General features: G+C 40.5%; 4 protein-coding genes across 4 annotated transcripts; 3 read left to right on the top strand and 1 right to left on the bottom strand.

The window, feature by feature from the left end:
- Window positions 1-31,132: 31,132 nt before the first annotated feature.
- chchd4a (coiled-coil-helix-coiled-coil-helix domain containing 4a) lies at window positions 31,133-34,213 on the top strand. Its single transcript, XM_077203813.1, has 3 exons — window positions 31,133-31,279; window positions 32,246-32,344; window positions 32,481-34,213. The coding sequence occupies exons 1-3, from the start codon at window positions 31,258-31,260 to the stop codon at window positions 32,810-32,812; spliced, it is 453 nt and encodes a 150-aa protein (XP_077059928.1). The 5' UTR covers window positions 31,133-31,257; the 3' UTR covers window positions 32,813-34,213.
- Window positions 34,214-34,262: 49 nt separating this feature from the next.
- LOC143711810 (netrin-4) lies at window positions 34,263-44,993 on the bottom strand. The gene is made up of 10 exons (XM_077203812.1): window positions 44,442-44,993; window positions 43,152-43,612; window positions 41,556-41,885; window positions 41,072-41,198; window positions 39,731-39,919; window positions 38,266-38,482; window positions 37,942-38,069; window positions 35,656-35,724; window positions 35,373-35,543; window positions 34,263-35,264 (listed from the first exon to the last, which is right to left on the bottom strand). The coding sequence occupies exons 1-10, from the start codon at window positions 44,527-44,529 to the stop codon at window positions 35,128-35,130; spliced, it is 1,917 nt and encodes a 638-aa protein (XP_077059927.1). The 5' UTR covers window positions 44,530-44,993; the 3' UTR covers window positions 34,263-35,127.
- A 16,888-nt stretch (window positions 44,994-61,881) lies between these two features.
- dnah1 (dynein, axonemal, heavy chain 1) lies at window positions 61,882-98,129 on the top strand. The gene is made up of 78 exons (XM_077203811.1): window positions 61,882-62,055; window positions 62,363-62,527; window positions 64,020-64,092; window positions 64,178-64,352; window positions 65,225-65,369; window positions 65,554-65,686; window positions 65,863-66,040; window positions 66,316-66,573; window positions 67,367-67,521; window positions 67,634-67,845; window positions 67,925-68,223; window positions 68,563-68,713; window positions 68,950-69,140; window positions 69,283-69,508; window positions 69,592-69,711; window positions 70,224-70,306; window positions 70,399-70,540; window positions 70,738-70,893; window positions 71,050-71,248; window positions 71,488-71,741; window positions 72,009-72,221; window positions 72,371-72,535; window positions 72,626-72,747; window positions 72,948-73,053; window positions 73,215-73,394; window positions 73,788-73,928; window positions 74,058-74,221; window positions 74,467-74,577; window positions 74,692-74,986; window positions 75,445-75,558; window positions 75,649-75,798; window positions 75,931-76,017; window positions 76,137-76,323; window positions 76,560-76,651; window positions 76,750-76,904; window positions 76,981-77,158; window positions 77,268-77,462; window positions 78,080-78,199; window positions 78,286-78,444; window positions 78,621-78,725; window positions 78,851-78,991; window positions 79,078-79,238; window positions 79,356-79,513; window positions 80,127-80,300; window positions 80,433-80,462; window positions 80,754-80,932; window positions 81,023-81,250; window positions 81,517-81,713; window positions 82,422-82,557; window positions 83,284-83,492; window positions 83,724-83,895; window positions 83,967-84,158; window positions 84,265-84,375; window positions 84,476-84,661; window positions 84,762-84,953; window positions 85,833-86,000; window positions 86,304-86,495; window positions 88,069-88,200; window positions 88,455-88,580; window positions 88,714-88,833; window positions 89,303-89,452; window positions 89,629-89,789; window positions 89,895-90,120; window positions 90,235-90,430; window positions 90,903-91,054; window positions 91,455-91,651; window positions 91,761-91,905; window positions 92,177-92,335; window positions 93,181-93,312; window positions 93,446-93,616; window positions 94,005-94,184; window positions 94,455-94,631; window positions 94,811-94,981; window positions 95,316-95,446; window positions 96,202-96,346; window positions 96,549-96,755; window positions 97,027-97,261; window positions 97,416-98,129. Exons 1-78 carry the CDS (start codon window positions 62,035-62,037, stop codon window positions 97,535-97,537), a joined length of 12,636 nt encoding a protein of 4,211 aa, XP_077059926.1. The 5' UTR covers window positions 61,882-62,034; the 3' UTR covers window positions 97,538-98,129.
- Window positions 98,130-98,206: 77 nt separating this feature from the next.
- On the top strand, window positions 98,207-125,702 carry mapkapk3 (MAPK activated protein kinase 3). Its single transcript, XM_077203810.1, has 10 exons — window positions 98,207-99,038; window positions 109,605-109,744; window positions 110,718-110,782; window positions 112,304-112,383; window positions 112,505-112,631; window positions 112,756-112,831; window positions 112,952-113,076; window positions 116,005-116,090; window positions 116,172-116,252; window positions 125,023-125,702. The coding sequence occupies exons 1-10, from the start codon at window positions 98,724-98,726 to the stop codon at window positions 125,176-125,178; spliced, it is 1,251 nt and encodes a 416-aa protein (XP_077059925.1). The 5' UTR covers window positions 98,207-98,723; the 3' UTR covers window positions 125,179-125,702.
- The last annotated feature ends 262 nt before the right edge of the window (window positions 125,703-125,964 follow it).

The raw sequence follows: 125,964 nt of genomic DNA, 5'->3' as shown, positions 1-125,964 counted from the left end.
GAGACATGAGCCGTTTATCATCATCCAAATGCTGCAGCTGAAAACTATCTATCTATCTATCTATCTATCTATCTATCTATCTATCTATCTATCTATCTATCTATCTATCTATCTATCTATCTATCTAAAGAAAAACACATTGCACCTGTCTCTGCCTCTTCAAATAACATGTTATTAAATATCATTAAAATACATAAATATGATCTTTATACATTTGCTAGAATATCTCTGTTTTGGCAAAATTTCACTGTATTTTTAGTTACAAATGGGATTAACATTATGTTAGTCTAATATAATTTTTATAATTTCATATTACCTTTCATACTTTCTACACAATTGAATACAATCTGAAAAAAATCTCTGAATGTTTTTGCCACAAAATTCTCCACATTTCGTCCTGCAATGAGTTGGATGAGATGTACAGTGTTGTTGTTGTTGTTTTGTTTTTTAATAAATCTGGCTCAAATTTTCTATTGCAAGTGCATTCTGTTTATTAGGAAATACTGTGGTTAATTTGGATTCAGATACAGATCATTATGGGATCCATTAAGCCTGCAAGCTATTAAAGAGGTAAGCAGCACCTAACTCTGCATGTGTGCATGTTTTAGAGGGACTATAGAAGGGGCAACAGGAATGTATGGCCCGATACATTAATTAAATATAGACTCAAGCCATACATCCGGCATGTGGCCGCATAGCAAGGACATACAATAACGACAAAATCCCCAACAATTCGATGACTTCAAAGACCAGTTAAATATTGAGTGTGGATGTCACACAGTGCTGTGGCTATGGGGAGCTAGATCTTAAAGGCAAAGGCATATCCCGACCACTGTGCCCTGCTGTACTGGTCCCAGGTGCATCAGTACAGCTGCATGCATATCACGCATGTAGCACAGCAGTGAGGATCTCCGGACAGCCTTTGGGGGAAAGTTTATGGGGCCACTGTGTATCTCTGCACAGCCAGAGACCGAAATATTGATATCCTAAACAACCTCACTAGGAATTATGGGAATTCATATTCACCCTTTTATGAGGGGACGTTTAACGTTTCAATATGTACTTTAAAGTTTATATGGTGTATATATATATATATATATATATATATATACAAACACACACACACACACATTTATTATATGATTAAAGTATACAACTTGTTATTTTGATTGATTTCTATATGCATTAATGGAAAAATTACTTGAATGAATAGCATACTGTTCTGATATGGCACAAATAGTAAGAGTCGTATACTCTTACAAAAAAAGGTTCTAGAACCCTATGTCAGGCAGGTTCCCATCATGGGGTCATTTCATGGATTTAGTTTTAACTAATTAATTTGTTTTAATTAAATTTAGTATTTTTATTAAATTTTATGAATTAAACAGGTCAAACACATACTTTATCAGAAGAAACTTTGAAATAACCTGTTAACCATGAAAGTATTATGCAATCATTTAAAAAAAAAATTCTCCTTATAGAAGCTTTTTGGCGTTGAGTATTTCTTTTACATTGAGTCAAGAACCCTAGAGTTCTACACAGAACCCCACTGAACCTTTTTTTGTGCTAGTATCCCATTTCAAATTCAGCCAGAGATGGAGGATTCCAAAGGAATTTGATTAATTTGATTTCAGTTTTCTGATAAAAAAAATCTTCTATCCCATTAAATACAAATGCCTTAGAATCCTATCGTAAAATCCGGTTTCACTTGTTCAAAGTTAAAGCACCATGATAAATCACTCTGTCTCTCTCTCTCTGACTCCTGCTTTGATTCATGTTTTCAACAGGGCCAAGCCACTGACAGAGTGAGATAATTCATTTAGACACAAGTAGGCTACGTACCCCCCCACAAAATGCACTACTCATGTAAATTCCGATCCGTTAGACATTTCCGTTAACCAGTGGCGTGACTCTTTTTGTATGATGCAACCGTAAACAAGGTAAAAATGGGGACGTCATTGCTCTGGCCTGGCCCAGCACCCCTAATGAGGAGAACGAGGGTGGAAAAAATTCCAGCACAGATAATTAACTCCATTGAACATGTTGTGCTGCTACTGTTGTTGGATATAACGGTCAAACTCAATCAAGGTTGGTTTTTTACAGCCCACCCCAAGTTCTGATTGTGGGGGCTTTTTTTACACTGTTCTGGAGAGAGAAACATTTCTCGGAAACTGTTACAATGTATAATACAGATTTTTAATCACAGCTTTTAGGAATGATTGCATAACCTCATGCTCAGTTTGTTGAACAATGAAATTAAACCGAATGTCTTTTACTCTGTGATTGTTATTTTAATCAGAAACCATCAGAAACATCAGGATTATGTGACCATATGGCCGCAGGGTTACTGTTTTACATGTAGGTTATAAATAATATTGCAGAGATTTTCAGCTGGACTATTCTTTCATACTGTAGTTATGGAAATACACTTGCCATGTGGCTTGTTGCACAGAAGCTGGCTTTACTACCAAACACTACAGAAAATACTAATCATGTCTGACAGTGACACCCTTCGGTATTATGTTTATTTGGATCTCTGGCATTATGCCTCAAAATTAAGAGAGTCATGAATGCAATGCATATTGTACAGCAAATCTAAATTGGCCAGGAGTTCATCATGCCAATAAATGTCATTAGCATTTTGTATTTTTAGTCTCATATTATGTAAATGCAGAAATAGTTGCTGCATCTTGACAAGGGAGGTTCCACCAAAATAATTATTAAAAACTTGAACTTGAAACTTATTTAATCAACTTCATGTCATTCCACACCTGCACGACTTAATTTCTTCTACAGAATTCAATATGAGATTTTTTTTAATAAAAAAATTGTGTATACAAAAATTGTGTATACACACACACACATTTTGTCATTTTTAAGCAAACAAATAATAGTTGTAGCTCAATAGCTCAAATCATAGTAAATAACTATAAAAACATAGTTAATTTTAATAGCAAAACGTTCATACGTTATTTTAGGTTACTATAATACAAACAAAACATGAGAGACTATAACAGCTCTCAGATCTAGTGCGAAGAAATTAGACAAAAGAAGGTGCAGCATTTCTAAACATTGCATAATTCCATGTACAGCAGCAGCACAATCAGTCTTTGAACGGTTTATCAACATTAGACATCTGTCATACCACGAACGTCATGTTTGTTGTTCTACTCTGGATATCAAAGGTCAGAGATCACTTTCACAGAGTAAGTTCAGAGAGCAGACCCCCCCGCCCACCCGCTCAAACCCCCTCGCTCCCCCCTCAGGTCTTCACACGGCCCGCGCCGCGGTGCTCGGATGCTCCACTGGGAACAAAGAACCGCTGAGCATTGTTCCACCCCGTGTGCGGAATTCCGCAAGCAGGCCAGGTGGACCTCCATTAGGCCTCGGACATGATGAGGAGACCCCGGGGGGGGGGCCAGAGAGTCCGGATGGAATTCGATTGAAAGTTAGGCACAAATGAAAACCTGAACAGGTCCAGATTTGAAAGATTACGGGAGTCTAACAACATAAACAGAGACATAAAAACATACTATATTTAAACCAGGGACAGTTGGAATTGTACAAAACAACAAAAGTGAAGGTGCTTGTGAAATGAACCTGCTGATCTTGACACTGCTGTAAATAGAAGTTCAGTGAGGTGAGGTGACATAGTTCATTTTATGGTAAATATGACCTCAGAGAAGAGAAATCCACCACCCACTATACAATTTGTTCAAAGCCATTCAGAAATAATTTACAAGAATCAAGGCTATTGGATGTCTAGAACAAATTTTTAAAAGCTATAAACTAAATGTATATATTTATAAATTAGTGTGCATACTGCGCAAAGGAAACGTTATTTGATTTTATATATAAGATTATATATATATATACACACACACACACACATTTTCTCTTTTTCTTTTAACTATATTCAAATCCAGGGCCCGTATTCATAAAGATTCTAAGAATCCGCTCAGAAAACTCTTAATTTAGCTTAAAATCTTTTACATAGGAGTTTTAGCTTGAGAGCGATTCGGGACCGATCTGAGAGCAACTCTGAGTAAGGAAAAGACAAAAACTTTTATCTTAGTGAGGAGGCGGGGTTGACCCCGTTGCTATGACACAATCTTTTGAAGACTGTGATTGGTTGGTTGTCCAAGAAGGAAAAAAAGACTGATTTTAAGTATAGGGTCTATTCTAAGCCTTCACTTTGAAATTACATGCGTAATTTTTCCTATTTTACCATTCTCATACACACACACACACACACACACATTATATATGTGTATATAAATCTTTTTTTTTATTTACCATACTGTTAATTTCCTATAAGGTATATGACTGGATTAGAATTATAAAAATTGTTCCACTGTCTATTTAAGTGGTGGTTTGAATGTTGCAAGGTTGGAATGTCCAGTGGAAACAAAATGAAGTGCGAAACAATAAGAGGTTCTGGAATGCTGTAATTGTTTGTGATCACTCTGCTTACAGAAGTTTGTGTCAGACCCAAATCATCACTGCTGCATTGATGCATTTTCCCAGCTGCCAAATATCTTAATGTAAAGTAGTGATTTAATATCTGGCACTACGCCATTCCTGCGCTGTGTCGGAGATGTTATTGTGTCTCTAATAAAATCAGTCACAAACATGTTCCCTGCACGATCTAATCTATAGCGTCTTATTAACTCACTGTCATCTATTGTCTGCAATGTATTTCTTCTCCCTCTTCGTCTTTCTGCCATTTTCTCCTCTGCTAAAGAAACTCTTAAGCCTCTTAAAAGTCCTCGTCCGTGCTCCTAACAATTTTGACCTTAAGACCTCTTTTAAGGGTTAAGATGCTTTCTGAATTACTTTTTTCTTTACTAGGAATTTTACTCTAATTTTAAGAGTAAACGCCCACATTTCTAAGAATTTTCTTAGAATTTTGTCACTAGGAGCTACTCTTTGCATTAAGATTCTTTATGAATACGGGCCCAGATCATCTTTTGTGGTTATACTAACAAAACATCACACAGACAGATAAAAATGTTTACTGTGATATTCATCAGCCCTAAAAAGTAATTGGGCCCTTAAATAACGTCTAAATGTCATTGCATTATACAACAAAATAATAAAACTATTGGCGTTTATTTAAAAGAATGACACATTTCAAGCAAAATAGTTCACAGAAAATAAGTTTTAAATTATGAAACAATAGCTATACCATCCAGATTACCATTTATATAAAGATTACAAAGTATTTGGACATGCAGTTTCTGGTTGTCAAACATGAAAGGATCACATTCATAGGTAATGTGGTAGTTTGAAATAATTGTATAAATGGCTCAGAAAGTTAGCTCAGAAAAAAATGCCATTTGGTTTGATACATTATAATTGGATGCAATAAAAAAATAAGTTGGTCTAAAAACGTACAATGACTATTTCAGCCAAACATCACGCACACAGATGAGAAGATTGTGGGAGCCAAAACAGACAGACCTAAAACAACCAAAAGTTGTTAAAACAACCCAGAGATACTCCCACTGAGAAAACTATACGAAAGATAGTCATTGTAGCATCATATGAGGGGAAAGTTTAGTGGGAGAATCGAGAATCTGCAGGAGCAAAACTGTGGGAAACATGAGCAATAGTAACCTCAGTGTTTTGAAAACAAGTATTGGCATGACAAATTGTCCGTCTCATCAGTTTGTCCAAAGCTCAAAGCGATTTTTGTTTTTATATACCCAAAATAGTATTTCTGAAATGAGAGGTTATATAAAAGCTTTGTAATTACCCTGTGTGCTCATGTAAAAACATTTGTTTTCCTTTCAATTCAGACTTTTTTTCATTTTTTTTTTCAAACACTGTGATTGTAGCAACAAATGCAGGTGATAACAATTGGTCTCTGAACTATAATACTCCAATTGTAAACAAATGAACATCCTGTTATGGTGATCTGATGCATTTTATATTTAAAAAAAATCCATTTACACAAAATGAATGCTAAGCCTGGAGTTTATCCAGTGGATTTGGTTACTGAGGAAGTATCAGGTCACGTCGTTTTAGGGCAAAAAGCTTCAAGTCTCCAAAACTTAGCTGTCTAGTGAGATGCAAGATCTAAGGAAAAAGTAAATTCACAGTTGGTTTATTTAGCTAAAGTGGATAAAATGCAACCCCACAGAGTCCCACAGGTAAAAACCTGATTAAAAAAATAATAAAAAAAGTTATCTTCCACAAATGATGTCTGTGTCTGCGCTTTATAGAGTTTATTGGGTTCAGATGTTGTCCATTTAGACAGCTGCAAGAGCCGTATGAGATGAACTATCGGCTTGAATCACTCCTACATGGTATTTTACATACAGTATTACACTTTTTCTTTGCGTCTCATCTGTTTCAGGGTTATTGGGGACATGCAAACGAAGCCAAAACAAATCAAACACCAATAAACTCATGCACAGAAATGGAATGTTTAAATGGATCATAAAATGACCAAAAATTTTCCTTGATCTTCTGAAAATAGAGTTTAAAGGGATAGTTCACCATAAAATGGAAATTTTCGTGTTACGCAGCACATTTGAGCTTCAGCTATTAATGGAGAAAATTTGACAGAAAGCTCTCAGATTTCATCAAAAAGATCTTCATTTGTGTTCAGAAGATGAACAAAAGTCTTATGGGTTCGGAACGACATGAGAATGAGTAATTAATGACAGAATTTTTGGGTGAACTATTCCTATACACTATGAAAACATATCTGAACTTACTGATTTCAAACAGATATGCTAACACATACAGTAACAACCCACATTACACATATAACCACAAAAGAGCCGTTTTAGTCACTTCAGTCAAATTAAGCTTAAAAAAGGGCCAAAAAGTGCTGCATATGGTGTTCAAATATCCCATTTCGACTTAATTTAGATTATTCATCAGCTATACAACTGCAGGTCTTTTGAAATTTAGATTTTTTTCACAAGAGAAATCATAGTTTCAACAAAAAATATTAAGCAGCATAACTGTTGCATAACAAAACGTGTTTCTTGAGCAGCAAATCATATTGAATGATTTCTGAAGGATCATGTAACACTGAAGACTGGAGTAATGATGCTGAAAATTCAGCTTTGCATCGCAGGAATACATTTAATTTGAAAACATATTAAAACAGAAAATACTTATTTTAAAGTGCAATAATACTTCACAATATTACTGTTTTACTGTATTTTCTATCAAATCAATGTAGCCTTGGTGAGCATAAGAGATTTCTTTCAAATACATAAAAAAATTCTTACCGACCCCAAACTTTGGAATGTTAGTGTATATATTTACATTTTTGCTATATGTAAAAACCTTCACCAACACTGTAAGTGCACCCCAAATAACCATGTTAATACACAAAATACCCTATTTAAAAGCAATGGTGGAAGGAGGTCAGTCTATAATCAAAATGTACACTATTCGATGTTTAATGATGACGCACAAAACACTACTTTCCTGGGTCAGAACACAACACAGACCGAGAAAGTTACAGTGAACCCCGGTGGCTCAATTCCCTCTGCTGAGAAACCCAAATCCTCTTCAAGTTCCCACTGAACTGAAACCAGGGCACTAAAACTACAGAACCGAGACACCCGGGCACAGACTGTTCCAAAGGGTCAACCGGGAGGGGAAGTGAGAAGTATGCCTGTGTGTCTTGTCTTGCACAATAAATTAAACCACTCCAAGTGATTTCAATTAGGTAAAAGGTACAAGTGCGAGTGTTAAAGGTGCTTGGCTTTTCCTGAGCTGACATACTGAAACAGAAATTGGGGGGAAACACATTGAAGTGCTAGTCCTTTTCTTCTTCTTTATTTTGACCAACGGCCTTAAAGCTATAATAGACATGAAGTAAAAGTCACAAACATTTTATTTAGATTTCATTAAGATTATAAAAATGAAAAGAATAAACTATGTAATGCTTTTTTCATCTGTTGTCAAATATTCAGGGATCTCTGAAAGAGATACAGGTGTCCAGTAGTGAAGTATCTGCTCGCAACCCATTGTAACTAATGATCGCTTTGTGGTAAATCTATCTCTTTGGAAGCGGTGAGGATCAAATGCCTTCATGTGACTATCTCTGTTCTACAACAGTGTCCCACTTTCTCAGGGGATTTGGTGGTCTCAGAGGGACATTGGCATACATTCATTTGAGAACTGTTCCTCTTAAAAAGACCGTAACCTTTCCATTCTATGAGAAGGAATCAGCCGGTTCTCAGATTAGAGATGAAAAGCACTAACACAAAGATTAATGAGCTCAGCGTTCATCTTTGTCTTGGACTAATGGCTGTCTAGTTTGTAATGGCGCTTTTCCACTGCATGGTACGGCTCGGTTCGGCTCAGTACGGTTCGGCTCGGGGCGGCACGGTTCGGCTCGCTTCGCTTTTCCATTGCATGGTACAACTCGGCGCGGCGCGGCGCGGCTCGGTTCGCTTTAGCTCGTTTGCTTTTCCACTGCAGTTAGTACCGCTTCAAAGTGGGTGGGATTATGACTGATCGTTATACTGTAGTTTATCCGCTCCTCGGCAACCAACAAGAAGAACGTCTGCGCTTCTCGTCCACTGACCACGATTCAGCCATTTCTTTTTTGGAAGTTTTTTTTCTTCAAGCAAGTCAAGCAAGTAGTTTTAAAACAGGTGCTACAGAGGTGGCTGTTACTGGCTATTTAAATCTAGCGGGTTTGATGTCTCGCAAATACAATGACGCTGGTAGTGACGATTCTGTCTGTCTGACCAATCAGTGATCTACAGTGCTTCCACGTCACATTTTAGTATCGGTACGGTACGCTTGGAACCTCAACAGAGGTGGTACCATTTAAAGCGAGCCGAAGCGAGCCGTACCGTACCGTACCATGCAGTGGAAAAGCGCCACAAGTGAGCCGTACCGAGCCGAGCCGTACCGTACAATGCAGTGGAAAAGCGCCACAAGCGAGCCGTGCCGAGCCGAGCCGTACCGTACCATGCAGTGGAAAAGCGCCACAAGTGAGCCGTGCGAGCCGAGCCGTACCGTACTATGCAGTGGAAAAGCGCCAAAGCGTGCCGTACCGAACCGAACCGTACCATGCAGTGCACTTTTTCACTGCATGGTACGGTACGGCTCGGCTCGGCACGGCTCACTTGTGGCGCTTTTCCACTGCATGGTACGGTTTCCAATGCTCGCTTCGGCTCGCTTTAAATGGTACCACCTCTGTTGAGGTTCCAAGCGTACCGTACCGATACTAAAATGTGACGTGGAAGCACTGTAGATCACTGATTGGTCAGACAGACAGAATCGTCACTACCAGCGTCATTGTATTTGCGAGACATCAAACCCGCTAGATTTAAATAGCCAGTAACAGCCTCCAATGTTTTAAAACTACTTGCTTAACTTGCTTGAAGAAAAAAAACTTCCAAAAAAGAAATGGATGAATCGTGGTCAGTGGACGAGAAGTGCAGACGTTCCTCTTGTTAGTTGCCGAGGAGCGGATAAACTATAACGATCAGTCATAATCCCTCCCACTTTGAAGCGGTACTAACTGCAGTGGAAAAGCAACCGAGCTAAAGCGAACCGAGCCGTGCCATGCCGAGCTGAGTCGTACCACTCAGTGGAAAAGCGAAGCGAGCTGAACCGTGCCACGCCGAGCCGAACAGAACTGAGCCGTACCATCCAGTGGAAAAGCGCCAAAAGTGAGCCGTACCGAACCGAATCGTACCGTACCATTCAGTGGAAAAGCGTCATAAGAGTGGGAAATAAAACTCAGAGTTCAGCTCATTTTCAAACTTACATGTTAACTGTTATTCAAACTCTATTGGATTGTTTTTTCAAGTCTGTATCACACTTTATAATAATGTTCATTATCAATTATTATTAGTGGTGATTGCTAAGGCAAGAATCATTAATTGCTCATAATAACTTAAGTCACTCTGCACTTGTGTGACATACATGAATGTTAACTCAAACCATCCACTTGATGAAGAGAAGTGTGTTATTTGTTTGTAATCATAACACCATAGCAACCACACAGCAAAGCCCTGGAACCACTCAGAACACCATAGCAACACCCTGGCAACCACCCAAAACACCAACCACATAGCAAAACACTGAAGCCACAATAGCAAACACATAGCAAAGCCCAGAAAGAGGACAGAAAGAGGACTCAAAGGATTAGATAATTGGTATGTGAGAGTAAACGGTGTGCTATCGATAAACATTTAACAAAACAGGCTATTAATCAAGTGTTCTTGCATTTATCATGTCAAAAGTACAGCCTAAAAGTGTTATTTACTACCATCACATTTTACTCTCAAATAGGTTTTTGTAGATAAATTTTTTAACCATTCATCATAAACACACTGAGAACAGGCAGTTGTTGTAAATCCACAAAACCACAATCAATAACTCTGGATAATGGCTAGAGGTCTCTGCTAATATTTATGTTGGCCACCTGGATATCTTTTGGATTTGTCACAGCATTATTTCCTGCTTTCATGAATAAACAGAACATTTTCTCTTTCAGACTTCCATCAGACTATTGGTGCAGACTGAAGAAAATAACATGGAATGCCACGGGCGCTGACTCGGGTGTAATCTATAAAATATTAGCTGACCCCATGCTGCTTCAAGACGAGAGAGAATTCAATACAGGTCATGGGGAGCATTGATTCCCTGAGTTATTTGTTTCAGGTTCATTTTTAATAAATTCCTCAACAGCCTCTGAAAGCATAAAAACTGCTACTACTGAAACTACTTTGAGAATAGATTGAATGAAGCCCTGAGTTGGGTTAAAAAAATAGAAGGAAAATTGATAGGCTTCCAAGCCCAGACTAATCTGATGGCAAGACCCAGCAATTTCATTTTTCTTGTAAAGGTTACGGAAAAGGAGACTTCATAATTATATTCGTAACTGTGGTAAAATTTCATTGGGCAAGATAATGAAAATAAAGGCCCGCCGAAATCAACCTCTAGAGTATTAAAGTCATTTTCAGACCTGGTCCATATTTTAAAATATTTATATTTAATACGCTACAAAGTAAAATACTAGCTTGTGGCCAAACGAACATACCACTTGTTTATCGACTTAAGCGACGTACTGCCCTTATTAGACATTCTCTGTTCTTTTTCTAACTTCGCTCGGTGTTTCACTATGGGAATCGCTTTGGGCGTGACCAATTACGGAAGCTCCTATGCCACCACGTCTGTCTTTGACAGACAGGTCGACCTGAGATCAGGCTCCGCCCCCACCTATATCACTCAGGTCGACCCATAAAGAAGTCAGTCTCGCTTTCTTCCCGTGAGGGATTACATCAAGCTCTCTCAGCACGTCCGACTTCATTGCTGATTTCGCTGAACTGTTCAACATTACCAAGGGAATTCAAAGTGAATGAGTCGAAGAGCAGGGAGCCTGCACCCCGACCGTGTCCATCGTCATGTGGAGCAACCGTCTCGCGGCAGGGACTCTCATCCCTTGTGCATTGTGTGCATGGGCGCCAAGCACGCTCAAACGTCGCTTGCGGACCCGAAAACATGCGCTCACTGTGCATCAATGCCGGCGAAAATTTTGGAGAGAAGGCTGAGAGTTGCGGTGGCTAGCCAGCAAAACCCATGTCTGTCCAGTGCTGCCGCGAAACCTAAGGCTACTGACCATCACCGATCAACCACGAGCTGGACTGACATGATGGAAGCCGAATCCCCGGATATGCCTCCTCTGTTCGAGGGCCTTCTCGCACACGAGGAGGAGGAGCCGGGAGTCGAGGACGCGGAGGGCGACGCTAACTCTGACCTCCTCGACTTGGACATGGATGACGAGGAGGAGTAAGACAACTCTCTCTTCCCTGTCCAACAGTCTAGACCCCCGAGCCTGACCGACTCGGGCTCTCAGGCAGATGGTAGACAACTAGACACGGGGGTGCCGAACCCAGCACTCTGGGACGAGATATGTGTGGTGAACGATCTAATTCTCCGCTCTTCTCGTGGCGCGGTTCAGGGCTGTGGCCTTGTGATGGGCCTGGCTGTTTCAGGTGAGAGAGTGAGGTGAGCGACGCTCAGAAAGCGGAGGTGATGGACGCAGCGTTCGACCCAACCAAGGGCCTGTTCGGTCAAGCTCTCGAGAAAATGAGAGAGACCAGCACCCTCAGGAAACAAGAGGATGAAGCTTTTAATCTCTGTTTACCACGCAGGCAGGCACCGTGACCACCCTCTCAGCCAGCACGGCTGGGCTTTGCAGCAGCCGCGGCGTCGAAGGGAAGACAGATGGGAGCTAGGAATGTGAGACCGGCTCCCAGCGGACAACAGTCTGGCCATCGTCTGAGATCTGATGGGCTCCGTACCATGGGGGAAGCATTCATTTGCGGCCGCGGCGAGAAACCGCCCGCCCCACCCCGAGGAATGGAAGAAAAAGCGTGCGACCTGAAACACGAATGTTCCCCTGCACTTCTCTCTCCGCCCGCAAAGAGAAGGAGAGGGGCCAGCCCTGCCGTTCTGAGTTCAGTATGGGCTCGCGCTGCAAGCTATCAAGTTCAGAATGTTCACCAGTGTCACCAAGCACTCACACAGGGTTTTCAAACGCCAATATATTCAGGGGAATGTTTAATAAAGAATGCATTATCGCATCCAAGCGACGAGCTAAGGGCGATTCAATAAACACAATAATAAATGTTTCACTATCGCAGCCAGGCAGACAGCCGAGGGTGGTAGATTGCAAAAAAATTCAAGGATTGAAACGTGTATCCCCAGCCTCACCGCTGGAGGGAGCTCACGCTCCGTCAGAAGAGGTCAGCGCAAAAACTGCAATGACGTCATCAGAGCGCGCCCACGATGGGGAAGTATACTAGGGACCTCTCTCGGCTCGCATACTCAGTTGGTGCGCATGCGCAATTCATCCGTGGGTTGTAAACACAATTTCACGGGGATACAGACTTCAATTTGCCATGAAACCACCCAGATTCAATGGCATAATAGTCTCAGTGGCCGAAGGAGAATCAGCTCGCGTACTGACGGCCGAGATAGACACTCTTTTAAACAAACGAGCCCCATCAGAGTAGTGCCAAAGGAAGTGAGCTGTCAGGGGTTTTACTGCCGTTACTTTGTGATTCCAAAGAAAGGGAGCACATCTCTGCGTCCAATATTAGATCTCCGTGTATTAAACAAGCACCTACGGAAGTATGCATTCAAAATGTTGACACACAAGACACTTTGTCTATCCATCCATCAGAACGATTGGTTTGTGACGATCGATCTGTCAGACGCGTATTTTCACATAGATATTTACCTGTCCCACAGAAAATATCTCAGGTTTGCATTCCGAGGCACTGCTTACGAGTTTCAAACCATGCCATTTGGTCTATCTTTAGCGCCAATAGTGTTCAGCAAATGTGTGGAAGCAGCACTTTTTCCTTTGAGAAATAAGGGGATAAGAATATTGCCGTACATAGACGATTATCTGATATGCGCCTCGTCAAAGGAGCAAGCGATCAAAGACGCAGACATGGTTTTAATTCATCTCGACAGTTTGGGATTCAGAATAAACAGGGAACAGAGCCGCTTAGAGCCAGCGCATCACACAGAGAATCTAGGACTCAGTATAAACTCCCTCTCTTATCGAGTCACACTGACAGAGGGGAGCATCACGTCCTTCACTCAGTGTCTCTCACGTTTTCAGACGGGGAAAATTGTCCCGTTCAGACTGTGCCAACGAATGTTGGGTTTAATGGCCTCAGCGATTTCTGTAGTAGCCAACGGCTGGGGCTACTCATAATGAGGGATTTTCAGCGCTGGGTCGCGCCTCTGCGTCTGTGTTCTCGGCGTCATCTCAGCCGACCAGTGAGAGTAACTCATGTGTGCGTCAGAGCGCTCAGACATTGGAAAAGCCCCGCGACTCTCAGAACGGGGATTCCCCTGGGGACAGTGTCGTCAAGAGTCACTATTACGAAGGATGCGTCATTAAAGGGCTGGGGAGCAACTCTGATGTGCAGAGCTGTGAACGGTCTGTGGCCTCCACAGCTGATTCACGAGCACATAAATCACTTGGAATTGTTGGGGGTATTTCTAGCGCTGAAACATTTTCTGAACTTCATCAGGGGCCAGCATGTTTTAGTGAAAACAGACAATTCTACAGTGGTTGCTTATATCAACTGACAGGGAGGCACACGCTCTCTGCAACTGCACCAGTTAGCAAAAAAGCTGATTGTGTGGTGCGACACAAGGCTTTTATCCATCAGGGCAACCCATGTTCCAGGGATATTGAACAGGGGAGCAGATTTATTGTCCAGGGGAAATCCCCTGTACGGAGAGTGGAAGCTTCATCCCCAGGTGGTGAGGCAGATATGGCAGAAGTACGGCCAGCCTGCCGTAGATCTCTTCGCCTCGCAGGAAAACTCTCAATGTCCTCTGTATTTCTCTCTGGCGGACGAAAATGCACCATTGGGTGTGGATGCTTTAGCCCACCCATGGCCAAATGTCCCGCTGTATGCTTTTCCCACTCTCGAGCCTGATATCACCCACTCTAGCCAGGGTGAGGGAAATGGGATTGTCACTGATACTGATAGCTGCACGTTGGATATCCAGACATTGAGTGGCCGAGATAGTTCAACTACTGTCAGGTCAACCGTGGCCCTCCCTCCCCGGAGGGAGCTCCTGTCACAAGTGGGGGGGATTTATCATCCTCACCCAGACAGGATAGCTCTCTGGGCCTGGCCCGTGAGAGGTGGAATTTGAGTGCAGCAGATCTGCCCCCATCAGTCGTACACACTATACAGAGTGCAAGAGCCTCTTCCACTCGCACACTTTACAGTAATAAATGGCGATTCTTTGAAGAATGGTGTGGACAGAGTCATATTGTCCCTTTTCTATGTTCAGTGAGGGACATATTGTGTTTTTTTCAGGACCTGTTAGATAAAGGGCAGGCTTTCTCTACGTTAAAGGTATACTTAGCGGCTATATCTGCTTGTCATGTTGGTTTTGGTGACAAGACAGCAGGTCAGCACCCTTTAATAAGTCGTTTTATGAAAGGGGCATGGCGTAAGAGACCAGCGGCCAGGCGAATGGTTCCGTTATGGGATCTGTCTATGGTTTTAGAGGCCTTTTCTCAACACCCTTTTGAGCCATTGGAAGCTATAGGGTTGAAGTTTCTCTCTCTTAAGACAGCACTGCTGTTAGCACTGGTTACAGCTAAGCGTGTGAGCGACTTACAGGCCCTGTCTGTCAGCCCGTCTTGTATGCAGTTTTCTCCAAGGCTCACAAGGTTTTCCTTTCGCCCTAACCCGGCTTTCGTGCCTAAAGTAGTGGACTCGTCTTACAGATGTCAAACTACTGAACTTACGGCCTTCCACCCTCCTCCGTTCTCTTCTCCGGGGGATAAGAGATTGAATTCTTTATGTCCTGTACGGGCGCTTCGTGTGTACGTGGAAAGGACAGCAGGTTTCAGGAAGAATGACCAGCTGTTTGTGTCGTGGGCTACTCCTCACAAAGGGAAGCCGTTGTCACGCCAGCGACTGTCCCATTGGATTGTAGAGGCTATCTCTTTAGAATATAAATGCAGGGGTTCTCAGCCTCCTGAGGGCTTAAGGGCCCACTCCACTAGGGGCATGGCTACTTCATGGGCCTAACTTAAGGAAGTTTCGGTCCAGGAGATCTGTGCGGCAGCAAGCTGGGCTACACCGCACACTTTTGTAAGATATTATAGACTGAATGTGTCGGAGCCATCCTTAGCTCATGCAGTGCTAGGAGCCAGCACATCAGGTCTGAGGAGGTATAGAGTTTGTTGTGCAATCCGGGAGTGGTCTATATCTCCCATAGTGAAACACCGAGCGAAGTTAGAAAAAGAACGATGGGTTACTTAACGTTATCCCGGGTTCTTTGATAACAGAGTGAGGTGTTTCACCAACACTTCCCTCCTTGCACAGGAACGGGAAAAAATCTCTTTATAATGACTTCGACCTGTCTGTCAAAGACAGACGTGGTGGCATAGGAGCTTCCGTAATTGGTCAAGCCCAAAGCGATTCCCATAGTGAAACACCTCACTCTGTTATCAAAGAACTCGGGATTACGTTAAGTAACCCATCGGTACTGCTGATATTTACGCTACGCCATGATGCACTACGCTACATCCGACGTTACAAGTTACGTAAGTTGCGCTTTCAGGCGCAAATAGACTGCGTGTGGCCGTTTGGCCAGAAGCTAGAATTTTACTTTGTAATGTGTTAAATATGAATATTTTTCTCACACAAACTCATCGCTTTGCTTTTGAAGGCCTTTATTAAAGCAACACTATGTCATTTTTCAACCTTCATTATATATTTCCAAGACCCTTGAGATGGTACATCGACTTACAATAGGTTGAATTACACGTCTGCCGTAGCCTGACAGTGTCCGTATCGCTTTTACTGGCACTATTGGCGCTTTTCCACTGCATGGTACGGCTCAGTACGGTTCGGCTCGGCGCGGCACGGTTTGGCTTGCTTCGCTTTTCCACTGCGTGGCACGACTCGGCTCGGCGCGGCACGGCTCGGTTTGCTTTAGCTCGGTTGGTTTTCCACTGCAGTTCGTACCGCTTCAATGTGGGTGGGATTATGACTCGGCAACCAACAAGAGGAACGTCTGCGCTTCTCTTCCACTGACCACGATTCAGCCATTTCTTTTTTGGAAGTTTTTTTTCTTCAAGCAAGTCAAGCAAGTAGTTTTAAAACAGGTGCTACAGCGGTGGTTGTTACTGGCTATTTAAATCTAGCGGGTTTGATGTCTCGCAAATACAATGACGCTGGTAGTGACGATTCTGTCTGTCGGACCAATCAGTGTTCTACAGTGCTTCCACGTCACATTTTAGTATCGGTACGGTACGCTTGGAACCTCAACAGAGGTGGTACCATTTAAAGCGAGCCGAAGCGAGCCGTAACGTACCGTGCAGTGGAAAAGCGCCACAAGTGAGCCGTGCCGAGCCGAGCCGTACCGTACCATGCAGTGGAAAAGCGCCATATGTAACTTCGGATTTCGGGTAGTAACCCGAGCACAAAAAAAACTACAAAATTCGACTGCTTTACGGCATACGTCACTTCCCCCACCACCCCAACTTCCTCAAATTCTGACGTGAGAGCCCAACTAGCGTTTGATACCCGTCTGTATGTTGTTGTCATGACCGAAGCAACAACTAAAAGGAAGAAGGCAAAGGTTTTGTCAGAGGAGACTAAAAGAAGAAAAAGGGAGAGGGACAAATTAAAAGGCCGGACGAGGATCACTATTGGAGGGAGAGCAAGACATTTCGAAGACGGTGAGAGTGTGCGCGCGCGACCGGCTCTCTCTCTTCATCTCTATGCTATGCTCGTTCTTTCAGTAACATGCACCCTGTCACAAGCACAGCAGTCAATCATCTATAAAGTGTTTATAAATAAATCAGGGAGTCAGGGAGCTGACTACCGTGCGAAATGTAAAAGGCTGAATAACATGACCTGGCCATGTTACGGAATCTATCTGGTCCTCCATTTATCTTCATGAATCAAGTAATGCGAGTAGAGTAACGAATTATCAATCTGGTAGCTACACTAACATGCTAGTTTACGATGGTTATAATAAATAATCTTTCAGGATAACTATCCTAATGTCTGCAGGCTGATAATGATGTTTGTATATTTATTTTTCTGGTGAAATTGTCTTGCCTCAGGCTATAATGCAAATCGATTTTCAAATTTGCAGATTCATCTATGGTAGCTTGATATTATAATATTGACGATATATGGCTATTACCTACCACACAAACATTGAATTGAATTAGCATATCCGTTATGTAAAACAGTAGACAATAGGCTACTATAATGACGCTGGCTTGTAAACGTGAGCTACCTAGCGATCTTTTGATGTTTGAAAAAAATAAAACCCATGAAATTATATTCATATGACATGCTGATGCAAATGTACCTGGGATGAAGAAATTTCACACGCAACGCTGGCAGTCTGCCCGCGAGAACTCAAGACGGTATCGGCTTGTCAACAAATGCACATGTGTATCCCCTGGTGTAACCATAACAGATTTTACAACAGTAGTAGAAGACAATACTGTTTCCCAACTGTAGGGGGAGCCCGACAGCAAAAACCGCAAAAACGACATAGTGTTGCTTTAACCCTGTTTAGCTAACCCGGAGCTGTGTGGAGCACTTTTATGATGGATAGATGCACTTTTATGGACTTCAAAACAGAAACATCCATTAACTGCCATTATAAAGCTTGGAAGAGCCAGGACATTTTTTTATATAACTACGATAAAGATATAGTTCTAAAAATCGTTCTCAATATTAAAGAATAGCAGAGTTCACACCATAGCTATAACGGTAACGGCACGGAGAAACGATTTCATGGAATCCCTTTCAGAACGATTTTATCCAGCTGATAAAGAAAAACATTGACCGCCAATCAGAATCCATCCTGCTGTGACAAGCTCAAGCCTTTTAAAGTGACAGACAAGCACGCGTTTAGAATAAACAGAAAGATATCGTCCATATAGTTATCTTTAAAGTTCTTGATGTGAATGGGCCTTTATTTTTAAGATTGTATAGTGAATTTTAATGCATTTCCCCAAAACAACAGAGCCAACATGTAAAAAATTCCCCACCGCACGCATGCGCGAGTCGAACTTGTTCAGACTTGTCTGATGTATGCGCAAAAAGTTTCATTCGGCAGCATCCAGCGCACAGAGTTTTCCTGCCATTATTTCGTTTCTAAAAGTCTTTCTTCTTTGTGTGGTATTACTGTGCGTTCATAACTACGTAAGTAAAGATATTTAATGTCATTGTAGATGGTTTTTAGAGAGTGTTAGAGCGTGATTTAGTTTATTTTACCTCAGGAATATTATTCTAGACATCTATGAATGGCGAGTGTTACCATTTGGGACCACCTGTAGTCCATGCTATGCTACTTATGCCCTCCAGAGACATGTCAGAGACAACAGTGAGGGCAATGAAGATGTAGTTGAGTCTGTCCAGCAGTCTTTCTATGTAGACAATTACTTACAATCTCTTCAGTCTCAGCATCAGGCTAAAAAACTCATTGACAAAATGAGAGTATTATTAGCATCTGGTGGTTTTGACATAAGGCAGTGGGCTAGCAATGTTCCCAATGTGATTGCACATCTACCCGCCGAAGCCAAATCAGTAGGCTGTGAGCGGTGGCTTTCGGCAGACAAAACTGATCCACAAGAGTCGACCCTCGGCCTAGTGTGGCATTGTTCCCAGGACACTTTAGGTTATAAACACCGGCCTGTGTCAACAAGTGGAGAAACCTCAATGAGAAATGTCTATCGCATCCTGGCAAGCCAGTATGACCCATTAGGTTACATCATCCCGTTCACCACAAGGGCCAAAATCATGGTGCAATCACTATGGAAGAGAGTTGGAGGTTGGGATGAACCACTGCCAGCTGACCTTTTCTCAGAATGGCATGCTTGGGAAGAAGGGCTTCCTAACCTACAGAGAATAACACTGCCTAGGTGTTACACACCAGCATGCAACAACACCTCCTCCACTATCGATATGCATGTCTTCTGTGATGCCTCGGAGAAAGCATATGGCTCTGTAGCCTATTTGCGGGTAGAAACGGGTAATGACATTCAAATCGCATTCATCATGGTGAGGTCACGAGTGGCACCCAAGAAGCAACTCTCCATTCCACGCCTTGAACTCTGTGCAGCATTGTCTGGAGCTCAGCTAGCCAAAACACTGAATACAGTACTTACACTTAATCTCAGACAGACAATCATGTGGTCCGATTCAACAACCGTATTACACTGGATACAGTCTGAGTCATGCAACTACAAAGTGTTTGTGGGCACACGAATCGCAGAGATTCAAGACCTCGTTTGATATGAGAACTGGAAGTATGTGGACTCAAATAACAACCCTGCCGACGATATAACCCGGGGTAAGACCCTCATAGATCTGTCCCACACCTGCAGATGGAAGCAAGCTCCAGAATTTCTACACCAATCTCCAGACCACTGGCCAATCCACCCGTCAGTGTCAGTAGAGGATTCAGAAGAACGCCGTAACTCCACATTCTGCGGTAATGTCACAATCAGTCATGCCTCTTTACCTGATATAGATAACTGCGAATCATGGGACGATCTCATCATGACCACATATCAGTCTCTGCATGGTTCGGCAGCACCCCCTATGTCTGCCACAGAACGCATAGAGACTGAAACTGCTGTACTCAGACGTGCACAGACTGAAAGTTTTCCTAAGGAAGTGCATGCCCTTAAAGCCAATAAATCAGTGCATTCAAACAGTCGATTACACTCCCTTGCTCCAACTTTGGATCCTCATCTTAATCTGATAAGAGTGGGTGGTAGATTACGCAAAGCTGCAACACTGTCAGAGGATGCACTTCACCCTATTGTGTTGGCCCCAGAACACCCCATAACAAAACTGCTAATCCAAGACTTTGATAACCGCCTGATGCACGCAGGTTCAGAAAGAGTCTTCGCCGAGCTAAGACGAACCTATTGGGTTCTCAGAGGCCGCCAGGTGGTAAAACAGTACAAGAGACAATGCGCTGAGTGTCGCAAATGGCGTGGCAAGCCCATTGTACCTAAAATGGCTGACCTGCCTGCTTCCCGTCTGAGAATTAATCAACCTCCATTCTGGTCCACGGGAGTTGATTGTTTTGGTCCCTATGTAATCAAAATTGGCAGACGGCAAGAAAAGAGATGGGGCATAATATTTAAATGTCTCACTACAAGATGCGTACATCTCGACTTGTTATGCGGCATGGATGCAGATTCATTTTTACTAGCCCTCAGACGTTTCATAGCAAGTAGAGGAAAGCCCTTTGAGATCATCTGCGACAGAGACACCAACTTCAGGGGGGGGGGAGAGCGTGAGCTCTCTGAAGCCTTTACTGAAATGGAACCATCACTCCAAGAGCAACTAGCCAAACAAAAAATTTCCTTCCAATTCAACCCACCTCACGCACCTCACTTCGGAGGAGTATGGGAGAGGGAAATTCTAATCAGTCAAGGCTGCCCTCCAAGTTGTCCTGAAAGATCACACCGTCTCGGAGGAAGTCCTTACCACAGTATTGATCGAAGTGGAAGGCTTCGTAAATTCAAACCCCCTGGGGTACGTATCATCTGATATAGCAGATCCTGACCCTATCCTGACCCTATTACCCCCAATTTGCTGCTCATGGGGCGGCGGGACGCTTCCCTACCTTAGGCTGTGTATGGACCCAGCAATCTACTTGGACGGCGCCGCTACAGACACAGTCAAGTGATCACCGATCACTTCTGGACCCAGTTCCTCAGAGACTACCTACCCAGTCTTCAGCTTCGACAGAAGTGGCAGAACATCACACCAAACCTAGCAGTCGATCAGGTTGTATTGATTGCGGACTTTCAACTTCCCAGAGCAAACTGGCCTGTCGGTAGGGTAACCCGAGTCCTACCAAGTGACGACGGTGCAATAAGAGCCGTCGAAGTTGACATCAAGGGCAATACATATGTCCGCCCTGTTGCTAAACTCATTGTGTTAACTGAAATGCCTAAAGTTTAGTTCTTAGCACCAGTAGTTAGTCTCGGACATTTTGTGGATTTACAAATTTCCTGTGTAAATTTGTAAAGACTACGTAATTTCCTGTGTAAATTTGTGGGGCGGCTGTAAAAAATTCCCCACCGCACGCATGCGCGAGTCGAACTTGTTCAGACTTGTCTGATGTATGCGCGCAAAGTTTCATTCGGCAGCATCCAGCGCACGGAGTTCCCTTTCGAGAGGTCTCTCCTATTGCGTAAGTAGCTTACGCTATGGGAAAACTCCTTTTCTCGAGAATATTGAAGTCTTTATGTAAAACGCATTGCAGCTGCACAGCTGACAGCAATGAACGAAGGCAGCTCGGTCATTGGCTGTGCTGCGGCAACTTGCTCGAACCAATGACGGGGCGACTCTGAATGCACGACCAATGAGCGCGCTTCGCGCCCGCGCGCGTCAGAGCCCGCCAAGATGGGCGTGGCCAAGAGCTATATATTGGGCGCCCCGTCATGAGAGTTCTTTAGATTTAATCTCCTTCAGCGAACACCTTCTTCGCTGGATCCTCCGGATTATTGAAGCTTCGCCGTCGAAAAGCATACCAGCGGGATTTGCTACGAGGACGTCGGCACCTTCAGCCGCCTTCCAACGCGATCCTACTGAGCCATCCGGCGTACTGCTCACGCAAGTATTTACATCTGTTCGCTCTGCGACACTTGTAAAAGAGCAAATTTTCCAAGGCGTTGTTTCAAATGCCTTCCTGCGCGTCGTGCAGAGACCTTCTCCCGGACGGGGATCGTCACATCATCTGCGCTCGCTGCCTGGGCCGGGACCACGCAGAAGCTGCTTTGACCAAGGGCGGATGCCCCGAATGTGACGACCTGGGTCTCTCCGCACTGCGGGCTCGCCTCGCCGCTTTCGCCGTGAGCGAGCCCATCGCCGCCATCCCTCTGTTCGAGCCGCTCACTAAGAAAAAGCGCCGCTCACAGAGGCTTCCTGAACCTGAGCTCAGTGACGTCACGCCGAGCCAGTCTCCGCGTGCTTCACCGCCGCTCTTGCCTTCCCCACCGCCGGTTCAGTTCACCCAGCCGGACCCACACCCCTCTAGCAGAGCGGTGGGCCTTGTGACTTTCGGCGCGTCCGAGGACGACGGGGGAATGGATGACAGCTTGTCAATCGACGCTGCATCGGACGACTGGCCGGGCTCCACTCTCGACCCCGCCCCGTCGACGCTAGCTAGCGCGAGCGGGGGCTCCACCATGGATAGCGAGATTATCCGCGTTCTCTCTAAGGCCGTGGAAGACCTCGGGCTCGATTGGTCTTCTCCCGAAGAACCAACCCGGAGCCGACTGGATGAGTGGTTTCTGCAGGGGCGCCAGCAGGCCCCTCGGCAAAGGCCTTCTCCCTTCTTCCCGGAAGTTCACGACGAACTCACCAAGTCGTGGAAAGCCCCCCACTCTGCGCGCCTAAAGCCTTCTTTTTCTTCCTCGCTCTCCTCTGTGGACGGCGCGAAGGAAAGAGGCTACGAGGGAACACCGCCCCTCGAGGAGGCCGTGGCCAATCATCTCTGCCCGCCCTCCACCACCGGATGGAAAGCCAAAGCTTCCCACCCCTCGAAGCCCTGCCGCACTACTTCAGCTCTCGCCGGTCGCGCCTACGCCGCCGCCGGCCAAGCTGCATCAGCGCTTCACTCTATGGCGGTACTTCAAGTGTTCCAAGCCAAGCTTCTCCGCTCTATAGACGAGTCTGGCCCCGAACCCGAAGCCTTTAAGGACCTACGCAGCGCGACTGACATAGCCCTGCGAGCCACGAAGGCCACCGCCCAGTCTATCGGCCGTGCCATGGCTAATTTGACTGTTCTCGAGCGCCATCTGTGGTTGACTCTGACTGAGATGAAGGACACGGATAAGGCGCCATTTCTCGACGCGCCTATCTCCACCAGCGGGCTGTTTGGACCGGCGGTTAAGGGTTTCGCCGAACGCTTCACTGAGGCCCAGAATGCTTCACAAGCTATGCGGCATTTCCTGCCCAAGCGCTCCAGCTCATCGCAGAGCAGACAGAGGCCGCCGCAGCCGCAGCGGGCTAGAACAGCCCCCACCGCCACTCAGCCCGCGCCTCAGGCTGACGCTCGACGCCGCTCGCGCTCTCACAACCGCAAGCCGCCTTCTGAGCGACGGGGTCCTCGGCCCAAGATTGTGCTGAACCCCGAGCCTCGAAAGCCGTCCTAGCCACAAGAATGAAAAGAGAGAGTGCGTGTCTCGCAAAAGCCGGACCACTCTCTCTGCAAAAGCTCAAGCATTACCCAGTCCCCTTACAGGCGGCTGGATATGTTCATACAGCAGTCAATGGGCCAGTCACAGAGCTCGCTCACCTGCAAACAAACGCCGTTTTTACGGCGACGCACAGAAAACACAAAAAGAGTCTTTTTCTGCCTGTGTCACTAAGGGTTCACATGTCCACAAGGTGTGCATTCCCAGATACTGTCAAAACAGTGCCAAATTCATTCCCAGCTCAAGCTGCGCACCCCATGAATGTAGATCACGTGCCTACGGTCATGTACGCACCACTACACACAAGCACTGTTCACACAGTTATAAATTCATCCCCAGTAAAAGCGGGAAACATTATAAAAGTGACACGTGTGCCTACCACTGTTTATGCACCCCCACTTATAAACACTGTCCTTACAGTGTCAAACACAACCCCAGCCCAGGCTGCGAGTTTTACAGACACAGCGCGCGCTGCTGTAATCACACACGCGCCCATTCACTCAGCTGCTCAGCGCGCGCCCGCGCCTCTGAGAGCTATGAGCTCAGGCGATTCGCTGGCCGGGTCCCTGCGTCACAGCGGCCCGCCCCTAGCCTGTATTCAGCCCATATCTGTACACGCAGCGGTATGGGAAAATATTCCAGATATGCCGAAATGGGTATTGAATATAGTAAAGCACGGATACTCGCTCCAGTTCGCTCGCAGACCACCACGTTTTACGACTGTGGTCGAGACGAAAGTGAGAAAAGAGTGCTCACATGTTCTACGCACCGAGGTGCGCAAACTAATAGAAAAGGGCGCTGTGGAAACTGTTCCCCCCTCTCTGAGCGAGGCAGGTTTTTACAGCCGCTATTTTCTCGTCCCGAAAAAGGATGGCGGTCTCCGCCCCATCCTAGATCTCAGACACCTGAACAAAGCACTAATGATTCGCTCGTTCAGAATGTTAACAACCAAGCATATCCTCGCGCAAGTACGCCCAGGAGATTGGTTTCTCTCAGTGGATCTGAAAGATGCTTACTTTCACATTCCAATAGCGCCTCATCACAGGCCGTTTCTGAGATTCGCTTTCGAGGGACAGTCGTACCAGTACACAGTACTTCCGTTCGGCCTGTCCCTGGCTCCCCGTACATTCACGAAATGTATGGATGCAGCACTTTCCCCCCTAAGGCGAAGGGGAGTGCGAATACTGAATTATCTCGACGATTGGCTGATTCTAGCACAATCAGAGAGTCAGTTAATAACACACAGATCTTGGATTATCAGCCATTTAGAATGCCTGGGTCTAAGAATCAATTTTGCAAAAAGCATACTATCTCCCAGCCAGAGGATTTCTTTCCTGGGAATAGTTCTAGACTCGATGCAAATGACAGCGCGTCTCTCATCAGAGCGCGCGCTCACCATCCGGCGCCTTGCAACATCATTCAGGGCGGGCGCGCTCGCCCCCGTCAAGCGGTTTCAGAGGATGCTCGGTCTCATGGCCTCAGCATCGGCCGTACTCCAGCTAGGATTGTTGCATATGCGCCCTCTCCAACGCTGGCTCAAGAGCCGCGTCCCTACTCACGCGTGGCGTTCGGGCCACCTTTTAATCAGAGCGAACCACGGCTGTATAAAAGCCCTGACGCACTGGAAAGCCGCCGACTGGTACCAGTCAGGCGTGAGTCTGGGTGTGAACACAAGGAGAAAGATGATAACGACAGATGCCTCCAAAATAGGTTGGGGGGCCCTTTACGAGGGCAGGCCTGTCTCCGGCTTTTGGTCAAACCCGGAGAAGCGCCTACACATAAACTGTCTGGAAATGAAAGCGGTCGCTTTGGCTCTCAGAGCCCTGCTCCCACAGCTGAGAAACGAACACGTCTTGGTCCGAACGGACAACATGACGGTAGTATCGTACATAAATCGCCAGGGTGGACTCAGGTCGAGCTCCATGCATTCAATGGCCAGGAGACTCATTTTATGGTCCCAGCACAACTTGCGCTCGCTGAGAGCAGCGCATGTGCCAGGTGCCCTGAACCAGGGGGCGGACATGCTATCCAGAGACAAAATTCTCCCAGGAGAATGGGCTCTCAACCCGCTGACGATTCACTGGTTATGGAAAACCTTTGGCAAAGCGGAGATCGACCTCTTCGCCTCCAAGGAGAACGCGCACTGCCCTCTTTTCTTCACGAAAAGCATGGATGCGCTCGCCCAGAGCTGGCCGAGCCGTCCCTTATATGCCTTTCCCCCGATCGCGATGCTACCGCAGGTCATCAGTCGGGTCAGAGAGGAGAAAGACGCAGTGCTGCTGATAGCCCCACTCTGGAAGAACCAAACATGGTTTCCAGATCTGATGCAAATGCAATCTGCACCACGGCCGATTCCACTGAGGCCAGACCTCCTCAGTCAGGCCAACGGGATGATATTTCATCCCCGCCCCGATCTGTGGGCCCTTCATGCATGGCCCCTCAACGGGTTCCCAGGAACCTCACGAGCGGAGCACTAAAAACCATCGCTGAGGCGCGGGCGCCCTCCACGAGACGCTTATATGCCCAGAAATGGAAAGTGTTCAGTGTCTGGTGTAATGCCAAGGGCCTGAACCCTGAAACATGCGAGATTACGAACGTACTCGCTTTTCTACAAGGGCTTCTGGAGGCGGGCCGCGCCCCCTCCACGCTCAAAGTATATGTGGCGGCCATCACAGCATCACACGACCCTGTAATGGAACGTCCATTGGGAAGAAACGACCTAATTATTCGTTTCCTAAGGGGCGCTAAGAGGATGAACCCTTCACGCCCCCCCTCAGTGCCGATCTGGGACCTAGCTACTGTCCTAGACGCTCTTAAAGGGCCTCCGTTCGAACCACTCCGAACCGTGCACCTTAAACAGCTCTCGCTCAAGACTGCGCTCTTGCTGGCACTCGCCTCGGTCAAGAGAGTGGGCGACCTGCACGCGCTTTCGACAAGCGCTGCCTGCCTAGAATTCGGACCTAACGACTGCAGGGTCGTCCTTAGACCGAAACATGGGTATATTCCTAAAGTGCTCACCACTCCCTTCAGAGCACAGGTTATCTCCCTAACTGCGCTATCGTCCCCAGCAGACGAACACGACGCTAATCTACTCTGCCCCGTTAGGGCTCTCAGAGTGTATTTGGAGCGTTCTGCCCTATTCAGACAGACAGAACAACTGTTTGTATGCTTTGGCGGCCGTACGAAAGGTTCCGCCGTTTCAAAGCAGAGAATCTCTCACTGGATAGTTGAAGCTATAGCGCTGGCTTATGAAGCTAAGGGACTTCAATGCCCCTGGGGAGTCAAAGCACACTCCACCAGGAGTGTGGCTTCTTCCTGGGCATGGTCAAGCGGGATACCGATCGAGGATATTTGTGCGGCGGCAGGCTGGGCCTCACCGTCCACATTTATCAGGTTCTACAACCTACAGGTCCCGACACTGCATTCCAATGTACTATCAGCATGATGCTAGTTGAACTACGAGTTCGTATCTAGATTATGTATGTGCTTGTGTCACACTGAGCGCCTTCTAGCCGCTCTGTATTCTTTCCCACATATAAAGCTCGCCTCTGCCGGCTAGTTGGATGATAACTTTGCTTTTTTAGCTCAGGCACCTGCCTCTGGCTATCATAAGGCGAAGTTCAGCACGCACGGCGTTTTGCATGGTGTTCCCATAGCGTAAGCTACTTACGCAATAGGAGAGACCTCTCGAAAGGGAACGACTCGGTTACTAACGTAACCTCGGTTCCCTGAGAGGAGGGAACGAGTATTGCGTAAGCTGCCGTGCTTGTGCTTGGTTAGTTCGCTTCAGTCGTTTTAACCTAAAGAACTCTCATGACGGGGCGCCCAATATATAGCTCTTGGCCACGCCCATCTTGGCGGGCTCTGACGCGCGCGGGCGCGAAGCGCGCTCATTGGTCGCGCATTCAGAGTCGCCCCGTCATTGGTTCGAGCAAGTTGCCGCAGCACAGCCAATGACCGAGCTGCCTTCGTTCATTGCTGTCAGCTGTGCAGCTGCAATGCGTTTTACATAAAGACTTCAATATTCTCGAGAAAAGGAGTTTTCCCATAGCGGAAGCTACTTACGCAATACTCGTTCCCTCCTCTCAGGGAACCGAGGTTACGTTAGTAACCGAGTCGTTTTCCTGGCATTATTTCGTTTCTAAAAGTCTTTCTCCTTTGTGTGGTATTACTGTGCGTTCATAACTACGTAAGTAAAGATATTTAATGTCATTGTAGATGGGTTTTTAGAGAGTGTCAGAGCGTGATTCAGTTTATTTTACCTCAGAAATATTATTGTGTCAATATACATACAATCAGGCGCAGTTTTCGCGCGTATTCATAGAGTCATCATGTTATATTTTTTACCGATGTTTATTCATATGGGAAAGGGAGTTGCTTGTCATGTTGATTCAAATATTTGTCTTATCGGCATATTAATAATGGTAAAAAGAGCGCACGGGAGTGCTAGAGCAGCGCACACACTTTGTAATCTGACACCTCTTGTTAGCTGCAGCGGGCTGCATTTAGAGTATATATATTTCAATAAGGTTTACTTTAACTTAATACAACTTTAACCTCTCCATGTATATGTATACAGGTACTATCTGTGTATATTCTGTCATATCATGTTATCATTTATATTTATCATCCTTATTTTGTTCTCTCACAGAAACCACTTTTATATGTATATCCACGCAAACCTGTCTACGACTTGCACTTTTGTGGCTTAATAAATATTGAGAATGGACAAGTTCACTCTGGAGTAGCTGCAGTTCTTTCTAACCGAAGAAGTAGGCCAGTTGAGTTCCAACATCCCACTGCGCGCAGAATATCCCACACAACAAGCACTACAATGATATTTCTCAATGCAAAAACAGTAGGGAATTTTTTCTCTTGTGACAAAAACAATTGTCCATCCACAACGACCTGGTTTACACTGGTTCTCTGCCCGTCAGGGTCTGGATGACACTGGACAGATCATGAAGAATAAAACAAACAGAGAGTGCATGAGGCAACGTCTGATTCAGGCTGTATGAAGAAAGGCAAAGTGTGAGACTACCAGTAAGCCACCCACCAATCTGTGAAAATCTGCCTTAGATTGAATTTAATATTACATGATCTGAAAGTTTTTATGAATTAACAGCTATATACAGCCTGCACCCACACGTCGCAAATAACAAAAAGAGGTTGTTTGTTCAGCGATTCGAACGCAAGTAAAACCAACATGATATGCCCAGACTGAAGCAATTATATAAGCTTTCGGATAGCCAGTCATCGAGAAACAGACTGTTACAGGGTATCCGTCCTTATTCATCAACATGCAACACAGACCGCCTACATGGCTTCAAAAATTCAAGAATGCTCTATTTATTTTATACTCACAATATAGCTGTTTTGTAAATGAAAAAGGGATTTCTAGCATTAGAACTCTATAATTATCTCTCATATTCATCATATCCCAAAAGCTCCTTTATTTGATCAGGCTTAGAACAATTATAGCTAAGCCGGCCACACAGACACAGAAAAAAGTTTTAAAGGAATAGTTCAGCCAAAAATGAAAATGAAAACTTCTGATGCCGTTCACAACCCATGTGATTTTAATTTTCCGTGTAGCACAAAATTAGATGTTCTGAAGAACTTTTATGTTGCTATTTTCCATAATAACAGAGTGGCATACAGTGAACACATATACAGACAGATATACGTGTGTGTGTGTGTGTGTGTGTGTGTGTGTGTGTGTGTGTGTGTGTGTGTGTGTCTCTGTGTGTGTCTCTGTGTGTGTCTGTGTGTGTGTGTATATATATAAACATACATACATATTATATTTAAATTATATTTCATTGATAATTTCAAATGATATTTAAATTTTTGTTTTGAACTAATACTTCAAGCTGCTCTCTATCTCATAGGTAGATCGATACAGTTCCCTGACAGACACGAACATTTTTCAAGGTTAGCAGAAGCTGCGTCACAGGTCACACCACATTCACCAGCAGCACTCAATGATAAGAGAGTCTGTAAAGATGGTTGGTGTGACATAATTTTCTCCCTCGTGCAGATTCAATGTAGTAGCTCTACATCTCTACATCTTCAAGGCTAGATAAAAAGTGACAGAAGGTCACCTACACATACACAACCCCAAGAATACTGACAGCTGCCACCAGAGGGCAAACTACAAAAGACATTGTATAAAAGGCAAGCAGACAGAGCAAACAGGGTGTAGAGGCAAGGGAGAAGGGAAATATGCATAAAGTGGATTGAAGGTGTTTTCAGTATACATTTTTTAAGATACACTAATAAAAGTGTTGTTTGTTTTCCTCAGTATGTTAGCACTCATCCCTGTCCTCTGTAATGAGGTATGTCATCTGAAAAACACAGGGATCTAGTTCACCTCAACTCCCTCAGTTAATTAGTAAAACACAGGCTGCACACTGTTTCCTGACAAGCTGTCAGTGGGTCTGAGGGCATGACAGTAAAATAGCTGCAACTGTTCAGTCTCCTGAGACTGGGATTCCCAAGGTAATAAAGAAGAAACTGGGGAGCCGGCACACAAAAACAGCAGAAAAGTGCATTATTGTTGCTGTCTTAAAACGACAGATTTGGTTGTTTCTTAGACTGAGTTCTTTCTTAAACTTAGGGACCAAATAAACTTCCACACACTTTTCACACTCACATGGGTAGTTACGTTATTTACTACAATGTCCAAAAGAATACATTAATCATTTTTGTTATTTTCCCCCCTGTGAAGGTCACGAATAAATGGCGTTTCAACAAATTATTTTTATTATATATTTTTTAATAAAACGGCCTCCTACCTTCTCTTGCTAAGGACAATGTCATGCAGTCATAGCTAGAAGTATATTTGTCCCAAAAAAACAGTATTTTCTTAATTTAAAAAATAAAACTTGATCGTAAATTACCCAAAAGAAAAGAATATCCAGTTGATAAGTGACCTTATCCTTGCTTTTCCTTCATCTTCTTCATACACCATTTCAGGCATACTCTTCAGTGACAATGTTGCCCCCTTGGTACACAACAGACACTCAAACTTCTGAAATAAAAGTTTTGACTTTGGTGAAAATGATACCACAACATAACTGAGGGACAGTCGTATTTTTTGGGGATTTAAAATAATAATAATAATAATTTAATAAAGTTAACAATAAACAGCAGTTTGTGTTTATTTCACTCTTTCATTATCAAATAATTATTTTATGGATTTTCATAGTTTAAGACTTCTAAGTCTGGGCCTTGGACAGTGATAAAACAATATAATCTGTAATTTAAGGCATTTGAAAAGTAACAACTTACTATTACTCCCTCGACAAGGGAAGGGTTATTTCCCACACTTTTATTTTGAAATGTCATGATGACTTTTATTTTGGTACAATCCGGCTGTGACGTCATGGGGTTACTGTAGCTGCCTGTCTCCATGCTGGGGTTGATGTAACAGGCGTGTGGATTGATCATTGTACCGGTGTTTGAGTTTCATTGATCGGATAAACGGCAATCAGACGGATCTGTCAGCAGATATGTCATACTGCAAACAGGAAGGTATGATTCAACTAAATCTGACTGTTTAAACCCATTTTATACCCATGTTTTACTCTCGTTTAGCTGTACGGCTAGTGCTCATGCCAGCAAAAGTCACTCTCCCCAGCCATGCTTAATAATATCAATGAGTTATTTAAATATTTATCGGCTGCAAATAATTTTTTCAGATGTGTTCAAATGTGTCGTGCTAAACTATCCTGTATTATTCGTGTACAAGTTTGAAGTATTGATTACTGGTGGAATTACAGATGAACTTGAGGCTAAGATGACTGAATGACTAACGTTGTATGTTGTGTCGCCGTACATATAGCAGCCGCCTGCAAGGTCATCATGATTTAAAGTACACCAAATGGTTATTTTATAATTTAATGGTTATTATTTTTATACATAATGGCTATTTTTTCATTATGAACACAGAGTGATATAAATATTGTAACAATATGAACTTCCAAAACACAATATTACACATTGCACATAGATGTAAATGTCAAGTTCTTCACTCAGTTCGTGTGCTTCAGTGGTTCATTTATTCCATGTGTACAGATTGTGTTTAACTGTTTTACTGTTTGTGGATAATTTTATAAAGTGTAATATTTTGATTACTCAGAATTTGCAGTCCAATGCGTCTCTGATGTTTAATCATGGCTGTAAGACATTGGAGGGGATGTTTGCCCTCGAATTGGAGTACACTGCATATTTAAATATATAATGTGTGTGTACTATTACAGTATTTATTAAGATTTAGAATTGACTTTTATTTTATCTTTTCATTTTCATTTTAGTTGTCATGTGCTTTTGTTACTTTTAGTTCATTATATATGTGTATGTAATTTTTTAATCACAGAAAATGTTTAAGAGTTTAAGTTAATAACACTGGTATAGAAGTCAATTAACAGTATGTTTTTAAATAGAAAATATCCTTAGAATTTTATCATTGTGTGTATCTTCATTCTTTTCTCACAATAGGTAAAGATCGCGTCATATTTGTCACCAAAGAGGATCACGAAGCCCCCAGTAACGCTGAGCTAATCGAAGATGACCCTAATGATCCGTATGAAGATCACGGTAAGTTTGATTTACTCACAAAATATAAAAATGAATGTACAAAATAATTATTATCATTTTGCATAGTTTAGCCTAAATATGATAATGTCTTACCTCCAGAATACTACTTTGACACTCATTTCATTTGACCCTACAGGCCTTATTCTACCTAATGGTGACATAAACTGGAACTGCCCGTGTCTGGGCGGTATGGCCAGTGGCCCTTGTGGACAGCAGTTCAAGGAAGCCTTTTCTTGTTTCCACTATAGCAAAGAGGAGGTGAAGGGGTCCGATTGTGTGGAAAACTTCCGGAGTATGCAGGAGTGTATGCAGAAATACCCCGAGCTCTACCCCCAGGAAGACGACAATGACAGCGCCCCCTCTGGTGGGGCTGATACTATACACAGCGAATCCACTTCCACTGACTCTCTCCCTACATCCTCTCCTGATTCCGCACCAGCAGCCACAGAAAACCCAGCAGCTAGCTAATATTATCCTGGCTACATTCCCACCGCACCTCGCAGCAGAGACACCTCCACTTTCTTGTATGCAGAGATCATATCTAAATACGCCACTGGATAACTACGATGCTCCCCACCTGGCTGCATGATGCACAGAGATGGGGGAAGCCCTTAAACTTCAGGTTTTTTGATTAAAATATTCGAATGACATTAACATGCATTTGAGGGACCTATAAATAATGAGTTTTGGGGATCTGTATGGTGAGTATGACCCCCTATGAATGATCCAGCTTTGTATTCTCTGGTTATTATTTGCTCCACAACCAAAGCTTAGCTAGTTTGACTTGTGTCCTACTACAGATCAAAGGTCATTTGGCGGTGGTACTTTGACGACTGTGCAGTTTTTGGATGAAAAAATAACGAGTCTATATACATTTCCTGTGCTGATTTTTGTTGTAGAACACGATTAAACCATTTTATGATGAAGAAATGTTCTGCTGTTGAGTTTTAAAAGCGTTGCCTAAAGTTGCAAGTACAAACAGTAGAGGGCGTGAGTGAGTCAACTCACCTGTCAACCGATGATACAGGCGTTAAAACAATTATAATGGGGAAACATCAACACATCAAAAATAAGATCTGTTCAGTAAGAACATGCAAATACCTGTTGTTCCAGAGACGAGTAGGTTTTGTTTAAATTAAGTATCTAACATCGAGGGATAATTCTAGATCCGTTCTCAACACATGCTATTGCTAACATTACACAGAGTTTAAGAATTGTTCTGATATCAGATCCTTTTTGTAACATTAAAATGTTTTTAAGCTCATGTGGCTTATTGATACATTCAGTCAGCGTCATAACATTTTACTATAAGGTTTAATTTGTGAACATTAGTTAACTACATTAGTTAGCATGAACTAATAACAATGTACAATACTTCTACAGCATTTATTAATCTTGGTTAATGTTAATCTCAACATTTACATTGTTAAAATCAAAAGTTGTACCTGTTAGCACTGTGGACTAACATGAACAAAGGTTAATAAATGCTGTGAAAATATATTAGTATGGTAATTGTTAGTTTAATTAACTAATGTTAACAAATAAAACCTTAATGTAAAGTGTTACCAGTGGCATTTACGAATCTGTCTGTTTTGTCACCAAGAAATTGAAATTTGTCATTCAAAGCCTTAATGTGATCCTTCTTGTTTTGATTAAACAATAAATCTCATATTTTCATCTGTGATGTTTCTGTAAAATGATTTAATAAGATACGAAGCCAAATCATGCATAAGCACTGGAAGAATTTAAATCAGTCCTTCATACCTTTTGTTTTTCAATTGTGACATGTTCAAATGTATTTTTGAACTGAAATGTTGTAAGCAAAGAAGCTAATAAAATACAAAAGTGTGAATGAATGAATCACAAAAATGCCCTGCAGTCCTTGTGAGCCTATGGATCCACTGGCTCATATTTATCATTTGTCTAGTTTAGAGTATCCTTTAATGACAATAATATAATAATCACAGAGAAATAAGTACAAAAACAGTCCAATCAGGCTCATAAAAGCCATATCCATGTTGTGAGTTTATGCATTTATGATATTCATGTCCACAAGACAGCCACCTAAATGAACAGTTGTTTTTGAAGAGCCTTGACCAACTTGTTCTGTATGAGAATTATATTTATTGTAACTGACTATTAAGTGCACTTTGCCATGCGACTGCCTCATGAATCTTGCTTCTGGTAATTACCCACATTCTATTTCAGTTGCTTCCTGTGGTCATGGCACGTTAAGTATCCACCTGCCTGCTTTGGTACAAAGGCATCATTTCAAGTGAGGGCTTTCAAGTTTGGGCAGTGATGTATGGAAGCTTGTTACCACCAGGAAAAGAAAAGTAATTGCAACTTTTTTATTTTCCCGATTTGGACTTAAATGCGCAATTGTGAGTTTATATCTCAGAATTCTGACTTTTTCTCTGACTTGTGGGAGATAAACTCACAATTGGGAGCTAAAAGTCAGATTTGTGAGATACTGTATAAACTTGCAATTGGGAAAGTCGTAATTTTGGGATATAAACTCTGAATTGAGAGGAAAAACACAATTTCCAGTTTATTTCTCACAATTCTGACTTTTTTTTATCAAAATTGAGAATCATAAAATAGCAATTGCGAGTTATAAAATCAGAATTTCAAAACAAACTCGCAATTGCAAATTATAAAGTTGGAATTCTGATGGAAAAAAGTCAGAATTGTGAGATGTCACAATTACCTTTTTTATTCTGTGTCGGAAAAAAACTTCCATGGTGTTGTGCAACTGTACATTTGGGTAAAGATGTGTGTGCTCATAGGCAGCCCTGATGCAGTGCTTCTGTGACCTGAAAGCCCAGGATGGGGGTCCAAGGGACTACCAGACTCTGCATGGTGACCAGTAGCCTCCCTGAGTCCACTTCCTCAGGACCTGCCAGCAGATAGTTCCCACCTACAGATGGAGACAAAACAGTGACTACTCTAATGGAAAACTTGACTGAACCCAAGCGGTTGCCCAGATCACAGTACATTTGTATAATTAAGGCATTATGTGGTGTACCTGGGTTTAGGATGGGACAGGTGCAGCCACGGCTGGTCCAAGAGAGTGGGTACAGACTGTGTGTGCCCTGGGAGAGGGGCAGTTTTCCAGAACGGAAGACCTTTCTTACCTTCACCAAGACAACAGCGTGTGTGCCTTTATCATGAGCTGACAGCACACTGGCTTTGATCACTAAAGCCAACACAAACAGTCACTTCACTCATTAGACTCAAATCTCTGTTTAGATAGCAAATGCCATCAGAATTGATTTATCAAATTATTTAATATCGTGAAAAAGCCTCACCGTATGCATATTTTATCTTGCAAAGATCAGCCACACTTTTCAGCTTCTTTTCTCTACAGCTGCACTTCCCTGTAGAGAATTCACATTTAACTTCACAAGTTCTTTACATATTAACACATTTAATTAAGAAAATATGCCCAGGTTAAAGAAATTATATTTTCCACAAATGAAAGGAAGCCTATTTTAGGATCATTAAGATTTAATGCAGTCACATTTTTTAATGATAAAATGATCATTTCAAATAAATGCTGTTATTTTGAACTTTATATTCATCAAGGAATTTCTGTAAAAATGAATCACAGTTTCCACAAAAATATTAAGCAGCACAAAATACATTAAAATAGAAAATAGTTATTTTAAATTATAATAATATATTTCACAATATGACTTTTTACTGTATTTTTGATCAGATAAATGCAACCTTGGTGAGCATAAGATACTTCTTTTAAAAACATAAAAAAAAATCGTACTAACCCCAAACTTTTGAATGGTGCTGTTGTATAATCATTTTGTGTTACATAAAGGATTTTTTTTCAATTAATTTATTCATTAATTTTGCTGTATGGTGTCATGAAATAATGCCACAATGCAAAAAAAATAAAAAATTCTTAATGATGCTAAAATGCTTCATTTTCCTTAAAGTGCCCCTATTATGGATTTTTGAAAATGACCTTCCATGTAGTTTGTAACATAGCTCTAAGTGAATGAAAACATCCTGCAAAGTTTTAAATCTGAAAGTGCACCGTATATAAAGTTATTGTCTTTCAAAAGTAAGAGTCGACTCTCAGTCAATGAAATGAATCGTTTGTCAAACGAGTCATAAGCCGTTTCGTTGCGACATCAAGACGAAACATTAGCATATTACCCGCCCACTTATTGGACGCGCGGACAGGAGGGAAAACTTGAACCTCAAACACTGCAGCTGATTCCTGTGGACACTGAACAGCATCATGTCGAGAAGACGCTGTGCTCTACAATGTGAAGGTAAAGAGTTTTTTTTCACTACCCAAGGACAAGCATGTGAAGAAAGTAGTTAAAATTCATCTTTACCGTTATACCACAGCAGTATAATCCTAAACTTGTGCTGTTCCATTTATTTTACTGACGACGACTTCTCAAATCTCGGAATTCAATGCAGGATTCGCAAACCGCTTGCTCTTAAAAGATGGTGTTCAAAATACTTAGTTTTGAGTTTTATATTGTGTAGGTCTCCTGCTAACCGGTTAACTCACGTTATTGCTGTCTTACTGAAATACTTCTGCTAATCACCTGTGGGCCACTATTACCTAACCCTGTGTCTATTAATGCAGATTGTCTGTCGTTCTCACTACTTTGAGGAAAGACTAAGCATGCAGCAAGATTTGTTTTACCAATGTTTATGTTTCATTAGTCATTCACGCTAGAGCTCGGCTAATGTATGCACTGTTATTGATACAGTTTCCACATGTTCACCGCAATAAATTAGAAACATACTCGGTTAATAAATAAGTACAAGTAAAATAATCAGTTTGTTGGTGGACATGGACTTGTTAATGCTGATGGTGAGGAATTACAGTTGCAACATCTCATAATGCACCTCAAACTGAGCAAGTTAGTGAATCACTGAGAAACGTCCTGCTCGATTCGTCCTTGCGATTGAGGTTTGGGTTGAATAAATAGTTCTTCCAGTGTTTCATCATCGGACTCGCGTTCGGATTGATATGGTAAAATCGACGTCATTGTTCGTTACTGTGTTTAGTTTACGGTGTAGGAAGCCAAAGGACAAGCAGAGCTGACGTTGTTATGGCAATGGGCGTTTTTGTTTTCGACACGCGCACTGTACAGGGTAGACCAATCACAACAGACTGAGCTGTCTGGCCAATCAGAGCAGAGTAGCTCGTGGAAAGGAGGGATGTAGAGAGATTGATTCATCTGACAAGTCGTTTGAGAATCACTGAAAATGTGGTGATGTGCAAATGTATATTATGAGAAAATGTAACGGTTTTTTGACCTTTGATGCATGTAAACCTGTTGTAGGAGACTCCAAAGCAACATTAGGAAACTTTAAAATAGCATAATAGGGGCACTAAAGTTTATTTTGATTTTGGGATGAAACATGACCTGGACATGTTATAGATAGGTTTGTGAGATTCCCCCATTTACATTACAATGCATAATGATTTCAGCCTTACATTTGAAGTAACCACATATAAAACCACATTTTTGAAAAGCCACATCTTGAAGTCACATCTCCTGCTGTGGTTTACCATGTTTCACAACAGTGTTTTGTTACTGTAGTCCGCTCACCTGTATAGTACAGTGCAGAGACGGCAAGTTCTTTAGGCCACGCCCTCTCGTCCTCTTGAGGTTTAAAGTGGGACAGTTCAGGAATTTTCCCACCAATTGGTACATTGTAAAGCTTCACACTGCCTTTGCTGTTAAAGGGAAAATATATAATGAAAATCAATGATATTTGAAAATCCCCAGCAGGTATGCAATTCATATTCGACTAGTATTTTTGGTTTTGAGATTCCTAATACTCAATGTTTTCATTTCAAATCACAAATAAGACTTCTTATATTTTAGAACAGAGAGAACTGAAAATTTAGCTTGTGTATGCATAAACCTGACCTGTCTAGGCAATAACCAGTGATGGGGTCACAAGTCAAGGAGCACACACAAGGTTTGCAGCCCTCCTCTCCAAAGCCCCAGTACCCTGGTAGACAGTGGCTGCAGGTGGTGCCCCCCGCACCAGGTTTACAATGGCACTGTCCACTTCTAGAATGGCACCATGGCGTGTCATCGCCAAAATATATTGGCACCGAACCAACTGGGTCACACCAGCATCCTGCCACAGAAAAGAAGGTAAATCAACTTTTGGTTCATTAGCTCTTCCTACTGCTTTTGAGTCACTTTAGTGGTCTGTGTCATACCACCGCCACTAGGAGGCAATGAAAGACTGTAAATGATAACCATATAAAAAAAAAGTGTATATATATATATATATATATATATATATATATATGTATATATGTTTTTTTTAACTTATTTTTTTTCAAATGGTTATATATATATGTATGTGTGTGTGTGTGTGTGTGTGTGTGTGTTTATTTATTCATTTTTTTATGAAAGAAAAATGAAGAGTGCTTGACCATGCAAAACATGTCAGCACTATGCTAAGGTTTAATAATTGCTAAGGTGTAGCTATGTGACTGCTAAGGTGTTCTTTTGCCAAGGAGTTTTTTAGTGAATTGTTAATGGTTGTTTATTTTATTTTAAAGGATTTTATTTAATTTTTTTCCTATTGTATTCCTATTGCACTGAGCTCCTTTGACGCATGTATAGTGTGGGAGAAGCATAGGTTAGTTGTCGCAACGAGTGAGAAAATATGACATGGAGCAGCTAAATCTCGAATCTCAAGGAATCTGCCCGTTTAAAAAAAAAGCTGAACAGAGGAGCTTCTGTTTGCAAAAAGAGAATGCGACAGAACTCGTAATAAAACAAGTATCAACATTGGCTTGGCTTTTCGGAGATGGCGAGAGGGATTTTAAATGTTGTAAAAGTGGAGATGGCGTTTTTATTACTCGGCAGGTGAGTAAGGTATTTTATTAACTCTAACAGAGTTCACTGTAAAGCATGATCTATTGTGAAGGCTCATTTCAGTAATGACCTGATGTCTTCAGCTAGTCAACTTGAGATCCTTTCCATCTAAACTGATTATATCTCTTAAGCCCAGTAGGGAATGTTATATAAGCAGTGGATAAACATATTAATCCGCACAGAACTAAAGCACAACCAAAAAAATGTTCATGCAAATTGCAAGCAGTTTGGCAAGCAGCCAAAATTGTACCTTTAACTTATTATAAAGTTTAAACGAAAAATCATTTGAGAGGAAGAGCAAGTTATAGTTGATTAAAGATAAATCTAAATCTTTTTTTTAAATGACAAAATAATAATATGCACTAATAAATCATTCACTATAAGACCAGGAATGTGCATTAATAAGATATCCAAAGTCAAATTTGATTTCAACTATTTGAGTGCAGAAGCCTTTGTTCTGTCTGTTTGTTCCTTCTCTTCTTTCTAACTGTCTTACGTGTGCAAGCATGCGGTGAGTTGAGGGGTCTGGCAGGGTGGCGGTGGTATCCAGGGCGACAGCGCTGGCACCGGCGGCCCACAGTGTTATGCTGGCAGTTGTCGCAGACGCCCCCACTACTGCCCCCTGTGGACAGCCACACTCGCTGGGAGAAGTGGCAGCTCTCTGCGTGGCCATGACATTCACACTCTTGAGACACAGAGAACGAGAGCACCGAGAAATAGTTAGAGGGAGAGAAAGAGACATTATGGAAGAAAGAATCATCCAAGACCTGAGAAACAATTTTTAACATTTCAATTTTCAAATTTAAATACCCTTTAAACTCTTATTTAATCAAAAAATATTCTCAACAGTCCAGTTTACACATCCAATTTTCAAATTAGGATATGCATCCAGCCATTTCACTCTTTTGTATTTAACATTATTCTTAATAGCGATTCTCAATATTGCAATACAGACATTTTCTAATTTATTTATTTAGCCTTTTATTTAAAAATCTGTAACACTTTTTTTTTTATTTCATTTAAAATGATAATAATCATAATAAAATGAGCCATTTCACTCATTTGTAACTTCCATTATTCTTAATGGCGATGCTCACTAGATTAACAATTCTGCAATGTAGTCATTTACTAATTTATATTTACTTTATTATTTAATTTTAATTTAGTCTATTTCAAACCTCAGATTTTAATCATAATAAACAGATATTCTTCCAGTATTTCACCATTTAATTATTTCCATTATTCTGTACTGTGATTCTCACTAGATTCTCAATATTGCAATAGTCACTTTCTATTTATTTATATATTAATTATTAATTAATTGTTACTTTTTCATTTAGAATACCGTAACACATTATTTTATCTAAAAACTACAATAATATCATGATGTAAAAATACTTTTTTAATATAATAAAATAATCATAATGGCTCTAAACCAGGCTTTATTTTCTTTAAGCAAAATATGTTTTGTTTGTTTATTATCGAAACCGCAGATTCTTAAAATCATAAAATGTTGAAGTTTGAAATATTTTTTACTTTGTCAAAATAAAATGTTTTTTTTTGCTACAAAAGTCCTAGGGTACTGCTGGTGGTTGCCAATGCATAGTTTATGTGGTTGCTAAGATGTTCAGACTCTTGTTTCTGTGTTCTGGATCATTGCTTACAGTAACATAACAACCCCCCATGGTATTGTGGTTCTAAGATATGTATCGGATCCCTCCTGCATTAGAAAGTAAAAATATATATATAAAAAAACTTTCATAGCACAAATTCCTTTCCATTTTCAAGGATTAAAGGAATTTAAGGGTAAATCAGCCCGTACAGACAACGCACTCACTCTGGCATGGGTTGCTCTCCCCGCTGCTTCCATTGGCTGCTCTCCAGGGTTGGTCGTTGTAGAGCGAGTTACACTTCTCGCAGTGATCACCCGCTGTTTGGTGGGTACACATACACTTGCCAGACACCTGTGCTCCAGAGAAATTAATCATTTTCAGTTGCTGTCCATTCAAGCCCCACAAAGTTTCATAAAAATACATTTAACAAGCCACTTCCTATTCTCCTAATTACCGGGTGAGTGCACAATATACACCCTCAAGTGTGCATCCAGCCAATATTTCATGGTAGGGCGAATGTAGGAACGATATTAGCTTGAGATATGGGCCCTACAAAGGCTAATTCCGGTAGGGCCGACATGGAACCAATGGACAAACCCAATTAGGGCCCATTCCTCAAGCCCATATCATGCTTACATCGACCCCACCATGAAAAGTGGCTGCGATGTACTTTGTCCCAAAAATCACTAACAAAACGGACACACTTACTACATTACTGGGTTGCAGGCTGTCTTGTCCTTCATTTTCAAGAAGGCAATGTTCAGCATGGCCATGACACAAACACGTCCCTTTAGCCAAAAGAGAGTACACAGCAAATGGGGTTGAATCCAGGGGATCAGAACTGGGTGTGGGAGAAGTCAGCATCCTGCTGTGAATTGTGGGTAAAAAGGGCGGGACGCTCCGCTGCCCCTTCGAGACGGGACACTGTTGAGATTTCAAAAGCTGTATTCGTAAGTTAGTTACTGTCAGGCGGGATAGCGCCTCAGGACTGTAGGGATCGACAATCCCGCTTCCCAATCCTATGGACCGGAATATGATCTATAAAAGAATTAAAAACAAATGATGATGCATTGTCATATTTTCAAAAAGCATCAGATAGAACTGAGATTTAAATTCACCATAGTTGTACTCGAATGGGGGAATATTTGGTTTAAACGCTGGTTAACCTTATAAAGCCTATCATATTTGATATGTACATTTTTAAGGCCTCCAAATTATTAACATAATCAATACCTTGCTGGAAAAGTGGTTGTACACAATCTACTAAATGCCCTCTGACTTCTGATTGAAGGTTTACACTTTTTAACAAGTAAAAGGGCTTTTAATGTTCAAAAATTTCCATCTTCAGGTAATGGTACTTAATGTCTTTTTGCTGTAAAATGTTTAATGATTTTGTCTTAAGTAAACATAGGAATAACTTTAATATTGTTACAGTTTATTTTTTTTACGATTTCAGCTTGCTTTCAGCACCAACTTTCAGCTTGGCACAGCAGTTAATTTTACATTCAAAATGCACTAAAACTACCAAAACATATCACACATCTCGAATCAACTCATTCTTCCAGAACTAGCAAAGGTTTTCACCCAACAAACACACTTTGTCACTCATAAAACTCAAAATGTCAAAATGACCTAAAAACACTAACAATAGGTAGCATTTCACAATGATTTCTTTTGTAAAATATCTTTACAAAACAAGAATGACACCTTTCTACTACTAAATTCACTGCAGTATATGTTACATTTCCCAAGTTTACATTACAGTCCAAAATTATTCCCAAGTTGTCCCCTTTTGTATAGATGGCAATGAAAATGAAAGATTAACACCTGTGTAGATGTTCGTCTACATCTAATATTTTTCATAGTATTTCCTGTTTTAGATTTAGAATATATTTAAATATGTTATGACTGCAGAAATTTAGCAAATTGTAATCATATTCAGTTTTGTATCATGTTAGAATTTGAACTTAAGTTTAACCGTTTTGAACAGTTTTGAAAAGAGTATGTAAACCACTGATCTATATAGAATGACATTCTATATAGATCAGTGATGTAAACACATACAAATTGCCCTGTATGTACAGTTTTGGGGGTGTTACTTTTAATTTGAAAAAAAGTAGTCATCGAATGCCTTTTGTGCCAAAGCAAATGAAAATTTTCCACAGTTTTGCTCATGTAAACTGCTGTTGTGCTCACTGTTTTGAAAAAGTGACCTAAGCATTGAAAATACTTCACATTTAAACCTGCTGAAGCATTTAAAAATGATGTTTTGTGGTGCTTTGGAGACCTTATTTCCTTCCTTACCTCTCCTCGGCTGCACGGGACCGCGTTGGAATATCTGGAAGTGCAGACAGCTCCTGCTTGACTTACATCATCAGGAAGCCCGAACATCTCAGTGCAGTTCCTGGCAAACAGCTTTAGCGTCTCCCAGGTCTGGCCGAAGTCCTGTGAGCTTTCCAACCTCATAGCAGCAGGACGTGGAGAACGGAACAACATCACAACGTGACTCATGCAGAACCGTGTCTCCAAGTCAAGACGGATTTCTTCCTTTTCTCCAGTGGCCGCCGCTGAGCCCCACCAGGTATCGGGATGAATAAACGGGTCATCGGCCATAAGGGCAGGAGGATGAAGCTCTGCTAGACAGCGTGGCTGGGCTAGCAGGCAGGAAGAGCTATTAGTGCAGCAGCTAGTCAGCGTGAAAAGGGTCCTGCCACTGGCCAAGTTACCCATAGGAGGGCTGCAAGCACGACCAACACATCTGGACTCTGTAAAAGAGACAACATGCATTGCACATACATTCACAAATGAATCATGCATTGCAAACTTTCATGTTGATGAACTGAAATGCACCATTTTTAACACTGAACTACTGTAAACACTACAGTCAGGTTCTGGCATGTCACAAACCAATGTTTGACAACCTGAGCCTTTAATGAACCTCACAGTTGGGCTTTCACAAAAGCTGTGCCATTTCTCCTGCAAAGATTTAAGTACTGCAACAATAGTTAGGTGTGACAAGAAAAGTTAAAGAAAGTTTAATATCATTTAATAAAGTTATAAATAAGAATACATTAAAAGTGTCAGTATAAAATGAATGTTATCATGTAATGAAAATATGAAATATTACACAGCTTAAGCTTTAAAAAAAAACACTAAATGCTTAAAAATTAAAACCAGATATCACACTAAGTTTATACATCTAAACAATTTGATTATTATTATTACAAGGAGAAGTCTAGTTATTTTAATGGACCCTTCTTCCAACAAAATGAAAAAACAATATTTGGTAAGTTTATTACATAATTCTCTTTCGACATCTTTTTCAAATCATTTAATTAATTTACACATCATTATATAATCCTTAATCGGTGGCTCATGTAGGCTATATTCAAGTATGAATATAAAAATAAAATATATTAATCAATGCTTAAGGACAGACAAGAAAAGAAAGAGAAAGGAGGATAGATAGATAGATAGATAGATAGATAGATAGATAGATAGATAGATAGATAGATAGATAGATAGATAGATAGATAGATAGATAGATAGATAGATAGATAGATAGATATGTTCCACCAGATTTCTTTCACTCACCTGTGAAGCCCTGCAGGAATCCAGGAAACAAGACCATTGCGCACTTCCATATCATCATGACAAACGGAGGATTCCAAAGGGGTTTCATGTTTAGCAGTGTGTGTGAGTAAAGGCAGGTTAGTTATCCATAGTTAGAAGATGCATGTCCCAGTGCATGGTCAGTTGAGTTTGGAGAGATCTCCTTCACTGTCCGTTTGGAAACAGAGTTTGCATGAAAAGTTGCATGAAATCCAGCTGCTGGTAATCCATTTCCACAGTGAGTCAGTAAAAAATCTTTTCTGATGGTGGTGGTGATCTGGGATGCACCTGTTCAAACGGCACGCGCGTTCATTCCTTTAATATTGTTGTTTTTGCGCACTCATATGACGAGTGACATGTTGTCTTTTCTGTGTTCGGACATGACAGTCCTTTAAAACTCAAGGCAAAAGAGTGGGAAAACACGCAGGTCACTTTGGTAATAGCAGTGTGTCGCGTCTCTGCGTAATGGGCAGCGTTGTTCCAGCTTCCCAAGAGCACAGATGAATGACTGATCCACTGGCCTGAATCTGAAGTATTGAACGGGTTGAAAAGGAGCGCTCTACTGCCTCACTGTGGAACGCTAAACTAGTGCAGTTCCCTGCCTACTTCAAACAAGTGATCTTGATGATATTTTTGTTCACTGTACCAGACATGTTTTCTGAGTACCTTTGTGATTCATGCCACTGAACGTCCTATATCGGAAAGAGGCATTCTGGGCTTTTCTGTGATACAAATTGATGACAGAAAAGGAAAGGGATATAGTTAAACCAGAAATGAAAATGATGACATGTATTTACTCACCCTTGTCAGTCCACACCAATCTTTTCCATACAGCGAAAATTAATTTGCTGAAACTTTTGATATATTTCTTTTGCACGATTTTTCTGGGTCTTTTGCTTGGTGATTCTGAAGGTTGGAGTATGAAAGATTCCTGAGGCTGGAGAGCAAAGTTAATGTGATCCAGCCACATGGAGAATTCCAGAAACTGTATATAAATATATATATGCCAGCACCAAAACCTGCTCTCCTTAATGGGGTGTGAGATTTTTTTCTCCTGGTTTTGAACGACAGTAGTATGGGCACTTTGAAGTTTAATTCAAGGAAATTTTAAATACATACAAAACTACAGTATATATGTGGACTACTGTAGAAGGATGTGACATGGAGAGATACAGCACTATGAATGTTTATGTCTGCATTGTGGTTAATGAAATCATAACTCATGCACATAAAACAACTGACATTTATGCATTTAAAGGAGGAGGTTTGGTATGTTTGAACAAAATATTACATGTAGTTCACAGAACTGAACCGTTTCAGAGCTTGAGCTTTGAGTGTTAAGTCGCAAACCTAATGGAAATGAATTTGGTTAAAGATCAGGGTAACCTTTGACATAATCAGATGGCACAGTCTAGTAACAAATTATATATTCTTCCATTAAATATTTGTGGAGTTTAACCTTTTCTTTCAAGAGTTTCACCATGAACAAAGGACAAAAATCCCCCTAGTTGTGTCATCATGGCTGAATGTGTCACTTTGCCAACCTGTCCTGCCTGTTTCTTGCCCAGTTTACATTAAAACAGATGTTGGGATCACTTTATACTCATAAACTACACATAAAAATTCTCAAAGACAAAAAAAAAATCATTAAGCCTCAATTACATTTTCTACATCTTTGTTGTGAAAACCAATAAAACTGTTGTTCACAAATTATTTTGAAAAAAATACAATGATCTTATTAAGTTTTCCACAAAATATAGGCTACATCAGAGGTTAATGTGCATATTTATTAATAAGTTATATATAAATAAAGAGTCATGCCAGCTAAAAGGGAATATATTGTGCTAATGGGAAAAATGTATTTCAAAGCCATACATCCATTTACACAAAATGCGTTCAAATTAAGTTTTTGGTTTTATGGAGCATTTTGAGGCAAAGTTTAATTGTAGTTACGTAAAAGCTGTTTACAATATGTGCAAATTACAGCAAGTCCACTAGTATCTATGCTAGGTTCGTTTGAACTTAACTAGGTCCTTATAGTAACCTTCAGCTGTCTACATGAATAAATGAATGAAAAAAACAATCCCACCTAACACACATAAACACCAAATCTGTTCAAATGTAATTGAAAATAATTTTTCCCACACACTATGTTCAGTTGTTGCAGAAGGAATCAATTGGAAGCAATAGTAATCTAACTAACACACAAATAAACATAGCCACATAGCCAAAAAATTAGAAAGACAAAGAAAAAAAACTAAGAATATGTAAAGATTAATTTAAAGGTACACTTACTTTTGGTCCTCTAGCAGTTAAAAAACAAAACTGCATGCATTTTGCGGAAGAACATTATTTTGGTTGTGCTTCAGCTCTGCATAACTGCGGATGAATATGACCCTTTACTCTCGTTTTATTACAAGCTCTGTTGCATTCTCTTTTTGCCAGCAGACTTTCCTCTGTTCTGTGTTTTTTACAACGGGCGATTCCATGGAGGCTGAAGATGTACAGTGGATAGTATAAGGGAACAGACCCAAGCTAAAGTTGACTAAAAAGAGGAATAAAAAAATCATATTTTGGAAATTGATCTTAATGCCTTAATTTAAAAAATGAGGAAAAATCCAACCTTTAAGGACACCAATTTTCTTTGTGAAGGAATAACATATCATAAATAAATAAATGTTCTTCCTTAAAATACAGGTTGTGTAAGTCAGGAGCTCAGGACACCCCTATGTTAAATTCTCATAGAGGCAGGCAGTTTTATATTTTTAAAGGCCAGTTGTTTCATGGATCCAGGATACTATGCATCCTGATAAAGTTCCCTTGGCCTTTGGAATTAAAATATCCCACATCATCACATTCCCTTCACCATACCTAGAGATTGGAATGCTGTTATTTCAGTTAGGCTAATAGCTGGTATGATTTGCATTGAGAGATGATCTTATGGAAAGTGCCCCATGCCAATCTCTAGGTATGGTGAAGGGAATGTGATGATTTGGGATATTTTAATTCCAAAGGCTAAGGGAACTTTATCATGATGCATAGTATCCTGGATCCATTTAAATGACTGGCCTTTAAAAATAAAATTCTGCCTGCTGCTCTATGGGAATTTAACATATGGGTGTCCTGACTTACGCAATCTGTATTTTAAGGAAGAACATTTATTTATTTACGATAAATTATTCATTTACAAAGAAAATTGTTGTCCTTAAAGGTTGGATTTTTCCTCATTTTCTTAAATTAAGGCATTAAGATCAATTTCCAAAAGATGATTTTTTTATTCCCCTTTTTAGTGAACTTTAGCATGGGTGTGTGTTCACTTATACTAGGCACTGTAGCTGCTCCATGTCAAACTTTCTAGCTCATTGTGACAACTAACTTATGCCACTCCCCACACCATACACGCGTCAAAGTAGCCGGAGCAACTTTCTCTGTTTACTCGTTTACAGATATGACGAGTCACACATGCACGCAAGTGACGTATAGGCAATTTCCCGTGAACATCCCGATATAGGACTAAAACAGTAACACTTATAACAGGCTTACCATAGTGAGTCAGGGTAAGACAAAAACACGTCTTGGTAGAAGATTGATGATGTATCGATTATCATTATTTACTCATCCCATGTTGTTCCAAAACCGTAAGACTTTCGTTCATCTTCTAAACACAAATGAAGATCTTTTTGATGAAATCTGAGAGTATTTTCCCCTGACAGCTACACAACGTAAAGTTCATAAAGAGATTTCAGATTTCTTCAAAAAGATCTTCACACAAGATGAACGAAAGTCTTACAGGTTTGGAACAACATGAGAGTGAGTAATTAATGACAAATTTTCATGTTTGGGTGAACTATTCCTTTCATTGAATTTTTTTAATGTTTATACATTCAATTTTACATTTATGTGTTTTAAATAATATAGAATGAGTAGTTGTGTCTAGACTGCTAGTGTAGTTTAAACAGTGTCAGCCTATGAATGAGCACTCACTGCACATTAATTCTTGCTTTTTGAATCCTTTCATCTTTGCCATGAGTTTAATTGTACATCTTTCATTCCTATATATCTGCTCTTTATTAATTTTCCTCCCCCATTCTCATATCCTACATATATCTCTTCATGCTTTCATTCCCCTTCCTGACAGTCACTACAGCGGCTGGCTGCACTCCAGGTCATAAAAAAGTTCAGAAAGCAGACCTTCATCTCCAAACCTCACATTATTCCGGCTGTGGGCCTTTCTGCCGCCCTGCAGACTGCATGAGCAATAACTATCTTTATTGGGGATCACGTTAATCCTATTGATGGTGAATTAGCTGTGAGCTATTAATATGTATTACTTGCAGATGTGAAAAATGGATGAATCTGTTCTTTTAAGAAGGTTTGATTTAAGGGCTGTCAACTTCTCTGACATAATCAAAGCATGATTTGACATCATAGTAATTGTGTGTCTGCCTTTAAACGTGTGTTTTAAGTCTTATAGTTTAATGGAGGAGAAAATTACAGCCGAAAACTTTCAACTTAATGTTTTTTTTTTCTCGTATGTTTGTCAGCAGCGCTCTGATACATAATTTATAATGTGCAGACAGAGAAACCTCATTCTAATATCCCTCTTGCTGTTTTTGCTGACTTCATACATGGTCAAATCTAACCAGATGTCATTGCATAATTCAAAAGTTAACTGTGTGGGGTTCCTCTGGTTGTTCCCATGGTCTTTTTTGTGGCCATTACAAATTGGGGATAAAACAGCAACTTCAGTGTCTAGCTTGCATTTTGTAAGCGTGTCGGGGATGTCTGGTCTACTGGATGACCCTTAGGCTATCAGTGTAGCACATCTTATATCCACTGGCTGAGTGCATGCCAAAAACAGAAAGAGATGGTCTATGCCTGGAATTAGAAACAACCATTCCCACCTAGAAATCAAACATAGTTGGCGTTCCTTTTCAGATGTTATGAAAGAAAGAAAATTTTCGATAGTGAAGCCTCTCCTCCATTGACATCCATTAAAAAAACAGCCTTTCCATTTTCTCATTCCCAACCTCCGTTCCTGCATACCGGCTAAGGTTGCAGGCTTATTTTTGTTTCGCACATGTCAGTATAAAGGTCAAAGGTGAATCATAGATTGTTGTTTCCCACCGTATGTTAATATAATCATGGCAACCCTGCCATAAATGACAGCGATTAAGAAACAAACCATATTCATTACAGCAATTTCAATCATCCGACCAACGACCATCAGATCCAAGATGGCTAAGAGAATTTGGCATGTTCAAGCACTTAGCTAGATGATTGTTTCTCCAGCACTAGTACTGGATAATGAAAAACACTTTTTTTTTGTAATAAGGGATCTTGGAAATCAGAACATCTGTGTGTATCCCACATTTGCATTCATTGAGGTTGAATGAAGAATTTTAATAGACAGAATCTGCTTTGTATCATATTGGTTGTATGTGTTTTTTTTAAGCCTTTGTAGCCTATTTAAATTTGTGAAGTCAAATTGAACCCATGAAAAATGATTTTTCAAAGTTCTAAACAAAAAAAGATTAATGGGGTAAATTTAACAAGAAAGTACTGTTTCAGTCTTTCTACTTCAAAATGTCATGTTTAATTCAATGTGTTACTGGTTGATGAGTAATTATTTGTGAAACTTACTAGCAATTTTTGAGTGAAAATTGTTTCTACGCCAAATTTTTAACATTGACAATTGTTGCAAAACTATGAAAGTCCATTTCCACCAGATAAAAAATAAATAAATGATGATATGTCAAAATTCTGAATATTAGATAAAAAGTCATAACTATGACATAAAAAGTAGCCTATTATTATTGCGTGAAGTCAAAATGGAGAATCAAGCTTATGTTTGTCTATGCATCTCGCTGTGGTTGTAGGCTTGTGGTGGTCTTTGCATGCATGTCTGTATACAAACATTTGTGCGTGTGTTTGTGTATGTGTGTGAGAGAGGGTCACAACATGTGAATGTCTTTATACACAGGTAATAGGTTTAAATTACAGTGTGTTGCTTTGATCTGTGAGAATGAATGACTGAGATTAAGTTGTCAGGCCGGGCTCTGATAGAGGCCAGATGAACGGCTATGACAGTCCGGAGCCCCCGTGGAACATGTAGGAAGATTGCAAAAGCAATTGTGTGATTACATGCATGCGTGCATGTCTCCAGGGTAGCTAATGTTTGAGTCTATTGTGCATATAGACAACCTTTCCATGCAGTAGCTTATGTCACCGTTTACATGTGAATGAGTACGCACGCAAGTGTATATTTGTGTATGACGAGATTTGTCGTACATAAACACTCGCAGATGTGCCAGTGTTCCAAATCCATTTCATTTCAACATTATTAGGTCTTAAGAAGCAGGAATGAGAGGAATTTTAAGAGGGGTGGTTTTGATTGAAGAGGTTTGTGCCTGATTGGTAGTGCCCCGCTGCACTGACGCAGCTGAAACCACATTTTATTCGAGCGGAGTAAAGCTTCCCACACAAATGAAGGTCTGTGTAAACACGCACAGACACACACCCCACATCCTTCATAGGGGTTCGGTAAGTAAATAAGACAAGTGCTTACTGAGAGATTTAGCAATTTTCAAGCTGTATCTCTGAGATGCTACAGCAAGCTATTACTTATATGGATTGTCTCTGCAAGATATTAATGTAGGCTATATGAAAGGTCTAGACTGTAAATAATGTGAGCTGTATGGGGAAAATGTGCAACAGTGAAGTATACATTTCATAGCACCCCATGGGGTGATTTAAAAAGAAAGAGGTCATTGTGCTAGAGTGATATTAATAAATAATATAAGCCATTTATGCTTAATACATGTGTTTTTTAGCACGCTAGTGTATTTTTTTTTATTTCATTATAAATGTTAAATGATATAAAAAATTATATTATTATTTAATAATTTTTATTATAGTAAAACCTACAAAAGGTTTAAAAGAGTAAACAAGTTATTTATTATTATTATAATTGTATTACATATATATTATCATCCAATCAAGAATCAGCCAGTTATTTTATTATTTTTATTTGATTCATTAAATTATAATTTTTCAATTATAGAATATTTAATATGATCACTTTTAGTATAATTTAATATACTTTTAGTATTTTTTTATTAAAATAAATATTATAATAAATATTTTATTATACATATTTTTTATTTGATTTATATATATATTTTTATAGAATATATAATATTATAATTTTGGTATAACTTAATATTATAATTTTAATACATTTTTATTATAATAAATATTATTACATCAATTAATCAGCAAGTTATTTTATAGTTTTATTTGATTTATTTAGTTTCACATGTTTAACTATATAATATCATAATTTTATTATACATTTGTATTACAATAAATATTATAATAAATATTTTATATTTTTCTATTAACAGTATTTTATTTAAAAAAGTACCCACCTCCAAATATCTATGATTTTCTGGTTATGGGTCCCTTCTTCAATGTAAGTCTAGTGTTTCTTTCATTATTTTTAAATACTTTTTTGTGTTATAGGTGGTATACTTAAAAAGTAACTGTGATCCCTGAATTGTGACCAGGTGTGCATTAAGAACCAAAAGCTAGTCTAAACTCCACCACCACCAATTAAAACCTTTCTTTTTTATGACCGCTTATGCTCCAGGTATCCACCCGTGATCTCACCTGACCCCTACTGGTCATTTAAAGGTCATGCAGGTCACCATTAAAGCCACTAAGCCTGTCTGGTCTGGCAGAAAGCATCGTCATTTTAGGCCACGGCTCTTTTTTATTCTCTCGTAAAACACACAGACTTGGAGTACTACAACGTGACACTCACTGACCTGATGGTGTATACATTTCAGCCATTAAATAGAACAGATGACAGTCATGCACCGCTGCAGGGTTGTTGAACTTACATTTTAAAACTATATTAGACACCACGTTTAACCAATTAGCTAACGGCAAAATGGAACATTAGCTGCTAAAGCTAGACTGTGTTGTTATGGTAGACACATATGTGTTTTACATTACATCAGCTGTTCCACATATTCTACTGTGGAGCAAATACCTTCTATATATAAGTACAGTAAAGACGTTTTTTGTAATCTTTGATGTGCTTGCTAACTGATATAAAACAGAGTCCAGTGGTCTAAAAACACAGATCAGACTTATTGAAGCTTCATATTCTTCTATGACTCTTTAGCAATGTGAGAAGCTGGGGGCTTACCTCTGCTATCCAAAACCAACATCTGGGTATCATGAGCAGCTAAAGTTGGAAGCACATGTTGCTTTCATTACTGCAAAATAGGAGTCACACTCAAGCAGGCGTGACACCCACAACCGCCTGCGGAATAAAGGCAAGAAGGGCAGATGAGGGGTGTAAGAAAATGGAATGACTGGAAGAGGAGGACTTTTACAAGCAAAAGTTCCACAGATCAATTGGGCGGACTGATTCAATGAACAGTACAATCAAAAAGTCAGCAGATGAAAGTTAGCTAACTACCCCCATGTCAAGCATCTGTGTAAGACAACCAACATTAGGGCCCTCACTTAAATCGCAATCGACAGTTGTTTTTGTCCAAAGCAACTTACATTGCATTTCAGACATACTCTTTATCAACTCATGCATTCCCTCTGAATCGAACCCATGACTTGGGCATTTCTCCCCCAATGTTCTGTTGTTTGATCGAATTTTATTTTGTGATTTGTTTTTTCCTTAGCAATTTTTAACAGTAATGACACTTGATGCAAGAGTATGGAAGCCAATTTTTGACACATAAGAAAGAAAATCATGATTTAAGTCATAATTATTGCATAAAAAGTCAGAATTATCGAATACTAAGTCATAATTTTGACATACAAAGTCAAACATTATGAGATAAAAAGTTATAAATATGACAAAGGTCAAAATTATGACATGAAACAATTATAACAAAAAGTTGAAATAAAAATCTTAAAGAAAACTTCTTAAAAGTCACTATGACGTAAAAAGTTGAAATTATGACAAAAAGTTGAAATTATGAGATAAAAAGCCAAAGTTATTACATAAGGAATGAAGTATTTAAACATCGCTTAAACTTTAAAAAGGGGTACGAAAGAAACTGGGTTTACCGGAGAAAACGTCTCGGTTACGTATGTAACCCTCGTTCCCTGAGTAGGGAACGGGGACGTTACGTCGGATGACGACGAATGGGGTTTCGCTTAGAACACCTATCGACTTCGAGTATTACAAAACGAGCCAATGGCAAAGAAATGCCATGGGTCTGCGGAATTTGCATAGCGTATCTCCGCCTTACCTCGTGGGTATAAAAGGAGGATGCCGGCAACAGGCAGATATGTTTCTTCGCTGAGGAGCCAAGACTGAGCTCAGGCGATCCCCGCGGTACAGCGGAAAGTGGCAGGAAGACGTAACGTCTCCGTTCCCTACTCAGGGAACGAGGGTTACATACGTAACCGAGACGTTCCCTTTCGTTGTCACTCCGAGTTACGTCGGATGACGACGAATGGGGTTACCAGTCTAATCACGCCACCTTCTCAGCTGTCTTCCAGTGCCCTGCGTAAATCTGAGATCCCTGTCGTGAGACTGGCACGGACGAAGGACTCCTATTTAGCACAGGAATACCAAGGTACACTGGGGAGCATATCCCAAAGTTTAGGGGAAATATGCAATTACTGCCAACCCAGAGGGGGGGACTTAGAAAGTACACATATGACCCTGAGGGATGCATATGGAAAACACTGCGGTGTCCAGCCACAGGTGGAATATTTCAACCCCAGGGGTGGCAAGGAGGCTTGCCAAGGGAAAGACACATGCTCCGAGAGGCTTACAGTGGAAATACACATGTGGGGTTTGCTTCAGGGGAGGGACCATGCACACGGGAGGCACCTAGCCGACGCACAGGCAATAGACACTGGCGCCAATGTCAGGAGTGCTGGAGGAACTCAGGGCTTTCGGGGAAGCTCACCTGAGGAGAATATCGCACTATCCAGTCCGTGGAGAGGAATGGCGAGGAAGCGAGGACACCTGAGCGGGTCCAGTACTAGCTGGTTGAAGCGAGTACATGGGAGGACACTGGCTCCACTCGGAGATTGTAGAATCTGGCGAATGTGTTAGGTGTCACACAGCCTGCAGCTCTGCAGATGTCTGTTAGCGAGGCGCCATGCGCTAGAGCCCAAGAGGATGCCACACTCCTGGGTGGAGTGGGCAGACACACCAAGGGGGCACGGTCGACCTTGCTACTGATATGCCAAAGCAATGGCGTCCACTATCCAGTGAGACAACCTTTGCTTGGAGAGAGCCTTTCCCTTCAGCTTCCCACCATAACAGACAAAGAGCTGGTCTGAGGTCCTGAAACACAGGCCGGGGTCTCAGGATCACGTGAGAGTAAGCCGGCCCGAACTCCAGGCATGCTTCGTCAACGGAGAATGCGTGCAGGTCCCCTACCCTCTTGATGGAGGCCAATGCAACCAGGAGCGCTGTCTTCATAGACAGGAATTTAAGCTCGACTGATTGCAGGGGCTCAAATGGAGCACTCTTCAGGGCAGTTAGAACCACTGAGAGGTCCAAGAGGGAACGAGAGGAGGGCGAGGCGGATTTAGTCTCCTCGCTCCTCTCAGGAACCTGATAACCAGGTCGTGCTTCCCCACCGACTTACCTTCGATGAGGTCATGGTGTGCGGCAATAGCGGCAACGTAGACCTTCAGGGTGGAGGGAGACAGCCTTCGCTCCACCCCCTGTTGAAGGAAGGAAAGCACAACGCTGATCGAGCATCTCCGGGGGTCTTCTCGGTGAGAAGAGCACCAGCTGACGAAGAGGTTCCACTTCAACGCATAGACGTGTCACGTGGACGACGCCCTAGCAGAAGTGATGGTAGCCACCACCGCTGGTGGAAGGGTACTCAAACCTGCCTCGTCCCATCGAGGAGCCACACGTGGAGGTTCCAGAGACCGGGACGAGGGTGCCATAGGGTGCCCCGTCCCTGAGGAAGAAGGTTCTTCCTCAGAGGGATCGGCCAGGGAGGTGCTGTCGCGAGGAGTACAGTTCGGAGAACCAAGTCCAGGCGGGCCAGTACGGCGCGACCAGAATGACCTGCTCCTCGTCCTCCCTGACCTTGCGCAAGGTCTGCCCAAGAAGGCTCACTTGGGGAAACGCATACTTGCGGCACTGCGGCCAGCTGTGCGCCAGAGCATCCGTGCCGAGCGTGCCCTCGGTCAGCGAATAAAACTGGGCGCAATGGGTCGAGTCGTGGGAGGCAAACAGATCTATCTGTGCGTCCCCGAACTGGTCCCAAATCAGCTGGACCGACTGGGGATGGAGTCGCCATTCTCCAGGGAGTGCCTGAAGCCGTGAGAGCTCGTCGGCTGCACAGTTCAGGGCTCCGGGGATATAAATGGCATGAAGCGACCTCAGATGCTTCTGACTCCATATGAGGAGGTGGCGAGCGAGTTGCGACATACAGCGGGAGCGTAGACCACCTTGATGGTTGATGTACGCTACAGTGGCGGTATTGTCTGAGCGGACTAGTACGTGTTGGTTCTTGAGCACGGCCCGGAAGCGGCGCAAAGCAAGACGTACGGCCAGCAACTCGAGGCAATTGACATGCCAGAGGCGACGGGGTCCTGTCCAGGAGCCCGCGGCAGCACGTCCATTGCACATGGCACCCCACCCCGTGGAGGAGGCCTCTGTCGTTACAACAACATCCCGCAAAGCTCGTTCCAGGGGCACTCCGGCCCGTAGAAAACTGAGGTTCGACCACGGGGTGAAGGTCTGACGGCAGGTCAGAGTAACTGTTACTCGGAGGGTGCCGTGTTGCCATGCCCACCTCGGGACTCGGTCGTGAAGCCAAAGCTGAAGCGGTCTCATATGAAGCAATCCGAGCGGCGTTGCCGCGGCTGCAGAAGCCATATGCCCCAGGAGCCTCTGAAAAAGTTTCAGTGGAACCGCACTCTTGCCCTCGAACTGTCTCAGGCAAGTCAGCAGTGACTGCGCGCGCTCGCTCGTAAGCTGCGCGGACATGGCGACCGAGTCGATATCCATACCGAGAAAAGAGATCCTCTGCACGGGGCAAAGTTTGCTCTTCTCCCAGTTGACCCGAAGGCCCAGACGAGCTAGGTGCCGAAGCACTAGGTCCCTGTGTTCGCAAACCTGAACTCGAGAGTGAGCTATGATCAGCCAGTCGTCGATATAACTCAGGATGCAAACCCCGTGTTCCCGAAGGGGAACAAGGGCAGCCTCGACGACCTTCGTGAAGATGCGAGGAGACAGGGCTAGCCCGAAAGGGAAAACCGCATACTGGATGCCTGCCCCTCGAAAGAAAACCGAAGGAACGGTCTGTGTCAAGGAGAATGGAGACATGAAAGTAGGCGTCCTTCAGGTCAATCGCTGCAAACCAATCCTTGGGCCGTATGCATTCGAAAATGCGTTTGAGCATCTTGAACGGCATCCTGTGAAGGGAGCGGTTCAGCACGCGCAAGTCCAGGATTGGCCGTAACCCACCGGTTTTCTTGGGGACAATGAAGTAGGGGCTGTAGAAGCCGGACCTCATCTCGGCTGGAGGGACAGTCTCGATTGCACCCTTCGCCAGCATGGTGGCAATCTCTGCTCTCATGATGGGGGCATAGCCACCGACAAAAGTGGAGCGGACTCCCCAAGCGGGGAGGAGACCGTGCAAACTGAATCGCATAGCCGAGCCTGATGGTCCGCGCGACCCAGCGGGACAGACGGGGAAGCTCTATCCGGGCTCCCAGGAACTGAACCAGCGGGATCATGCGAAACACAGGCGTCCCCCCGGAGGGGCAGCGAAGCGGAGTAACTGGCCCAGACGTGGACGGCATAGCGGCTGATGTGGGGGCACAGTTAGCAACTGCGCCCTGGCAGAGGGGGCCAGGGGAGGACCAGGCTGGTCGTCCCGCGGGGGCCTGCTCTGCCAGGGGTCTGGCGACAGAGGGGGACAGGGGCGAAGCGGTCCGTGGACGGCACGCCGTCCAGAGGGGGACAGAGGGGGACGAGGAGAGCACGGCTTGTGGGCGGCGCTCTGTGAAGTCCGAGAACTCTCTGTGCTCAGAGACGGGAGAGTCAGCTCTTTGGAGAATAAGGATTCTTCCCCGGCCCTCCCCCGGGGAAAGGAGTGGTCCTGCTACCAAATCCTGGAAAGAACTGAGTCCCATCTCTGAGGAGCCCATCTCAAGAGCGCCGTTTAACCGGGCGTGTAGCGGGGTTCGGGGCTGGAGAGGACTGTGGCGTCCGCCCGCGGCCCCCAGAGCCGGCTCGTGAATGGGCGGGGTGGGAGCCGCGGGAGGGCACCTTCGGCGGTGGGCAGACCGAGGGATCTGAGCGGACGGCGGGGCCGTCGGGACAGAATCAACGTCAGTCTGCTCATGGGCGGCTGAGAGCTGTTGGGCAAGCCCTCAACCGCACCGCCGAAGAGGCCGACCTGGGATATGGGAATGTCGGACAGACGGGTCCGTGCGACATCCAGCACATCAGACAGGTTCAGCCACAGAATGGTGAGCATCACCTGACCCAGGGAGCGTACAGCCACTTTCGTCGCTCAGAGAGCAAGGTCAGTGGCGGCGCGCAGCTCAGTGAAGAGCCCTGGGTCAGTCCCGCCCTCGTGCAGGTCCATGAGCATCTGGGTCAGGTGGACCAGCAGAATGACCATGGCATGCAGTGAGGCGGCTGCCAGTCCCGTGGCGCTATAGGATCTCGCCACAAGCGTAGACGAAAAACTACAGGCCACGGGCGGGTGCTTAGGATTGCGCCGAGAAGAAGCACTCTGAGGACACATAGCATCGCAACAGAGCGTTCAGCCGGGGGGATCCCAGTGTACCCATGAGCAGCGGCCCCATCGAGGGGAGGAAAGGCGGATGAGATCAGCGAGCGGTCTCGAGAAGACAAGGGGGTCTTCTTGGACTTCGAGATCTCATCATGCACGTCCGGGAAGAGAGGTATTGGGGTTTGCCGTGGACGAGGGTCGGCGGCCTTACCCAAAACCCATCGTCCCAGGAATGCATGGTCGTCATCTCCGGATCAGACTCAGGCACAGTCGTATGCACACCGGAAGGTGGCAGCTGTGACGAGCCCTCACTTCCAGAAGACTCAAACCCACCTAGTGATGCTGCAACAGACATGGCATCTTCCTCTGTAGCTTCAACTGAAACAAGCGGGCCACCAGAGGGTAGACTCGCGGGAAATCAGCAGTTCACTGGCTGGCACCGTCATTGAAGAGGGGGGCTGGGGTCGTGGACACATAGTCGGCGCCTTGATCCAGACCGTAACCCTCAGGTCACCCTGGCCACCAGCCGAAGATCGGAGGGTGGATGAGGGGACTCTCACTCTTGCGAGTTCACCGAGTCTCGACCTATATATGACGCGATGATCACGTTCCCAGCGAGAACATGAGTCACCCACGAGCGCTGTTCAAGCATGATCAAAGCCCAAACACACTAAACAGCGCTCGTGCCCATCAGAGTCCGATACCAGTCCGCTGCAACCAGAAATGCACGGGCGAGCCGTCTTTAAAAAGACGTGCCGCGTGCGAGCTCTTTTATGAGAGGAGAAAAAAACTCCGCGATGTTGAAGCACACAGGGAGACAAACACACACACTGGCAGATCACTGCACAGATCAGCAGGCACTGTGAGCTCGCTGCAGATCGCCGTCACACCGACACCGGAGAGAGAAGCTCGTCTCGTAGAGCGAAGTCAGAGATGACTGTGAAGTGAAGAAATACTCTTGGCTCCGAAGCGAAAACATATCTGCCTGTTGCCGGCGTCCTCATTTTATACCCACGAGGTAAAGCGGACATACGCTATGCAAATTCCGCAGACCCCTGGCATTTCTTTGCCATTGGCTCGTTTTGTAATACTCGAAGTCGATAGGTGTTCTAAGCGAAACCCCATTCGTCGTCATCCGACGTAACTCGGAGTGACAACGAAAGGGAAATTAGATTTTCCTCATTTAAGGGTTAACATACTCAGAGTTTTCACTTATCCTCCTTTCTGAAACGGGCCTCTGGATACTTCTCTTGTTTTGTTTAAATAAACTTTATACTGCATTTGGATCCCACATCCTGTATTTACTAAAAACAGCCACGTCACACTCAGCTGTTTAGATGTAATACACTAATACACTGTAAACCGTGTCTTATATGGATTTAATACAAAACACATTTTTCCCCTTAAATATTGTACAATTATGTATTATTCAGCATGGTCAACAATTCTAGTTGTGAATTGAAAGTAAAGTTATTTTCTGGCCCTACTTTGAAAGTCAGCTTTTCTTCTTGATACTGGCATAGTTTCTGCTATGTTGACATTTGAAAGTCCCAGATTTGCATCATTTTATCAGAAATTTCTTTCATCTGAAGTTTAACAATGACCTCAATCACTCGGGGGGACAAAACGGCCCTGATTCTGGATCACAAAATGAGGACTTTTCTGTTTTGAAGACCCAATGCACTCATCTGAAATCTCATGTGTCTAGTTCAAACGACCCTGTAATGCTGTAAGCCAAAGCTATTAGTCGTTAATTGTTGGCAGGTGCTTGGATCCACTGACAAGATGTTTCTGCTGCATCTGCCCTTGGGATACAGCGAGGGTCGATGTCTCATGATGACGCAACTGCACAAGTTGTAAGAAGCTGGAGGGAATGACACAATTTGTGAGGGTAGAATCCTTTATTGGAAGGCATTTCACAGAAATATGTTTAGAAGTTCTGGAAACATATGTGACTAATTGAAATCTAACAAGATTTTAGTGACTTTGATCCACACTTTGCAATCCCATATCCATGCATTATCCAGAGGCATCATATTCTATAAAAACAAAATTATAAATATGCATATCTATGTATATATGAGTGTGTGTGTGTGTCAGTGTATACATATATGTATATATGCTTTTTTAAATTGTGAAATACAAAGAAAATAAATAGTTCACTTAAATCTGTTATGGCATATATAGAGTTCAAGAAGGGAGTGTCCCTTATTTTCCTCTGAAATTGGCAACCCTTACACTAACTTCCTCATTTGAGGAGAGTAAATTGAGCAGGCATTGGTAGCCTGTGACAAAGTATCACTTGTGTTGTTAATTGGCAAGTCTTTCCTCCGCTGCCATTAACTTTTTGACCTGTTGACTTAATGATCTGATTAATCTCCTTAATGATCTGTCAATCTGTCTGTCCTTTTTAGTCCTTTTTACAATGATGGCAGTTATATCCTCTGCAAAGTCAAAAGGCATCTGTGGCGCCTCATTTTGAATTTCACACATGCACTTGACCTCTGACCTTGCCCAACCCTGTCTTTGGGTTTGCAAAGCACCTTCTGGGAATGACACATGAGTTCAGGCACATGAAGTCATTCATGCACGCTACAGTGAGCATGCTCAGGATGATATGCAGGGCCAGCGGGGATGAAGGTGTGTGTTGCTTATGATCTCCGCTGGGAAACGGGGCAGGATTCGGTGACCTTATGACCCAGGAGTGTGAGGATCCCTGTGGGTCATTCGGGATGTACAATTACACAGGATGAGATGAAAAGAGAACGGATGGGTTGGGATCACTCTGGGACGCCCATTCCAGTGTATTAGATCATAATTACTGCCATTAACTGATGCAATACAGAACTATAAATGCCTTAAATGTCTGAGTTTCAACATAATTGCAAAAACTCTCATGAGAGATTGTCATTGGCTGAGACCATTGCAGTCATACTTTATTTATACTTACACAATATGTAATTTCAGTATTGTTGTTAAATAAGGAAATACAGAGTGCTACTTATGAGCAATGTCAGAAAATAAAAAATAAAAACTTTTAAAACCTAAAAAAGCATTTTTACCTGAGGGGCAGGAGTTTGCAAAAAAATAAATAAAAAGTGTAGGCAAATTTGCCCCAAGCCTTTGTTATTTTTTAATTTTCCTATTTTTTAAATTAACTAACATTTTAAATACCTAATATCTACACATATCATTTTCCAGTTGAGCAATACATTGTCTCATTAAATCTTTTTTCTATAAAATCTTTCAAACAAATTATTAAACAATTTAAAAGAAATTACACATAAATCGGTACAGTCGCAAAATTACTATTCCTGAGTTTAAACTGCATTCTTACTGTTTTTGCCATACCTTTCTATGGGACATGGAGTAGCATGCTAGTATGCAGTTCTGAATTTGTCATACTGTGCACATATGAACAGCCTCTACCCTCTAACCTTGGAAGCACTTTTTTCACTATTATTATACACTATTACGATTATTAACACAGTTGTTAGACCTTATACTAAAACTGAACTTGATAAGTAAATGAGTAAATATATATAATTTCTTTTTTTTTTAACTAGAGAACATTTTACATAGCACTCAATGTTTGTTTTGCTCTCCACAGTAACAGTAACTGATTGTAAACTGCCAGTGTGAAGGCGGCGTTAGCCATTTTTGTCTCGTGCACCGGAATCTACAACAAGCTCCGCGTGAGCGACGTTGGCCTAGCAACCGTTACAGCGTGCTATACAAATAGCAGTCAAAATATTACTTTAACCACCGAGGTCGGCAAAAAATATACACGAAGTAATCGCTGAAACCTATTTATGTTACCTAATGTTTGTAAGGTTAGCAGTTTTTATATATTTATAACGATGCCTGTCAGCTGCTTTGATTTGAAGTGAGGTAAATTAAAAACGGTGCTTTTAACGCATTATTGTTTGAACTAACGTTATGTATTTAACTCGACCGTAATGTAACATACATGTAGCTAACAGTAATATATACCTCTCGCTATTGTCATATTTTATGGAATACAGTGCTAGATACTTTGTAACAATGTTTAGTTACACACACTGTAATGCATGAAACAATTTAGCTTTTTTTCGTAAGTAAAGTTAACTTTTCTTCATTTTCTTACGGTTTGGATATAAGATTATGGACAATAAACAGACGCAAAGTGAAAACCATCCTTACGGATCTGGCATGTTTCGTCCTCACCCTCCAAACAAGTCTAGAGAGGGTCACAGGGGCAAACTGTCCGCTCTGAGGGGCATCTACTCTGATCTCATAACTTCATCAGGCAAAAGTCTGCAACAGGTAAAACATTCTTTCTAAGTTATTCTTTTACTGTTCTTTTTCTAGATTCCATTTGAATTATTTATTTTTTAATAATCAAAAAGCATTTATAATCCTCTGAATAAAACGTTAACAATTTATTAAAATGTAACAATCAAAGTTCCCTATGAAATCTGTTATTTTTCCTCATTTCTATTTCCCCCCAATTTCTGTTTTAGTTATTTATTTATTTAGTTAGTGTTCTGTGTTTTATGATTTATTACAAATGTATCATCGAAAGCTTTGGTAATCAAATGCATTCATAAAACTTTACAACAATGTCAAAAAAGTGTACAACATGTTGATCGAAGTTGTATAGTTACACATTACATTTTTATGACTGAATTCCACTGACTATAGAGTGCAACAGTCAGTTCCTGGAAGTAAAAACTCTTCTTAAACCTTTAAAGAAAGACCTACTGTAAGCTACTGTTAATCGATGGTATTTGCTTCTGCTGAAGCCGTCATTCCGCATTATTTCAGCTTATTTTTTTAAATTATCGTATTTAACAGCACAATTCATAGTGAAAAACTACATTACCCATTATGGTGTACAGAAAATTACACCAGTCAGAGTAAAAAAAAAAGCAACAAGTGTCAAAATAGGTCTTTAGCTCCGCCTACTCCCATGAAGCACTGCAAATTATGTAATTGAGTCAATGTAGCTGGTTGACTTGGTTCATGGCTTATAAATCTTTAACAAAGTATTTTTTTTAACTTAAAATGAATGGTCAAATGGTAAAAATGAATTGAAAAAATACTTCCGGAACCAGTGCTGCTGAAAAATAGGACGGGAACTGTTGAACTCTATTCTGTCTGCATTTTTACCCATCACAGAAATGATGGGGTCCTACTCATTCATACACATACATGTAAACATAAACATATACACTACCATTCAAATTTTTGGGGTCAATACGATTTTTTTTTAAAAAGAAATTAAAACTTTTCTTCAGAAAGGATGCATTAAATTGATCAAAAGTGACAGTAAAGACATTTATAATAATGCAAAATATTTCTTTTTTAATTAAATGCTTTTCTCTTTCAAAGAATCCTGAAAAAAATGAATCACGGTTTGCACAAAAATATGAAGCAGCAGAACTGTTTTCAACTGTGATAATAATCATAAATGTTTCTTGAGCATCAAATAATCATATTAGAATAATTTCTGAAGGATCATGTGACACTGAAGAGTGTCTGGAGTAATGATGCTGAAAATTCAGCTTTGATCACAGGAATAAATTAAACTTTACTATATATTCACATAGAAAAAAGCTGTTTTACATTGAAATAATATTTCACAATATTACAGGGTTTGTTTTGTATTTTGAATCAAATAAATGCAGCCTTGGTGAGCAGAAGAGACTTCTTTTAAAAACATAAAAAATCTTACCGGCCCCAAACTTTTGAACAGCAGTGTACTTACCTTGTTTTGTTAAATATGATGACCAAAACTCATGCTGCTGTTTTTCAGACGTATACACAAGCTCCAGTGATCCAACAGAGTTTACTGTGCCGGGCGGGATACGAGTCCAGCTCCCGTAAAAGTAAGAAATCAACCCATAATCGAGTCAAAACACAAATGCTGAAACTAAATTTACTCATTGTATTTTCTTTGTTTTTTGACTGTAGCAGCTATGTTAAAAACACTTCCTGACCTGCACAATGTTCTGGAGAACAACTGGCAAGAACCATCAACGCAACTCCAGCACGAGACGGACTTTCACTCTGGAAGTTACATTCCTAAAGTTCAGCTAGCTTATACTTGCCTCCCAGGACAGGTGCCTCGCAAGATCGAGATTGAGAGGTGAGCAGTTCAAACGAACATCACCAGTGGTTCTCAACTATTGGGTCAGAACCCAAAAAATGAGCCGCAGGTTTGTCTTTGGTAGAAGATAACTAAATTAGATGCCAGCATGGACAGGATGCTTGACATGCTTTATCCTCTTAAAACCATGAATAAAATTATGCAAGGTTAAGAAAAATAGTCACTTTCAAAAAGGGTAACCAAAGTGTGTTCTGCTGTAAAATCATTGCTTGTTGAGATTTGTTATTATTCATTATACACTACTGTTTTTTAAAAAGAAATTAATACTTTTATTCAGCAAGGATGTATTAAATTGATCAAAAGTGACAGGAAAGACATTTATAATGTTATAAAGATTTCAATTTTTTCAATTAAATGCTGTTTTTTTAACGATCTATTTATCAAAGAATCCTATAAACAATATCATGGTTTCCACAAAAATATTAAGCAGCACAACTGTTGCAACACTGATAATAATAAGAAATGTTTCTTGAGCACCATATTAGAATGATTTCTGAAGGATCACGTGACACTGAGGACTGGAGTAATGATGCTGAAAAAATTCAGCTTTGCATCAGGATTAAACTGAATTTTTAAATATATTAAAAATAGAAAACAATTCTTTAAAAATGTAATGATATTTAACAATATTACTGTTTTTACTGTATTTTTTTTACTTAAAAACTGTGTTTTATACTGTAACATTTTAAACAGTATTTATTTAAAGTGAGTAGATGTTCATCCATTTGAAAAAGGCTCATGTACATTTTGTTTTTGAATGTATTTTGTATGTTGTCTTTTATTTATATAAGGCATATTTCTAGATTGTAAATGCAGTATGCATGGATGTTTGTGTCCGTTTTAATTCTCAGACGTAGGAGGGAGTATCAGAAGTTAGATATCAGTAAGCTTTTGACTGAGCAAGGCATTGACTCCAACCAGCTGATGCCCAGATACCAGACGAGTACGGAGACAGAGAACCCCTACCAGCCTGTTTCAAACTACCTGTCTCTGGAGGTCATGCATGTTGCTTTTATATTGATTTTATGAAGTATTCTTGAAGTGAATTTGAATGTCCCAATTTGCTTTTTCCTTTATTTTAGTCTCCATGTAGATGCTTTAGTTTAAATTCCAGTACCATATCTGTTTAATTGGCTGCATACTTACTGTATGTTTATATTTTTGTTTTATGTAACACCAGATATTCGATAACGAGGAGTTTGACTGCCGTACTCCAGAGGACTGGCTGGCTTTAGGTTATGAGCAAGGCTCCATCAATCGCAAACCTGTTCCTGCCAAAGCCCTGCTGCCGACAAAAAACAGCATCCCACCTGGTCCGGTGCTGTCTAAACCCTCTGATAATACCTGACATATTGTAGTCGAATGGATCCCATCATTTGTCTTGTAGTACCTCCTGAAAATAAATTCATACTACAGCCCATCCAGTGGGAGCCATATGGGAACATGTGGGAAAAATTAAATGTCTGTTCCTCATGTGTTTAATGTGTAGTGGATCCAAAGAGCCCGGCTTTGGAGTATTCTTGGCAGTTGGTTGGCGTACTACAATACAGCCAGGAGAAGAAAGAGTACTTGGTGCATAAAGTGGACTGTAATGGATGGGTTCAAGATTCCGAGGGAAAACCCATTTTGAATGGAGGACCGAGCAAAGGCATGTGCAAAAGCCATTCATAAAGCTTGCTTATTTTAAACACCTCATGAAACAGTTTAACAAGTACTTTTATCCTATGCTGAAATATTTCCTATTGAAATAGGAAAGTTGTGATATCACATATCACAGCTCATCACAGAAGAGAAAGAAAGTAAATATTAATAAACATTTAAATGCTGGCTTGAGGGACTTTTTTATCATATAAATAGCATCAAACCTTACAGACATCAAATGAAAGCCAAAAAGGTTTTGGCTTTCTTAAACCATTGTTTCTATTCCTAACTTCCTTTCTTTCCCAGGGGTTTTGTCACTGCAAGAAGGGCAGTATTGGGTTCCCAGGATCAGGCTGCTGTTTTGTGCGGAGGACCCATGTGTCTTTGCCCAGAGAGTCCAGTTTGCACAGAACTTAAGACAGAAGACAGAGGCCTTACTCTTGTACCATCTTTCCATTGACTGTATGCCTGTCTGGAGTGGCACCCCCACTCTCAATCTCACCAGTTACGAACGCATCAGAAAATATGCACTGTCCACACCAGGCCTCCATCTTAAACGGTGAGAAGAATGAAAATATTAACAACAGTTTTGGGTCAGTAATTGTTAATCAGCAAGGATATATTAAATTGGTCAAAGGTGACAGTAAAGACTTTTTACATTTACATTGTTTCAACAAAAACTATTTTAAATAAATTCTATTCTTTTGAACTTTCTATTTATCAAAGAATCCTGAGAAAAATTTATAGTTCATGATTTTGACAAAAATATATAGCAGCACAACTGTTTTCAAAATTGATAATAGTAAGAAATGTTTCTTGAGCACCAAATCAGCATATTAAAATGATTTTTGAAGAATCATGTGACACTGAAAACTGGAGTAATGGCTGCTGAAAATTCGGCTTTGTCTTCACAGAAATTAATTATATTTTTGAATATATAAATATTAGTGTTTTTACTGTATGTGGGATTAAATAAATGCAGCCTTTGTGAGCATTAGAGACTTCTTTCAAAAAATCTCAAACATTTGAATGGTAGTGTATTTTGTTAGATTTTTTCTTTTTCTACTAGAATAGTTATGGGTTTTGTATAATATATGGATCTCTGTCACTGGTGTACAGTAATGTAAAAAAAGGCTAAATATGCATATGAGTTCCATTGTACCCAAGTATGATCATTAATAATAAAACATTTAGACTTTCCTATAAAAAACATCTGCACCTTCCATTAACACCAGATATACAGTTCCAGAACACACACCATATAATTATATAAACAGGTATTGATGTCTGCTGCACAGAATTGTCACAGACAGTATTAGTTTGTTTTTCTAAAAACACATTTTTCTATACAGTGTACAGGATTGTGAGGAGCGGCTGAAGAAAGAGCTTTATCTGGAGTACAGTCGCACTATGAACCAGATGGTCTTTGATAATGTGGTACAGGAAAACCCAGAGTTTTCCTACATCACACTTCCTCAAAAAGAACCCGAGACTGTTCCCGAGAGAGGTAGAGAGATGGACATCAAAAGAAAAGAGACTACTTTCAGACTGTCCGAGACTTAATGTTGATTTATTATTGTTGATGCTAACCAACAACTTGCCGTCTCTCCTCCTCCTAGGCTTTGTGTCAGTCCCTGACTATCCTTTTGAAAAGAACCGTGCAGATTTTGTCTTTAAATCTCTGCTCACTAACCCTGCAGTGATTGCTGTGCTGTCCAAAGTGAGAGAAGAGTGCAACAGGGTGGCAGAAATGAGCCTGTTCCATTTCAGCTTCAAAAAATCACTTCGCTTGGAGGAGTTTGAGTCGGCACAGTCTCAGAAACATGCACAGGTAAACAAACAGCCACCTGTACACACATACGTATACAAATGTGGCTCTGTGTCATTATACTCTTTCTGTCTTCCTACAGGTCCGCTTGTTTCTACAAGAGTCATGGCTGGCGGCTTTATGTAATGGGATTTTGTCTAGTCTGCGAGATGAAACACGTGGCTGGTACAATGTCACTATTTCCCATTGGGATGTGTATCGTATGTCCAAACTGTGTCGCCTGATGGCGCTGATTCGCAGCATTCAGCAGGACTCAATCAGGTTTCTGGTGCAGGACTCCCTGGCCAGCTTGGCCAAATTTCTGCTCGATGCTTGCCACAGTGCCCTACACTGCCCTGAAGATCTGACATGGGGTCCTGATCTCATAAACAGCCCATACAAGTATGTGATTTCTCATTATGCTGGTTACTACTTGTTAAATATGATTATATGATTATGTTTGATATAGCTTTATATTGAATTTCCTTTGTATAAATGGATCTATATCAGTGGTTAAGGGAACTTAAGCCATAACAGCATTTAAATGTAATATATATATAATTTTTTTAAATATTAAAAAAACAGTAAAAAAAATAGAGGTACAGTACATATAATCTTAGATAGGACTATGAATACTATCTTATAAAAAGTTTGGGAAACATTGATCTAAATGAGATAATATGAGTGGCACTGTTTTGTAATTGTTTTAACATATCCACAATCCAACATGATTTTATGCAGGCCAAAAAAGAAACCCCTCTTCTCAGTGGATTTGGTGCTTGACCAGACTGGGGTTCATTACAGCACTCCTCTAGAGAGTTTTGAGACCTCCGTTATCAACCTGTTTGATAAAGGAATCCTGTCCACATACAACATTCCTCTAGTAGACAAGGTTCCCAATCTGATTTCTGACACATAAATAACTTTTATGAAGATCTTTCACTAAATAAATGAACATTAATTAGACCATAAAGAGATTCTGCTTATCAAAATTACTTTATTTTCTTGTTTAAAAAAAAAAGATAACTACTATATCATTAAAAAAGCCAAAACGTTTTAGTAAAACATACTTGTTAAAATTATATATTTGAGGCATTTTTTTCTGTTTTGTTCTTCCTATTCTCTCAGTTTGTATTGACAAACCTGTTCATTGTTGGAGATGTGTTATGGTCAGTGGGCTTGTGGGAACCTGAAGTCAAGAATTTGAGGGAGAGCATCAGTGTGGCCCTGAAACAGGCCATCATACCTCTTAGAGCCTACGCCCGTGAATATGAACGCCACCTTGAGCTCTACAACTCGGATATCAACACTTTTCTAGAGTAAATCTCTAATACTTTTTGCTAGTTATACTATAGTATATACTGTTGATTGTAAAGAATATACATACAGTATGCTGTATAGTATGCTGTAATACCCTACACACCAAGGATTGTTCTTCTGGTTGTATTTTTTGTCTTCAAGGTTGCACAGTCAGGAGAAGCAGACCCCTCAGGAGGTGAAGCAGGAAGTTCTGGGGCACCTGAGGGAGATGCAACTTTTAGATCAGTCCATCCCCTCTGCCATCATCATCGGACCCTTCACGGTCAGTGTGGAGGTCATTCGGCAAAACCTGGTAAAGAAACGGAAAGCCCTCGCCAATGTATTGCTGGACCGACTTGCCCTGAGATTACATCAACAGATGCAGGATGTGAGTCAGTGTTCATTAGGATTAGAAGCATTTTTAATCAAGTCTGAATAAAACATTATTATATAAAATTGTGCGTGTTTCAGGCATGTAAGGAGTGTAAAGCCATCAGCAAAAAACTGTTTGATAAGCCCAGCTGCATTGAGGATCTCATAGAGCAGAGAGAATGGATGAAACTAGTCCCTGAGAAACTCAAAGTGCATCAGGTACAGTCACTGTTTTATCATTGCACAACATAACATGTATCCTACTAGATTGCCAGTAGTCAAAGTCTGAACCAAATTATGTTATGCACGATAACTCAATACAATGAGAAAAAAAAAAATCCCATACATTTATATTAAAGGATTTAAGCCATATCTAGAGACCAGAATATAATAGTCACTTGTAGGTGGGTCTATTGACTTTGGACAGTAATCAACCACCTAACAGCGAACTACCCATAACTCCCTAGCAACAGCTTAGCAACCAACCACGCAGAACATCTAAGCAATGACATAGATATGTGCTAAAAATCACCAAGAACATCTTTGAAATTGCATAGCAACACCCAGATGGGCTTTTGCCTTAAATTGGAAAGCTTGACAGAAAACAGCGCCGCCATGTGGCATATCAGAGCACATGTACTTGCCTTATTTAGATCTTATTGCATTGTTGTGGTTTTTCCAGTATTCTGAATGACTTTTCTCTGCCTCCTCCTGCTAATGGCCTCCTGCAGGATCTTTTATCCAAAGCTATGTCTGAATGTGATCTAATGGAGGAATTCTTCTACATTCTCTCTGATGAGGATTTCAATGAGAAGTGAGTGTTTCATTGCCTTGCGATTTAATGAAATAGTGTTTTTAACCCAGTCCTTTGTGTAGCCGAGCTCCTAAATACTAAATGTTGCGTAGGTGGACAGCAATGGCATGGCCCTGTAAGATCCTGAACCAGATGGAAACAGTGAAAGCCCAACATTTTGAGGATGAAGAACGCTTCCATAAGATCCAGGACGTTGACCAAAACAACTTCCTGGAACGCTTGAGCTTCCTGCAGGTCACACTCACTGATCATTATTAAATGCATTATCAGTTGGGACTCAATACCTGTTTACTTCCTTGGCAAAATATGCTCATCAGTTAATGAATTAAATCATACCATAAAGTCCAAGAATGTGATGTTTTGTCATGAGAATTTATTGAATAAATGGTAACTCTGGGCATTGAAATTTAGTCACCTCTGTTAATTTTCAGACGGTGGTGGCTGGATTTTCTGGATACACAAACCTTGGGAGAGCACAAGAGGTGGCAAATGAGGTGCGGAGAGTGGACAAGCAGCTAAAAGAATGTCAGGAAATGGCACAGCTTTACAACAACCGTGAACGACTCTTTGACAAACCTGTCTCTGATGTAGGTTAACTCTAATTTACCCTTTTTAAACCACAAACTAATGATTCATTGTTTTATTATTTTATTTTGTAACATTAATTAGACCATACTTTTCCTATGTGATTAATTACATTTTTGAATTGAAAAATATTTTGTTCATATTTTATGGTTGTTTAGTACACAGAGTTACAGAAGCTGAACAGAGAGTTTCAGCCATTTCATGACCTGTGGAAGACGACATCTGATTGGCTGCGTTGGCATGAAAGCTGGCTCAACGACCCACTGTCAGCCATTAACCCTGAACAGCTGGAGCGCAATGTCACTGATGCTTACAAGACTATGCACCAGTGTGTCAAACTGTTTAAAGATATTCCTGGTAAGTAGAAAGTAGTTTTGGGAGGATACAAACAAAGCTGAGCTGAGAGTATACAAATACAAATGTTTATGTTTTACCATAACTTTGTCATAACTGATGTCAAGAATGAGATCAATTTTTCTGTTTACAATAAGTGAAAACTAAATTCTCATAAATACAAAAGTTGTTAATTTTCTATGTACACCCATCTAGTCATATCATTCCGTTAAAAACATCTTTTTATACTTGACACCATTCAGCCTGTCAAGAAGTGGCATCTGAAATACGGACTAAGATTGAACAGTTCCGTCCATTAATTCCTCTGATACGGGGTCTAAGGAATCCTGGCATGCGGAACCGCCACTGGGAACTTCTTTCTGAACGTATCAACATTAATATTAGGTCTAAAGCGAACCTTACCTTTTCCCTTTGTCTGGAGATGGGCCTGCAAAATCATGTGGAGGAAATCAGCTGTGTAGCTCAGGAGGCTGGAAAAGAATATGCTATTGAGCAAGTGAGTGTAATATTTGTGAGTTGTTTTTCAGGTGTACTTAAAGGGTAAATTTGCCAATTACTTAAAAGATAAGTTACATTTTGGGATAATTTGCTACGGCTCATTGTGCCCTGTGGCAGTGCTACACCACTAGGCCCTCTAAGCCTAGCAGTGGAGCTGCACTGCAAGACCCACTAAACCCAGTGGTGGAGTTGCATCATGGGTCCTACTGCATTTCAAAGCTTCATATTACAGTATTTTTACTTTTATTTTCTACATCTGCTTTAGGCTCTGAACAAGATGGAGGAGGAATGGTCAACAGTGAGGTTTGAGGTGATTGCATATAAGGAGACGGGCACTTACATCTTGAACAGCCCAGATGAAGCTTCTCAGCTCCTGGATGACCACATTGTCATGACCCAGAGCATGGCTTTCTCCCCGTTTAAAAAACCCTTTGAGCAGAGAATCACCAAATGGGAAAGTAAATTGAAAATGACACAGGTAAGCCAATGTCATCTTGTAGGTATGATTTTGAAATATTGTTGGGTTGCTTGTTTAGTTTTCATATAGGTATTTTTGAAAAAAAAAAACTAAATTAAATTCCTTAAGATGTTATTGAAGACTTTGTGTCACTGTGGCCCTGCTGATAGGAAGTTTTAGAAGAGTGGCTTATCTGTCAGCGGTCGTGGCTGTACATGGAACCTATTTTCAGCTCTGATGACATCAACCGCCAGCTTCCTGTGGAAGGAAAGAGGTATCAGACCATGGAGCGCACCTGGAGAAAGATCATGAAGGCTGCCCATGATAACAGTCTGGTGAGCAGAGTCAGACTATTTAATCATACTATAGTAGATTTGGCAGTGGTTCATTAAAGAATTGAAATGTGATTGCCTTTTTGGGTCTAGGTGATTGAGGTGTGTCCTGAACCACGTCTATTGGCCAGTCTCAAGGACTGTAACAATTTACTGGAGCTTGTGCAGAAAGGACTGAGTGAATACCTGGAGACCAAACGAAGTGCATTCCCTAGGTTAAAATGATCAGTTTGTATGGTTTTATTCATGAACAGTAGGGCAGGGCCAATTCATTAAACAATAATTTGGCATTTAACATTTCCTATTTTAATATAGCATTTTATTTCTTAGCACTTTCAAGTTAAATTTATCTGTGTATGATCACTATGTATGTTTAAGGAATTATTTTAAAACTCTCTTCATTTTCTGGGTTTAGATTTTATTTTTTATCAGATGATGAGTTACTAGAGATTCTGTCTCAGACTAAAGATCCAACAGCAGTGCAGCCACATCTCCGCAAATGCTTTGAGAACATTGCTCGGGTGAGTTCTCTTTTACAGAAAATTGATCAGATTTAATATTTTCACCATTTTAGAAATTCAAATAATTAGCATGGCAGAAAATCTCAATATAATTTTGGTTTATATAGTAATAATAATTCAATTAATGCCACAGATTATGAAATCTATTATACTATTTGCAGCTCCAGTTCCAGTCAGATCTGCTGATCACGCACATGTACTCTGGTGAGGGAGAAGAAGTCCGTTTGTCTGTTCCTGTGTCTCCTTCTGGTAATGTTGAGCATTGGTTGCGGGAAGTGGAGAACTCCATGAAGGCCAGTGTAAGAGACAACATCAGTCGCTCACTGCAAGCCTATGTTAAGGTTAGTGTATGCTGTTTTCTTTGTTTTTTATCAATGGTACCCTTTAATAGGTATAAATCACTATAGATTTTCAAATGCACTAGATTTGTTTTGTCACAATCTAAATACTATTTGTATTATCATTTTAAGTCACATGTGTCAAACTCTGCTCCTGGAGGGCCATTGCAGAGTGTAGCTCCAACCAGCTCCAAAACACCTGCCTAGAAGTTTCTAGTAATCCAAAATACCTTGATTAGTTTATTCAGGTATGTTTAATTGGGGTTGGAGCTAAACTCTGCAGGACAGTGGCCCTCCAGGAACTGAGTTTGACACCCCTGTGTAAGTAGTTAATGTTGTCAGTGGTGGTTGATTGTACTGATATAAAGAGTCAAATCTCTTTGTTCGTCTCTGCAGCATCCTCGCACAGAGTGGGTGTTGTCCTGGCCCGGTCAGGTGGTGATAGCAGGTTGTCAAACATTTTGGACCCAAGAGGTGTCAGAGTCTCTGGAAAAAGGAGACCTGGCAGATCGGCTTTATCCACAGTTACAGACGCAGGTATAGATTGTTTCCATGAATGCAAACAATTAAACATTCCAGGTGAAGATTTCCCTGTACACTACATATTTGTAAGTTCTAAAATTGAAACATTCCGACCAAATAAAAGTTTTGTATATTCCCAAACAGTTGGGAGATTTGGTCCAGTTGGTGCGGGGTCGCCTGTCAATGATGCAGCGATCAATACTCTCTGCACTTATTGTGATTGAAGTGCATGCTAAAGATGTGGCAGCCAAGCTGGTTGAGGAGAAAGTATCCAGTGTCAATGACTTTGAGTGGATCAGCCAACTGAGGTTATACAATATATAATCCAGAACATGGTAACACTTTACAATTAGGTTTCAGTAGTTGACAACTTAACAACTAAAAATGAACAGGACTTCTACAGCATTTATTAATCTTAATATTAATTTCAATATCCTATAATTCATTTCAATATCCTATTCAATATCCAATAATTCATCCTAGCTGAAGAATAGTAAAAAACAATTTATAGGCATTGGAGTTTAGCCATGTGTCAGTGTTTGTTTGTTTGTAGATATTACTGGCGTGATGACCTGTACATCAGAGCAGTGAATGCTGAGTTCTTGTATGGTTATGAGTACCTTGGTAACTCAGGACGACTTGTTATCACGCCATTGACGGACAGGTGACATTTAGAAAATTGAACTTCATTTATACATACACATAGTTTTCAAAAGAAAGTCTTTTGAAGGATACTTTCTTTGTAAGAAATAAATGATATACACTGTCCACCCCACAGGTGCTATCTAACCCTGACTGGTGCGCTTCACTTAAAGTTTGGAGGTGCCCCGGCAGGCCCTGCAGGTACTGGGAAGACGGAGACAACTAAAGACCTGGGGAAAGCTCTGGCCATCCAGACTGTAGTTTTTAACTGCTCTGATCAGCTAGACTTCATAGCCATGGGCAAGTTTCTCAAAGGTTTGGCTAGTTCAGGGGCCTGGGCCTGCTTTGATGAATTCAATCGAATAGACGTGGAGGTTTTATCAGTCGTGGCTCAACAGATCACAACCATTCAAAAAGCCCAGCAGCAAAGAGTGAGTAAAGTCACACACTTGAGCATACATCTTAGATCTACTATCAAAACACTGTCATATGCATGTTAGGGACATGTTAAGTCGTGTTTGTTGGAACACTCATACATAGTTCCGGTTTCACAGACAATGCTTAATCATAGTCCCAGACTAAAATTCATGTTTAACTGAAAGCAACTTGCACTGAAATATATTAAAATATATCAGTACCATTGTCTTTTGCACACCAGTAATGGTTTTTTCTAAGGTACATCTACTTAAATGCCCTAATTGAACTAAGGCCTAATCCTGGCTTAATCTAAGCCCTGTCTGTGAAACTGGGCCATAGAGTTTAGTTTCTTTATAGTAAATCATTTTTTTTTACAAAACCTTATCCAGTAATCATGACAGACTAGAAAAGTCATGGAAATTCATTGATCAAAAGGTCTGGAAAAACCTGGTATTGTTTTTCTTGAGTTCAGGTGAAGACATTTGTATTTGAAGGCATGGAAATCTCCCTTGTTCCGTCCTGTGCTGTCTTCATCACTATGAACCCTGGCTATGCTGGTCGTACTGAACTACCTGATAATTTAAAGGTACAGAGCCCGCCAACAGCAATCTAAACCTTTAAATTAAAAGACACATTTCAATATATACAAAAAGACTGAACTTTGTGTGTTCCTCAGGCCCTCTTCCGTCCTGTGGCTATGATGATCCCTGATTATGCCATGATAGCAGAGATCTCTCTTTACTCATTCGGCTTCAGTGATGCCAAACTGTTGTCCAAAAAAATCACCAGCACCTTTAAACTGTCCTCAGAACAGCTCAGCTCACAGGTCTGACCTTTACGTCACGGGTGTTTCCAGTTTTACTGTAATTATTTTAGTACTGTAACTTTTCGGTAAATCTAACAGAAAGAAAAAGGCTTAATTTGCTTGAAATGCACTTTTTTGCATATTGTTTATTAGGATCATTATGATTTTGGGATGAGAGCTGTGAAAACGGTGATCTCTGCAGCTGGAAACTTAAAGAGGGAAAATCCTGACATGAATGAGGTGTATTTGCAGTATACCTTTAAAAGTTGTTGAACCTTTGTTTCTCCCGCTTGATCCCTTATTGAAGCATCATAATTATAAAACTGTCTGTGGCTAAACTGAGTGCATGATTTATGCAGGAGCTGATATGTCTGCGTGCAATCAGGGATGTCAATGTGCCAAAGTTTCTTCAGGATGACCTCAAGCTCTTCAATGGCATTGTGTCCGACCTTTTCCCCAAGATCCGTGAAGAGCTAATTGACTATGGTACCCTAGAGGAGTCCATAAGGAACGTCTGTGCAAACAAGTGCCTTAAAGATGTGAATGGTGAGAAGAAAATAAGAACAAACCATCTTTCCTTAGCAAAATAACTTTATTAAATTTATTTGGTATTATCATTAGCTTTAAACATTTTTAATCTCGAATGATACAATTGATATAACTTGCATATAATCTAATGAGATCATTTGTAAAATCTCATGCATTTTAAAATTAATTGTCTGTGCTTAATCCAAGTACAAAATGCTACTTCTGTCGTGGTTCATGTTTTTCTTGTCCTACAGGCTATATAACCAAGTGTATTCAGTTATACGAGACCACTGTGGTCAGACACGGTCTAATGTTGGTAGGACCATCAGGCTCTGGGAAAACTAAGGTAAGCTTCGCTAATGCATAAATGACAAGCTGCAAAAAAAAATCTTAATTCTAATTTTTGAATTTGTTTTTCTTATATGCACTCTCACATACTTGTAGTGTTATGAAGTGCTGGGAGCAGCCATGACAGCTCTGAAAGGCCAGCCCTCAGTTAGTGGAGGAGTATATGAGGCTGTACAGACATATATACTCAACCCAAAGTCCATCACTATGGGGCAGCTTTACGGAGAATTCGACCAGCTTACTCATGAGTGGTGAGTGCACTCTGGATTAATTGTATTAACAATACTGTACAGGTTGTTAAAAGTAACACACAGTATTCGATTACAGGACGGATGGTATACTGTCTTGTCTCATTCGGCATGGAGCTGCTTCCATGGACCCAGAGAAGAAGTGGTACATGTTTGATGGGCCTGTGGATGCTGTGTGGATCGAGAACATGAACACGGTTCTGGATGACAACAAGAAACTGTGTCTGAGTTCTGGAGAGATCATCAAACTCTCTGATGTATGAGAATTTCTGCTATTGGCCACTTTCTGACTCTCTGTATTGTACATCCTTTGTGTAACTATAATAATTTTCTGGGTTTTTTTTCTGACATCATTTTGGCCCTCAGGTGATGACAATGATGTTTGAGGTGCAGGATTTGGCTGTGGCATCTCCTGCCACGGTTTCTCGCTGTGGCATGGTGTATCTTGAGCCCAGTATTCTGGGTCTGACTCCATTCACTGAGTGTTGGCTCCGTACTATCCCTGGCATGTTTCAGACCTACACAGACCAACTCAGCTCTCTCTTTGCAAGGTTTTTACAGGTGATTGGTCTTACAGTGTTTTTATTGAATGCTTTAAATTTAATTAAAAGAAAATAGAACATTAAACAGTATTTACTTTCTTAATCCCACTTAGTATCAGTTTTTTCCGCCCGGAAACTTGTCTTTTTCAAAATTCTTCATTAGACTTATTGGAAAGAATGATGAACTTTACATTTGAACTTTAACATTAGTAGTCATGTAAAGAAATATTTAAGATATTTTAAAATAGAAATTATATTAATATTTTTTCATCAATAATGTTCTCTGCCTATGAAATTACCTTTCTGCTCGAAATAATATTGATAAAAAAATCTGTCTAATAACTTTCTACCCCAACATGTAGAATCAAATAAATCAAGTCCCTTTCTGTATTATTCATAACTATTTATTTCTGTATTGACATATGTGGATGTACAGTATACAGTATATGATTGTGAATGTAATTTCATGTACTGTATGTTATGTGGTTTATTTTGTTAGTCAGGTTGGTTTAGGGCTTCGATCCAGTAAGAGACTGTGTCTGTTTATCCGATATCTTTTTTATATGAAGTGAATTTAATGTAAGGCATGTAGGTCATTGTCTATCAGGATTGAGGTGTTGTAATGTGTATCCTCAGGACTCCATCAAATTTGTCAGAGAATCAGTAAAGGAAGTGATTACATCCATGGACAGCAATCTCACCTGCTCTCTGCTCAAACTACTGGACTGTTTCTTTGAGCCCTTCATCCCACGAGAGGTCAAATAACTTTTTAGTATTATAGTGGTTAGATTTGTTAATTTATTCAATGTTATACTGATTTTTTTGTGTGCGTGGGTGGTCAGGGCAAGAAGCCTCTTTCCCAGGAGAAACTGTCTCGGCTGCAGGAGCTGATTGAGCCTTGGTTTATCTTTGCACTCGTATGGAGTGTTGGAGCTACAGGAGATGCTGACAGCTGCCAACGCTTCAGTGCCTGGCTCAGGGGCAAGATGACTGAAGAAAAGGTCAATAGTGGCATACATTTATTGTGAAGCCCAGTGCTACCAGCAATGATTTACATGCTGTAGATAATTAAACAGAAGTGCCAGAGAGTGTTCAAATCATTCTTTTATTGCTCTTATGTAAATTTATTTATTCAGTGAGAAAAGCATTTTGCAAACCTCACTTCTTTGATTTTCAGGTCCAACTGTGTTTCCCTGAGGAGGGACTAGTGTACGATTTCAATTTAGATGATGCAGGAATAAGTCGTTTTGATGATGAGGAGGAGGAGGGTAAAGAGAGGAAGGTGAGATAATGTTTTTTTGGAACATTTAAATTAATTTTACAAACTTTTTTCTTTTTTTGCTTTAGGTTAATACATCATTTTTAAATGAATAAACATGCATTCATCTGATTATTCAAATGCTTCAGATACAGTGGGTCAGTTGGATGAAATATGCCCAGAAAGTGGTCATCACTCCAGAAACTAGTTACTCAGACATCATTGTGCCCACAGTCGACACTGTTCGCATGTCCTTCCTGATAGACATGCTGCTTTCTAATAAGAAACCTGTAAGTAGTTCTGAGTCTCATTTGAACATACAGTCAACTTAATGCCACACGTGCTACTAAGCTTGTTTCCTTCTCTGATTTGTCAGGTCTTGTGCATTGGGCCCACTGGCACAGGGAAGACCCTGACCATATCAGACAAGCTGCTCAAGAACATGCCTGCTGAATACATAACTCACTTCCTTATGTTCTCTGCTCGCACCTCCTCCAACCAAACTCAAGACTATATTGACAGCAAACTCGACAGGAGGTTCTTCTTCCATCTCTTCCTCTTATCAGTCTGTTATTGAATTGAACTCCTAATTCGCTGTGCATACAGTGAATCATTTTGATCATTAAATTTAGAATTTATGTATCTTACTTACAGGCGTAAGGGTTGGTTTGGGCCTCCTCTGGGAAAATATTTCATCTTCTTTATTGATGATTTGAACATGCCCATGCTGGAAACATATGGAGCCCAGCCTCCCATTGAACTGCTGCGCCAGTGGATGGATCACGGAGGCTGGTATGACAGGAAACAGATAGGTGTGTTTACTAAGAATGCAAATCTTCTATGCATTGCACTTTTACTTTTGGAGTCAGTACGGAAATTTATATTTTTTATTCAGCATGGATACATTAAATTAATTAAAAGTGAAAGTAAAGAAATGTATAATATTAAAAAGGATTTCTATTTAAAATAAATGTTCTTTTACATTTTTTTCTAATCCTGAAAAAAAGTAGCATGGTTTCCACAAAAACATTAGGCAGCGCAAATGTTTTCAACATTGATAATAAGAAAAAAAAGAAAAAAGTTTTCGAGCACTGAATCAGCATATTATAATGATTTCTGAAGGATCATGTGACACTGAAGACTGGAGTAATGATGCTGAAAATTCAGCTTTTCCATTACAGGAATAAATTACATTTTAAAATATATTAAATACAAAACAGTTGTTTTAAATTGTAATAATATTTCACACTACTGTATATTACTGTTTTTACTGTATTTTTGATCAAATAAATGCAGGCTTGATGAGCATAAGAGTCTTCTTCCAATAACATTAAAAAGTCTTAAACATTTAACGGTAGTATACAAACATATGCACACATAACTTTTTACAAACTCTAAGTCTGATTTGTCTTCTGTATTTACCAGGCACATTTAAAAACATTGTTGACATAAACTTTGCATGTGCCATGGGTCCCCCCGGCGGGGGCAGGAACCCCATCACTCAACGCTTCACACGCCACTTCAACTTCCTGTCATTTACTGAGATGGAGGACACCAGCAAGAGGAAGATTTTCTCCACCATCCTGGGGAACTGGATGGGTGAGTGACAGTCATCATGCGGGCATCTAGATATGTGTGCGTTTAAATGTGGTTTAAAACAGGAAACACCTTTCAGAAGCTTTGGTAGCATTTTAAATGGATCTAAATGGATTCTGTTTTTTTTTTCAACAGATGGAAATATGAGTAAAAAGGACCCAGGCAGTAAGCTTGATAAAGGGAGAGAGAGACAAAAAGATAGACAGAGAAAAGGAAGAGAAAGAAATGTCACCACTAAATGTCAAAATTCGAACTGATATTTACAAATATTTACATTTATGCAGATGCTCTTATCAAAAGCGACTTACAAAAGAGGAACAAAAATACGTTCAATATAAAAATATAAGTTACTAATGTATTGTTTAATGTCAATATTGAGCTTATATTGATGTGCATATGTCACACTTGTAAAAATCATTTTCTCACATGAGCTCATTTTGTGTCTATGATTTCTAGAGAAAATTCCAGAAATGAAACCATTCAGTGAGTCACTAGTGGATGCTACCATCAGGGTATACTCCACTATTACCTCTGCTCTCCTACCTACACCTGCTAAATCTCACTATACGTTCAACCTGAGGGACCTCTCGAAAGTCTTCCAGGGCATCCTGATGGCAGAGGCTGGTAAAATAGAGGTACCATCATTGATAAACCTCAGTTTTTCAGATATTTCATGTTTTATATATTTAGATCTTCATAAAAGTGTGTAATCTTTGTTTACACAGAATAAAATACAGCTGTTGCAGCTTTGGTATCATGAGAGCTGCAGGGTGTTCCAGGATCGACTGGTCAGTGATGAGGACAGGAAGTGGTTCGACCAGCTCCTCCAAACTCACATACAGGAGTTTGGGTGCAAGATTGAAGAGGTGGTCCCATATCAGCCAGTCTTATATGGAGACTTCATGCTCCCCGGGTCTGTTAAAGTCTACCAGCTTATTGAAGATAAAGAAAAGGTAAATGGGCCATATATTGCCTTGCATTTATTCAGTTACATATTAGTGGTGCTTGCTACAGAAATTAATGATACCAGAATAATGTATCAGACTTCAAACTTTTGCATGTGCAACCACCAGTCACATTTTCTCCTGAAAATAAAAGAAATGTAACCTATTTATTATTTTGCTTGGTTTGATATTTATTTTGGCAAGCATTTTGCAAAAATAATTTGTTTAAAAACAACATGGTCCTTTGAAGTTTTGTTTCTTATCCCCTAATACAGCTGGTCCATGTGATGGAAGAGTACATGGATGATTATAACCAGACCAACACCTCTAAGATGAAGCTGGTGCTGTTCATGGACGCCATACAGCATGTGTGTCGTATCAGCCGTATCCTGCGCCAGCCTATGGGCAATGCTTTGCTGTTAGGGGTTGGTGGCAGCGGACGCCAGTCCCTTACCAGGCTTGCCACACATATGTGAGAACTGAACCGTTTATTGTGCTGAACCCTAAAAATATAATTAGCATTACTAATGCGAGTCAGTTGAATAAGACTTTATTTGATCAAAACCAGAAGTCATACTGGCCCACTGATTTAAAACTGTTTAAACCTTAACAATATTTTTGCCAAAGTGTCCCTTCCCTGTAATCTTTTTGGTTTGCCACACATGTAGAACTGAAAAGAATTATGTCATGTCATGCGTGGAACACATATGCGAGCAACATTCAATGTCAATAAACTGTGACATATATAATACAAATGCATAACTTTACAATAGACTCAATATTTATACACAAAGAAACCATGTTATTGCTCAAATGTGGCAACATTTTTAAGTAGTCACTATATTCTCCACTGCCAGCCCTTAACTTAAACTTAAGTTAATATCTTTGATCGCTGACTTTGATCATACCTTTGATCATTGACATTGTGGGTGGTATAAAGACTTTGAAAATGTCTTTATACCACCCACAAATAAATGATTACCGTGAGACTAATCCCACAATCAGTGACAAGAGAAACTCCCACTTCATTAAAGGTCCATAGATACATATTGAACATTCATTCATTTATATGTCCATTTGGAAACGGGCCATAAGTGATCCACCAAATTAAAGAACTCATCTATGGCTTCACGGTTTACCTACACAGATTTGATTATTGTGACTGTCCTTATGTTGTCAGGGCTGAGTATGAGTGCTTCCAGATTGAACTCTCCAAGAACTATGGCCTCCTGGAGTGGAGAGAGGACATCAAGAGCATCATGCTAAAGGCTGGTCTGCAGAATGTGCAAATCACCTTCCTGTTTGTAGATACACAGGTGAGATCACAGATCATAAACATTTTCACATTATATTCGATTATACTGGTCAAAAGTTTGGTACAAGTAAGTTTTCATTATTGTTCTTTTTAAAGAAGACTCTTATGCTCACTAAATCTGAATTACAGCAGATAAATCAGCATATTAGAATCATTTCTGAGAGATCATGCGACACTGAAGACTAGAGTAATGACTAATAAATATTATATATGTTTTACAGGGCTTCCTTAAGATTACATTTATTCATTTAGCTGACGCTTTTATCCAAAGCGACTTACAATTGCTATATTTCAGAGGTCATACGCCTCTGGAGCAACTAGGGGTTAAGTGTCTTGCTCAGGGACACATTGGTGTCTCACATTGGTCTCTCACACCAAAGGCATGTGTCTTATCCACTGCGCAATCACAACCCCAAGATTAGTTGTCTGGTCAAGATTAGTTGACCAGACAACCTACTAACTGGTCGATTGTGAAAATATGTCATTTTGCACATCACTAATAGTAGTACAGCAGTAAAAGCTAGCATCAAGGAATGTATTGATACCCAGCATTAGATGAGACTGTAATGAAGTTTTCTGATTGTAGGCTAATGGACTTTTCAGTCTATCAATAAATGCTTATAAAATATTTTTCTGCAAGTAAATCACCTTGTCACCATTGGCAAACACACATAACAACATGCTGTCTCTAACATACATTTTTGGTGTCTTCCCTTCTGGTTTTCAGATTAAGAGCGAGTCTTTCCTGGAGGACGTGAATAACATCCTGAACTCAGGCGACGTGCCCAATCTTTACACTTCGGAGGAGCAGGAGCGCATCCTGATTACCATGAAACCTGTGGTTCAGGACATGGGACAGCAGCCTACCAAATCTAACCTCATGGCTGCATACATCAAGAGAGTCCGTAGCAACATTCACACTGTTCTCTGCATGAGGTTTATCTTTATATCAATACCTCTATTGATATTTCAGTGCTACAAATACACTGTACAAAACTGTTGCATGCAAAATTCAGCGTAAGATTAGTGTAGATGTAGTGTATCTGGTGTGGATTTTTTGACTGTTGTTAGGAAATTTCCCATACTATTTCAGCACTGAGGATATAGCTTGAAACATACAGTTGGAAACTGTGTCTCAGGATCTCTGTTCTTTGCCTCCATCTACAGTCCAGTAGGGGAAGTGTTCCGGGCTCGCCTTAGGCAGTTCCCCTCACTGGTCAACTGCTGCACCATTGACTGGTTCAGTGCTTGGCCACAGGAGGCACTACAGTCTGTAGCAACATCTTTCCTAAATGAGCTTCCAGAACTGGAGGCCAGCCCTACAACCCTCCAAAGCCTGGTAAGAAAAAATGTGTAATATTTGTGTGTAAATGTATACAGGGTGTAACAGAGTGCTGTCTCTCTGTACAGGCACTGATGTGTGTTGAGATCCATCAAATGGTGTCCAGGAAGTGTGAGCAGTACCTGGCTGAACTTTCCCGCTACAACTACGTCACTCCTAAGAGTTACCTGGAGCTCCTCAGCATATTCTCATCTCTGATTGGCCAGAAGAAGCAGGAGCTGCACAGTGCTCGGCAGCGAATGAAAACTGGCCTGGACAAAGTGATTTGGGAACATTACTTATTCTCTGCACTGTACATCCTACTGTATATAATATGATATGTTTATGATTGTGTATGTGTGTGTGTGTGTGTGTGCGCGTGTGTAGTTGTTGAGTACAGCAGAGGATGTGGCTAAGATGCAGGAAGAGTTGGAGACGATGAGGCCTCAGCTGGAGGAGGCAGCCAAGGACACTGTGGTCACTATGGAGAAAATAAAAGTGAATAAAATGATCGAAAATAAAAAATGTATGAATACAAACATGGTGGAATGAAACTCAATCTTGAATTTTGTCGCATGGGGAATGTGTTTGAGTGTAGAAAGACACGGTGGTAGCTGAGGAGACCCGTGTTGCGGTGCAGGCTGAGGAGGCTAAAGCCACTGAAAAGGCTTGTGTGGCTCAGGCTATTGCTGACGATGCTCAGAAAGATCTGAATGAAGCACTTCCTGCCATGGACGCCGCCCTCGCTAGCCTTCAGTCCTTGAAAAAGAATGATGTCGTTGAGGTGCAAATGTCAGATTTTCTGTTAACATTTGTACATATACAGCCAACGGTTAGATCATGCCATCTTACAAGGAGAGGAATGTGTGTTTGTTGATATACAGGTGAGGGCTATGCAGAGACCTCCTCAAGGAGTGAAGCTGGTTATAGAAGCTGTCTGCATCCTGAAGGGTATCAAACCTAAGAAAGTTGCTGGAGAGAAGCTCGGAGAGAAGGTTGATGACTACTGGGATGCAGGAAAGGCCCTTCTGCAAGATCCAGGAAAGTTTCTGGAGAGTCTGTTTAAGTATGACAAGGTAGGGTGAAGATTTTGTTAGCGAGTTCTATGAGCGTGTTCCTGTTGTTTACTATTTGCTTTGTCGCTATTAAGAGATGTTGATTTTTTGTTGTTGTTTTTGGTGGTAAGTACATAAAATACTGTTCAAAAGTTGGGGTCAGAAATTTTTTTAAGAAAAAAAATGTATTCTGCGAGGATGCTTCAAATTGATCAAAACTTACAGTAAAGGCATTTATAGTGATACAAAAGATTTCTATTTCAAATAAATGCTGTTCTTTTGAACTTTCTAAAAGAAAAATGAATTCCACAGAAATATTAAAGGGTTAGTTCAGCCAAAAATGAAAATTCTGTCAGTATTTACTCACCCACATGTTGTTCCAACCTTGTAAGACCTTCGTTCATCTTCGGAAGACGAATTAAGATATATTTGATGAAATCTGAGAGCTGGATCACTCCTCCATAGGCTTCTTAAGGGATTGAAACTTGCCAGCCCCAAAAAGTTATTAAAAATATTTTTAAAATAGTCCAAGTGACTACAGTGGCTGAATCTTAAGTTTATCTGACAGAATTTTCATTTTTGGGTGAACTCTTTAAGCAGCACAGTTTTCTGCATTAATAATAAAAAGAAAATTTTAATATTAACATTTTAATTGTAATAATATTTCACAATATTTTTGTTTTACTGTTTTTTTAAATCAAACAAAAGCAGCTTTGGTGAGAATAAGAGACTTCTTTCAATAACATTTAAAAATCTTTCTGGCCCCAAACATTTGAATGGTAGTGTATTTGCATATTTTTTTAAACCACAAAGTTAAAATATTGATGGCATTAGAATAATTAATTACAACATTTTAGCCCGAAGTGTATAATATCTATTACCAATCTCTTCTTCCCACAGGACAACATCCCAGACACTGTGATCAAGCAAGTGCAGCCTTACATTGACAACCCAGAGTTCCAGACTGAGTCAATCGCCAAGGTGTCCAAAGCCTGTACTTCCATCTGTCAGTGGGTGCGAGCGATGCATTTGTACCATTTTGTGGCCAGAGCTGTAGAGCCCAAACGGGTAAGAGCTTGATTCCTTTCTGCTAAATCCATTATTTAACTTACCTTTTTTACTAGACCTTTTCAACTGGACATGTTTGATGTGTGTATTTGATTTTTATATGCCTGTGTCTGTTCAGGATAATCTGTCTTTTTTTGTATATCTAAAAATATTTGTTGGGTCTTTCTGCCTAAAGCTGTTCATTTTAAATCTAATTCTTACAAACATGTTGTTGTGAACAGACCAAAACTAAGGCTTATTTTAATAATTATATTAATTTTAGTATAAGGATAATATTTAATCTTTCTTTGTGTGTGTGAACAGCAAGCCTTGCAGGAAGCTAAGGAGGATCTGGCTGTAACACAGCGCATTCTGGATGATGCTAAGGAGAAACTAACAGCTGTAGAGGAGGGCATTGCCACCCTGCAGGCTAAGTATCATGAATGCCTGAGCAAGAGAGATGAGCTAGACGCCAAATGCCAGCTGTGTGAGAACAGATTGATCCGTGCAGATAAGGTGAGTGGAGAAAAACCATCTCGCCTGTCTAATTTTCCATTTAACTTAAAACAGCACTATGCAGGATTTCCGTTTTTGTCAAACAGCGACCCCTAGAGTCGCTGTAGAGTACTTGTATTTAACTTTACTGTCGTAACTCACGCAGAGCGTGACAGTCTATGATCTGCACTCACAGCCTCTCCACTTTATAATAATAAAGTAGCCTACCGCGTTAGGCTAACCTGAGCCTAAATGCCAGATGACATCAATAAAGTTACATCATGTAGGTCGCATCATTTCATAACAATGTCCGTTATTATGATGTTGTTAGACATGATTATTGCAATTTATCATAATAGTTTGCAAATTGCGCTCATTTACACTATTTACAACGTGTAGGCTTATTTATGTCCTGATAATTATGAGAGATATTGACAACTTTTCTCATGATAATCGCAGGAATCAACTTTAGAAGTGAAAGCCTGAGCGAGTGGCACTCTTGTCCGGTTCCTCACGCTGTCAAATTCTCGTTACCTTTTCTAGTCTCTTCCGACCGCGCTTTCTTCGTTTTTTTCTCCATTCTGAAAACGCAGGTCCAATATTTACTCGTGTCTGACTCCTCGCTCGGTCAGTCTGCCGTTTCCTCTTTCTCTGTTCCTCCGACAATGCTTTCCTAGTTTTCTGCTTCTTATATGGCAGTTTAGCCATGACGATAGTTGTTCTAATAGCTAGCCGGATCTGGATGGGGGCGTGTATGCGTGTAATGCGTGCAGTGCCGTAAAGCAATTCGTTACATCGCGAGAGCTGAAATCACGCGATAATTCCTGACGGCGGTCCGCCAGCCCAAAGTTGCAAGTGCGGTTTTTCCACTCACAGGCACCAGGGGGGGGGCGAGACGACCACCATTCAACCCGAAAAGAGTCATATAACCATTCCAATAACTCTGAAGCTGTTCAGTTAAGCTAAAAAAACGGCAGAGTGCTGCTTTAATGTAATATTGGCCTGTCAAATTGACCTATTTATCTGTAACAAACTTATCCGAGACACGAAGGTTGAGAATCCAAATGCAGTTTTTAATGGGAAAATCCAAGATCATAAACTGTATAACAGGCAGTAGTCAAAAGCACAAGGCAATCAGTACAAACAATGACAGACAAATTCAGAGGGTGAGACAGGAACGGCAAAACCAGGAACATGGAAAACAGTGGAAACGCTCAGAAATGCAGTGTTACACATACAAGACTTTGCAGGGAATGAATGTGAAAACCAGGCTATTATAGGGTGAGTTAAACAAGGTAATGAGACACAGGTGGATGCAATCAGGGATGATGAGTCCAGGCAGAGAGTTATGGGAAATGTAGTTTCATTAGGGAATGACAATAGTGCGGGGTGGAGTGCCCTCTGGTGGTAATGATGGGCACTCTCACTGGTAATCGTGACATTATCATACCAGTCTGATTTGCAACAGTACATGTGTTCTGTTTTTCTAAATATGTTATATGACTATTGAATATGTTTTGTCGATGTTCATTATACATTGAGTTTATACTGAACACATGGAGGTTCAGACACAAGATGTTGTTGTGTGTGTCAGCTGATTGGTGGTCTGGCTGATGAGAAGGTGCGCTGGAGAGAGACAGTACAGCAACTGGAGTACATGGTGAATAATGTTGCAGGAGATGTGCTGCTTGCTGCAGGATACGTAGCTTACCTTGGACCCTTCACTGTGAGTGTGTGGGAGGGAAAATGCATGCTGGGTAGAATGATGTTTGAATGTCTTTCGTTAATTATGAGGGTTTGATTACAAAACATGTCTAGGTCAAATTTCACCCCTAAAATCAAACGAAATAAATAGGAAATTCTATTTTCTCTTCTATATTCTATATCTCATTACCATAATGCAGAAAAAAAACCTCATCTTCGACTATTTTGTGAGATTCAACCATAGAAAGTGGATGTAAATATGTATGATTTTTGCAGGGAGAGTATCGTTCAGCTATGGCTGAGGAGTGGCTTAGAGGTTTTAAAGAGCTGACAGTTCCTCACACAGAACAGCCCAACCTGATCAGCACGCTAGGAGACAAGGTCAAGATCCGCTCCTGGCAGGTTAGAGACCAACACATATGTACAACTTTGTACTTATTGTACAACATTAAGTGATGAGCATGGACATAAAATATTATGTTTATTAAGTTTTATTTATTTATTTATATATATGTGTGTGGGCAATTTTGTGTAGATTGCAGGCCTGCCCAAGGATAGTCTCTCTGTTGAGAATGGAGTAATTGCACAGTACTCTCAGCGCTGGCCTCTGTTCATCGATCCGCAGGGACAGGCCAACAAGTGGATTAAGAACATGGTAAGAATTATACAGCATTATACTAGAATATTTTTTACCTTACAAAACAAAACTAACTAGCTGAATTGTGCACTGGCATTCAAAGGTTTTGGTTCAGTAAAAACAGTTATATTGTGAAATATAATTACAATTTATAATAGATGTTCTCTATTTTAATGTTTTTTAAAAATGCAACTTATTCCTGTGTTGGCAAAGCTGAATTGTCAGCAGTCATTACTCCAGTCTTCAGTGTCTGCTAACTTTTAGTATTCTTTGATGAATAGAAAGTTCAAAAGAATCCCTTTTTTTATTAAAGAAATCTCATTATAAATATCTTTACTCTCACTTTTGATCATTTTAATGCATTGCATTCTTGTTGAGTAAAAGATTTCTTAAAAAAAAAACTTTTAAATGGTAGTGTATGTCATTTACCACAATTTAACTTTTTTCTGCCTTTTCTCATGGTCTTTGTTTTGTTCTGTTTCCGCAGGAGCGTGATAACAGATTGGATGTGATGAAGTTGAGTGACCGGGACTTCCTGCGTGGTTTAGAAAATGCTATCCGCTTTGGGAAGCCTTGCTTGCTGGAGAATGTTGGGGAGGATCTAGACCCTGCACTGGACCCTGTGCTCCTACGTCAGGTACACATCACTGTTTTGTGTGAATAAATCATAAAATAAAGCTCAAAAGCTGCTATAGCTAGGCTAGCATCTATTTTTAAAGTGTTCAATGGTCAATATTTAAATCAACCTTTTGTTTTAGTATTTCTTAACTGCCTTGAGTGTAAAACTGATTTTCGTGTGTGTATGCTCCTCAGACATATACCCATGAAGGCAACATAGTTCTAAAGCTCGGAGATTCTGTCATTCACTATCATGACGACTTCAAGATGTACATTACCACTAAGCTGCCCAACCCACATTACTCACCTGAGATCTCTACTAAAGTCACACTCATTAACTTCACCCTCTCACCCAGGTGCTGCTCTTACATTTCTTCAGACATAAACATAATGAAGGCTTCTAGGTTGTGAGGTAGATCCTGAATTTCACATGTGCTTGGTTTCCGTGTGTGTTAATGCAGTGGGCTTGAGGATCAGCTACTAGGGTGTCTCGTAGCTGAAGAGAGACCCGATCTGGAAGGGGCGAAGAACCAACTCATTGTGAGTAACGCACAAATGAAACAGGAATTAAAGGAGATAGAAGATCAGATCCTGTTCCGACTGAGCTCTTCAGAGGGAAACCCTGTTGATGACGAGGAACTGATAAGAGTGCTTGCGGCCTCCAAAGTCAAAGCCGAAGAAATTCAGGTATGTCTGAAAGAAATGCTTGTGTCTTCCTTGCTTGAAAGGCTAAATGTGCATTCTGTTTACTTTAGCATCTACTGTAAAAGTATCTAATACCAAACAAACAATGTTTTATAGGCTAAAGTGACTGTAGCGGAAGCGACTGAGAGAGACATTGATGCCACACGTCTTGAATATGTTCAAGTGGCTGTCCGAGCCCAGATACTCTTCTTCTGTGTGTCAGATCTGTCAAACGTGGACCCCATGTACCAATACTCTCTGGAGTGGTTCCTGGGTATTTTCTTGGGTGGCATTGCCAACTCAAAGCGAGCAGGTAGAGAACATGCCCTCCTATTTTTAACACTATGAACTGAAGAACCTGCCAAATTTTCTTACAGTTTTTTTAAGCCAGTGGTTCTTGACCTTTTTGACAATATTCGCAACATATAATCCACAACAATATTCAAAGGCTCCATAACTTTTCCAGTTGTTCGTAATTTACTGGATAAGTATCAAGTATAAGGATTTTTTAAATATATATTTTTTATTTAGAGTTTCTTATTTAGAATTTTTTTAGAGCTAGGCATGGCTTGGCAAAAGTCGTGTAAATGTATAAAATCTTATTGCTCTATGTTCGTTTTATTATTTACATGACATTTCCAGGTCTAGTAATCACAAGTTATCTGATACATCCAGGTTTTCCATGACTGTGAGAACCCTGGTTTTTCTTGATTTAATAGAAGACATCACTTTTTTTATATATTAACTAACTGTTTAACTAACTGTCTTGGCTTCTGTCCCCACAGAGACAGTGAAGGAGCGTATTTTCAACATTAATGAGTTCTTCACCTTCAGCTTGTACAGTAACGTCTGTCGCAGCCTTTTTGAGAAACACAAGCTGATGTTTGCCTTCCTCCTGTGTGCCAGAATCCTGATGAATGACAGCAAGATTGATATGGTTAGCGAGATAAAAAAAAACAGGATTAAAAGTCTCTCTCTCTTCCTCTATCTTTCGTCTCTATCTCAACCTTTTTACTTTCCGTCCGGCAAATATTTACGGAAAATGTTTATCAGAGATTATCAGAGACCACACAAGGACATTTAAAAAAAAATTAATTAAGTGAATTCTGCCTCCATTTTCTTTTGATCTTTATCATTCAAGCTGCTGTTAATAATGCTAATGTTTATTCCATTATAAATCCAGGAGCCTTGAACAGACAAATGAACAGTCAACCTTGTGTTGTCATATCATTGCCAATGTTTGGAATGATGAAGAAATAATAACATAGTAAAGAGAGATCGTGGGGACTTATATCTGGATGTGACCCATTTATATATAAATATCCTTGTGTGTACAGGCTGAGTGGCGATACATGTTATCTGGGGGCCGGCCCCAGCAAGAGGCTCCTAATCCTGCTCCAAACTGGCTGTCCATGAGAGCCTGGCAGGACATATTGGCACTGAGCGCCCTGCCAACTTTTAGTAACCTGCCAGAGAGTTTCTCCAAACATGAATCAGCCTTCAAGAATATATTTGACAGCAGCCAGCCACACAGGTAGCCACAAACGCACATGCAAGCCCTATTAAAGGCTATAAATGGTATCATTATTGTGTGACAGGTTTAGATTCTCAGTTTATACGCATATGTGTTTGTATGTGAACAGGGAGACTCTTCCAGGTGAGTGGGACAGCGACTTAGACATGTTTCAGAAGCTGCTGGTTCTTCGCTGTTTGAGAGCTGACCGGCTTACTCACGGCCTGCAGGACTTTGTGGCTTCACAGCTGGGTCAGAGTTTCATTGAACCCCAGGTACCCAAACATATACTCCATTTACACCACATTCATGTTATCATGTAATAACATTAGTAATCTAATAGCATTTTTATATTGATGGAACAAAACAACACACTGCTTATGTAAGAATTTCACATTAGAATGTTAAAGACACAATTTTAATTCACCCTTTAGCAGGTATTAGCATATTTTTGAGTCATACTAATAATGTGTTTCACTATGACTCATTGTTTTTGTTTATGATTTGTATTTTCTCTAATTTCACCATGTTTCTCTTGCCTCTCAGACATCAGACCTGTCTGCGGTGTTTAAAGAGTCGTCTCCCTCCACCGCTCTCATTTTTGTGCTTTCTCCTGGTACTGACCCCGCTGCTGACCTCTATAAGTTCGCAGAGGTCATGAAGTTTTCAAAGAAGATGAACGCCATCTCCCTTGGGCAAGGCCAGGTCAGAACATACAGTAGAACGTCCAGAAATAAAGAAATATATGCACAAACTAATATCATAATTGTAGCTTCTGACTAGTTGTCTCTAATATGTCCTACATCCCATTTCAGTCAGCTCAAAGTGTCCACCACTTCATACCTTTGAGACCTTGAGCCTGACGAGCACTAATAAAAATGACTTCCCACCCTAGTGCTAATTATGTTCCTATTTAAACTTTCTGAAAGGCTGCAATATTATGTGCCACCTATTAGGAACTGTGACATACCTGACCTACAGGCTCACACCAACTGGCTAACATATATATTCACCATTACACTATTTTAACAATGTAAACATGAGGTTCATGTCTTTAGAGCAAAGACAGTACTTGCCTACATAACATGCATATACCCTTTAAGGGCTTTTATATGTATTTTCATGTTCAATATATCTTTAATATAGTGAAGTTTGTTCAGATAAACATGGACTAAAGGTTTGTTCACACCAAGGATGATAACTATAAAGATAATGATAAAGACATTCTTAATATTAAAGAATAACAGAGTTCACACCACAACTATAACGATAACGGCACAGAGAAACTATATGGTTGGGATCCCTTTCAGAACGATTTTATCATGCTGATGAACGATAAAAACATTGACAGCCAAATAGAACCCATCCTGGATCCTGCTACGAGTAACGAGCTCAAGCCTTTTAACGTATCAGACAAGCACGCGCTTAGAATAAACAACTGCTAATATAGTTATCTTTATAGTTATCATTCCTGGTGTGAACGGGCTTTAAGACTGTGTATATTTGAGTATAATGACTATATTAGGCTGAAAGTTTTTGCTGTATGTCAGGGCCCCAGTGCTGAGACCTTGATGCACCATGCCATGGAGAAAGGAAAATGGGTCTTCTTTCAGAACTGCCACCTTGCTCCCAGCTGGATGCCATCTCTGGAGAGACTCATTGAGAACATCGATTCTGACAAAGTTTGACACACCTTGACTTGCTATTTCAGTTTTTATAGACTGTTTATCGGAAAATCTATGAACTTTATTATATTTATTCCATTTTCAAAAGTAAGAGTTTTTAAATATATTGAAAAACCTGTTTGTACCATAGGTCCATCGGGATTTCCGCCTTTGGCTCACTAGTCTGCCCAGCAACAAGTTCCCAGTGTCCATTCTGCAGAATGGCTCCAAGATGACCATAGAACCACCACGAGGCATTAAAGCCAATCTTCTGAAGACCTACGCCAGCCTCACTGATGATTTCATCACTTCATGCACTAAGGTTCGTGTTGAAACGATGTTTTCAGAAATACCCAACTTGAGAAAAACACAGCATCATATTTAATTGGGATTATAGTAAATGTATTATAGCAAATGTACAGTTCAAAAGTTTGGGGTCGGGGAGATTTTTTAAATGTTTTCGAAAGAAGTCTCTTATGCTCACAAAGAACCGCATTCATTTAAAATAGAAATCTTTTGTAACATTATAAAAATATTTTACAGTCACTTTTTATAAATGCATGCTTGCTGAATAAAATAAATAATTTTAAAAAATCATACCCTAAACTTGTGTACAGTAGTTTACTAAAGTATACATATGTGTAAATATATATTTATTATTATTAAATATATTTCTTGTTTACTCTGTCTGTCTTTCTTTATTTTGGCAGACAGTCGAGTTAAAGGCTCTCCTCCTGTCTCTGTGCCTTTTCCATGGAAATGCAATTGAGCGCAGGAAATTCGGGCCATTAGGATTTAACATTCCATACGAGTTTACGGATGGGGACCTTAACATCTGCATTAGCCAGCTGAAAATGTTCCTGGATGAGTATCAGGACATCCCATACAAGGCAAAACCAGACGTTCTTTTGCAACCCACACACACACACACACACACACACACACATATTCATGCCTCTCTGCAGAGTATTTTCCTTCCTTTACATGCTTCCATAGCTGATTAGGCATTATATTACTAAAACATGCCATTTTAAGCAGTTACAGAGCATCTAAACATCTATATTAGGTAGTGGTTATATTTATATTATTTATAAAGGAAGACACTCTCACAAATCTTTCTGATCTGGTTTACATTTTTCTCTGTCTCCCTCTCTGTTTAGGTTCTGAAGTATACTGCGGGGGAAATCAACTATGGGGGTCGTGTGACGGACAACTGGGATCGCCGTTGCATCCTAAACATCCTGGAGGATTTCTACTGCCCTGCTGTCCTGGGCCCTGAACACCTTTACTCTCCTTCTGGAGAATACAGACAAATCAGCACTGAGAATAATATCAAGGTCCAGAACTCATGTCTCTAATGTAATCCCAACCTCAAGTATTAGAAAAAACAACAAAGCTGATCTCAGATTAGTGTAAAAGGAACGTAGAAGTAACTCCCTTCACGGGCTCACAATTCAGCACAGTCTTGTGTTCTGTTGTGTTTAAAGTTATGCAGTACATCTAATTTTTTGTGCAGGGTTATTTGACATACTTTCGTGGTCTACCAATAAATGACTCACCAGAGATCTTTGGCCTCCATGACAACGCCAACATCAGCTTTGCACAAAATGAGACATTTGCACTGCTGGGAACTTTAGTGAAGCTCCAGCCCAGAGTAGCAGCTAGCGGAGGCAAGTCCAGAGATGAGGTATGTCTATATGCATTTATGTAAATTCTATATGGCAAATTTTTCCCCCCAAAATATGTACACTACCGTTCAAATTTTTGGGGTCAGTAAAATTGTTTTGAAAAAAGTGATTCTTTTAAGTGCTTCTTACTAAGCATTTTAAAAAGCAATTGTTTTTCTTTTTGATAGTATCCATGTGTTTTCAAATGCAAAGCAGTGTGGCGATTAACATAGCGACTGCAGCGTTAACACTGCAATTATGGATTTTTCTTACAACCTGTTATGTAAAAGGTTCATGCAAAATGCGTATGCTTTTTAGATTTAATGCACGCTCTTTTCTCATCTACATATTAAGATCATAGAGGAAATAGTGGAGGGGATTATGGAGAAGATCCCTAATCTCATTAACGTGCAGGAGGTCATGAAGAAATACCCAGTGATGTATGAAGAATCTATGAACACTGTCCTAGTTCAGGAGGTTATAAGGTAAGTTTTCAAAATGTGCATAATTAATGTAGAAATGATATACAAAGACCTTTAAGTATACACTACCATACAAAAGTTTGGGTCTGGGTGTCAGACTAAAATACTTTTAGTCAATCCTGAATTTTTTTGATCACAGTTTCCTCAGAAATATTAAGCAGCAACTTTTTTCAACATTAATAATAAGAAATGTTTCTTCACCAGTAAATCAGCGTATTAGAATGATTTCTGAAGGATCATGTGACACTGAAGACTGGAGTAATGATGCTGAAAATTCAGCTTTGAAACACAGGAATAAATTACAAATTAAAATATATTCAAATAGAGAAAAGCTATTTTAAATTGTAATTATATTACTTTTTTCCTGTATCCTTAATCAAAGAAATGTAATTTTGGTGAGCATAAGAGACTTTTTTCCAAAACATTTTTAATCGTTTGTGTGTATTTAGAGAACAAGTACAGTAGATTACAATCCACTTACCGAGCAAACAAATTTAGGTTCTGGGAACGTTAGTTTTTGGTTCCCAGAACGTTCCTAGAACTTTCCCTTAACGTTAGGGGAACGTTCCCGGAACGTTTTCCTTATGTTATAAAAATGGAACCTAAAAATAACCTACATGGAACGTTCCTATAACGTTCTTGTTTGGTTCCCAAAAAAATAACCTCATGGGACCATTCAGGAACGTTAGGGGAACGTTCTGTGTTTGCTGGGTAGTCACTAAGCACACTAAAAATGCACCTCTTTATCACTTTCACAGATATAATAAGTTGTTATCAGTGATTTCCCAGAGTCTCGGTGATCAGGTGAAGGCTTTGAAGGGTTTGGTGGTTATGTCTTCTGAACTGGAGCTGATGTCTAACAGTCTGTTCATTAACGCTGTTCCAGAAATATGGAAGGCCAAGGCAAGAATCTCCCGAATGTTAACCATGCAAGACATACACAGAATTTGTGGAATGACTATGTAAAGATTACAAATGCTCTTGTACATGTTACTGAAATCAGAGTTAGCTCTATGATTATTTAGGCTTAGGGTTTAAACTTATTTGAAATATTTAAAATGGGACACAGCTACCATCAAATTCTTTTTAAAAATATTTTTTCCAGGCATATCCGTCTCTTAAGCCTTTGGCCTCCTGGGTGTCAGATCTGGTCCAGCGTATCAGCTTTTTGCAGAACTGGATCTCAGATGGCATTCCTGCTGTATTCTGGATCAGTGGGTTCTTCTTCCCTCAGGCCTTCCTCACAGGAACCCTGCAGAACTTTGCCCGTGGCTCTCTGGTCTCCATTGACACTATTGCATTTGACTTTAAGGTGCATAATCTGCTTTCAACAGCAAGGGTTTCTTGCATTAAACTCGTTGTAATTCAATTTGAAGCCTCAACTATGTTTCCATATTAAGCTCTCAAAGCAAGCTTGATATTTGATAGACCATTAAGAGACGTACAATATACCTGAGAAGGTCAAACATTGGAATAGAACGTTCTCTTGCATATCTAAACAGCATGGTGAATATATTTTTATAAGAACCATAAGTCTTAATCATTCTTTTTGTTTTATTACCTTTCGTCAAACCCTCTTTTAGGTTATGAAGGAAGCAGTAGCAGAGCTGACTGAGAGGCCCGACATGGGCTGCTTCATCCACGGTCTGTTTCTGGAAGGGGCTCGCTGGGATGCAGAGACAGGCCAGCTTGCTGAATCCCGTCCCAAAGAGCTCTACACAGAGATGGCTGTTATCTGGATGGTACCCGTTCCCAACCGCAAACCCCCTCTATCTGGAATCTACGTGTGTCCTATCTACAAAACTCTTACTCGTGCTGGTGAGCAATTTGAATAGCATTTCTTTGTGAAACTTGCCACAATCTTTTGTTAATGTTTTATTACTCTACATCTTGTGGAGTCATTGTGATTTATATGAGAATTTGGTTTGTGTTTTACCACAGAGATCTGAAAAGTTTTGTTTTTCCTCCACAGGAACTCTCTCTACCACCGGGCACTCAACCAACTATGTGATATCAGTTGAGCTGCCCACAGATCGTACCCAAGGGCACTGGATCAAACAGGGTGTGGCTTTGGTCTGTGCTCTTGACTACTAGACTCTCACTCACACACATTTTCATTTATACACACACAACAACTTGAACAAACATGGGAAAAAATTCAGAATGTCAAAAAAAAACACATTTATTTTCTGCACTGAAATATTTTATATTCAAGATATCTATGGAAATTCTCATTTTAAATCAGTTATACATAAAGTATGTATGTATAATGTACTGTATATTAGTTATTAGTTAGTATATTTATATACTATCATAGTATTTATTAATATTTTGAATTAGCTTTTATTTTTATATTTTCAGTTTTCGTTTTAATTTTAGTTTGTTTCAGTAATTAAAAAAAAAAAAAAAATTTAAGTGTCAGTTTCAGTTAGTTGCCAGGGCAATTTTCTTAATTTTTTCCTTGAATATTTATTATTTGTTTTATTTCAGCTTTATTTGAATAAATGAAAAATAGTTTCAATAATTTTTGTTTTAGTTAACCTTAACAACACTAAACATTAGACAGTGACATAAAGTAACACTGTTACTGTGCATATTTGGAATGAGGTGTTTGTATGAAATAAAATTGTGATTATTATGCGTATTCTAGGTGTCTCGATCTGATTTCAAGAAATTGGAATATTTTCTCTGGTCTTCTCGAACAAAAATAAATGTGCGCTGCTCCTTTAAGAGACTAGCGGTTCAGGAGCTCGTGCTTCCGCTACAGACACTGACCCCATGTGAACGCACACACGCACACACACACACACACAGCGGTTTTTACAGTCAATGACGGGAACTTCGCAGGGCAAAAGACACTTTCTTTTTCATTTACCCTATAAACATTTTTTTTAACTCGGACCTGTTCTACTGAACGTGAATATCACGTTTATAATTAGATAACTGCTTTTGAATGCTTTATAATAACTGGACAAAATCTTATTTATAAGGAATTTTTTAATTATTTGTTAAACTTTATTTTTGATAATCTTAAACTTGAAATGTTGAAACAGACATTTTAATATGTAGCGTATCTGAATACAAGCGACTTAATTCTGGTAAATGTGCAGTAATTCTGTAACCATAAGTCATCACAGGAATTCATCAGCAGTGTATTTTCGGAACAGCGTCACTCGCTGACAGCGGGACCCGAGCGGATAGTTTATCTGTGGATTTTAAAAGACCCTCTTCAGCCACGTTGAGCCTCTAATAGCTACGTTAATTTAATCTGCACTGAAAGATGCTCCAGAATGGAAAGTCTCAAACACACAACGCGGACGCGTCCGAGCCCGAGTCGGAGCCGAAGCCCGAAGCACAAAGCGAGAAGACAGAAGCGAGCGAGAGCAGAGAACGAGAGAACGAGTCTCACCCAGAGAACGAGTCCGCAGACACCGACTCCACTCAGTTCCCCCTGCCTGCCTTTCCCAAACTGGAAATCAAGCGCCATGCCGTGACTGATGACTATAAAGTCTCCAGTCAAGTGTTGGGTCTGGGTGTCAACGGCAAAGTAGTGGAGTGCTACAATAAGAAAACCGGACAAAAGTGCGCTCTGAAGGTAAATTACACACATGTTGTAATCCAGATGGATTTAACTATAATGGGGAGATGACTCAAATCGTATAATGTTTTCGGTTAGCTAGCTAAACAAACCCTGTTCGGCAATAATGGTTAACAAATATGGACATTAACTTATTTTTTCAATATTAAAATTATGGGTTAGTTAGACTATAGTTTGTATGAATATAATAAAGTGATTTGAGGTAGACATATTGGTTTAATTTTATTTTGATGGTCCTTTTAACACATTCTGTTAACGTTGTAGGCTACCTATTTCTATTCACTCTCATTAGAGAGTGTTAGTAGAGTAGCCTATTAGTAGACTGGTAGGGTTAGATTAAGTTGACATGTAGTTGCAAAGTTACTTATAGTCAGTAGAATGTCTGTTGGAGGACCATCACAATAAAGAGTTAGCAGATAATAAGCAGACAGACTACTAATAGTCTGATGAGAGTTTGTTGACATGTAGTTGCGAAGTTACTTGGAGTCAACCGAATGTTCATAAGGGACCATCAAAATATAGTGTTACCCAAATATTTAATGTAGTATCCTAATGTAAAATCTTTACATTAATTCTTTAATCTATACCTGTGGTTCTCCTATATATGACAGCTTTGGAAAAACACAGTTAAATAGAAGTTTAAATCTTTGTGTGTGGCTGTAGATTTTCCTTGAGCTAGTTTTGTATTAATAGCCAAGAGAGTGAATAATTATGTTTGCTATTAGTTCTAGCACCTGATGTCACAGAAAACAGTTAATTTACTTGTATTAAGTGTCTCTTTATGCGGGTGCAAAGGTCATGTCACCATATATAAAGGGTCACTGAGTAGGGGTTACTAACAGTGCTCAGGTTCTTAGAAACTGGAGGGCCACCAGTTAGGGTTACCGGATCCGACTTGGCTCTTTAAGGAGATGAGGTGTGACACACCGCATCCAGGCAGTGCAATGGAAACATGTCACCCCACGTGGCATCACGGACATGGATTCACTGTCCAGTATAATCCAGCTGGATCGAGGAACTCAATATGTGCATAGAGTACATGGAAGAAAAAAGAGAGATAGTGAATTTTTTATTGATTAAGTTTGTTCTAGAAAGTCATATTATAATCTAAAAATGTAATATATACTTTATATTCATTTTGAACCTGAATATAATAAATGAATATTCATTATATCATTTAAATAAATACTAATTAGAAATATAAATAATATTTTGGGGAAAATTCCCAGGAGGAACTTAAAGAAATGTGAAGTGTACCAAAACTTTAGGTAATGATATCATCTCACTCTTTTTTTACTTTGGAAAGCAATTAGTTGAAAAAAATTATAAAATTCCCTATCCCATTGTTGTTTTTCTGGCCGTCTGGTTTGGCAAGTCTGGACTGCACCTGTTCTTGTAGTGCTTTACAACTTTGTGGAAGAGATATCTAACTTGGTTTAAACAGCAACTGACCGGAAATGGATGATCAGCGTCTCTCATAATGATTTGAAGTCAGGATTTGAATATGACCAGAGACTCACATACATACCATCCCAAATATCTCTTGGGAGTGATAGAAACGTTGCTCATTATTATGCTAATGACACTGGCAAATGTAAATAAGCTGCTTTTGCTGCTTAGGTTGTGTTGTAAGATATTTGCTGTCCTAAATGGATCTCATTGTGCCGGGACACAACGAAAATCAAATTGACCTAATCTCGTGAGTCATTCAGGTGTAATTTATTGCCCAATATCCTCTCTGCCTTTTAATCACAGGGTAAACAGACATAGGGCAGAGCTGTCCATCTCTTCTGGCTTTTAATTAAGTAGCATGTTGACTGCTAAGTGTAATGAATGTGAGTGTACAGGTGCTGTTTAATCCACTCTGTTTAGCTGGACGGAAGCCATCCTTTAAATCTAATTCATTTTATTCACTCTTGATTTCCCATATTGGACTTGAATGGCTGCCAAAAAAGAAAAGATATCTTGCAGCATGATCGAACTATTTATTACACTGCCATCTCTATATTGCAACCTGCAAACCTGTACTAGCACATGTAGTCCAGTGGAGGTGGTGGTTCTTGGTCCCTGAGTTTTTGTTGTGCTCATTCAAAAACATTGAGGAAGCACTCCTAGCTTCAAACGTCAACTTCTTCCCAGGACAGCCAAATAAAAACATTCACCTCTGTTCTTGTTGTAATTACATAACTTACAATCGTCAAATAAGGAATAATTGATGGATCGTTGAATTGTTGAAAATGAATATACTGTATATATATATATATATATATATATATATATATATATATATATATATATATATATATATATTGCTTGTATATATTGGCCACACATGGTGGCCAATGCACTGGTTAACTTGTCCTACAAACCAAGAGAAAGATAGAAGAATTTTTTATTATTATTACTCATACTAAATTAAATTGCATATATATTCTACACCTATATATTCTCTCTCTCTCTTCTCTCTCTCTCTCTCTCTCTCTCTCTCTCTCTCTCTCTCTCTCTCTCTCTCTATATATATATATATATATATTACAGTAGAATTCTGTTATACATTTATAAGATAATTTAGTAAATAATTATATTAAATACAAATTATATTAAATGAATAAACAAAATTAATATTAATATATATATATATATATATATATATATATAATATCTTAATATATATATACATACATATATATATATATATATATATATATATATATATATATATATATATACATGTATATAAACATTCACACACAGTCAATAATACCTTGCTTCATGCTTGAGCAACATTTCTTACATAATCTAATAAAGTACCATGGTGGTAAAATGGCAAGGAAAGATGTGTGAGCCCTGTTCAATGGCCTTTCACCGTTCCCATTGTGCTCCCGTACGCTCGACTGGTTCATGTTACAGCCCTGGCACTGCCAACTCGCGGTTCAGTGTTTGAGTTCATCTTTCTACATTCAGGGTCCGGCCGTTGTTCAGGATTCAGCCTTTATTCAGTCTTGGCATTTTTCATAGTGTGCCGCAAGTTTCAAATGGAAGGTGCTTTATGTTTTACATGCAAGGGGGTGGAAATTTGTTCCCACTAAGGGAGAAACAGAGAAGGCAGAGTGTGACAGAGCTGTATGACGAATTTGCTAGAGCTGCCAATGTGTTTGTAGAAGTTCATTATTTAGGAGGGTCAGTAGTGCCGGTCCCAGAGTTCCCAGAGGCCCTAAGCAAAACTTTGATCGGGGGCCCCTGTCAGTGCGTTCATAAAATCCCCTTAATCCATTCTTTCAGAGCAGTTTCACTGTCAACCAACGAGTTCAGTAATACAAGAAAATATAAAAGCAGTCTGAAAAATATAACAGAAAAAAGTTTTTTATATTATTTTTTACAATTAAGCCTACTACTAATAATAGCCTATACAAAAATAAAATAAATTGATCAAATGTAAAATAAATAAATAGGGTAAATAAAGCATAGCATAGTTTTCACTGTATGAGTTAAATACACATTGATTCTTATTAAAGTAACTAATGTTATTCAGTGAAGAGCAGTGAATGAGCAGCGGGTTTATTAGGCTGCTGTCCCTTTAAGACAGAATGTGCAGACCTAATACAGTGACAAGCATTCGATTACTTTCCCAGCTGTTTATATTCACTGAAAACATAATTGAATGCGTTTAAGTTAAAAATTCCCCACATATTTGTGAGTGTATTTGTCCGTTTAAGCCCGGATCGCACGGGCAGAAAGCCACCTGTCTCTTTCACAGCTCAATATGCTTTTACACGTGATGTTACATGATTTGACTGATTTGGATGTTACGTGTGGTGACGGCGCAACGCTTTAAAGGAAAGGAACAGGAAGCGGCATGATATTTTCATATTCATTGGAAGCCAAGCATAAGAGTATACATAAGCAAAATCTGGGCTATGAATTAAACTCCAACTCTGTCCCACTAGTATTCAGTGATTTTTACTACAGACCCAATAAACAGTATAAGATAAGAATACACTGGTGTGTAATGCTGTGGTGTCTTTCACAAGGGTCTTATTTTAGACGGATCAAAGTGTCATGTTTCACGTGTTATCATAAAACGTGATTTGGAGAAACATGGAAAGTAATATAAACACTCATGCGTGTCTCTGTTTGACCAAGAACATAGTGTAACACGGTTACGATTACGCTGACCTCAAATAAATCAAGTTGATATCCTTTAAATGACAAAGCAGACCAGAATGACAAAACCCCCACTCTTGTAAATGTTTCTGAGGTGAAACTGAAATGTGGTTTCTAGAAGATGTAATTCCCCACTCTGTTTTCAGTTGTGTAAGGTTTGTTTTAAGGAAACTGTGGTCACAGAAACATTCTGGTTACATTCACTATTATAAATATTTTACACTAACTGTAAAAAATAAAATGAGCTTCATGAGGTAACATTTTAATATATTTCTTTTTATATAACTGCATCAATCTAGACTACACCAGCAGAAGTCAATTCGACGTATAAAAAAAAACAACTAAATATAAACAGTATGTGTCATTAGATGTTATCAGCAAACAACATCCATCCCATTCAATTGAATGACACACTTAAACGTATGTTATTTACTAAACAGAAACCAGGAGGAAGTTATAGACTCGTCTCGCAGTTCATTTTACTGCTGAGACTATTAAATCCTGAGGCAGTAGATTCAGGAAATTAAATGCAGTCATAAAGCTTAAACGGTCAATATATCCATCATGCATTCTGCTATCAATCTCTGCAGACGTGCTGATGAACGGCCTATTGCTAATACTGGCTAAGTTCAGCTAACTGATTGCTTTCACGGTAAATACAATTTCGCATTATTATCCCTTTGGTGCTGTTTGTTTTTTGTTTCAATTAAATGATTGTACTATATTTTAGTTTGATAATATTTTTTATTTAACATTTTATATTTTTAGGGGATTTAACGGTACTAAATTATATTTATGCAGTAGTTATAATACATTTATTCACTTTTTGAGCATGGACCTGAAAAGTAAATTTCCAACTTAAACAGTCATACATTTTTAATGCTTCAGTTTGGTCTCTTTTTAAAGACAACACTTGGCAGATTATTGCTGAAGTTTAAAAAAGTGAACTTGAAAAAAGTTATAATATTTTACATTTATTGTTATGAAAAATGCACAATTTATTTATATGAAATGTATATTTTGCAAAACACATTTTGCTCTAAAACTGTGAGAAAATCAAAGCCATAAATCCAAACAAGCTGTGTTCCAAATTTAAGGTGGATATCTAAAATGAGCTTTCGGTAAGAATTTGTTTGTGCACAGTACCAAACGTTTCCAATTAATGAAATTCGTCTCCCATTCATTTCCAATGTGGTCATTTTTGACCGCGAACAATACAAGTGTGACTATTTTTTTTCAGGACAATTAACCATTTCAAATCATCCCCATGATTTTTGTGTGTGTGTGTGTGTGTGTGTGTGTGTGTGTGTGTGTGTGTGTGTGTGTGTGTGTGTGTGTGTGTGTGTGTGTGTGTTTGTGTGTGTGTGTGTTCACACAGCTAGTGCCAAAACCTTTACCAAGTTTCGTACCATTCCAATGGAGTAAAAAATTCTAAAAAACAAAACGTTTCATTTTTCGGTCAAAAAAGACTGAACATCACCAGAGAGTTATACATATTATTACTGGCTTTAAAGGCGACCTATTATGCAAAATTCACTTTTATAAGGTGTTTGAACACAGATGTGTGTCCACAGTGTGTGTAAACAACCAGCCTATAATGGTAAAAATCCACCAATACTTTTTTATAATCCCCATAAATCATAAAATCTCTCCAAAACTCGCAGGTCCAGATTTCCCTCTACTCTATACGTAAGGCGTTGCTATGCAGGTCCTAGGGTGTATTGGGCTGTTACCAGGGCGTTGCTATGCAGGTCCTAGGGTGTATTGGGCTGTTACCAGGGCGTTGCTATGCAGGTCCTAGGGTGTTCTAGGTGATACTAAGGCATTGCTATGCATGTACTAGTGCGTTCAGGGTTGTTGAATATGCACTTGTAATAGGTGTGAGCAATAATAGAAATAGAAAATACCACTCATTGTTCATTGTCTAGTGCTAACAAGCGTGTAAACTTACAGCGCTCTCATTAGATGCCATCTTCCTTTAGAAATGAATACTTTTATAAAAAAAAAGCTTGTGCAGGAAAACCAGTGCAAATGTGATTTAATGCGTGTGTGTGTGTGTGTGTTATCTGATACTCTCATGGTTTTCTTCCAGCCACTGCTTCTGTGTTATTGTTGTAAAAGGAGTTTCCCCTCGGATTCCACAGCTACAGTTTTTTTTGTTGTAGTTTTTTTATTTGTATTTGGTTTCTGTATCTCTGTGAATCTGAACTATAAAGGTTACCCCAGTCAGTCATTTACAACACTGCCCTTGAAACTCCTACCCACGGGCATCTCTGTTAAATGACTCGGCTGCTGTTAGTCGGAAAGCAAGCGCCTCTTTTTCACCCACACATATCTATACACACACTGAACTTTTAGTTTATCAACTGCAGAGACAATGTGGGTGGGAGTCAAATTAAATTGAGTGCAGTTCACACTACCGCAAGTGGTTCAAACAGCTTTTGGGTTTCAATTGATAGAAATTAATACCGGACCCCCATTTCTGTGTACTTGCATGTAAACAATTGCTGAATTTTTTTCAAATGTGTAAATGGATATAGTACATTTCTTTGCTAGTAATTGTGTTTCATATGGTTACATCTGCCTTTTAAACTGGTTTTATTCGGGTCAAAAATAGTTTTTTATAAGACAGAATGAACACCAATGAGAGTAATAAGCAGATATTTTAAGATATTTAAAAATGGCTTCCTTTTTTTGTTCATACAGTGAATGTCAACGGCTGACTTTCATTTACAGTTTTTTTCGATTGCTAAACGACATTTAGCTCAACTGGAGCTATATGTGCAAAACTCTAACTACAGTCTGCACTTCCAACAGTCACCTGAGCTAAACAGTTCACATCACCTGCAAAACTCATTCCAAGCAACACAACTCTTAACACATGGCTCAAAACAGGCTCAGTGAGCCAAACAATATGCACAACCCTCACTGAGATAACAAACACTGTCACTCAGAACACACTGAGAGTAAAAACACTAGCATCAAACACCAATACAGAAAATACAAACTTTTCATCTTTACAGTTTGAACAATTTCAGTGACTTCATACAAAGTCATATTTTCTTCAAAGAAAAGAGTGACATTCTTTCACATGATTTATTTACATTTTTAGAACATAACAATTCTTTAAGGTAAATGAAAATTACCAGGTTGCTTCAATAGTCTGTAGTACTGTAATTTACGGAATTACAGTAATGAGAAAAAAGGTAGAAACTAAAAGTACATACTGTAATTCTAACAAATAATTGAGGGGCTAATCCTGCCTCTCTCTAGCATCAGGCCACAGGTTTTCGTCAACATCACATCTAATGTTCTCTCTTGCCATGCACCTGGGGAAGAACCTTCTGGAGTGCCTTATCCATCCCTGGCAGGCCTCTGGACTCGTGGCCTCACATCCGGCACAAATGGCTTCCAAAAGAGACATTTGGTCATGTGGGTGGTGATCAAACACTTTCCACCTCCAGGCAGAGAAAAACTCCTCTATTGGGTTGAGGAAGGGTGAATATGCAGGCAGGTACAAAATCATAAATCTGCGATGTGCTGCAAACCAATCGGTGACAGCTGCAGAGTGGTGAAAAGCAACGTTATCGCAAACTATGACAAAACTTGGGGGTTTCTTACTGGCTCCCCTTGTTCTGCTGGCACTAGCTGAGCATAGAGCTCTTCTAGGAAAGCTATAAGCCTTTCTGTGTTGTATGAGCCAATGAGTGGTGTGTTGAGAAGCAAACCATCATTGGCCATTGCAGCACACATGGTGATATTTCCCCCCCTTTGGCCTGGAACCTCCACAGTGGCCCTTTGACCTATAACATTCCTTCCTCTGCGCCGTGTTTTGGCAAGGTTAAATCCAGCTTCATCGATAAATACAAATGAATGTGGTGTTTCCAGTGCTTCCACCTCCATTACTCTCTGAAAAACAGTAAGTGCACAGTTTACGTAACTGTAGTAATGCTAGTGGTTTATTTTACTGTAAATATTTTTACAGTAATAGCTGTGTATGTAACCTCAGACGTCTTACCTGAACATATTGGTATCTTTGCTCGTTTACCCGTTCACTGTTTCTCTCGAACGGTACAGTGTATAACTGTTTCATTTTAACTTGGTGTTTCTGTAGGACTAGACCAATAGTTGTTGTGCTGACAGAATTAACATTTCAAATATATCATTATCAGCCAGCACTCTATCTTGAATCTCCCGCAGTTTTATTGCATTGTTGACAACAACCATGTCAACAATAGCATTTTCCTGCGCATCTGAAAATATTTTTGCTCTTCCTCCTGTTGGGGGCAGCCTTTGGGTCCTGTTGTAAAAATATATCTGTATTATGTATATATCTGTGTAAATATTCTATAATTGCAATACAAAATAATTTCCTGTAATGTTTTTATTAATTGTAAGGATGTAACTCTCACCTGTTTGTACGATGGAAAATTCGCATTACAGATGCCACTGTGGATCTTTGCAGATTGGGTTGCACCCTCAACCCTGCCTCTCTCAATGAGAGACCATGGTTCACGACATGGTCTATAAGTGTAGCCCTTATTTCATCTGAAATAACAGCTCTTTGTCTTCTTTGTCTCCCTCCACGAACCCGCCCTCTCCCTGCCACCCTTCTCCCTCCACGAACCCGTCTTCCTTGTTCCATTTCAAAAATTAGTCTTTCTGAGCTCTACCTATATATATATATATATATATATATATATATATTTGTGTGTGTTCACTAACAAGTCTAAAACAAGACACCTGCTTAGCCTTTCAGCTGAAATTGCAATCAGCAGTGTTTGAAAGGCACAAGGCTGAAATCTATTCTGTTTTGAATGTGTGGTTCACAGTTTTGACAGCAGTGTGTTAGCATTTGAACAAAGTGCTGTAAATCCACAGTGTTGTGCAGGTTGTGGTTAAAGTCATGGGATAAGTGTGTAGAGTTTTGAAAACTGTGTTCAAGCAATGAAAAACGAGCTAGAGTTTGGTCCACATGAACTGCTGCTGTGCAGACTGTAGTTAGAGTTTTGCACATGTAGCTCCAGTTGTGCTCAATGTCGTTTAGCGATCGAAAAAAACTGTAATGGACAAAAAAGTTAGATTTAAAAAAAAAAAGATCTTCTTTTGTGTTCCACAGCAGAAAGGAAGTCATACAGGTTGGAAATGATGGCAAAATTTCCGTTTTTGTGTGAACTCTCCCTTTAAGACGTCCTGTGTGATTATAAGCTATAGGCTTGTTGTTGTAAATATGACAACAGTAAACTACTACAGTCAGTATCAAAGACATCATGCTCTTTAAAAGTGACACAAAACGGTAAAAAAAGGCTCTTAACCAAGAGGTAACATTGGGAGTTACAGCAGCAGAAGCTTTGACACCCCTAAAATACTCTCTGATGGGATGCATGTGCAATGTCAAGGTCTCGCTCCGTTCCAGCGCATGCTGTGTGTGTGTGTGTGTGTGTGTGTGTGTGTGTGTGTGTGTGTGTGTGTGTGTGTGTGTGTGTGTGTGTGTGTGTGTGTGTGTGTGTGTGTGTGTGTGTGTGTGTGTGTGTGTGTGTGACATCTCACTTAGGGAGAGAGAAAGAACGGACACACAGAAAGATTTTCTGTACTGACTGTGCGGACAGTGTGGTAAATTGCATAAAATGAATAGAAATTTTCTATTCTTTTATATGAAACAAGCTATTGCATAACAAGTTCTTCTTTAATGGGCAGCAAGTGTCTGGAAAGCGGTGAACTTTAAATAAAGCGATGTAAATAAAGCTTCTTTGACAGCATCTGTGACATGCTGTCGATAACCACAAAAGGGCCATATGCTGTCAACAAAGCAATACATATTTTATAAATAATCTTAATAATCTTATATTAAAATACTAAATTAAACAGTATTTATATGGTAAATTTTATATTATATGATTAGAATATTATTTAACATCTATTTTTATTTTTTTATGAATTTTTTAAAAGATATATAAAAAAAATATAAACATTTAAAAGTGTTTTCTAATTTAACATATATTCAAATTTTATTTATCCCTGTGATGAAAAGCTGAATTACTCCAGTCTTCAGTGTCACATGATCCTACAGAAATCATTCTAATATGCTGATTTGCTGCTCAAGAAGCATTTTTTATTATTATTATTATAAATGTTGAAAACAGTTCAACATTGGCTTAATATATTTGTTTAGACTGTGATCCATTTTGTCCGGATTTTTTGATGAATGGAAAGTTTAAAAGAACAGCATTTATTTGAAATTTTGTAACATTATAAATGTCTGTAGTTCTGTCACTTTTGATCAATTTAGTACATCTTTGCAGAATAAAATCATTCATTTCTTTAAAAAAAATAGTACTAATAATAGAACGGTGGTGTATAAAAGAGTGACAGTTCGCATCTTTTCACTTGTTTCTTTAGATTCTATATGAGTGTCCCAAAGCCCAGAGAGAAGTGGAACTGCACTGGCGAGTATCCGGAGGGCCACATATAGTTCGGATCCTCAGCATCTATGAAAACATGCATCGTGGGAAAAAATGTCTTCTCATAATTATGGAATGGTGAGTCCTGTCAACGGTCATCTTTCCATCATGCTCGCCTGATAGAAATAGTGCAGTTCTTTTTATGCAGCAGTCAAGGTCCTTGACTAGTGACATTTCATTTTTATACAGACAAGACAATGAAATCTTGTGATCCTGAGTCACAGTCTTGCTCTGAATGAAGGTTTCGGTTCTCCCTTTCACTAGTAATACCTCACTGGTTTTTCCTTTTTATTCTCGTCCATTTGAACTGTGTTGTTTCAGTAAGAGCAAGACTTTAAAAACACCATAAAATAAATCAACCCATAAAAACATTAAAGGGCTCATCCCTTTAAAATAAAGCCAGTAGTCTTAATAGTAAAGCAGTCATGAATCATGATTGTTGCATGTGTGGTATTAGGGAGTGTGACATTCTAGAAAGCTTCTGATTAAACAAAGACAGACTGTAAATTCTAAACGATAAAAGTGAATTCCGCCAACTTTCCCCACAGACAACTTTAAAGCTTACAGATACGGACTCAAAGCCACAAATGTTTGATTTGTACTCCATGTGTTTAATCAAACGGTGGCTTTGAGTGCTGTATTAAGTGGCTGTGATGTGCTTTATCTGGGGTGACTGAGTGCGCGAGTGTAAGTGCATCACTCAGAGAAGAAGAGAGAGAGAGAGAGACTGTCATAGTCCGAGATTCACAGTCACAAACGTTACATCCCTTGATTAGAGCTCATTTCCTCGCTTCCTCTTGCTTTTGGACATTTTGGCAATAATATGATTCACATCATTTCTATAAGTTGTTGTTGTTTTTTTCACATGCTCAGCCGGGAAAGGAACTCAGGCTATTGTGAATTTGTGCATTAAGTAATAATTATAATTAGAAAATTGTGTGTGTGTGTGTGTGTGTGTGTGTGTGTGTGTGTGTGTGTGTGTGTGTGTGTGTGTGTGTGTGTGTGTGTGTGTGTGTGTGTGTGTGTGTGTGTGTGTGTGTGTGTGTGTCAGTATGGAGGGGGGAGAGCTCTTCAGCAGAATTCAGGCCAGAGGAGACCAGGCCTTCACTGAGCGAGGTGGGTTTATCTGACTCTTTGTTTTTATAGCACACACTCATGCACGCACGCACACACACACACACACACACACAGGAAATGTAGAATTCATATGCACAATGCCACACACACATGCTGGGTTTTTATATTTAATGGGGACATATTTATAGACATAATGATTTTTATACTGTAAAAAGTTTATATTTTATCCCCTAACCCTAAACCTACTCATCACAGAAAACTTAATGTAGTGTGATTTATAAGCTGTTTTCCTCATGGGGACCAAAAACGTGTCCCCACAAGGTCAACAATGACTGGTATTACTATTAGTATTTACCTTCTGATTCTCTGTTCTGTTTTTTTTAAATGTTTTATCTATATTATTTTATATTGATGTGAAACTATATTACCAGTTCCTTTATTTTACATTGTGTGCATTTGTATTCCATTATTTGTTTTTTGCTCGTGAAGCACTTTGAGTTGCATTCCATGTATGAAAAGTGCTATACAAATAATTTATTGTAATAATAAAAGATATTATTATATACATTAATTTGGTCCTCATAAAGTGGGGTTTACCAGCACCACCCACCCACACACACACACACACACACACACACACACACACACACACACACACACACACACACACACACACACAGACACACACACACACACACACACACACACACACACACACACACACACACACACACACACACACACACACACACACACACACACACACACACACACACACACACACACACACACACACACACACACACACACACACAGCAAGTCTGAACCATAATTTCTATTGCCACCAATTTGAACATGGTAATAATGTTTAAGGATAGAGTTAGTTCGTTTGTTTACTATGAATATGGAGAGGAAGTTAATATATCATGTAATTTCTCTTGAGTGGTTTAGTATTTTTAGGTAACAATAAAAATAAAGAAGACAATCATTTCCCATATATATTTTTCCATTTAGTTGATTTTGTTAGTTATGGGTTACAATAAACAGATAATTTCCTATACACTTTCCATTGGTTAGTTAGTTACTTAAATATGAACTTAATTATGGTTATAATTATGATGAGTTTAATTTCTAATATTAGTTATATTAGTTGGTTAGCTAGTTTGAATATGATTAACGTTATACTTATGATTATGATGAGATTAATATACCATGTAATTTCCGTTATTTGTTAGTTAACTATGAATAAGGCAATAAAGTTGTTTTCCATGTCATTTAAATGCATTCTAAATATATATTATTAACGTAAATATTTAAATGAAATGAATAAAAATATATAATACTTTTTCTGTTAGTTAGTAGGTTTCTTAGTTAACTATGAATATAATTATGGTTATGGTAAGGTTAATTCCCCATATAACTTCCATGGGTTAGTTATATATAGTTTATATTTTGAGGCAGGAAATGAATAGTGGAGATAATTGAAGTTCCCCATTCTCTTACACATATAATCATGAAATGGCACTGTATAATTGACCTCTGACTGTACTGTCCCTGCAGAGGCCTCTGAGATCATGAGAGACATCGGCACAGCCATCCAGTATCTTCACAACATGAACATCGCACACAGAGACATCAAGGTAACAAATCAACTATAAGAATAAAAGTAACATTATATTCAACTTATATATTGAGTAAACTGTGATAGTGCATAAAGAATCAGTCTTCACAATATAATAATCATGGCTCTGCCCTCCTCAGCCAGAGAACCTGCTCTACAATAGTAAAGAAGACGTTGGAGTTCTCAAATTAACAGATTTTGGCTTTGCTAAAGAGACTTCACTACATAACCTGTTACAGACGCCCTGCTACACGCCATATTACGTAGGTTAGTAAGATGAATGTCACTCTTATCATGAAAGGCACATTCTTCCCCTCTCTTTAAACCGAGTGAGAGTTATTTGAAGAATAACACTTGGTCTGCTAAAGTATTCGTATGATCTTTTCTCTAGCCCCGGAGGTTTTAGGCCCTGAGAAATACGACAAATCATGTGATATGTGGTCTCTTGGTGTGATCATGTACATCCTGTAAGTATAATGATTCTGTTTGGGCGTTACCTTAAGTGCTAAATAAAGGCTGTGGTGTTAATTTATTAGCTTCTATTAAACTAGCTGAAATTGCTTTGTTCCTCTTCATGTTACACAAAGGTTGTGTGGGTTCCCACCGTTCTACTCCAACACAGGACAGGCCATTTCACCGGGTATGAAGCGGCGGATCCGCATGGGCCAGTACGAGTTTCCCAAACCAGAGTGGGCTGATGTGTCTGAGGAGGGTACGGTGCATTTTATTTGTATTCTGCACTCAGTCAAACTTCATGTTGGCTGTTCACCACCAGAGGACAGTGTCGATTTTGTTTTGATTGTCATTTCAACAACTGCGTGTAATCATTTGGATCTGTTTTATGTATCTATGATTATGTTTTCCATAATTCAGTGAAAACCATAGCTTTTGCACATTTTTTCAATTGAATTATTCTCCTTATGTTTTTTTAATTTTAATTTTAAAGCTTTAGAAATATCATATATTCGTGCAATTTACAGTTTTTCTCGATTGTTTACACACATTTTCTGAAAGAATGCCTCATATTCTCAGAACTCTACACACAAATCAAAAAACACACACAATGGGCAAAACCACTCAATTCTCCTGCAAAATGAAACTTTACATTCAAAACAATGTTATTTCTTCTCAAAATGGTATTTTGTTTTCAAATGACACACACAAACCATCATATGATTAGACATTTATAAGAACCAGTTGAACACTGATGTGCTCAATGTAAAACACTACGATGAATGGAAAACACTTCTTCTCCATTCATCATAATGATTTAGACCTTTTTTTGTTCAGTGTTACACTTACTACAGACAGTACATACATAAGTGTGTTTTAAAATATTTGAGAATATTGTTTTTATACTCAGAACACACAAATACACGGTAACAAATATATTTTATTTTCCCCACAAAAACAATGTACACAGTGTACTGTACATCCCATTCCCTACCAGCACAAAGTTGCACATACACTACATACAAAACAACAGAAGAATTTACTGTACACAGTTACAGTAAAAAAATAAAACTAAAAAAAAACTATGCTGCATCCTCTCTTCTGTTGCGGTCTGGCCACAGCACCTCATCCACATCACAAGCAATGTTTTCCCTGGCCAAGCAGCGGGGGAAATATCGCCTAGCATGGCGATTCCAGCCATGAAAAGCATCAGCTGCTATATCTCCACATGCGTCCTCCATAGCTTGGAGAAGAGGTATATGCGTTTGTGGATTACGGTCATACACTTTCCATCTCCAGGCAGAAAAAAATTCCTCAATAGGATTGAGGAATGGAGAATATGGAGGGAGATAAACAACTAAAAAGCGTGGGTGGGCAGTGAACCAGTTACGAACCAGAGCAGCCCCGTGGAAACTTACGTTGTCCCAAATGACAACGTACCTGAGCTGCTCTGGGCGCAGTGGTGGGTAATTGCTGCACACATTGTGATGTTCCCTCCGCGCTGGCCAGGGACTTCAACAATGGCACGCTGGCCAATGATATTCCTTCCTCTTTCGTCTCTTTGTGAGGTTGAACCCAACCTCATCAATGAAGATGAACTGGTGCTCCACTGCAGCCACCTCTAGCTCAAGGACTCTCTGAAACACACATGACGATATCAGAAATAGACATGGAGTGGTCACTATTGTGAAGCACAATCATTATGATTACAATATTGAAATATGTATAATTTACTGTATACAATGTTGAGAGTATGCATCAATTGTGGGACTCACTTGCACATAGTTATATCGCAATTCTTTGACTCTTTCTGAATTGCGTTCAAATGGCACCCTGTAGACCTGCTTCATCCTGAGATGATTTCTGCGCAAGACACGGTCCAGTGTTGATAAGCTTACCCTATCAATATTTTGAAATATGTCATAGTTTTCTATTATTTTTCTTTGTATTTGCTGTAATGTTATGGCGTTGTTTTCTAGGACCATGTTTATGACTTCAGTTTCCTGTTCAGGAGACAGAACACGTTCCCGACCACCTTGTGTTGGTAATCTTTCAGTTCTGCCAAACAAATAGTAGAATACTGTAAATACAAAGTAGGTATACATTTCGTAAATACTTGAAACATACTTTACGGTATTTTTACAGTCCTACAGAACAGTCCACATGCAATACTGTACTACTGTACTCATTGAGTACTGTATTGATATGCAGTACTGCAATTTTCTAGTGGGAGTAGATTTCTTACCTATTCTCATTTCGGAAAGTCCGGATGATGGATGCTACAGTGTACCTGCTCAGATTTGGCTGTACTCTTTGCCCAGCCTCCCTCATTGTTAGACCATGGTTGACCACATGATCAACCAAAGTGGCTCAGATCTCATCAGAGATTACGGTCCTTGGCCTTCCTCGTCCACGTCCTCGTCCTCGTCCTCCCCATCCTCCTCCTCTTACTCTCACACCTCTTGCTCTGCCTCTGTTTGCAATGTTGGCATCCATTGCTCCATTGAAGAGCACACCTATTGCTCTTTTATGCTAAAGCTCTGATTGCTAATTGTAAAATAGTGTGACGGGTGTTTGCCCATGTGAGGAGTCAGTGTGCATATTTGAATGGCAGTGTGTTGCTTGTGAAAACAAGATATTTTCTGCATGAAAATTGTGCCAAAAGCAGAGAATTGTGTGTAGTGTTTTGAAAAAAAGTGTGTTTTAGAACTGCAATTTGAGTGTAAAGCAGGAGTTGTGCTTGTATGAATGTTGTGGTTATTGTGTCTCAAGTACCAGAATTTGTGTGTAAACAATTGAGAAAAACTGTAAAAGAATATTAAATATGGATATAAAATTATAATAATAATAGTTAGATTCATTCTTAAATATATAAAAATATTGAATTGAATTTAAAATGTACAGACACACACACATACACACACAAACACACACACATATATATATATATATATATATATATATATATATATATGTTGTTTTTTGGTGTGTGTATATATATATACATATATATATATATATATATATATATATATATATAGTATATGTACGCGTATATAGTAAAAACATCAACAGTTGTTACACAATATAGAATAAAATAATACAAATAATAAAATATTGAAAACACTGATCTAGATGATGCCATGTTCTTCTTACTAATATATAATAATATAATATTCTCCTCCAGCCAAACAGTTGATTCACCAACTTTTGAAGACTGACCCCAGTGAAAGAATGACCATTGAACAATTCACTAACCACCCCTGGATCAATGTGAGTATTTCAGCTGATTGTATCTGTTTCCTTGGATATAATGTCACTGCATCTATTCCAACATTGAGATGTTTCCTTCAGCAATCCATGGTGGTTCCCCAAACGCCACTCCACACCACACGAGTGCTCACGGAAGACAGCGAGATGTGGGACGAGGTCAAGGTGAGCGCAGGATGCACTGGCAATCGACAGAATTACAGTACCTGTTTAGAATAATATCAAATACCATTTCAGTATCCTTTTAATTCTATTTTCATTAACACTTTATTTTAAGGTGACATAGTTACATGTTACTACATGTACTTTCTATAGTAATAACAATAAATTATGCATAATTACAAGTAACTCACCCTAAACCAGAACCTACACCTAACTGTAAATCTATTAGTAAGTACATGTACAGTAGTTAATTAATATTACTCAGTACTTATTTGAGTAAGTACAATGTAACTACATCACCTTAAAATAAAGTGTAACCCAATTTTCTCATTCTTTTATGTAATATCTCATACAAACTGAAGATTGGTAACAATCTGTAAGGGTGTTATACTCTGTAATACCATCCTTATCCTCAAGGGGGAGCCACATAACAGAAATAAAGCAAATCTACCCAGTTAATTTGAATCACAGTAGCTTTATTGGGATAGTAAAAACACTTGCCAAAGTGTTAGAATTATATACCCATGGAATTTAACATATACTTTATAAATATCAAATATATATAACTATATATATACACTTTAGATTAGGGTCCAATTCTCACTAAGCTAAACACTAAACTATGACTTTTGTCTCAATAAACTCCAAATTACTACTTTTTTAATAGTTAGTAAGGTAGTGAAGTTTAGGTATTGGTTAGAATTAAGGGATGTAGCATATGCTAATGCAGAATAAGGCATTAATAATAAACAGCCAATATCCCATTAATATGCATGCAAATAAGCAAATAGTTAATAGTGAGAATTAGACCCTAAACTAAAGTGTTACCTTATATATAAAATGAAAGTAATACAATAAAATGTTTGTGAGTAATCAACAGTTAAATGTGTAGTAAGCGATTTCTGAGAATCATTGTTGAACACTGTTGATATTAGTAATCAACCCAAACAAACACACCCCTCCCTTCATTGTTCCGCCACTCTGCACGAATACACAATGCAAGGGTGGATGTGTTTTTATCAAAGCTGAAGCAAAGCAAAATAAAGTTTCGCGAAATTAAAGCGTGAATCAGTGTTGGGCAGTACTAGTTTAACTACATTTCTCAGTAGCGTGATGGTAGCGTTGCTGTTTTCTGAATCAAATAGCTTTTCAGAAGCGAAGCATTTCTAAAGCTCAAGCTCAAATCGAAATACAACTGCTAAGTATCACTGATGCTGGATCAGTAAGTGATGGTGACTTCTTCTTGTTCTTCTTCTTCTTCGTGTTTTACGGTGGTTGGCAACCATAGGTAGCCTGGTCCCACCAGACTCTCGTACATTTCATTTCATTTGTACATAGAGTCTGGCACCGCTCCATTGACAAGCGTTAACTTCCTTGTAGGCGGGTACTCTATTGAAGTCTAAAACTATTGGATCTGCCCAGAGTCACTCTGGATCTGCCATAACCAATCACTAACGTTTGGTCGTGACGTATGCCTAGCATTCGCCTTAGCCAACTCATTCACCGCTAACGGAACGAGCTGGAAAATCAAACTTTTCCCGAACCCCGTGGGGAGGTTCTTGCTCCGGCTTTAACTTCTTGATATTCGGCAGCGTTGCCAGAACGGACCGAATGGCTTCGCTCACATCTTTCTCCGCTGCCATTACTGAACAACAACTCAAAATAACACACAACATTAACGTCATCGTTCTCAGCCACTCCCTCTGTTCACTGATTGGCCCGGTAAAAAAATTATCGGAGAAAACCAAAGTCTACTGAAGGAAATGAAAATTGAGCGGAAGTACGTAGGAGGGCGGAGCCAGGCTAAACCTTAGGGCTAAACCTAAATTTATATGGTAGTCGATGGCGAGAGACAACTTATCTTTTTATTCCGTCTGACCTGTGCCCTGAATTACACATATGATGTTTGTCAATTTAAAAGATAATTATGAAAGGCAAGAAAGTCACAGTTTGTCATAAAACAGAAGAGTAACATTTAGTTTTATGTGAAAATCACTCAATGAACGACATCTCTCGTCTCGCACTATGTACGTCACCAAGCTTGTGCAGTCTGGTACAAAACACACAGGCATGACGGCGTAACGTTACGATTATAACGTTAGACTATAGAAAAAATGACAGACCTTAGCTTCAGTAAAGTTAGCTTCATTCATTGAGAGAAAAGGTAAGACGTCATATGCGCGCCTTTTGGGTTTGTAGTCTTTGTAATTATGTATTTTCACAGTCTTATACCTCAACAGTTTTACATCAAACTGCAACTTTCTTGACTTTAAAATGTATCTTTTAAATTGACAAACATCATATGTGTAATTCAGGGCACAATTCAAAAGGGATCCAAATATTTGTTGTCTCTCACCATTGACTACCATACAATATTTTTCCGAAATAAGGTCCCATGGTGGTCCACCGGAAGGGGAGGGACTTAGGCTCTCTATATGATTTCATTCCCGTGATGCAGAAAACACGGACGGAATCGCGGAATCCTGGCATGAAAACAGAATTTACTGTATAACGACGAATTTCATGGAATTTGTAAGATCTTGGATGAAAAGTAGGTCAGTAAACTTCCTACTAGTAAACGGTCACAGTGTCTGGTTTGTGTTCCCTGGGTTGTCACTAGAGGTCCTCGTTCTCACGGTGTCTTTCACGTTTGACTTCAATTCCCAGCATTCTGTCTGTCACTCATCAGTTCATTGCAATCAGCTGTTTCCCATCACCTTGTTAGTTCTGTGTGTATATATACCCTGTCTGTTTTAGTGTTTATCACGGAGTCGTTGTTATTCATCAAACCACTTCTGAGGTCTGTTTCTGCTTTGTGCTCGTTTGTTTATTGTTTTATGTTTTTGGATCGTGTATTTGGTTTATGACCCCTGCCTGGACTGGTTGATGAATTTTGGATTTCCCTTAATAAATACTGCACTATTGGATTTTACCTTCTCTTCGTGAGTGTGGATCGTGACAGAACAACTCCTTCACTACAGATCCAGCAGTATGGATTTTTGAGGGTTTTCCTCAACCACGAGGTCAGAGAGGAGGCAGCAGAGGGGGAGTTCAAGAGTTGAAGATGTTCCCCCTCGTATTAACATCTTTCAGTGCCTGGCGTTATGGACCCGCCAGCCTGAGGAGGCCGTGGCGGTCAAGTCCCCTGAGCAGCCTTGAGCACCTGGGACAAAGAGCCTTTTAGGGGAACCCGTCTGGTCAAGTTTAGGGGAACTCGTGGAGGACGTAGGGGAGGAGATACTAGAGGTGAACACCGACAGCATTCTCCATTTCGGTCATTCTCTGACCATGGTCCGGTGATGTTCAGCCCGAGCGTCCTTCACCGCTGGTTCCGGTGGTCCCTGTTCCGGTGGTCCCGAAACGGAGGAGGAGAAGGAAGACTGCCTCCGTGACTGTCCCGGTGGTCCCGAGTCCGGTGGTCCCAGTTCCGATGGTCCCGAGTCTGGTGGTCCCAGTTCCGGTGGTCCCGAGTCCGGTGGTCCCTGTCCCGGTGGTCCCTGTCCCGGTGGTCCCTGTCCCGGTGGTCCCTGTCCCGGTGTTCCCGAGTCCGGTGGTCCCAGTTCCGGTGGTCCCGAGTCCGGTGGTCCCAGTTCCTGTGGTTCCTGTGCAGCCCGCTGTCTTCCCTGAGGCCGTGCCCGAGCAGCCCATCATCAGTCCTGCCACGGCCAAGAGAGCGGTCTTCCTCTTTTATGCAGTGGCGGTACTGCGTGCGTGGAGGAGACACATCACGTCTGGCGATCCAGAGGCTGTTCACATCACGTCTGGCGATCCACAGACTGCTGCTGTTCCTGAGCCGGAGCCAGTGTCTGCTGTTCCTGAGCCGGAGCCAGTGTCTGCTGTTCCTGAGCCGGAGCCAGTGTCTGCTGTTCCTGAGCCGGAGCCAGTGTCTGCTGTTCCTGAGCCGGAGCCAGTGTCTGCTGTTCCTGAGCCGACGTCTGTTCCTGAACCAATGTTTGTTTCTGTGTTTGTGTCTGTCCTTGTGGCTGTTACTGTTCTGGTGTCTGTTCCTGAGCCGGTGTCTGTTCCTGAGCCGGTGTCTGTTCCTGAGCCGGTATCTGTTCCTGAGCCGGTGTCTGTTCCTGAGCCGGTGTCTGTTCCTGAGCCGGTGTCTGTTCCTGAGCCGGTGTCTGTTCCTGAGCCGGTGTCTGTTCCTGAGCCGGGTTCTGTTCCTGTGCTTTGGCCGCCCGAGTGGTCGTCTTCGCCCTGGTCGTCACCGCCATGGCCGCCCGAAGGGTCTTCACCGCCCTGGCCGCCCGAGGGATCTTCACCGCCCTGGCCGCCCGAGGGGTCCTCACCGCCCTGGCCGCTCCAAGGGGTCCTCACCGCCCTGGCCGCCCGAGGGGTCGTCTCCGCCCTGGCCGCCCTAGGGGTCGTCTCCGCCCTGGCCGCCCGAGGGGTCGTCTCCGCCCTGGCCGCCCGAGGGGACGTCACCGCCCTGGCCGCCCGAGTGGTCGTCTTTGCCCATGTCACCCGTGGGGTCTTGACCGCCCTGGCTGCCCGAGGGGTCTTCACCGCCCTGGCCGCCCGATGGTTCGTCTGCTTCGCCCTGGCCGTCACCACCATGGCCGCCCGAGGGGTCTTCACCACCCTGGCCGCCCGATGAGTCGACTGCTTTGCCCTGGCCGCCCGATGGGTCGTCTGCTTCGCCCTGGCCGCCCGATGGGTCGTCTGCTTTGCCCTGGCCGCCCGATGGGTCGTCTGCTTCGCCCTGGCTGCCCGATGGGTCGTCTTGCTTTGCCCTGGCCGCCGGCTAGCGTCTGGTAGCCGCTCAATAGAGGGGGGGTTATGTCACAGTGTCTGGTTTGTGTTCCCTGGGTTGTCACTAGAGGTCCTCGTTCTCACGGTGTCTTTCACGTTTGACTTCAATTCCCAGCATTCTGTCTGTCACTCATCAGTTCATTGCAATCAGCTGTTTCCCATCACCTTGTTAGTTCTGTGTGTGTGTATATATATACCCTGTCTGTTTTAGTGTTTATCCCGGAGTCGTTGTTATTCATCACACCACTTCTGAGGTCTGTTTCTGCTTTGTGCTCGTTTGTTTATTGTTTTATGTTTTTGGATCATGTATTTGGTTTATGACCCCTGCCTGGACTGGTTGATGAGTTTAGGATTTCCCTTAATAAATACTGCACTATTGGATTTTACCTTCTCTTCGTGAGTGTGGATCGTGACAGTAAACTAGTAAAACTAGTAAACTTAAAATCGCGATATAGACTAGTGTCTGTGAATATTAAACCGCATAAAGACTATTTAAAAAGGAATCATGCATGTTCTGCGTGTCTCTGTGAATAAATGTTGCAGACTCGCAGATTAATTTACCACACACTCACACACACCGAACCACGCATGACGCCTTGGGCTGACACGTGAGAAATGTACTTAATGGAAAAAAATGCACACACTCGCGACACCTGGTTTTGCTATAGTTTTATGGTATATATAGTTATGCTTTTTTTTTTTTTTTGCCAAATTGGTTTGGAACAGTTGTTGAAAAAACAATTGAAATGACAAATTATGCCTGCCTATCTGTTTGACAGAGTGTTTTTTTTATTTATTACTGAGATAGCATTGACCTGGAATGAAGTTGGTTCAATTTAAAAATTAAATGTATTAAAAAAATATAGATGTAGAGATGCTTAGATGTAGAAAACTACTTTTGCCATATTGCTGTTGCTTAGCTTGCTACTGTACATTTCTCAGGGTGGTAGTTTCAGTATAGTGAAGCTACATTTAATGTAGTTGAGTAACTGCTAGCTTAGCTCACTTCATTTTCCAAGTAGCTTGCCCAACACTGGGGACAAGGAATGACAAGGAAGAACAAACAATGAACATACAGTACACAAGTATATAGCAAGAGATTGTTGTAAGTCTCCATCAGCACACACTCAAAACCAATTTTACTCAAAATGTTGCTGAAACAACACAAACTCAGCGTCTGTTTTCTAATATCTAATATAATATATGTGTCATGATTCTGTCCTTGAGTTCTCTAGTTCTGAGACAGGATCATGGCAGACCCATGTTTGTGTACAACACATGGTCTTTTGTTTGGGCCATGTGCTTGTGTGTCTCGTTACTTAACCCCACCCCCTTGTTTTCCTCGTTTGTCATGATTGTCTAGTTAGTGTCACCTGTTCCCTTTATTGGTTCTCCTATTTAATCTCCTTGTGTTTGCTGTCTCGTGTCGGTTCATTGTGACCCTTACCTCTGTGTGGTCATTGAGAGTTTTTGAGACCTTGTGATATCCTGTTCCAGAGTATTGTCTAGTTATTGTTAGTCAAAGTCTAGTTTATTCTCTTCGTGTCCTGTCTACGTTTTGCCCCCTCGTGGGTTTTTTTCCCCTGTTTTTGTAAATAAACTATTTGTTATACATCCTGTTTGCGCTTGGGTGGATCTGTATCGATCGTGACAGAATGAACCGACCTGACCAGAACCCAGCAAACAGTACGCCACCATGTCTTGATCAGCAATCGGACCCTGTGGTAGAATGGTGGCAGGAAACGATTGCCGATAGTAGGAGGGGCAAACTTCCGTTCCCTCCCCAGGGTGAGTGGTCCCTGAGAGAGTACGCCCGGGTCGTGGACGAGAGGAGGGTTTTCTTGCCTGACGCCCTACTAAAACGTTACTTCATCGCGGGCTTAAATGAGCCGCCTCCTCTGGCTGAACGGGAGAAACTGGTTCGTCATCCGTTCCAGGAGATGATTACCTGTTTGGCACAGAAGGAATCACGGACTTCCATCAGACCATCATCACCTGGAATGCTACCCGTGATCCCGGAGGGTCGCGTCCTCACCGTGGCCACGTTGGTGAACCAGACTCGTCCCAGCGCGACTTCGGAAGCATTCTCCACAGCTACAAGTCTTCAGGGTAAACGAGACAGACGGCTGTCGTGGGAGTCGGCTTCAGAGTCATCCTCCACAGAGACTACAGTTCCTGCTGTGGTTCCCTCTGAGTCTTTCCAACCGGTTTCAAGTCCGGTTTTGGCTTCTGCTCCGCGGCCGAGGAGAAAGAGAAGGAGGGGAACTTTCAGTTCTCCGTCCCTGTCTTCGCCTGAGTCCATGAGGACTCTCGAACCTGCTGCAGAGAGCACAGGTCCACAGTCAGCACTGGTGAGAGTTGATCCTTTGGCTGCTGCAGAGAGGATTATTCCGGATCCTGAAGCAGTGAAGATGGTTTTCGAGTCTGTTGCCGCTAACGATATCTCTGAGTCAGTTTCAGAGAGGGCGGCAGCCGACACAGCTGCAGGAGCACTCCTCCGGGCAGTTTCAGCTGCTCAGGACATGCCGATTGCAGTTATGGCCAAGACTTTATCTAATTACTTGTCAAGTCTGGTAAAAATTCTGGAAATTCCTGTCAGACCCGTTTCATCATCAAGTCCTGCGTCCACAGGGGAGGAGAGTGCGGGTTTTAAGTCAGTTGCAGAGAGAGCGGTCTCCATGGCTACTACAGAGAACTCTGTTTCTGAGTCAATGATGGAGTGTGCGGGTTCCGAATCTGTTTTAGAGGGTTTCGAATCTGTAGATGAGACTGTGGGTCCTGTTCCAGCATCACCGTCCGCCGCAGCGCCGCTTATTCCCGATTACTTCCCACCGGCTACACCTCTTGTCTTCGTTCCATTGCCGGCTGCAGCAGTCCCCACTATCACCCAGCCTATGTATGTTTCCCCGGTCTCCCCTGTTAAGGCTCAACCCCGGACTGTGTCTACCATTTCCCCACCCAAACCCGCCCGGGTTCCTCGTCAGAAGTCTACATCCCGTAGACCCAAGACCAACGTCCCACCCACCCACCCTGGACAATCCCCCGTGAACTTTGTTGTGCCTCCGCCTCCCCTTCCTTGTTTACTGTTCTTAATTTTTCACCCTAATCCTGTCATTCGGTTTTCATGTATGCCTTTGTTATTATTGGTTATGTTGTGTTGGTTCATGTCTATGTCTCGGTCAGTCTCGAGTTTGGTATCCTCTTGAGAAGCGTCTGGTAGCCGCTTTTTAAGAGGGGGGTTCTGTCATGATTCTGTCCTTGAGTTCTCTAGTTCTGAGACAGGATCATGGCAGACCCATGTTTGTGTACAACACATGGTCTTTTGTTTGGGCCATGTGCTTGTGTGTCTCGTTACTTAACCCCACCCCCTTGTTTTCCTCGTTTGTCATGATTGTCTAGTTAGTGTCACCTGTTCCCTTTATTGGTTCTCCTATTTAATCTCCTTGTGTTTGCTGTCTCGTGTCGGTTCATTGTGACCCTTACCTCTGTGTGGTCATTGAGAGTTTTTGAGACCTTGTGATATCCTGTTCCAGAGTATTGTCTAGTTATTGTTAGTCAAAGTCTAGTTTATTCTCTTCGTGTCCTGTCTACGTTTTGCCCCCTCGTGGGTTTTTTTCCCCTGTTTTTGTAAATAAACTATTTGTTATACATCCTGTTTGCGCTTGGGTGGATCTGTATCGATCGTGACAATATGCGGGTCCTAAAGCTCTTGCCTGATCATAACCTTTCTTTTTCCAGTGATATTCCTCTGACCTTTTCTCTTTTGTAATGTCTCTCAGCCGTCTCTCTTTCAACAGTCTTTCTTCAAATCTCCCTCTTTCTCACTCTCTCTCCTCCCTCATCATGAGTGGACACGCCCCCTGCTGCTGATTGGCTACAAGTTTGTTGTGGTGCTCGGTCCGATCCACTTTCAACAGAATTTCTCAGAAATTGCTTACTGCACCTTTAAGTTAAGTATGTTATACAATTTACATTTCTTTTCTAATTTTTCTTCTTTCTTTCTCTTGGTTTGTAGGAAGAATTAACCAGTGCGTTGGCCACCATGCGTGTAGATTATGAGCAGGTGAAGATTAAAGACTTAGATGCCTCCAGTAACCCCTTGCTGAACAAGAGACGAAAGAAAGCGGCGACAGGGGAGAAGAGTGGAGGAAGCGGATGCAGTAGCCAATGAGGGACTGGAGATGGAGAATAGACCGATCAATGACACGAAGGAAAGTGCAAGAGCAGACAGAAGGAGTCAAGAACAAGAATGGAAACAGAGGGAGATAGATGGGCTCTCCTAAAGAAGAACAGAAGATGGATGGATTAATAGAAGAAAAAAACGCAAGAAAAGCAGACAATTTCATTGATTATCAGGAAAAATAAAGGAATAATTGGAGGGAATGCACATGTACACAGAGGAAGTCCTTGTTTCTACCACCAGCAGTGAAGGACTGAAAAAGCTGCTTCAGCTCTGTGTGTGTGTGTACTGTTTGTGAGTGTTCATTAACTTTATATGTGTCTTTTTTGTGTACTGATCTATTACTTGATACGCACCTCTCGCAATGAGTATGTTATGTATGTGTATTTAAGATGTGTTTCTATGTGTCTTAGTCATCAGTCCTATCCTGCAGTTCACTCCAGAGACTTCATTTGTTGTTGATTTGGGCTTTTGTTATCGGCCCTTTTTAATGCAAATAAACATTTTCAATACTTTTTCTGAGGAACTGTATGTCCGTACCTGAAATATTTCAGAATATTCCTTGTATTGCGAGATGTGGTACTTTTTGGTGTGGTGAGTCACTTCCTCAACCCAAACTACCCAACGTCTGCATAAGTAACTGAAACCCTGACCTCAGATCAGGCCCAAAGAACATTTTATTTAGTCTTCATTCCTTAGTGGACCTTAGTGTAAGAGAATGTGACATCCAAATACTTGATCGCTTACCAGAATTTGCATTAGCCAGACATATAAATT

The sequence above is a fragment of the Siphateles boraxobius genome, unplaced genomic scaffold, assembly GCF_051911475.1.
Source record: "Siphateles boraxobius isolate OS27281-9 unplaced genomic scaffold, OSU_SipBor_1 5, whole genome shotgun sequence".
Lineage (NCBI taxonomy): Eukaryota > Metazoa > Chordata > Actinopteri > Cypriniformes > Leuciscidae > Siphateles > Siphateles boraxobius.
This window is presented reverse-complemented; position numbering and strand designations above follow the sequence as displayed.

What these genes read in the sequence shown, in the direction of transcription:
- chchd4a (XM_077203813.1), top strand. Translation starts at nt 31,258, where the DNA reads ATGTCATACTGCAAACAGGAAG. An exon ending in GTCATACTGCAAACAGGAAG is followed by an intron (nt 31,280 to 32,245) that starts GTATGATTCAAC and finishes TTCTCACAATAG; the next exon opens with GTAAAGATCGCGTCATATTT. An exon ending in TGATCCGTATGAAGATCACG is followed by an intron (nt 32,345 to 32,480) that starts GTAAGTTTGATT and finishes TTGACCCTACAG; the next exon opens with GCCTTATTCTACCTAATGGT.
- LOC143711810 (XM_077203812.1), bottom strand. Translation starts at nt 44,529, where the DNA reads ATGAAACCCCTTTGGAATCCTCCGTTTGTCATGATGATATGGAAGTGC. An exon ending in GGAGAGCAACCCATGCCAGA is followed by an intron (nt 39,920 to 41,071) that starts GTGAGTGCGTTG and finishes CTGTGTCTCAAG; the next exon opens with AGTGTGAATGTCATGGCCAC. An exon ending in CAAGATAAAATATGCATACG is followed by an intron (nt 35,544 to 35,655) that starts GTGAGGCTTTTT and finishes TGTTGGCTTTAG; the next exon opens with TGATCAAAGCCAGTGTGCTG.
- dnah1 (XM_077203811.1), top strand. Translation starts at nt 62,035, where the DNA reads ATGTTACCTAATGTTTGTAAG. An exon ending in GTGCCTTAAAGATGTGAATG is followed by an intron (nt 76,324 to 76,559) that starts GTGAGAAGAAAA and finishes CTTGTCCTACAG; the next exon opens with GCTATATAACCAAGTGTATT. An exon ending in GACAGCAAACTCGACAGGAG is followed by an intron (nt 79,239 to 79,355) that starts GTTCTTCTTCCA and finishes TCTTACTTACAG; the next exon opens with GCGTAAGGGTTGGTTTGGGC.
- mapkapk3 (XM_077203810.1), top strand. Translation starts at nt 98,724, where the DNA reads ATGCTCCAGAATGGAAAGTCTCAAACACACAACGCGGACGCGTCCGAG. An exon ending in CCAGGCCTTCACTGAGCGAG is followed by an intron (nt 110,783 to 112,303) that starts GTGGGTTTATCT and finishes CTGTCCCTGCAG; the next exon opens with AGGCCTCTGAGATCATGAGA. An exon ending in CTACACGCCATATTACGTAG is followed by an intron (nt 112,632 to 112,755) that starts GTTAGTAAGATG and finishes TCTTTTCTCTAG; the next exon opens with CCCCGGAGGTTTTAGGCCCT.